At 51.0% G+C, this 140106-nt stretch overlaps 5 protein-coding genes, 1 long non-coding RNA gene and 1 other non-coding gene across 11 annotated transcripts; 5 read left to right on the top strand and 2 right to left on the bottom strand.

Moving 5' to 3' along the window:
* Positions 1-29442: 29442 nt before the first annotated feature.
* On the bottom strand, positions 29443-30485 carry LOC125415718 (uncharacterized). The gene is made up of 2 exons (XR_007236670.2): positions 30278-30485; positions 29443-29685 (listed from the first exon to the last, which is right to left on the bottom strand). It is a non-coding gene; the product is annotated as an uncharacterized LOC125415718 (long non-coding RNA).
* Positions 30486-36300: 5815 nt separating this feature from the next.
* LOC125416021 (U6 spliceosomal RNA) lies at positions 36301-36404 on the top strand. The gene has a single exon (XR_007236747.1). It is a non-coding gene; the product is annotated as a U6 spliceosomal RNA (small nuclear RNA).
* An 11663-nt stretch (positions 36405-48067) lies between these two features.
* On the top strand, positions 48068-55905 carry Syt8 (synaptotagmin 8). 3 transcript variants are annotated; one of them, XM_085693378.2, is made up of 9 exons: positions 48068-48143; positions 51247-51457; positions 51577-51752; positions 52140-52238; positions 52378-52536; positions 52610-52777; positions 52892-52997; positions 53100-53233; positions 53327-53656. In XM_085693378.2, the coding sequence occupies exons 2-9, from the start codon at positions 51364-51366 to the stop codon at positions 53558-53560; spliced, it is 1170 nt and encodes a 389-aa protein (XP_085549504.1). In that variant the 5' UTR covers positions 48068-48143; positions 51247-51363; the 3' UTR covers positions 53561-53656. The 3 variants fall into 3 exon arrangements, with proteins under 3 accessions (XP_085549504.1, XP_087764396.1, XP_048314374.2); XM_087908270.1 differs by lacking the exons at positions 48068-48143; positions 53327-53656 and adding exons at positions 48170-48333; positions 55693-55905; XM_048458417.3 differs by lacking the exon at positions 48068-48143 and adding an exon at positions 48174-48333.
* Positions 55906-56409: 504 nt separating this feature from the next.
* Positions 56410-57686, top strand: Tnni2 (troponin I2, fast skeletal type). Its single transcript, XM_085693379.2, has 5 exons — positions 56410-56445; positions 56613-56741; positions 56882-56971; positions 57180-57356; positions 57489-57686. The coding sequence occupies exons 2-5, from the start codon at positions 56619-56621 to the stop codon at positions 57582-57584; spliced, it is 486 nt and encodes a 161-aa protein (XP_085549505.1). The 5' UTR covers positions 56410-56445; positions 56613-56618; the 3' UTR covers positions 57585-57686.
* Positions 57687-79005: 21319 nt separating this feature from the next.
* Positions 79006-112768, top strand: Lsp1 (lymphocyte specific protein 1). 3 transcript variants are annotated; one of them, XM_048457998.3, is made up of 11 exons: positions 79006-79164; positions 102693-102836; positions 104434-104592; positions 106488-106584; positions 106904-106996; positions 107186-107229; positions 107370-107451; positions 108049-108183; positions 108497-108574; positions 108684-108778; positions 112416-112768. In XM_048457998.3, exons 1-10 carry the CDS (start codon positions 79097-79099, stop codon positions 108771-108773), a joined length of 990 nt encoding a protein of 329 aa, XP_048313955.3. In that variant the 5' UTR covers positions 79006-79096; the 3' UTR covers positions 108774-108778; positions 112416-112768. The 3 variants fall into 3 exon arrangements, with proteins under 3 accessions (XP_048313955.3, XP_048313954.3, XP_085549506.2); XM_048457997.3 differs by having other exon boundaries at positions 108684-108790; XM_085693380.2 differs by lacking the exon at positions 79006-79164 and adding an exon at positions 89953-90415.
* On the bottom strand, positions 109245-111272 carry Prr33 (proline rich 33). Its single transcript, XM_048457996.3, has one exon. The coding sequence runs from the start codon at positions 111266-111268 to the stop codon at positions 109949-109951; it is 1320 nt and encodes a 439-aa protein (XP_048313953.3). The 5' UTR covers positions 111269-111272; the 3' UTR covers positions 109245-109948.
* A 4007-nt stretch (positions 112769-116775) lies between the features above and the next one.
* Positions 116776-133881, top strand: Tnnt3 (troponin T3, fast skeletal type). Its single transcript, XM_048458431.3, is given in 17 exon segments — positions 116776-116868; positions 119574-119608; positions 119737-119750; positions 120730-120747; positions 121977-121994; positions 123449-123463; positions 125832-125870; positions 126456-126474; positions 128768-128813; positions 129400-129516; positions 129609-129665; positions 129667-129687; positions 129938-130051; positions 130156-130265; positions 130408-130498; positions 132149-132189; positions 133663-133881. Coding segments are annotated over 16 exon segments (792 nt in total). The 5' UTR covers positions 116776-116868; positions 119574-119591; the 3' UTR covers positions 133718-133881.
* Positions 133882-140106: the final 6225 nt, after the last annotated feature.

Genomic DNA, 140106 nt, shown 5'->3' with positions numbered 1-140106 from the left:
CGGTTCCTAGGTTCAGGGCTGCAGTTCTCATTGGTTCCAGCACCAAGTGGGGCACTTGACCTCTGTCAAGGCTCCCCACTCAGGGTCAGTGTTACGGTCACAGTATGTGAGCACAGCCTGGACCTTGCCTCCACAGGCAGCACTCCAAACATTACCTAACCTTGGATGTGAGGGCAAGAGCTTAAGGCAGAGATCTCTGGGTCTAAGACTATCCTCTGTTATCTAAGAGACTGGACCTGGCCTGGAGTTGTCACTTGCTTTCTAGGACTGCTATCTAGAGATAACTGTTGGACCATGGATGAGCAAGGTAAACAGTCCTCTGGGACACCATGCTGGGTCCCCTAGTCCTGCCCCAGATAGTGTTGCAGGGTGCTTAGGTCTAATATAGACGTCTATGAAAAGACCAGGCTGCTGAAGGGAACGGACAGTGTGTGTCTGCATGACTAGGGGCAGGACACAGCAGTCGGTTGTGCTCCTGTGTGAGGCTGACTCAAACACCAGGCCAGAGAAGCTGCGGTCAGTAGGGATGCAGGCCTTATCTGGTGCATAGCCTGAGGGGAATGAGGAGGCAGGTAGGGGAAGCCAGCCTAGATATCCAGCCTGGAGTTGCCCCCCCCCCCACTTCCGACACCCTCTACAGTTCATTCTCTGCAAGGAGTACTAGCTGCCTCTGTCCCTGGGTTTTCCCATACCAAGTGCATGGTAGGAGTCCCGCAGTATGTGTGTGTGAATCTGGATGCACCTGCTCCTACAGTTGCTAGCCATAGGACCTGGAGGCTCAAAGGTAGAGGTTGAGGTGTGTGTCTTCTGATCTTTTAACTGACAGCACTCAGCAGTGGGCCACAGCTTCTAGAACTCCTGAGTTCCCCTACCCTTCCCGATACTGGAGTACCCCCTCCTGCTCTGCCTGTCGCAGGATCCCAGGCTCTCTGGACTTGTGAGGCTGACTAGAACCCTCTTTGAGCCAGGCTTGCCTTTGGCACTCCCCAGTCAGTGAAGGAAGAGGGTCAATGTGTTCAGCCCCTGACGTTCTGAATTTCGTCATCCACCTTTGGTTTGGAGATACACTTAGCATGGCCCTTGCCTCCTGTACTATATGTTGACACTGGTGGATTTAGACGGACCCTTTGCTTATGACCGCGCACAGGGATTTCTAGGAGCTCCAGATGCACCAGGGCAGAGGAGTTGCATTCAGTGGGGACATGGGTCTTATCTGTTGCGTGGTGTGAGGGGAATGAAGAGGCAGGTGGGAAAGCCAGTCTAGATATCAGTCTGTGCAGCTACAACACGTGGCCCTCCCTCCAGAAAGAGGGGTGGCCCTGGGTCCTCCCTAAAGGCTGGGCCCTCAGGTTGGGGAGCCCTCTAGCATCTTCCCCACCCCAGGCCTCTCCTGTCCATTTGACAAAGGGTCCAGTGTAAATGGAGATGGCTTATTCATTTCCTGACCGCCCAGACCCAAATAATCACACAAAAACTATATTAATTGCAACACTGTTTGGCCAATGGCTCAGACATATTTTTAACTAGCTCTTACGTCTTAATCCATTTTTATTATTTTATATTTTACCACGAGGCTGTGGCTTACCAGTAATGGTCTGGCATCTTTCTCCTTCAGCAACTACGTGGCATCTGCCTGACTGTGCCTTCTTTCTCCCTGCATTCAGTTTAGTTTTCCTGCCTACCTATATTCTTCCCTGCCATAGACCAAAGGACCTTCTTCATTAACCAATGGTAATAAAACATATTCATAGCGTACAGAGGAGAATCACACATCAGTCCAGCAATGAGGGAAGACAGGCCAGAAAGGGGAGCGGACCTGCCCAGCACCCTCTATGTAAACTCCTCCTCCTCGTGGAGATACTCACTGCTTAGAGACCATCCCAGCCTTGGCTCTAAGGTGAGACAGCCCAGGCTCAGGTGATCAGAAGCTACTGCTCTCCTGGACTTGCACTTCGCAGCCTCCCAGGGGCCACACTATGCCTCACGGGTCAGGCCCTCCCAGTACTGGTGCATTTGTCTTGCGTTCCCATGACTACTGAATACCAACTGCATGCCAGGCTCTGCCCTGGTCCGGAAAAGGGAACAATGCAGAAAGTTCTGCCTTCCTAGAATCTATATGTCAGGTGAGGAGAGACAGAATAGGAACCAGGCAGTTCGTGCAGACCTCGAAAGCTGGCATAGAAATGGGGTGCAGGAAGTCATGGGGGCATTGCAATCACAGGGCCCTCATTTGAGCAGCTCTACGGAGGTGGACAAAAGCCAAGGACACTGGAAAGTAAAGAGACCAGAAGGTAGCTCGAGTCTTGGTCTATTAGGAGAGAAGAGAAAGAGATGAGGGGGGTGAGTAGACAGGGACACTGGGTGCACAGGAGAGGATGAAGGCAACTGAGGGGTGCAGCAGCTGTCCAGGAAAAAGGAAGCAGTACATCATCCTCATTCAGGGCTTCATCCCAATCAGAGTGGGGGAAGCTAAGTGCTGGGTGTGAAAAACCTATGCACAGAAGCGACCTAAAGATCAAGCCCTAGAGCTTCCCAACAATATGAGGCTAAAATGAGGGGACACAATAAAAGAGACCAAACAGTACTCATCTGGAGGCAGAAGTCAAGAGAGAGGAGTGCCTGGGAGCCCCGAAGAAAGTGTCTTACGGGAGGAGTGACCACGAGGTTAGGCAGCTTTGCTGATGTGTGGGCTGAAAGACAGAAGCCACCACAAGACACTGAGATTTGGCAATCTGACCCGGACACCAGTCATGTCAGTGAAGAGGGGGTGACTATTCTGTTCAGTAATCAAGACAGGACGGTGTTGACAGAGAAGTGGGTGGCAGGGAAGGAAGAGTGTCACCCGTGGATCTGTCCAGGTGATAGGAAGGGCAGTGGAGGAAAGATAATCTTGAATAAGCTGCAATTGCAGTAGAGTTAATTAATGATCCTTGTCTCGCATCAAACCGAGCGATCGATAAATCCCAGAGGCACTGGAGACTTAGGGGGGAGCAAACAAAAAGACGCCTTTCTCTGTGACTTGGGAATCAGCAGGTTTGTTTAAACAGCAGGTGTCAGAAGGAGATTGCTGTGCGGTCCAGACCAGTCTGAGCTATAGGGTGGAACACTTTCTTAAAAAAAACAAAACAAAACAAAAAACAAAACAAAAAAAATAAACAAAAATGGCCAACTGGTCTAAACAATCACATGACCAAAGACAGAATCTCAAAGACAATTATTCAGAATAGATGCCTGGCACCTGCAGTCACCAGGGAATTACAGATTGAAACAACAATGAGACACCACTGCACACCTACTAGGTAGCCCAAATCCAAAAGCATGACGACATTGGTTTAAGGCAGGGCAGGGGTGTAGTGGGCAGTCCCACTCATTGTGGTGAGGATGCAGAGTGGCGTAGCCACTTTGGAAAACAGTGTGCTGTTCTCTTTCAAAACCAAATGTCCTCTTGTACAATCCAGCAATTGTTCTCCTGGGTATTTACTTTGAGAAGCTAAAGACTGAAGTGGGGCATGAAGGCTTGTGACTGTGAGGACAGCTGGAGAGCAGTCTGGGCCGCTAGATCCTGTCTCAAGAAACAGAACAGAAAAGAAACGTATGTTCCCACAAAAACGCACACATGCAGGACAGTGGGGACTTTATTCACAATGGCACCAATCTGAGGGGACCCAGATGTCTTCAGAAAGTGGTTGGATAGAAGTGTGGTATGTGTCCACAGAGGAGGATAGGATTCAGGGTGACAAAGAATCAAGCTATGGAGTCATGACATGAGGACCCAAAGATGCACATTGCCAACAGAAAAGCTAAACAACTGAAGTAGTGTGAGCCCGGAGAAGCATGGAGAGGAAGGCAAACATGTATCTGAGGGCTTCTTCATGACAATGACACTCTTCTGTCTAATGCTTGTGGTGGAAATGTGACATGCAATAGGTAGAAGGAGCAGCCCAGGCCTCAGAGGTAGGCTTCTGGCTGCCTTCGGTCCTGTGTATTTTGAGCTCTTAGTTAAGGGTAACGAAGAGTAGAGTAGGTCTTCCATGCTGTCTGAGTCTCTGGCGGTGGCCCCTCCGAGCCAGTTCTCAGGCCCCATTTCCTCATTTCCCCAGCTCCAGCAGGAGGTTGGGAAATGTCTATGAAGGCTTCTGGTGTGTGTGTGTGGGGGGGTGTTCCTGGGACTACAGGCCTTGTAGAGGTTACCCTGGTTCCTGTCTCACATCAGCTGGCCTGAGTTCTGCTAGGGAACCTGTATTTCTCACTGCCAAGATGTGTGGTCAGGCAGAGCTCAGCTCTGGCTGGCTTCGGGTCAGCTTACAGCTTTCCCTCTGCATGCTGCCTCTTCAAGGTGACCCCCAACATGCCCCAGTCCCAGCCTCCCCTGTTCTCTCTCTTTCTGCCTCTGAAGCCCTATCGTCTCTGCAGCCTCCATTCAACTCTCTACAGAGGGTTGGGTAGAAACTGGGGACATCAGGATGGAAAGAAACTTCAGTGTGTGTGTATGTGTGTGTGTGTGTGTGTGTGTGTGTGTGTGTGTGTGTGTGTAAGCCTTCCTTGGAGTTAGCCTCCAGGTCTGCCAGTCTTGCAGGTAGTCTCTGAGACCCCTGTCCCATTAGCTGTCATTAAATAACACAAGGAGGAGCCATGTCCAGATCTCCTTGACCCCCACAGAGCACTGAGATGCCCATAGACTCTCTGAGTGCAGGGGTGGGCTGTAGGGGTAGAAGAAGGAAATGGAGCTAGAAGGTTGCGGGTGGCCCCAATGCTAAGTGGGAAATGGTTTCACCCCAACCTCCAACCTTGTGATGAGATGCTGAGTCACCCCGTTCCTCCTTGCCCCTCCCCCTCCTGGCTGAGTCACTGATCTGAGAGACCTCAAGGCCCAACTACTCCGGCCCTAGGAGGAAGGGGGTGTGGCTCCCTGGCACCCAGCAAGTTTCCCTACAAGTTTTTCAGGGGGCATCTAAGGCCGGTTGAAAGAATGAGCCACGGGTTAGCAGAAAGGAGGAACTTTAGCTGGTGGGGGGAGGAGCAGGGTGGGACAGCTGGCATAGTTAAGGCAGGGGGCTCCCCTTAATACAAAGGTAACTAAGGATCTGCCTTCAGCCTTAACAATGTCCAAGACTTCCAGGGTGCCTGAAGGTCTCTGCTGATTGTCCCAAAGGTAAGGCCAGCTTAATTTCCAGGAACAGCAGAGCCCTGCAGATAGGTCACAAGGAGATCACCCCCAAGCAAGAGCAATCAATTCAAATTACCTTACAGAGGCCAGAAGTGAGATACGGCCGACCAGCCGGACCACAGCTGAAGCAGAACCAGTCACCCAGTCCACTTCTCACCTTGCCAAGTTCCTCCTGTTTAAGTTCAGAGCTCTCACCAGTGCCTTGAAGCGCATTTTTTCAACATGGCTTTGGAGATTAAAATCCCTTCTTGCTGTTTTACCATGTTGTTGCTTTCTTTGGGGTGAGAGACCATAAGTGACATCTTGGCAACCCAGAGTTGGGCCTCTGGCTTAGGACTAATTACTGGCAGGCGTGGGGTATAGGGGTGAGAGCAGACACTAGAAGGAAATTGATGAAGAGAAGTCCAGGGTTCCAGTGACCCATAAGCCCTCTGGAGAGGTTGAGCCCTGGGGTGTGGTATTCCTCCATCTCGGCTGTTCTGGGGGAGCTGGGTATCTGTCAGTCATATGGATACCCAGGAGCCCACAGGCATGTGTGCCTTATAGACGACTACAAAAAGGCTGGAGAGGTGACTTGGTATTTTCCAAGTTGGTCACATTGGAGAATGAGGTCAGGAAAAGCTGATAAGAGAGAGAGAGAGAGAGAGAGAGAGAGAGAGAGAGGAACCTGTCCGAGAGAGGGGATGAAGGTCAAGAGGGACAGCACACAGAGACCCTGAGGGACAGAAGTCTCCAGGAAGGTGGGGGAAGGCTTGTGAGAAACCTAGAGATGACAGGGCAACTAGTGGGCCATGATCGTACATGTGGGCATGAAGCTGGGTTGGGGGAGGCAGGAGGCAAATTTACTCTGCTCCACTTAGTGCCTGCCAAGTTCCATCACCATCCCCTGTGGGTAGATGGAGCATTTGCACGTGCTCGATGCCTTCTTGTTGGCTCTGGGTGTGATGGCAAATCTTTTTTTTTTTTTTTTTTTTTTTTTTTTTTTTTTTTTTGTATACCTAGATGTTAGTAGGCATCTAGCCATCTAGATGTTCCTGTGAAGGTATTTTCTAATGGAATTAACCTTGTCCTCAGCAGGTTCTGAGGAAGGCACACAATGTAGGCAGGCCAGGTCTAACCAGGTAAACAAACACCTTAGAGAAAAATGCTTCCCCAGGAGCAAGTGTTCCTGCCCACTTCTTGGAGGTCCAGCTACTCCTCAGCTGTAGCCAGTTGTTTAAAATAAGTTTCTCTCCCTCCTCATATCCCCTATGTTTGGCTTCTAGAGGACTGTGAAGACCGGCAGGCTTGGGGAAGGAGCCCTGGGAGGTGCCTGGACAGCAGGAAGCCACACAACCTTGCCACATAGTCCCATGGTGGGGAGGAGAGTAGAAAGGGCCAGAACCAGGCAGTTGAGAGCTCCAGACGCTAGAGCCCTGCTCTTAAAGTGGAAGAGAACAGGCTTGGACTGAGACTATGGCATCAAGAATAGGAGGAGAGGCCTGGGCACAACAGCAGAGGAGTGCTTTCCTGGAACACAGGAAACCCTGGGTTGCATCCCAGGACTGTAAAAAGTAGAGAAGGAAGGAGGCAGGATGGGGGACAGGGAGAAGGAATGAGACAAAGGCAGCAGATGCTGGGACACAGAGATGTCATGCTGCTTCCTGCCTGTGTCCTATGGCTGCTGTCATGGGGAATATAAACTGTGGGACTTAAATAACACATCCTTGTTCTCTTGCAACTCCAGAGTCCAGAAGTCCAAACTCAATGGCTCTGCACTGCTTGGTGTCTTGTGAGCATACTGTGCTGTCTCAGAGGGCTGGAGGAGACTCTGTTCCCTTCTTCCTTGGCTTCTTGTGGTCCTAACATCCAAGGCTAAGACCCCACCCTGAACCTCCAAAGATTTCTCTCTACTCTCCACTTTTCCCTCCAGCAATCATCTTGCTTTCTCTGGAAGGACCCATATTTTGCACTGTGAGGTCCCCTCTTCCATCTCTGCTGCCAGGGATCCAAAAAGGGACATCTCAGAATGGGATGTTATTCTAGCTACCAAACTGTGATTGGCGGAAATGGAGAAGTCTATGTTTGGAGTAGAGAGCATGTGGTGTCTGGGAATTGGACCCGTCACTGGAATCCCCGGGACCAGAAAATGATGTTGGAGAAAAGCTGGTGAAGTTTGCACGAGGATACGATTGGTTGAAAATGAGGGCTGGGAGAAGAGTAAGACTATGAAGGGCTGGACCTTGAAGATGAGGGGATATAAAGAGGTCAGTGGGAAGGAGAGGTGAAACTAGGCGGTCGGCGTCATGTGATATGGGTCAACAGGAAGATCAGAAGGGACAGGTTCTGGGGGTAGGCCGGCAGCCTGGACTGTGTATTCAGGATAGTCATAATGATCATCATAGAGACGTACCAGGGCTGACATGGGTTTACTTCAGAGTCAGAAAACTCCACAGATGCTGTCTGTCATGTGACTTTTACTCTTGTGGCTTTTGGGAGCATACCACCCAGCTCCCAAATAAATCACACTCAGAGGCTTATTCTTAGTTATGAATACCTTACCTTAGCTCGACTTGTTTCTTGCCTGCTTTTCTTATCTTAAATTATCCCAACTACCTTTTACCTCTGGACTTTTATCTTTCTTAATTCTGTATATCTTACTTTCCTTCTTACTGTTTATGTTCCTTGATCTTAACTGTGTTTGGAACTCACCCACTGTGCTCTATTTGGGCACCCTTCCCTCCTGGCATACAGGCCAAGATCAGGCTGCTCCTGGGAGCCCTCTGGCCCTGCCTCTGGGACCCCACCGGGTATTACATTTCTCTCTCATGCTCTGCCTATTCCCTCTGACCTTGGGAGACAAAGTCTCTCAGCTTTGTGCGTACAACCACACTGGGACAGAGTGAGTAGGTCACCCACCCTATAGCTACGGCCACCATCAACATCATTGCAGATATAGCCACCATCAAATCTTTCATCAGGAGAGAGACCTGTCTGACCTCCATTGCCAGTTGCTCTGGGCTAGACTTGGGGAAATCCTGACTTCCCAACGCTGAAGGGCCACATGCCATCCTGTCTTACAGATTGTATCCCTGCTACAGAGTGAAAGGATGGAGATAGCCCAGCCTCCCTGTTTTATGACTGTGGTCCAGCTCCTATACCTGGGGCAAGGCCATATCAACCCTGGGATGACCTTGTCATGCATGATAGGCTTGGTAGAAAAGAGCTGGCTCCTGGGAGGCCAGGGCAGAGACTCATCCTTCAGTCCTGCCTGGGAACCTGTTTTGCAGGGGCTCCAGGAAAAGACTTTAATGTCTGCCCTCCACCCACAGCCACAAGGCCTGTTCCCCAGGGTAGGCCGGTGGCAGCGGTCAGTACCTTTCTGACTTTGGGATACCAGCTTCCTGTGGCACCTGCTCCTCCCAGGCAGCTGGATCAACGGGTATGGGGTTACAACAACCACTCCTTGGAGCAATGACTCAGGAGGAAAGGGAGTGGTGGGTGGGCCATATGTCCCCTCCATCCCTGAACAGAGCCCCAGCTCTTCCGGCCTGGATGGCCCTGGTAAAGCTGGCTGGAAGGATGGGGCAGTACATCTCAGAGATAAATCTGAGAGCCTACTTCTCACTGTGGAGAGCGATGCTGGCAGTGACACAATACTGTCCTCTGCATGTCCCTGCTTCACTTATAACAGTAAGGATAGATTAGCCAGCCCTGTGGCTGTGGGTGAACCCTTCACCTCTACAGACCTCAGTATCTCTACGGTCGGTTCTGTGGCTCTCCTGAGTGCTCCCCAGTGTGATTGCACTCACAAAGCTGAGAGACTTTATCTCCCAAGGCCAGAGGGAATGGGTAGAGCCTGAGAGAAATGTAATACCAGGTGGGGTCCCAGAGGCAGGGCCAAAGGGCTCCCAGGAACAGCCTGATCTTAGCCTGCCAGGAGGGAAGGGTGCCCAAGGTTAGAGCACAGTGGGTGAGTTCCACACACAGCTAAGATCAAGGAACACAACAGGGCAGAGGGGAAGGCTATAGATGCCTAACTGAACCCTTCCCTTCTGTCACAGGGACACCACAGTTCTAACAAATGGCACTTCAGCTATACTTAGCCTGGAGCCTTTGGAAACCAAGAGCCTGAAGAATGGAGGTGTAGCTCCATTGGTACTTGCCTATTATGTACCAAGCCCTGGGCACATCCCTAATACCACATAAGCCAGGTGTGGTGCACACCTATAATTCCAGGGCTTGGGAAGTGTAAGCAAGTAGGATCAGAAATTCAAAGTCATCCTTGTCTACCGAGGGAGTTAGAAGCCTAGGCTAGCAGTTGGGCGGTGGTGGTGCATGCCTTTAATCCCAGCACTCAGAGGCAGAGGCAGAGGCAGAGGCAGAGGCAGAGGCAGAGGCAGAGGCAGAGGCAGAGGCAGAGGCAGAGGCAGAGGCAGAGGCAGAGGCAGAGGCAGAGGCAGGCAGATCTCTGTGAGTTCAAGGCCAGCCTGGTCTACAAGAGCTAGTCCCAGGACAGGTGTCAAAGCTACAGAGAAACCTTGTCTAAAAACAAACAAACAAACAAAACCAAAAACAAACAAACAAATTAAAAACCCTAGGCTAGCAAACAACACATTTCTTGCAGGGGGATCTGGTACAAAACCTTCTGGAATCAAGGTCCCAAACACAAACTCTGTGGTTAGTTGTCACAAGAAGCATAAAGCTTGGGCAATAGTTAGGTTTCATGTCTGGACCTGAGCAGGGCCTCTGGCTTCTGGGGCCTCCCTCTAAGAGAGAGAGAGGGTGAGATGCAAGAAGACAGGAAGGGGTGGCAAGAGGTCCCCAAACTCCCAGAGTCCATCATATTCAGGTATACTGAAAGGTTACCCTGTGGGGCACCATGTTGGGAGCCTCAGCAAAGAAAAGTTGAGGTGTGAATTCTGCAAAAAAGGGTAGGACTCTGTGCCCAGTCTAGGCAGGTCAGAGGTTGCTGGTAGTGCTGGAAACTGTCTCTTAGTGGTCACAGCCCAGGCACTGGATCCCTCTATCTCTCACTCTTCTGCACTGGGTTTCCAGGAGTACACTGTGAGACAGCTTCACCTGCAGGAGTCAGTGAGCAGGAAGAGAATAGTGGGGTTCACATGGCCCCATCACATCAGGCCTCTCCTCCGGGTGTTCTTGGGACAGCCTGGAGTCCAATGCGAGCCAGCCTCTGGGTGGGGTTTGTACTAATGTATCCAAAGTCAGTGCCTACCACGTCCCAGGATGAAGTGTCCGCACTAGGATAGGGACCTTCCCTTGGTTCTCCCCTCATTTCAGGGTGATGCTGTGTGGGCACCCAAGCTGGCTCCTGGGCACAGAAAGAAAGCTAGGTCCTGAGCATAAGGTCAAGGGACAGCCAAGAAGGGATGGGAGGGACTTTGATGGCTTCACTCTTGTGTCCACAAGGCCTTCTTCAGACCAAGCACTACAGAGAGATGGCCATCTCTGTAGTTGCCCAGGGAAGGGCGTGCTATGGGAGACCTGACAGAGACAGACTTTAGCAGGGCTGGTGATGAGCATCTGACCCCAAGCTGTCACAATCAGTATGCCTAAGGACAGAGAAAGACCACTTCCTCTCTGAGTGTCCATCACCATGTGACGGTTGGTTCCAGGGTGCTGACCTCTGAGCACATGACCAGGGCTCTTCCTGCAGATTTCATGCCAACCAGCAACTTCCTTCCCTTTCTGGAAGCTGTTCTTGCTGCCCCTACATTGGTATTGTCATGTGATGCTGGCCTTGGCTCCTCGACCCCAACTCTGGTCCTCAGGAAGGCAGCTCCTTCCTCTCTAGGCCACAGATGACCACCCCACATGCACAGAAATGAATCTCCCCACGGGTCGGAGCCTTTTCAGAAGTAAATCCTGCACAGATGCTCTGCCGCGTGGCCTTTGACCCAGGCTGTGGCTACATGAGATGGTCTTCCTGCCTTAGGGGCCGGGTTTGTCAGGTCCTTTCCCTGAAGAGACCACTGTGTATATCTGCTTCCAACTAGGCTGTGTCCCCAGAGATATTCCAAGGAGTGCATAGAGGTGCAGTCACCTGGCCCTGCTGGCTATGGGTCTGTGGTCTTTGATGCTGATTGTCAATGTGACAGACCCTAGAATCATGCAGAAGTCACACCTCTGCACACCTCTGTATGTGAGGGATTTTCTAGATGGGATTAATTGGGATGGGAAGACGCCCTAAATATTGAGTGGCACCATTCCATGGTCCAGAGGAGAGAAAAAGCTGAGCAGGGGTGTTTCTCTTGCTTTGTTTCCCGTTGGCAGATTCATGCCTCCCCGACTACAGTAGCTTGTGAGCCAGAGCTGGGGCTGGTGGTGTATGCCATTAATCTCAGCACTTGGGAGGCAGAGGCAGGTAAACCTCTGTAAGCTCCAGACCAGCCTGGGCTACATAGTGAGACTCCTGTCTCAAAGAAAAACCAAAAGCAGCAGAGTAGTGGTGGTGTACGCCTTTAATCCTAGCACTTGGGAGGCAGAGGCAGGCGGATCTCTGTGAGCTCAAGGCCAGCCTGGGCTACAAGAGCTAGTTCCAGGACAGGCTCCAACACTACCGAGAAGCACTGTCTCAAAAAACAAAAACAAAAACAAATAAGCGAACCAAAAAGAAAAACCAAAAGCAAAACACTGACCCACAGGAAAGCTTCTGTCCCTTCAGTTGCTTCTGTCGGGTATTTTGCCACAGGAGGAGTCAAAGATAACACCTGGCCTGCCCATTCCATGTGTAGACCTGAGCATGAAACCTAGGATGGGAGGTGACATTTCAGACCTGAGAGGGGACACCAAGGTGAGATCAAGATGAAGGGCAAGAGTTACCTGTAGATGGTGGCCCCCAGCTGCTTTTCACACCCATAGACCACACCACAGCCACCAGACTGTCTTCTTTCATCCCCTCCACCCTTGCCCAAGGGGCAGGCTGGGCCTTGTCCCTGTGCCCCAGATGAGATCACTCAGGACACCCACAGGAGGAAATTGCTCAAGGACACAGCATCTCCGAGTCTGGACTTTTTCGCCACCTGCGCAGTTTAGAGGTAGCCCTTGCCACCATCAGGGTTATGACTGGGCTCTCCCATTTAGAAGCTGTGTCGATGAGTCAGGCATCAGGATCCCTGATGGGCACAAGGCTGTGGTACCCTAACGCAGGATGTCCCAGCAGCACCCCCAACACAGTGTCTCACTCCTGTAGACACCGGAGTGGAGGAGCTCTCAGGTCCTGCCCATCCCATTCCTCTCCTTGCTAGGCCTGGGCAGGAAGAGCCTGCAGATCCTGACCGCGAGAGATTCAGCCACATACCATTGCTGGACTAGGAGGAAGGCCACACCCTGAGGCCCACTGCCACCCACCCATATGGGCATCTACCCACGCCTCTACCTTCTATCTCTGTCCCTCCCACTTCTTAGCTCACTGTCTTGTCCTGGGCTGGAATTAGCCCCAAAGATGCCTACTTGATCCCAGAACCAGAGGTTAAGGAGTTTGCGATGGCTTGAATCAGATAAATTGTCTCACTTCGTGACTTGAGCTCTGTTTTAAGCCCCACAATCGGGTCCGCTCACTGCAGTGTGGTGATGGTGACAACTGGTTTATACAAGCTATTCTGTTTTCTGCAGGACTCCTGGAAACTTCCAGGGCTCCACCTACCCAAACCCAAAGCATCTCAGAACCTTAGCCTACCTTGATCATGGAGTGGTAGCTCTACCCCCACCTCTACCCCAGGACCTACCTGGCAGGCACAGACCTCTCTGTCCTTGCTGTGTGAGGACACTGTAGTGTCCCCCCAACCAACTCTCCCACATTCTGAGCCAGATATCAGCCATGTTTTGTTCCCATCCCCTGTTTACAGCAAATGTTTATCACCGACTCTCTTATAGACCGATTGTCCACAGGAAACTGGACATATTGGAGTGTGGACACCTGAGACTTTCTGGGATACAACCCCTGGCACAGTGCAGACATCTTCAATTCCCCATACTTCATGCTGCTCTCTCCCCACCCCCAAAGTTCCCCAGCAGACTCTGATCATCTTGTCCCTGCAGATGAGCTGAGGTTTTATATAGATGGAACCAGACGTCATGTGTCTGTCCTTGTCTGGCTTCCGGCACTCGGCGTGATTATTTTGAGATTGCATCCTCACCACCCGGTATTTCACTGTATTTGTTTCCCACAGCTGCAGTAACAATTTGCTGAGCCTTAGTGGATTGTGGAGGTCAGAATTCCTAGGGGTCACGGAACCCAAGTCTGGTGTCAAGCAGATTAGAGGAAGAAACCCCCAACTCCTTTCCTCCCAGCTCCCAGACCTCTGTGTCCCTTGGCTCTAAGCCCAGTCCACCTGCAGAGCAGGCATTGGTCATTGGGGCACTGATGTCACTGTGTCAGATACACCTCCCAGGCCTCAACTTTAGCTTTTATAAGCACCTCGTGATTACATTCCTCATTCTGTTATCCTTGATAATCTCCCGGTGAGGTCGGCTGCTTAGCGACCTGAATCCCTGGTACTGAGTTCCTAGTGTTGGGCTATGGGGAACTAACACACACAGGTTCCCGGAACCTACAGTATGAGCCTCCTTGGGGGCCACTCTTCTGCCCACCCGCCACTCTCATTCCCTCATTAGTTTTAATTCCTGAGTAGTTTTCCAATGTGCATAGGTTGGTCTACTCATTTAGCTATCGGAAGCCTTTTGTTGGATGCAGGTTGCGGCTACTACAAGCAAAGCTGCATGAATTTTCACCTACACTTTTGTCTTCTCTGGGGTTTATTATGGTTTTGCATCTGTACAAAGACTTGCCGGAGTTTGGGGAGACGCAGGGTAAAAGTTTGGGTAACTGAACACATTCAAGTGGTGTCCTCAACACCCTAGTCGCCACCATTTAGTCTGGCTAGTTAAATTCTAGCCATTCTGGTCAGGGTGTGAGGCAAGGTGAGGCACATCCTTCCGGCTCTGATTTGCATTTCCTTAATGAGCTATCAAGTCCAGGGATGTGTTCAATCAGATGGTTCCCTATTGGATTGTTTGTCCTGACTACTGAAAGGGACGCATTCTTTTTCTATTAGAGATCTAAACCCTGTCTCGAATCTGGTATTTTGTGAATATTTTCTCCCCGTCTGTGGCTTTTCTTTTCATTCTTCTGATTGTGTGTTTCAAAGAAGAAGGTTTTTTTGTATTTTTGTTTTTGTTTTTGTTTTTTTTCCTCTGTAGCCCAGGCTTGCTTGGAACACACTATGTAGCCAAGGCTGGCCTCGCTCTCATGAGAATCCTACTGCCTCAGCTTCTTGAGTGCTAATATTACAGGTGTGAGCTGCCATCCCATTTTTTTTTCTAAAAAGCATTTTATAAATTGATTGATTACTTTTCTCTAATTCCATTTTATGCTGCATTTTCAAAAGATTTTGCTGCTAAAGTCAAGGTGTCGTGCTTTTCTTTAATAGACCCTGAATCAACAAAAGAGGGAAGGTCAGGAGGGGACAGTCTACGTTGGGTTGGCCTGTGACCATGTTTGTGGAGAATTGCCTTGATGAGTTGATGTGGGGAAGCCCAGGCCACGGTGAGCAGCACCATTCCTCAGGCAGGTCACATGCGTGCCACGTGTACTTCGGGATTTGACTTGCTGGCCTGACTGCAGAGATTTGTATTTATGCCTCAGACTGTGTTGGGTTCTTTTCTTACCGAGCTTTGGCCTGCTGGGGAGTCAGGGCGGTGCTGCCTTATGAACAGGCTTGGAAGACATGGCTTCTCACCTTCATGGAACAATTCTCTGGTGGTTGGTGCCACACTTTAGAGGTTGAGAGACGCTTACCTATAGAGCCCTCTGGGGTTTTCCTTGCAGGAATATTCTGTGTGCACATGTTCATGTATGTGGAGGCCAGAGAACGACCTTAGGTATTATTTCTCAAGAGCCATGCATCTCCTTTGAGACAGGGTTTCTCGCTGGCCTGTAATTGGCCAACTAGGTTAGCCAGGCTGGACAGTGTGTCCCAGGGGTCCATCTTTCTCCACCTCCCCAGCACTGGGATTATAAACCCTCACCATTACACCTGGCTTTTTACATGGGTTCTGTTTTTTTTTTGTTGTTTTTTTGTTCTGTTTTGGTTTGTTATTCTTAGACAGGGTTTCTCTGTGAAACAGCCCTAATTGTCCTGTAACTAGTTCTATAGATCAGGTTGACCTTGAACTCACAGAAATCCAGTCTCCGTCTCCTGGATTAAAGTCTCTGTTCTAGGATTAAAGGTTGGGTTGTCTTTTGGTTTTGGGTTTTTTGTTGCTGTTTGTTTGTTTTTAATAAAGAATGGGGTCCTGTTCTTTACCATTGTCAAACAACAGGAAGGGACTAAAGGACCTCTGTGCTCTGACTAAGGTGACAGATAAACCCAAGTCACTACTGCCGACAGTAGCTTTATGTCCTTGAAGGAAGTTGAGATTGTAGCTAAGAATGTTCCTTCCTGCAAGGCAGTAGTGGTGCCCACCTTTAATCTCAGCACTCAGGAGTCAGAAGCAGGAGGATCTCTGTGAGTTCAAGGCCAGCCTGTTTTACAGACCAAGTTACAGAACAGGGCTACACAATGATACCCCACCTCGCCCCCGTCTCCAAAATCAAAAGCCAAAACCAAAACAAAACAAAGCAAAAACTTCCGGACTGGAAAGATGTATCCAATAGTAAGGTGCTTGCCTGGCAAACATGGAGACCTGAGTTTGGGAAAATGCTACCCAAGAGTTCATGAAACCTGGGTTCCATTCCCAGCACCCATAAATCAGTGGGATGGAGCACACTTGGAACCACAACACTTGAGAAACAGAGGCAGGAGGATCAGGAATTCAAAGACATCCTCAGCTACAAAGCGGGTTTGAAGTCAGCCTGGACTACATGAGACCCTTTTCTTAAAAATTTTTTTTTGAATTCCTGGGTTTCCTTAAAGAAGTTTGGATAACTGGCTCCACCGGGCCTTTCTCGTGCAGAGTTAGGCAAAGCTTCACACTCTGTAGTTTTGTTTGTATTGAGGTCAGAATGCTTCCTGACTTTTTGCTTGAGGTCTCTGGCTCCTGTCTGCTAATCTCAGCATTACATCAGTGTTCTGTTGCTGGATAACAAATGCAACAAGATACAGCAGTGCCCGCCCACCCACACTTGCTGCTGCACAGTGGTCGATGGAAGACCAGGCTGGACTCTGGAGTCGGGGCTCAGCTCCCTGTGCTCATGCCTGGACCATGGGGAACACTCTCAAGATCCTGTTTGTGGGTAGGACACAAGCCCTTGTGTTTGCAAGACTGATAACAGGTCTTTAAAAAAGGAGGGGGAAGAGGGTTTGGAAAGATGGCTTAGCAGGAAGACTGAGTTCAGATCTCTGTACCTGTTAGAAGCCAGCATCTTGTGCACCCCAGCTCCAAGGAGGGAGGAGACAGGAGGATTTCTGGGATTTGCTGGCTTCCACACTAGCTGAGAAAACCTGAGTTTCAGGTTCATGGAGAGACCCTGCCTTAAAGGAACAGGTGGAAGGTGGTAGACGAGGACCCTTAAAGATCTCATCTGAACTCTGTGTGCACACAAACATGCACACCCATACACAGATAATTTAAAAAAAAAAGCTTGGTATGGTGGTATACACCTATAATTCAGCACTAGGGAGCAGAAGAATCATTTGTTCAAGGTCAAGGCCAGCCTGGGTCACATGACATTCTGTCTGCATTTGAGGCTGCACTTGAAAAAAACAACTTAGGGGAGAAAAGCGTTTATTTCAGTTCATAATTCCAGGCACTAGTCCATCACAGTGGAGAAGTTACAGCCTCAGGAGCTTGAAACAGCTGGTCACATGATATCCACAGTCAGGAACAGAGCGAAATACATACGTGCAAGCCTGCTTGTATGTGCTCACCTCAGTTTCTCCACTCCTTGTTCAGGACCCCCTGCCTAAGGAACGGTGCTGCCCATATTGGACTGGGTCTTCCCACGTCAATTAAAACTCTAGACAACCTGTCACAGAGACACCCACAGACCAATCTGATCTGGACAATTCCTCAAATGAGACTGTCTTCCCGGGAGAGTCTAGGTTGTGTCCAGTTGGCAGTTTAAATTAACCAGCTCAGGTGCTTTCACTATGTGTGTGCAGGTTTCATGTGGCCATCCGTGAAGTTGTTGGATGGATTCTATGGTCAATCGGGCTAAGGTTTAGAGGAAACTACCAAACTGTCTTCTAAAGCGGCCTTACCGTTCTGCACGCTCAGCAGCTTTCTGCTGCCTGGCATCCTTGCCAGCCCCTGGTGATGTCACCGTGTGAGCATTAGCTATCCTAACAGCAATGCAGTGGTATCTCATTGTTGCTTTAGTTGTCATATGACACTGAGCATCTTTTCGTGTGCCTGTTTGCCACCTGCATATCTTTGTTGGTGAGATTTCCTTCTATATATACCTTTGCCTATATTATAAGACACCTATAGGATGTGTTTGTCTTTGAACCCAGAGTATTGTATATGCTGGGCAATCCCTCTCAACTGGGTTATGTGCTTCACCTCACTCATTTGTAATATCTTTATTACATTTCTTTACTAGAGAGAGGGGGGGAGTGCAAGCATGAATGAGGAAGCAAGAGGAAAACTTTCGGGAGTCTGTTTTCTCCCTCCATCATGTGGGTCTTGGGATCAGACTCATGTCGTCAGACTCAGCAGCAGTACCCCTACTCGAAGAGCTGTCTTTCCAAACTCTTTGCAATTTTTTAAGGGTTGTTTATATACTTTGGGATCTAAGTACATTATCAGATAAATGTTTTCCAAAAGTTTTCTGCCCAGAAACTTTAAACTAATAATTACTTACCATATGTGTACAAGTGTTTGCCTGCATGTGTGTATATGGACCATGTCTACAGCAGCCAGAAGCACATTGGATTCCCCTGGAACTAGATTTACAGACAACTGTGAGCCATGATGTGGGTTATAGGAATGGAACCTGGGTCTTCTCAAGAGCAGCTAGTGATTGGTCATTGGGGCACTGATGTCACTGTGTCAGATACACCTCCCAGGCCTCAACTTTAGCTTTTATAAGCACCTCGTGATTACATTCCTCATTCTCTTAACTGCTGAAACATCTCCCCAGTCCCTAGACGTTTTAAATTTTAGTGGATCCCAGTTTATCAGCCCTTCCTTCACAGGCAGTGTCTCTGCTGTCTTGTCGGGGCCGGCTAACCGGCTCTTCTGTTCTACTTATCTTGAGGGATTTTGTAAGTTTGCTGTATAGCTGTGATTCATTAATTTGCTTACCTAGCTATTATCTGTTTGTCTGTCTGTCTATTTACTTATTTATTGTGGTGCTGGGATCAAACCCAGGACATGGCTTATTCTAACTGGGCCTGTGCTCTTCCACTGAGCTGCTCCCCAATCCTGGGATTCTCTTTGAAGTAAATTTTGAAATCAGTGCCTAGAATTCTTCTTTCTTTATTGTGCTTTGCCTGTGGAAGTCCAGGTGTTCGGCATCATTTGGGACAAATCTAATCTTCCCTTTCTGGTCAGAGTCCAGTGGATTCTATTATGTGAGTCTCTTCCTGGGTTACAGAAAGTCTATTGGGCTGTTTGTCTACTCTTTTGCCTATACTACAAAACTTTTAGTCTTTTTAAAAAGATTTTTAGTTGGTCGGTGGTGGCACACGCCTTTAATCCCAGCACTCGGGAGGCAGAGGCAGGTAGACCTCTGGGAGTTCGAGGCCATCCTGGTCTACAGGAACTAGTTCCAGGATAGCCACCAGAGCTACAGAGAAACCCTGTCTCTAAAGACCAAGAAATATATATATTTTTATTTATGTGTGTGTGTACGCACACACCCTTGTGCATGTCTCAGGATGCATATCCGTGTGTGTGCAGTGCCCAGAGCAGCCAAAAAGATGTCACATCCCCTGGAGCTGGTGTTACAGAAGATTGTGAGCTGCCTAATGTGGGTACTGAGAACCAAACTCAGGTCTTCTGCAAGAACAGCAAATGCTCTTAACCACCGAACCACCTTTCCAGTTCCTCTAGTAAAATTTGAGGGCAGGTTGTGCCAGTCATTGGAGTGGATTTTTCTACCATACTGTGTTGGCTATTTGAGGATCTTTTGCCTTTTCGTATAAATTTTATACTCTGTCTTTTTTTTTTAATTGATATTTATTGAGCTCTACATTTTTCTCTGCTCCCCTCCCTGCCTCTTTTCTCCCCGCTTCAACCCTCCCCCAAGGTCTCCTTGCTCCCAATTTACTTAGGAGATCGTCTTGTCTTTTTCTACTTTCTACTTCCCATGTAGATTAGATCTATGTAAGTCTCTCTTAGTGTACTCAAACCTTGAAATACTTCGCAGAGTTTGTTTTTTTGTTTTTTGGGTTTTTTTGTTTTGTTTGTTTGTTTTTTGTTTTGTTTTGTCTTTGCTTTGGTTTTTGAATGGGGTCTTGCTGGGCTGCCTGGACTTGAACTCATGGTCTTCAGCCTCTCAGTTGCTGAAGTTACAGGTGTCTACCACCACGCCTGACTTACCTGCTGAGATTTTTTTTTCTTAATTGGGTAGCTTTAAACCTACAGATCTAATTGAGAAGAACAGAAATATTCAGGATATTAGTTTTCTACCCAGGAACGTGAAGTTGACCTACCTGTTTATCCTTAGAGTTAGGATGCTTCTCCCTGTAGTTTTTGGGAAAGTTTTGTTATGTCAGGGCTTTAGTGGCTCCTCTATAGTTAAAAGCACTGTTGCTCTTGCAGAGGCCTGGAGTTCAGTACAGCACTGATATCAGGTGGCTCACATCTGTAACTCCAGTTCTAGAAGGTCTGAAGACATCTTCTGGTCTCCACAGATACCAAGAATTCACATGGTGAACAGACATACAAGTAGGCAAAGCACCCAAATACATGAAAAAATAAAAATTGAGATTAAAAAAAAAAGAATGACTAGGGAAACATGCTTTGGTTGGTTCAGTTTCTGGATCTGTTTGGGATTTAAGGGTAGAGAATTGAGTCTTAATAGGTTAAATGGGAGGGAAACCGTTCTAGCCAATAAGCATGTTTCTGGGGTACAGAAGGGGCTCACCCATCCCTCTCTAGATGTTCAAGGAAGATTTTAATCTGTAAGGGACCAACTTCAGGTGTGTGCACGGACTACCCAGACCTGAGCTCACTTGCCCATGGTCCACCCAGGACACTTGACCTCAAAGAAGATGAATAAAGGAGACAGACATTCCAAGCCTTGGGCAGTCCTTGTGAATCAGAGTGAGAGTCCCAGAACTGGAGCAGGCCAAGGGCCCCTGTTTCCAGAAGCAACGTGACTGGGCTTGAGGCCCTAATTGGACCGAGAGACAAGAGCAAACCCAGTCTGAATCAGAGATCCTATCTCTCTGCAGTCTTGCTACAGATGGGTACTTCCTCGAGGAAGAGCACAGAACAAACTCATCTGCCTTGATGTATGATGCTAGCAGTCTGCAGCTCTGGAAGGGAGCCAGGGAGGTGATAACTTTGGCTGGAGAAGACATTCGTGGGTGTGCGTGTTCATTCTGGTGCATGTGTGTGCATGCTTGCGGGGGCCAGAGAACAACCTTGGGTATTGTCTCTCAGAAGCTAACCGCCTTGTTTGAGACAAGGTCTCTCACTGAAGCTGGAGCTTGCCATGAATGCTGGAGTGACTGGCCATTGAGCTCTAAAAATCTGCCTGTCTCTGACTCCCCAACACTTGGCATATAGGAGTGTGGCATCATACATGGCTTCTTATGTGAGTTCTGTGGTTCAACTAGTGTCTACGCTTGCAAAACAAACACCTTATTATTTTCTAGTTTTTTTAAAAAGATGTATTTATTTATTATGTATACAGTGTTCTGGCATGTAACACTCCAGAAGAACGAACCAAATCTCATTACAGATGGTTGTGAGCCACCATGTGGGTGCTGGGAATTAAACTCTGGATCTCTGGAAGAGCAGCCAGCACTCTTAACCTGAGCCATCTCTCCAGCCCCCTATTTCTAGTTTTTTAAAGAAAAAAACTATTATTCTCTCTCTCTCTCTCTCTCTCTCTCTCTCTCTCTCTCTCTCTCTGTGTGTGTGTGTGTGTGTGTGTGTGTGTGTGTGTATGTATGTGTAAGAGAGAAAATATGTGTGGAGGTCAGAGGACAATTTGTGCGTGGGAACGTTCTCTTTCCACCATGTGGGTTTCAGGAATTGAACTCGGGTCATTAAGTTTGATGACAAATGCCTTTACCCACTGAGCCATCTTGCTGACCCTATACTCTAGTTTTGAATAAGAACTATTTGAGTAAGCTAAGGGATCATGTCTGGGGTTTGAGAAAAAAGGACAAGCGTTTTCCCTGGGTCTGAGCTCAGCTGATAGCCACGCTGAAGCAAATGCAAGGTCCTGTGGAAAGACCCTCTGACTCTTGGAAACCATTGCCAGTTTCGCAACAGGTTCTGTCACATGAGAATGGGGAGCCGACAACTGGATTCCTGAGCTGAGCTCGAAGAGGAAATCTAGTCTGCCATTAAACCTTTGGCAGTTGGGGCATCCAAAGTCATGGAGTAGACCCATTCCCTGGGAACGGAGGATGCCTCCAGAAGAGACTGGTTGGAGGTTGAATCAACGTGGCCTTAATGCAGGAGAAAGATGAAGTAACCACAAGGCAGCACCTAATAATGGAAGACTGGAAGACTGCTGCAGGCAGGGGGACAGCAGAAGGGCCCGTTCCCCGCATACCTCTCTGTAGGGCATGTGTGAACCACACAGCGATCTTGGAGAAGAAGCAAGGTGCCGCGAGCTCAACACGTACAGCGGTCTGATGTGTATGAATCACCAGCTGCCAGCTCAATGAGAACACTGCCTTACGTTACTGTCATTGTCACCATCTCGGTATGTAGAGGACCTTTCCAAGTCAGAGACTTAGTTAGTCATTGACCAAGATGAAACACATAAGTAGCCCAGAAGAAGGGCAATTCTCTTAATGGATGGAGGTTTCCAGTAATTGCAAAGAAAACATTAACCACTGCTCATAATGCTGATGTGAATACAAAGCAAAGCAAACAACCAGCTCCTGATGGAGAAGGAACTGTTCATGCTCCCTGAGCCGACCAGGTCATGTGTGCACGATGTGTATGTTTGCTGTACGTGCTTATTGTGTGTGCATGTCGTATGTGCTTGTGTACTTGAGCATGCAGGTATGTGCTTGTGTGCGTGCATGTATGTGTAGGCCAGATGTCAACCTTAGATGTCCGTCGTTCCTGAGACACCGTCTGCCTTTTGTTTGGTTGAAATCGTCTCTCCCTGGCCTGGAGCTCACCAAGTAGGCTAGGCTGGCAAGATCTTCCTGTTTCCACTTCCTCTCGCTGGGGTCACAAGTGCATGCCACTGTGATCAGGTTTCCTTTTCTGCACACGGAGATCAGGTCCTCACATTTGCAAGGTGTGCCTTTCACTGACTGAGCCATCCCTAGGCCTTGTACTCCACCCTGCCACCCCCTCCCCACTGGCTGAGGACTGAGCCCAGGACCTTGCTAAACAAGCCCTCTACTACTGAGCTAAATCCCCAACCTGCTTGATTTGATTTTTTTATTCTCTTAACACGACAGAAAATAATATAAAACAAATGCCTGGAAGGGGTGGAGTACGCCTTTAATTCCAACTCTCAGAGGCAGAGGCAAGTATGTCTCTAAGAGTTCCAGGTCAGCCATGGCTATACAGTGAGACCCTGTCTCAAAACCAAACCAAAACAAAAGGAAAGGGATGCAAATGTGAGTCCCGAGATAGCTCTGGTCATCTGTATTAATTACTTCTCTTATAATAAAATACTTGAAAGAAATAATTTCGGGGAGGAAGGGGTTTATGTGGCTTCAGCCTCAGAGGGACTTGCCATCGTGGTAGGAGGCATGGTGGTGGATGGTTCCATGACCGCCGTAGCTTATTAGTTGCTGTCCTTGTCAAATGACGGAAGCAACTTAGAGAAAGAAAGACGAATTTTGGTTCCCAGTCTCACGGTAGGGGTGGGCACGGTGGCTGCAGCTGCAGCTTTGGTGTTAGAGCCTGCGGCTGGTCACACTTTGGCTCAGCCTGGAACTGAAGCTGAGACCAGGCTACCCCACAAGTTTCCCATGCAGCTCATGGCCAGCTCCAGCCTCCTGAAATGGTCAGCTGGGCCCCACGTGTTTCAACACATTAAATGAAAATTTACCAGCAGAATCACGGTTTGAACATACAATGTCCAGCACAGGGTCATGTGTTTAAATCCCTTGTTTCCTCATGGAGCTGGAGTGGCAGATGGTTGTGCTTTGCCATGTGGGTGCTGGGAACTGAACTCAGGTCCTCTGGAAGAGCAGCCAGAGCTCTCAACAATTGAGCCATATCTCCAGCCCATGAAGGAAACTTTTTAAATGTGATAACCATTAAATGCCCAAAACTCTACTGTGCAGCCAGAGGAATGGCTCAGCAAGTAAAGGCGTTTGCTGCAAACCTGACTACCCGAGTGTGGTACCAGGGACACATGTGGTAGAGGACCGAACTGACTCCTGACGGTCGTCTGACCTCTGACCTCCACACAGAAGCAGAGACACAAGTGTGTCCTCCCTAGATAGAGATAGATAGATAGATAGATAGATAGATAGATAGATAGATAGATAGATAGACAGATAGGTAAATAACGTAATAAAATAATTTTGTTGTTGTTTTCGAGACAGGGTTCCTCTGCGTAGCCCTGGCTTTCCTGGAGCTTGCTCTGTAGACCACGCTAGCCTCAAATTCAGGGAGTAACCTGCCTCTGCCTCCCGAGTGCTGGGATTAAAGATGTGTGCCACCACTGCCTAGCAATAAAATATTCTTTTAATGTTAAAATAACCACTGTGATTAAATACTCATTGTTGAGTTCCAGATTAGCTTAAGCTATGGTGTAAGGTTAAGTCCTAAAAATAAAAATGAAAGAGAAGAAAGTCAGAAAGAAAGAAGGAAGGAAAAAAGAAAGAAATAACCAAGGAAGGGAGGGAGGGAGGGAGGGAAGAAGGAAGGAAAAAAAGAAGGAAGAAGAAAACAGGACACGAGCTCCCACCGTCACTATTTCTTCCTTAGAATTGGCAGAGTTCTGATCAGTCGGGGGTAGGTGAGACCCTGTCTCAAAGCAAATGCAGTATCAATAACATGGTAATAAAAATATCCTATAAATAATTCTAAAGTACATGTCTGTGACACTGATGGAGAAATAATTTTTTTTTTAAAAAAAAAGTGGACAAAATGGAAGGACCTTGCTTTGTCCCCCAGACCTGTAGCTAGAGTCACCCCAGTAACTGTGGTTGCTGTCACAAGGCGTGGGGGTGGGAAGATGAGAGAGGACGGGGGAGGGAGGATGGGCACAGGGCACGACTGAGACTACGCATGCTTCCTAACATTGACAAGAAAGAATGGTTAGGGACAGAGTGAGCACTGAAGAGGGGTCGCTGTGCGTTCTTGGGGGGTGGTGAGAGGAAGGATGTGTCTATACTCAGAGGGTTGGGTGTGTAGCTGTTGAGAAGAAGTGAGGCCTGTGGCCCAGGGCCAGCATTCAGAAGGTCTGTTTCACGGCCCTCTGAGGCTCACATCCATTGAGGAGAGCTTCAGCAGGGCAGATTGTACAGAGGTCAGGCAACTGAATGTTTTTGGTCAAGATGCACAAAGACAGTGCGAGAGATCCAAGGATTCCTGCAGGGACCCACACAAACCGAGAAGTCCTTATTTGTGGATCTGTGGCAGCTGATTGATTTTCAATGCTGCTAAATCTAGAATCACCATGGAAGGAAATCTCTAGGCCTGTCCGTGAGGGAGTTTCTGGGTTGGATTAATTAACGTGGGAGACCTTCCCTGAATGTGGACGGCAGCATCGTGGACTTGGGTCTAGAACTGACTAAAACAGAGGAAGTGAGCGGACACGGGCATTCATCTCTCTGCTTCCTGACTGTGTGACTGGTTGCCTCATGCTCCTGCGTCCACACCTTCCCCGCCACGATGGACTGCACTGTGAGCCAAAGCAAAGTTTCTCTTCCTTGAGTTGCTTAATTTGTTGGGTGTTCTGTCTCAGCAGCAGGAGAAGTCGCTGTTCCAGAACCCAAACCAGAGAGTCAGGGCACAGGAAAAAGAAATCTCATCTTGAATATGGACACTTAAAAATATGTCAGCTAGTCCGACTGTGGAAAGTAACAAAAGTTCCTGGTCGACTTGGGTTTGCCCCGTAAGCAGAAGAATTCCTCAGCATCCCTGTCTCTTGGGTGCTAAGGTGAGGTCAGGGATGTGGGTGGGCTTAGGGTGGGGCCTTGTTCCAGATAAGATTTGGGTGAGCACCTTCCAGCCAAGCTCCTGGGGCTCCCTGTGAACAAACTGAGGAGCCTCTGTTGACGGAGGAGATAACAAGAAGTGGACGGACAGGTGGGGATTGAGACATCAGCAGGTGTGGTGGGTGTTCTGGGTGAAGACAAAACCATGCCACAGGTGAGTTGTTTGCCAGTCACGCTTACTTCCTGGTGGGACAAATCCCTAGCCTGTTCTCTTGAAGTCCCCTGTTTTCCTGTTCTGCCCCTCGCTCGCTTCCCTGGGTAGCAGGAACATAGAAGGTCTGCTAACCGTGAGGTTCTTCTTGACTGCACTGCTCTCTGATGTAAGTTTTACAAATCCTGCCCTGATTTGGTTTATAATTAGACCCAATTCTGGAAGAGTTTGGAGAGAGTGAGCTTCTTCTATAGTGAATGGTTCCACCGCTATTAATTGCTTGTCTCTTTGCCACAATAAAATACCTGACAAGAGAAAGTAGGGGTTTATGAGGCTAGAAATTCAAGGGTCTAGCCCATCATGGCAGGGACGGCATGGCAGCAGAAGCATGAGGTGACAGTGTGCCCAGTCAGGAAGTGGAGCAGGTTGAAGACCTGCTCATTTTGCTTTCTTGTTTTTCATTCGGTCTGGGACTGCTCCCCACACCCGCCCCCCATAAGATGGTGCTGCCCACATCCAGGGTAGGTCAGTTAACCCAATCTAGAAACTCCCATATAGACATACCCAGAGGCTTACCTCTCCGGTCCACACCAGTATGAACCGTCACAAGGACTAAAGATAGGGTGATCTCATAAATGATGTAGAAAATAAAAAAAAGCCCATCCTAGTCCAGACTGCTGTCCCTTGGCCTTTTGTAAGAAGTCACCAGGTGTCATCTGTTGCTACAAGAGCTTTTGCCATCTGAGTCAGATGGGGTGTTAACTTCCCTGAGCGCCATTTGTTTCTAAGAGTTTCAGTGTGCTTGCCAGGGAGCAGTCTGGAGCCTTCGTGTTTAAACAACAGGTTCCTTGGCTTAGAAGTCTTTGTCTCTGAGGACGACGTGGGTTGTTGTCAAAATGCCCTGGCTCTATCTTTTCAGAATTTGTCATTCTTAGTCTCCCTGTAGAACTTGTTTGTGGGTCTTGTGAGCATCTCTAATACACCTTTGTTTAAATTTCATTACTGTTTATTGTGGTGCTGGAGTGTGCCTCAGTGGCAGACAGTGGTAGAGGCCTTGCCTGACCATGCACAGGGCCTTGGGTTGCATCCCTACCACAGAAAATAAACAAGAATACCATGTGTGTTTGTGTGTGTGTTGTTGTTGTTGTATCAACTTGCATGTGCGATAGGGTCTCACTATGTACCTGGAACTTGCCATGTAAACCATGCTGGCCTTACAAAGATCCCCCACCTTTGTCTCCCAAGTATTAGAATTAAATGCATTTGCCACCATGTCTGACCCCTATCTGTACATACACATACACACACACACACACATTTTATCCTATTTATCTTTAGATTTATCGTGTGTGTGTGTGTGTGTGTGTGTGTGTGTATGTGTGTGTGTGTGTACAGGTGCCCACAAGGTCCAGAAGAGAGCACTGGAAACCCGGATCTGGAGTTACAAGCACTTGTGAGCCACTGATGTGGGTACTGGTGATCTAACTCAGGTCCTTGGTAGAGAAGAATGCACCTTGAACCTTTGAGCCATCTCTCCAACTCCCACCCTTATTTTTGAGGCAGAGTCTCTCAGTGAACCTGAAGCTCACTGATTTGGCTAACACGGCTGACCAATGAGCTTCAGTGACCCCTTGTCTTCACTCTGACCCCGTGCTGGGGTTACAAGTAGAAGCCCTCACGTGGGTGCTGGGAGCCTGAGCTCAGGGTCTCAGGCTTATGCCCCCAGGGACTTTACTGGCTAAGCCATGCCCCTAACCCACCCTGTCTTATTTTTAAGAACAGATGAACTCCAAGGATGAGTGGCTACCTACTAATTTCATCCTTGCCTCCTTCCGTCATAATGACTGGTTTTCTTCTAAGTACAGTTTTATCAGCTGTGTTCCTTAAACTTCAATGGGACTCTGGGAGTAGGATGTATTTCTGTTTCTGTAATTGCTCCATTTTGAATTCCATTTCATTTCTGAGGTAACTATTCCTTGACCTCTAACTGTCTAGGATGTCTTTGCTTTGAGTTTAAAAGCATCTCTCTGGGTACCTTTCTTTGGTTTTCGGAGAGCATTCTGCTCAGATTAAAGTCTGTATGAGACAAGCAGACAGGGGTGCAGGAGACTTGTGTGAACAGAAGTTACCAGAGGAAAAAAAAAGCCACACCTTTGTTAAAGATTCAACAGGCTGATTGACTGATAACTGCTTCTGTGAGTGTGGGGATCTGGAATGTTGCAGGTCCAGAGCCAAATTAACTTGGGCAATCTTTAAAAGCCCCATAAAAAGTCATTTATTGACCGTCTTGTGTGTGACCTAACATCCTCATGACTATCAAGCAAATCATTTTGGATTGCATTGACTTGAAGGACCCCCTAGCTTCTACCAACCCAAAGGCTAAAAATGTCATCGGATGGCATCCAAGGCCTATAGCAGAGACTCCCCTATTCTTCTGTACCCCACCTACCTGATGTTTCCACCAATATACTTAAAAGGTGTACTTATTTGTGATGTTCTTTGTTCTGTTACTATCGAAACATCATAGAACTCTCTCTTAACCACACTGGTATTTGTAGGCGACCTGCATCTGACCTAGCCATGGTCACTCAGATGTGTCTCCAGAATAAACTGACTCTTGTTCCCTCTGAGTCATTTTATTGTTACTTATTATTATTATTTTAGACCAGTAATATTTGGTTTTACCTTATGTCTCTGAGATATCTAGTCTCTGGTTCTTGGTCACCCAAACAGCATCAAGTATGGATTCCATCTCATGGAATGGCCTTAAGTCAAATCAGACATTGGTTGGCTATTCCCACAAGTTCTATGCTACCATCGCCCTAGTATATCTTGTAGGCAAAATATATGTAGATCAAAGGGTTTGTAGCTGAGTTGGTGCTTATGTTTCTTTTTTGGTAGCCTGGAGAGTCTCTTCCTGTACCAAAGACACTAGAACAAGGTGAATGCTCCATGTAGGCTCCAGCTCAACTTCTCCATGTTCAATGAATTGTGTGGGTAAGCCTCAGCAATGAGACTCCACAATCAGTTTTTAGATAGCACCCATTGTCTTAGCAACAGCCTGGGTTGTTTGGGGATTTCCATGGAACCCCCTTCGCCAACAACTTAATTGAATGCAACCCAGTCTCAGTTCTGGAAGTCTTCTTTGGTGATGAGAGGGCCAGTTGAGGCTCCATCACTCCCATTATTAGAAGCCCTCATTAGGATTTCTTCATGCATTCTAAGAATTTTCCCACAGCACTAGGTTTCCATACCATCCCTCAAATGTCCCTCGATTCTAGCTGTCTCTTCCCCACATTCCATCCCTTAATTGAGCCAGGGTCTCTTTGTTACTGGAATTTGTGTAACACAGACTGGCCTCAAACTCCAGAACTTCCTTCCTTGGCTTTCCTAGAACTGGGATTATAGGTGTGCACCAGCACATCCGGCTAAGCACGTACCCCTAGCCTCTGACATCAAAGAGTGCCTTGAGGCTGAACCTCACCCACATAGAGAGGAGGTGCCCATCACCATGATGCACTCAGGAACCTGGAGGACCTTTGCTTAGGAGGAGAGACAGCAGTCCAAATCTGAGCAGCGGCCCAGAGACCGGTCTAGACAGATGTCCTTGTGCTTGTTGAAGTAGCTGAATTTATAATCAAAAGGCTACTGAAGAGGCTGAAGAGATGGCTCAGCTGTAATTAGGCTATATTGCTCTTGCAGAGGATTAAGTTGGGTACCAGCTATGTCAGGTGGCTGACAATTCCCTCTCATTCTAGCCCCAGGGAGTTTCAGTGCCCCCTTCTGGCCTCTGTTGGCCCCTGTATTCTCATGTAAACAGCCCACACACAGACTTACACATAAACACACAAAACTAAAAATAATAAAAGAAACCATTTTTTTTTAAGTTTTAACTCTGAAATCCCCAGGCCCTAATGTGTTTTCTGGAAGCTTCTACAACCCTTCACAGAAGAACTGATTGTTCATACTCTTTCCAGGTCAGGAGCGAGTTGCTCAGCTGTGAGGCCCACACCAGCCAGACAACAAAACAGGTGGAGGTGTGTGCAGACTGCAAACACTCAAAAGCTCTGTGCCTTCTGGACTGTGTGATCTGAATCCTGTGGAAATTAGAAATCAGTAAGCAAGACATGGTGGAACATCGCTGCAACCCCGGCACTAAGGATAGAGAGGCAGCAGAATTCAAGACTAAGGAGCAGACACCATAGCCCAGGAGATAAAAGTTGTGCTGTGCCTGGCATCCTGAGTTCTAGTCCCAGAACCCATTTAAAAGTGGAAAGAGAACACTGTTTCTATGGATTTGTTCTCTGGCCACCACATATACATTCAAATGCACACACACACATACAAACAATAATAAAATAAATTTTTAAAAGATAATTCAAGATTACCCTAGGATGCATGAGACCCTGTCCCTCAAACAACCATTGTGCCCCCAAAAGAAAAATAATTGGGCATGGTGGTGCATGCCTGCAATCCTGAGCACTCAGGAGCCAAAGGAACAGGAATTCAAAATCACCCTCAGCTACATAGCAAGTTCTGGTCCACATGGGCTACATAAGCCCCTGTCTCAACAAACCAAAGGAAGGAGGAAAAATAGGAAGGGGGAAGGGAGGGAGAGAGAGAGAGGGAGGAAGGAAGGAAGGAAGGAAGGAAGGAAGGAAGGAAGGAAGGAAGGAAAACACAGCTTACCACCATCATAACAGCCCATGCATCGTTGGTCTGACATCCCTGCCCCGGTGTTCTGGCACACTGGCCATTTAAGTCAAAGGCACTTGAGCAGCAGCAGGTGCAGAACAATCGCTCTGACCTTCTGCTTGTTTCTGAAAAGTAGGAGATGAAATTCTGCTGTGAATGACACAACATCCTTATCTGCAATGGCCCAGAAGTTTCAGCATGGGCCTTGTTAACTCTTATCTTTTAAGCCTCCCAATGTAATTTCATTTTCTGCTTCCTGACTGCATTCAATTCGGCTCCTGAACTAAGGATTTCCAACTGCATTTTTTGGTGGTGGTGGTGGTGGGGCGCACGGGGGTGGGTGTCTTAGTTCCTTTGAGAGGTTCCCAGGCTCTATAAAACCAAGCTTCTCTATAGTTCTTCTGGGGCCACCAGAGAAAGCAGAGAAATGAATCACCCCCATGCTTTCTGCTTGTGAAGCAATGGTGCTCAGAGAGAAAGTGCTAGGGCTGGTGAGATGACTCAGCAGGCAAAGGAGCCTGTGACCAAATCCCACAACCTGAGTCTGATCCCCAAGACCCATGTGGTAAAAGAAAGAACCAGTTTCTGCAAGTTGTCCTTCGACCTCCCATGCCCATTGCCCCACTCCCACATGCAGATTAAATACACAGAACGAAAATTAAAGGGAGACGGAATGGGGAGATGGTTCAGGGTTAAAAAGCACTTTCTGCTCTTCCTGAGGACCTGAGTTCAGTGCCCAGCACCCACATCTGGCAGCTCACAACCAGGGACCACTCTGGCTCTAGGGAGTTTGATGCCCTTTTCTGGCCTCCATCCACACTTGCAAACATGAGACACACATGTAACAGAACTCAGACCTTAGCACAACTGATTCTGCGATGGAGGTGCCGTTTAGGACATGACATTTAGCGTAGAAACAGCACCGCTTGCCAAAACTAAAACAAAGGCTTGATCTATCCAAGTTTATAGTTCTAGGAAAGTCTCTAAATGGACTAACCTTGCTTTTTGGCTCTGTAGTTCCACTTCTGGCTAACTGTCCTTGTTAACTGAAATATGCCAACACAGAATATTGCTTTTGTGTTTGATAGATTACCCTAAGAAAGGCTCGGGGCCACACTGCAATATTGAACCATTCAATGTAGTCACCGGCTCATAAAGACTTTTTATTGTCTTAAAATCATATCTGAATAGACTTCTCTGGTGGACACATAGATAAACACAAAACACAGAAACAAAAATAAATCTTTTTAAAAATGCAAAAAAGGGAGGGAGTGGAAGGTGGACTTTCCAGGAGGGTAGATACAGTCCTCCGCCAGTTCTACGAACAGTGAGGGCTGTTCCCTTATGAGACTGGAGTTTCTAAGTCTGGGCTTGTTGGGAGATGTAACCTGCTGGTCACACAGCTCTCCTCCGCAGTGTTCCTCTTCATTGAGACAGGAGACTCAGCTTCCTGGTTCTGAGCAATAGCACTGTGATCCCCAGGGACACCCACTGCTTGTGGGAAAGGGAAGGTCTGAGCTAGGAGGAGGGAGAGTCAATGATGCGAGAGCAGAGATGCTTAATGAACTGAGAGCCTGGCCCCTGTGCTCAGCAGTTGGGAGACTCGGAACTGCCAATACCGACTATCCATGGATTCCTCTTGAAGTTTATTTCATATGAGCCCATCAAGATGCCAGTAGGAGTACAAAACACGTGTGGAATCGAAAAGAGCCAAGATGTTTCAAAAAGACATTATTAATGGGGTCCTGCCACCTGCTTTTCAAGTGGAACGTAGTCACTAGGAAGTTGTGGTACTGGGTACTCTGTGTCATGAGCCAAAGGTAATAGAATGGCCATAACAGACTCCACAGATAATTTCGCAGTCTCAATAGAGTGTAAAGGTCCAGTCTCTTCTGAGACTCAAAGCAATCTCTCAGTTGTAACACAGGGATCTCAGGACACTGAAAATGAAAACGTCTGACTTGGTTGACTTTGAAAATGTTTGCTCTTCCAAAGACGCTGACAAGAGAGGGAGAAAAGGGTGAGAGTGTGCTGCTCAATAGAACCCTTGCCTGGCACCTAAACTTGGTTTCCCATCCCTAGCCCTGAAGAAAGAGGACAAGGAAGATGGAGAAGAGGAAGAGGTAGTGAGGGGAAGAGAGAGAGGAGGAGGTGGTAGTAGTGGCATGGGGAGCCGAGGAAGCCTTGAATGGATGTATAAAGAATGATGAGGTCCTGAGTGACTGTGTATTATTGACCAGAACCCCAAGGCCCCAACTCATGCCTTCCATCAGTTGAGCTAGGCTCAGAGGCTTAGCAAAGTCTTTCCTATACCAACGAGGCTCAGAATTGGCAAAGCGTTCCTCTGGCCCAAGTACCAAAGTTTTTAAAGGATTGACCAGTATGTAAGGGTTGACCAGTGTATGCTGTGGAATAAAGTGTGTCACTGTGACTGGTTTAATAAAAGGCTAACTGGCCAATAATTAGGCAGAAAGTATAGCAGGGACTTCTGGACAGAGCATGTTCTGGGACAAAGAAAGAGTCACCAGCCAGACACAGAGGAAGCAGGGCGGGCAAAATGTGGATGAGGTAAAGAGTGTGTGGAAGAATGTAGATTTAAAACTAGGCGTTAATTTGAGCTATAAGAGCTAGTTAGAAGCAGGCCTACGCTAAGGTCAAGCTTTCATAATTAAAAATAAGTCTCCTTGTCGTTTTTGTGAGCTGGAGGCCCAAAGAAAAATGTATCGACAAATGTATGCAACAGCTAGCTACTGCACTTCCTCCTCGCAGACGACTGTAACCTGAGACTGCTCCCCTACAGAGACCTCCTAGGAGACTAGCTAATCTCACCTTCTGATGTGCAAAATAAACTTGCTAAAGTTGGTGCTGTTCAGAGTGAGCAAGGCCCACCTGATTCCAGTCTCTCTCTCTCTCTCTCTCTCTCTCTCTCTCTCTCTCTCTCTCTTCCCCCCATCCCTCCCCTTTCCCCCCACTCTCTGTGAGTGTGTGTGCACATGTATGTGCTTGTGGGCACGCATGTATGCATGTGCGTGTGTGTGTGTATGACAGTCTTTTCTTCATTTCCTTGATGTCCTGGTAAGATTTCCAGGATCAAGTCAGGCTGGGCCCTGTGAAGAGAGGAATGGAAAGAGAAGGAAGGCTAATAAGAAGAGGAGAAAGGAGAGAAGAGAACAAGGAGGAGGAGATAATTAAAGCACACACCAGTAAAGTGTGTTAAAGAAGAGCTGTTGGGGGGTGGCTTAGACCGTGTTTCTCAGCATGCTTTCTGTGGCCCAGGTGGCTCACTTAATGACACTGATTCACCCAGAGCTGTGTTATTCTTCTTTCAACATATTAAAAACAAAACAAAAATTTATTTTGGTTTAAAGTGCTTGACACGCCTCTAAATTTCCCCTTTTTAAACAAAGTCTTGAGCAAGCAACTGTTTTCTTCTAAAATGTAATATATTTGTTTTATTATTCCTCCTGTTTGTTTTTGCAATATCTTTCTAAAGACAATTCACATTAGGCTATTGTGTACCATAATAAAGCATCCCTTTTTTACCAGCGAGACAGCTCAGCAGGAAAAGGTGTTCGCCTCTAAGCCTGAGATCTGAGTTCATTCCCCAGGACCACACCATGCAAGGAGAGAACTGACTCCGATGAGCTGACCTCTGACCTCCACATGTGTGCCATAGCAGGAGTTCATACCACTGCAAAATAAATAAATATAAAACTTAAAATGAAAAATTCCTTTTAAAGAAAAAAAAAAGAAAAGAAAAGAAATAGCAACAGACAATCCAACTGCTTGGAGGAAATATGCCATTCACTTATCCAATGATGGATTTGGGACAAGAAGAGGTTGTCTCAAAATTTAAGAAAAAAGCAAAGAACTCTAAAAGACATCAGGCATAATATTTAAGCAAGTTTACCAGCACAGACAGTACAGGCAGAGACACTGTAGCAGTACACACACACTACAGACAGAGACACTGTAGCAGTATACACACACTACAGACAGAGACACTGTAGCAGTATACACACACTACAGACAGAGACACTGTAGCAGTATACACACACTACAGGCAGAGATACTGTAACAGCACACACACACTACAGACAGAGACACTGTAGCAGTATACACAGTACAGGCAGAGATGCTGTAGCAACACACACACTACAGGCAGAGACACCATAGCAGTATACATACTACAGGCAGAGACATCATGGCAACACACACACTACAGGCAGAAACATCATAGCAGCACACACACTACAGGCAGAGACACCGTGGCAGCGCACACACTACAGGCAGAGACACCGCAGCAGCACACACACTACAGACAGAGACACCATAGCAGCACACACTACAGGCAGAGACACTGTGGCAGCACACACTACAGGCAGAGACACCGTGGCAGCACACACTACAGGCAGAGACACCGTGGCAGCACACACTACAGGCAGAGACACCGTGGCAGCACACACACTACAGACAGAGACACCGTGGCAGCACACACACTACAGGCAGAGACACCGTGGCAGCACACACACTACTGGTAGAGATGCTGTGACCAAATATCAAAGAATGAGTAATGTCAACAAATCTGGGTTATTTTGGCTCAGAGACTGAGCTGATTCAGTCCATCATGGTGGGAAAGCCATGGTGACAGTGGGCTGTGCAGTTTGTTCATATCTTAGCCAACCAGGAGGAAAACAAAGCTGTCAGAAATCCTAGACTGGCTCTAACCCTTAAGGTTCCTTTTGTGCAGTTACTTCTTCCTAACCAAAGCATTCCCTTCTTGAGAGTCTGTTTAAGATCAAAGGAAAGTTACAAGGCTCTAGAAGACCACGGAATACAAGACATGGAAGGCCTCTCCTTGAGATTATATGAGCAGTAACGATGGTTAGAGGGGAGACTCTTCAGTGAAACTGCCTACAGGCTGTGCAGGGATCTCCGGGGCTGCTTTACCAAATTATCTGATGCTCCTGTAAGTGCACCCCACCCACACTTCTGTCAATTTTATCCCAATCCCGCTGACTCACTAAACTGGACAGACGTTTGGTCTGTTGTTTGTGATGTGCTTGGGATGAACAGACATTTGTTCATAACTCCCCTGAAATAGTCATACTACAGCTCCCTTGAGCAGCTTCTAATTAAGTCCCACCTTCCAGAAATTCCCAGACAGCACCACCACTGGGGACCAAGTGTTCAAACAACTGAGCTTGCGAATGGCTATGCACAACCAGCTGCCACAGATACCCAACACACTGAGAATCGTGGAGATTAAAATAGAAACTACAAATTCTCACCTCCTGCCACTCAGAATGACTGACAGTTAGGAAACAGGAAAAAGAGTTGGGGAGGATGTGGAACTGAAGCCTCACCCTGGCCTTGTGGGAACCCACAAGGGCCTGACTCTAAAGGAACAACCTAATAGTTTCCTGTAAATTACAGTAGACATTTACATAGGACCACACTTGGCTCTTCATGATATTAGGAGTGACAAGGAGGCTAAAGTTGAAACATGCACACACACACATGAATTCACAAACATAAATACATGCACACACATGTACTCGCTCACATATACAGCACACATACATATACTCACACACATGCACACATCATACATACACAAAAGAGTTCATGCTCACATATATACTCACATACACATAAACACCACACAAGCACACACATGCACTCCCAGACATATACACCACACACATACAAGCTCTTGCACATATGTGTACTCATACCATATATATACACCATACACACATGAGCTCATGCACTCACATACATGTATACCACATACATAAGTTTATGTATACACACATGCATGCATGTACACATGCACACAAATGCAATTAATGTTAGCCCTGGGCATGTGATGCCCTGATAGTTAACTGGGTTGACCCTAGGCTTCCTGCTCCTGGAGGGTGTCTCGCTCTTGGTCCTATGTGCTCACTCATGTGCGCAGCTTCACAAATTCAGGTGGAATAGCAAACATTTTTAGCATTTTAAGAATTTAATATGTTCTCTTTGGTAGCACATACACTAAAATTGAAACTCTACAGAGAAGGTTAGCATGGCTCCTATCAAGGATGACACACAAATTCACGAAGCATTCCATATTTCTAAAACATTTTTAGCTGTCAAAAAATAATTTAAGAAATAAATATGCACAGCCGGGCATAGTGGCACACGCCTTTAATCCCAGGAAGCAGAGGCAGGAGGATCTCTGTGAGTGTGAGGACAGACTGGTCTATAAATTGAGTTCCAGAATAGCCAGGGTTATTACATAGAGAGATCCTGTCTCAAAAAGCAAATAAACAAGCAAATAAAGCCCCTCCAACAAACAAACAAACAAAAAAGAAATAAGCATGGTTTTGTTCATTCTTTTCTTATGCTGAGATATTCAGAACAATGTTATTGCAACGCGCACATCCGTGCAAACACTTTAAATGAATGCTCATTTCCACATCTCCATACTGTCTTCATGTGTGTGTACGAGTCAGTGCACTGGCCCCATGTGCATCTCAACAGCAGCACAGCCTCCCTATGCCTGGGGAGCTGGGCCCCTCCTGACCAGATCATGGCCTTCCCATGCCTGGCAAGGTGGACTTTGGAGTCACTGCTGACCAGCTCCTTGCTTATTCTTGCAGTAAACTGAGCTTCCCGTTTCTCAGATGAGTACCCTGAGTTATGCTTATTACAGTTTCGACGAGCAGCCAGGCCTGGTGGCTCAAGCTCTCATTCCGGCTACATGGAAGTCTGATGTAGGTGAATCTCAAGTTAAGGCCAGTTTGGGCAACTTAATGAGACCCTGTCTCAACATAAAAAGCAAAAGAGGCCTGGGGAGTACCTCGGTGTTAGAGGACCTTCCCAGCACATGTAAGTCCTTGGGTTCCATCCTGAGAAATGCCACTAACCCTGCCAAATGCTGGGAGGCACTGCACTGTGACGTGCCTGCTTGGGTCACTTGCCATTTTACAGTTTAATTACCTGCCTTTCCTTGCTGCTTTTCAGGAGTCGTTTTGGAGAGTGGCAGATACCCCTGCACCACCACCACGCTCCCCGCACGACCTTCTTCACTGCGTACAGGATTCTTCTTCACTTTATTGAGCTGTGAGAAAGTGGAAGGAAATGTGCACACACCAACCGCTGCTGAACGTGCCATTTTAGTCACAACTGCCTTCTCGCCCTATACTGGAGCCGGACCCCAGTATTCCCGTCTCCTCAATAGCAGAATGTCAGAAAAGTGCACTCTTTCATCAAATGCTTGCAGCCTCCAGCCCACCCTCGCCCTCTGCAGGTGACTGTGGCCAGGAGCTCAGCTCTGGTCAGCAGGCTGCAAGCCTGTGCTCTGTAGTTCCTGAGCTTTGCTCAGAGACACAGCAGTTTGTCTTTTAGAGTCTTCCTTTTAAAAAATTATATTTATTTATTTGATTGTACCTGGGTACACACGTATACTTTCATTATAGATGTACTTACACATACATACCACTGCATACACACATGCACTTGCATACATGCATGTTCTACACACAGTTGCTCTCATACACACATAAGTATTTGCAAACATACATGTACCTGCACACACCAATCCACATACACAAATGCACACACACACACACACACACACACACACACACACACACACACACACACGCGTCCACATACAGATACGTACCGGACACACATACAACAAATACATGTTTCCCCTTAGACCTAGACACATACGTGTACACACATATGCCTATATACATATGCCCTCCAAGTGAGTGCAAACACACACGTATACCTGAATATGCAAGTGAATCTGCAGAAATGCACTCCACACACACCAGCACACACATGAACCCACATATGCACACACTCAAACATACACCCAGGGTGGTATTCCCTGAAGAAATGACATCATCTAAGGTCTTCTGGCCTTCACATATGCATGTAGACATGTGCATGCACATCCTGCAGATACACCAAAATAAAAAAATAAGACAAAGAAAGAAAGAAAGAAAGAAAGAAAGAAAGAAAGAAAGAAAGAAAGAAATTTTTCTAAGAAGAAATGATGACTTAACAGGCAGGAGAAGAGCAGGGAGGCAGGGAGTTTTCTAAACTTTTGTCCTTTAGATTTCAAAGCTGTAGAAATAGTTTACATGAGTGTGACACCGTGAAACCAAACTGAGAGCAGACGTGGCTGCTGTCAGGACCTCTACCTTCCAGCAGTCTTAACCACCAGGGAGAATTTATTTCAGACAATTTTCAGCAGAGTAACCTGAGGATACTCTTGACTGCATGGAGGAGAGGGGTCCCAAGACTACTGGTGAGGGGACCACAGGAGAGCTTTCGGCCTTGGGGGATGACCCCTTGGAGGGGGCTTGGAGGGCTTGCACCATTCCTGCTGCCTGGTACCCAAATGGCATGTGAGGTCAGATTATGTTCAGACCTCCTGTGGAGACATTGGCACCCACGCTGAGGCAGAGAGTTCATGGTGAACAGGTCCAGGGTCTGTGAGCCCCCCACCACCCCAGATTGCTCTGCTGTGTGGCAGCTCTCCAAGGTCAATTCCATAGGCGATGACTCCTCAGATCAGCAGGTACTGTTCAGAAGATTCTATGCTCCTAACAAGCTGGCCTCAGCCAAATCACCCTGGCTGGTCTTTGGGGCCTAATGTCTCCAATAACTTCTCTGACCAGGAAAATGGGGGCCAGTGAACCAGGATGACATGGAGTCAAACATGAGAAGGAGAAAAAGAAGAATGAAGGGAAGAAAATGGGGAGGGAAAGGGAGGGAGGGGATGGATGGGTGGGTGGGTAAGATGAATGGAGGAATGGGTAAATGAGATGGAGGGAATAGGTGGGTGGGAGGATGTATAAGGGTTAGCTGTATACATGGGTGTGTGAATGTGTGTCGGTAGATGGATACTTGGGTATATGAATGAGTAAGTGAGTATATGGATAGACGGTGGGTAGAGAGGTGGGTGAGTAGACATGTGGATGGATAGGTGGATGATGGGTGGGTATGCATGGAAGAGGAGGGAGTGAGGAAATGACTTTTTAGTAGGTGAAGCCTGGGGAAAACAGGGCAGACCAGGCAGACACTATAGCAGCCTGCAGAGTAACATGTCCTCACAGGCAGTGAGAGCAAGGGTAAGTTCAGCTGCCATTCCCACCATGGGCTGCTCATCTAGTGGTCACAGCAGACCTCAGAGACAGGGGCTGATGCTGCTCCTGTCTACAGAGAAGAAAAGGCAATAGTCTCTAGCCATGTTCAGAGTTACATAGCTGGCCCTTAGGTGGGGACCCATACCAAGTGGTTCCTGGCACTGAGCTGAGGCTCACAAGGATGCAGGGTCACATGGGTACACAAACATACTTTGGGTCTGGGATGACCCAGAAATCCAAATTCAATCACAGGTACAGGAAAGTTGACCAGGCATCTACAGACCCTCCGAGGCTAGCAAGCAAAGCCAAGGAGAGGAGGCCCCTAGTAATAAATCCCCAGAATCAGACCCAGGCCTAAATACTTCTGTGACCCAGATAGCTGTTCAGTAACTGGAGATAAAGGGACCCTGAGGCCCCACCTAGCTGGGAGTCACGGGCCCAAGGCTGACCCCACTGATTGCCAGAACTTCACAGCCCCGAGCACTCTCCGCAGGTTGGACTAGAACATCAGGTAGACCTATTTGACCCTTAAGGCTGTTTCCAAAGCTTGAGAATCTTGGCAGGACTTCCAGGGAGGGCACATGAGGAGAGGGAGGCTGACAGAGGCCCAGCTCAGGCAGACATAAATGGGAGAGGTGGCATCCTGCAGCCTCTCTGTTCCTCCATCCATGCAGACCCTGGTCCTGCAGAGGCATCAGAGGTGGAGACATAGGGCACCTGGGTCCCAGAAAAGGTAGATACAGAAAACTCTTACCCTCCACACATAGTTTGGGCACACTACAATGGGCAGGGGCAAGAAAGGCAGGAGAGGGCATTTAGAATGTGCTAGAGGAGAGTGGGCCTCTTCCCCACCCTGCCAGACAAGGCTGTGTTTGGTTCCGGACTAGGTTCTGGCCTCCAACAGACCCCGTGTGCGAAGCAAAGGCTATGGCTGCGGTTAGGAGTGAGGCAGGGCTGGGGAAAGCATGAACTCTAGTCAAGCACTGCTCAAAGTGGCTGACAGTCCAGCCTGCGCAGGGGCACAACCCTCATCTGCTAGGGTCTGCCCACCGGCCCAGAGCCAGGACCTCTAGGATGCATACACCATTTAAGACTCCTACCAGGTGAGGCTGGTTATCATGGGAGCTAGAATGCTGTGAAACCAAGGTGTGATTCTTGTTGGGGCAGGCTGATGGCCTTGATACACCACCACTGAGGCTAGAGCATCACTTGCTTTGTCACCTGGAGGTCAAGAGGCCTCTTACCTTTCAGATAGAGACTGTGTTTCCACGTCTGTGTGCCCTTGTGCATTTGCATATCTGTGTAAATTTGCATGCGTGCGAGGCCTTGAACACGGCTACAGTTAACGTGAATACTCCACACAGGGTAGGGGAGCAGACTGCACTTCCCGGAGGTGCCAGGTAGCAGGTGCCTCATCATGTGGTCCAGGGCCACTTGCTTGCCTGACTCCCAGGAGACCCAATGCCTGTGCTCTCTGCCTTCCTTGCTTCAGGTCCGTGAAGTCCCCTCACCTCAGCCGGTACCTGCCTGGCCCTCTCTCTCCAGGAGCCCGGGACCACACCACCTGTTTCCAGGTGTTTCTGTCAAATTCCTCTACCTGCCCTGTGAGCCTCCAGCCCTCCAAGAGCAGACAATGTGGCACTACTTTCCCTGATAGTAGGGCTGTCACTGCAGGGCTTCTCCTCTCCCTACACCCGAGGGTTGATGCCTCTTTGTTCTACTAGGTGGTCCTCTCTTGTCTCACACACCTGCTTTTCTGGTCTGGAATATGCCATGACGTCTTGCTCTGGGATATTTCTCATTCCTTCTCAGCAGTGGTCTCTGATACCTAAACACTGAGGCCTTGGTCCTGGCCTGACCCTGGGTGAAGGACTGAGGAAGATTCAACTGGGATGTTAAAGTCTCTTTGCAAGAGAACTGATGTCCTGGGGTCCCAGTGACTACTCTGCTTACTTAGAGTTTGTTCGGGTGGGTCTGGGGGAAGGCATAGCTTATACTTCCCCCTCCCACAGATTTTTACTCAGAAAGCCAGAGAGCTGAACAGTCAGGGGCTTAGGACAACCCCTCTGTGAGGAGGAGAGTCAGATTTCCGCGCTTGCTGGGACCCTGCAAGAGGAATGCGTACGGAAGGGGGCGCCCAAACGCCTGCCAGCCTTCTGGTCTGGGCTGCGCAGCCAAAGAGGAGCTAGGCTGGGGCCCAGGAGAGAGCAGGGGTCCACAAGAGCGGGAGGTCAGGCCTAGCAGCCTACAGACAGCAGGGGGAGCTGGGAGCCTGGCTGGTTCAGCCTTGCCTGGCGCCTGAGTCAGCCTGGCGCCTGCCATGCCTGACCTCTGGGTGCAGATTGGATCATTGTTCCTCCTAGGACCAGTAACTGCCCTTGGGTTGATCCCAGAAGGCTGAAAAGAGCCCTGAAGGTCAAATACTGAACCATCCTTACACCAGCTCAAGGACCAGCACATACCTGCAGACTCTATGCCAATAGTGAGGCTCTCCAATAACCTCCAGGCCCCAACATCAGTGAGCCAGGCACCCCTGGATTTGGAGAGACCTTCTGTGTTCACAAAGAAAGACTGTGGGCTATGGTTACTTGGGTCTCTTTCTTTTTCTGAACCTGGAGTCCACTGCCTTAGATTCTAGGGAATCACTGTAACTCTGTCCAGGGATCTCTATACTATAGTTCCCTGCAAAGCAGGTCTGTACACACAAGGTCCCCTTAGAGAAGAGGCCCTGCACAGAAGGACCCCCTCAGGCAGGATACCCACACAACAGGGTCCCCACACAGCAGACTTCCTATACACCAGAGTCCCCCTAAACAGGGTGTCTATATAGCATGGTTTAACAGAATAGGGACCTACACAAGATTCCCCCAAGAGCAGGGTTTCTGCATGCCAGGATCCCCCAGCACAGGGTACCCACACATCCAGGGTCTTCCTGAAGCAGGCTCCCTGTAAAACAGAGCCTTCCAGAATAGAATCCTTGAACAGCAGAGTACCCATACAGCAGTCTCTGTACAACAGGGTCCATCACAGCAGGGTCCCCCAGAACAGGGTCTCTGCACAGCAGGGACCCCACAGAGTATGGATCCCACATAGCTGCAGTAATTCTACAATACTTTGTCTATCAAAACCCATCAGACAAATTTAGGAAAACCTTAGCCACCATTAAAAGAACCTGACTTGCTTGAAGGTGCTTCTTGTCTATTCTAACATAACAAAAACAAAAAAAACAGGTTGAATCAGGGACAAAAACAGGTAGAATCTCTAGGACAAGCGGGTACTTTGGGACAGTGGACCAGCAGTGGACAGGAGGGAGGTAAGATCTTGAATAACTGGCAGGACAGGAAAGAGGGTACCCTACACCAGGACCAGAATGTGGGCTATCCAGAGCTCCAGAGAGCAAGTTGGACCAGCCAAGCAGAGCAAGAAGGCAAGGTGCTCCAGACTGGGGCCCGAAAGAAGGAGCCCAAAGGTCTGGCCCTAGTAGCCTCTCTGACTCAGAGACACCAACTAGTTAGTTATCTGGATAGTCAGACATGTGCTTTCACATTCAGAGAGCATGGATGGTCATTTATACCCAGCAAACACAGTCTCTTACCCTCAGAGAATACCGATGGCCCACATCACCCAGAGAACATGGATAACTTACACATACTTGGAGAACTATGACCAGTTTGTCTGTCAAGGACCCTGGAAAGTAGACCAGGTCTTCACTCACACAGGCTGTACCACCAGGTAACAACTTTGTGACTCCGAGAAATCACTTCTTCTCTATTGGCCTGGAGACAAGATAAGCCAGTTGCCATCTTTTAGAGAGACCGAGTGGGTCCAGAAGTCCAATACTCATTTTCTGGTGACCCTCCCAGCACTGGGGGGGTCCCCATTAGGGTTGGTGAGGGACTAGGGTGTACAGCAACAGAGATGAGACCCCATGCTCACCTCTGCCCACCTCCCCACCCCCCAGCCTGGGACCTTGCCCAGGCTGATGCTGATGATTCTGCCAGTGGGCTGTCTGTGGGTGGGCAGCTGAGGGAGTTTGGTCAGGAAATAGCGGCTGTGGTGGAGGGTTCTTCCTCCCACACTGTGCATACAGCTGCTCCTGCTGGCAGCCAGTTCAAGACAGGCCTCTGTCCCAGGCTGGCTTTGGCTTCCCAATGTTCCCTTGGGTGGAGGACAGTGTGTGTCTAGGGAAGCCTTTGATCACATGCCCCCAAACTGAGGGTCTCCACTCTCCCTCCATGCCTGCCCTCCTCTCCTTGGTTAGCCCGCACCCCGCTTGCTGCTAGCGCCAGCAAAGCTAGGGTTTGCATTGGCTTCAGGCCAAACCCCGGAATGTGCCTGCTGGCTGCCCGGCAGCTGTTCCTGGAAAAGGGGCGACAATGCACAGACTGTCTGTGAGATGGGGGTGGACGGGGTGCAGGCTGCCCAGAGCTGTGCATGAATAGAGCACAGAGGCCCTGAGACAGGGATGAATGGGTTCACTGGGCCCAGACACCCCTGAATGGGTTAGGACATCCAAAGATGCATTGGAGCTTGGAACTGGCCACCCGGGAGCCCCTACCTAGGATATGGGCCTATGTGATGTCTAATAAGAGGTAGTTGAGAGCACATACCACCCAGAAACCCTGGTAGAATAGGGAACAGTGCACCCCAGTACTCAGATCCACAGATATACTCAATTCAGGCACTCAGACAGGGGTTACAAGGGATAGCACCCCAATTTCAGACACATTCAGAGGTTGTTTCACTTATTCACTGGTATGTGTCAGGTAAAGCACTGTGGAATTCTGTTATGGGGGTGCAGGACACCCAGACTCTTGTATCAGTAGGGTTCATATCTCCCACATGCTGCTAGATTGTGGGAGGTCTTCAGATATCCACAGCAGGAACTCTGACGCTCAGAAGGTAAAGCAGCCAGCCTGGCGCCATGCATGAATAGAGACTGGGACCAGAAGGGATATGGACTCACATGGGCCGTGACGCCCGCTTGTGATGAATGGGCAGTGAACATCCAAAGACGCAGTGGATCTTGGAACGGCTGCTGGGGGCCCTTGCCTTGGGATGTGGGCCTACGTGAGAGACAGGCAGTGGGGTGTTAGGTTGCCAAAGACCCTGGTGAAGGAGGACAAGCTGTCCAAACCTCAGGCGATGATGAAGAGGAAGACTGGGGCCTTGGAGTGGGGTGCATGTCAGCGTCAGCCAGCACTCTTGGGTTGGCGCACAGCTCCTGGGTGATGGGGAGGGTTGGCGGAGACCCTGGAAACTGGGGCGGGGGAGCTGTGGCGTGATTCTTGAAGACTTTTCTACCTAGCAGTTTAGAAGAATAAGAGGCAGGCTGCCAGACACCCAGAAAAGCAAGGGTTCCCAGGAAGAGGTTGCAGGGTGCAGCTAGCTGGGAACCCTGAGCATAAGCTCTCTGTTTAGCCCAAGGGAAGCCACAGTCGCCATATCTCAAGCTATGTAGGTAGAGACAGGGCTATGCCCAGCCTTAAGTGACCACTGTACTTGTGGGAAGGCGTGAAAGGTGCTCAGATCTGAGAACCCGTACACAGCACACAGACACCTGGAGGTGGGTGCCTGCTGCACTTATGCAGAGACAACTGGGGTAGGACATGGAGACCCTCAGACAGAAGCATACAGGACAGTGAGCATCAGAAAGTGGGGGGCTTTGGGAACCTAGCCACCGTGTGCTAAGAGCAAAAGGTACCCAGACACCCAGACAAGCGAGGTATCGGGTCTCCAGGGTTTGATCACCTTAGTTCTTTGGGGAGCAGAATACCCACATAAGAACTCCAACAAAGGGTGACAGAGAATCGACCAGAGAAGGGTGGGAATGAAGCTAATGGCTAGAGTACTTGCCTAGGATACATGAGACCCTGAGCTCACCCACAGCCCTATACACTGGGCTTGGTAGCCCACAATCCCAGCACTCAGGAGGTACAGGCAGGGGAAATCAGAACTTCAAGGTCATTCTCAGCGACCTAGTGAGTTCTAGGCTAGCCTGGGCTGCATAAGACCCTGTCTCAAAAACATAAAGAAGCTACTATACCTCTCAAAGCAAGGAATTGGCTAACGACTGTAAGGCTCAACTGTTCACAAAAGGCCTCTCTGAGGACATGGGGTGACCAGGGTGGAAACGCTATAGAGCCCGTGAGTGGGAAACTCAGGCCCACAGTACAGTGGACTGTGGGAACTCCGTGTTCAGCTAATGGGGTGTAGGTAACACGCACTCAAACCCATGGGTACAGAGATCAGAACTCAGCAGTCAGCTCTTGTGCGGGCTCAGCTCATGGGGCGCAGGTACAGAGTGCAGACACCTGGGCGGCTGGGGGTGGGCAGGCAGCCCAGAGCTCAATGAATGGCACACAGAGAACCGAGACAAGGGTGAATAGGACGCTCACAGTGGTGTGATGCCCAGGAGCGGCGTGTCCAAAACCACAGGAACGTGGCGCCGGCCCTGGGCCTCCGGCCTGACATGCAGTCCTATGAACCTTGTGTCAATAGGCAATTCAGTAAGCCCAGCAAATAGGGTACAGGCTGTCCAAGACCCTGGTGATCACAGAATGGAGCCCCTGTTCCCAAATGAACAGGGAACAGGTCACCCAGCTGCAGAGACAGTTGGCTATTTGGGGCATGTACCCCCAGGTATTCACAAGTGTCGATTAAAGACACCATTCTATGGTTTCCTTGGACAGAGACGGCAAACCAATGTGTATGAGGCCTTCACAAAGCTATATGGTAGATGGGGTCGAACTCCAGTTCTCTGAAGCCCTTGGAAGATGCGTCTAGTTGTTCAGTGAGTTCCATCATGACAGGGCATATGTATAGGGGATGGAAGACTCAGCTGGGCACTGCGGAGGTCAGGGTTCACATCCCTGGAGTCTCCGATAGAGTCCCAAAACTCAGTGTGTCATGTCCAAGACACTGTAGCATTACACCATGCTCAAGTAGGCTATGAGGTCCTGGTGTAGCAGTGAAGCACACAGCCTATGCCAAGCACAGGCAGGAGGTCCTCCCGAGAGGCCCTGATAACGGTGCCATTTCTCCAGATTCTGGGATGATGGGGTGTAGCCTCCCTGGATGGTTAGGAGATGGGTACTGTGTTCCTTGGGTGCTTAGGTGGTGGATCAATGTGCATTCTCCACTGCTCAGGAGATAGGACACACAGCCTTACCAGATGTTCACACAATGAGGTACAGGTTCCCCGGATGCTTAGAAGTCAGGATTCAGCTTCCCAAAGTGTCTAGATAATGGGGCTCAGGTTGGTTCTGAGGCTGGAATGTCAGGGATATTGTACCTAGCTTGTATCCCACAATACACAGGTAACCTGAGTGCACACACAAGCTATATACAGAGGTCTGGGACAAGTTGAGCACCCGTCTTTGGCTCTTCCAGACCCCAGGTAAAAGGGGTGCCTAGAAGGATAGGGCTCACAGCAGGGTCAGTACAGGCAGGGAGCACGTGTCCCATCCCAGCACGTCTCCTGCTTCTTTGCCAGAGGCTCTGGGCTCTCCCGCCAGCGTCTGCCGTGTGTTCTAACCTCAAACATTCCCCAGGCATCCTCAAAGGAAGCATCCGAGTCCAGGAGCCCCGCCAGGGTCTCCACGGGGCTTCTGGCTGCCAAGCCGCCGTCTGGGGGCCGCGGGCCTGGCCGTGGGCTGCCAGCTCTGTTTGGTTTTCTCCTTCCTGCCTCAGAACCTCAGACGCCGTCTCGCCACGGAGGCGCCCTCGTTCTGGAGAGGCACAAAGACCCTACACAGCCTGGTTGTGGGAGCTACTTGTGGGGCCTGAAGCTCTGCTCTACAGGGGCCTGGTAGGTCCCAAAGTACAGGTGTTTGCTACCAGGGTGCCTTGATATCCCTGCAGGCACACCTCTGGCCCCTCTGATCGTAATTTTAAGTCCCTGTTACATCACCTAAGTCATAACAAGGGATGGACCCACCACCCCATACTGCTGCCCACGTGCCCAGGGCCACTTGTGAGCAGCATGCGTGTACCCCATGTGTACCCCGTGGTCCCAGAGCATCCTCTAGCTGGAGTTTCCTCAAAAAGACCTATTTGACCATCCCAGAGACTTGGAGACATGGGCCTAGTGACATAGGTCATGTTAACCATTAACTATTCCAATGTCTGACTGCCAATCATGGATAAAGGGCTCTGCAGTGACCAGACCAGACCAACTGGTCAGAGCACAATGAGGAACTCAGACTACATGGTGGGACCCAAACTGATGGAACAGATACTGAGGTTAGATTATTGCAAGGACCTCAGACACCAGGATGAGGGCTTGCTCAGTGGGAAGCTGAAAACTCAAGGAAGTGGAACAGAATGTTCTCTGAGGGTGGCAACAAGGCCAGCCAGGCCCTTATGGGCCCAGGTCAGCACTACACAACACCAGGCAGGTCCCCTACAGGGTTTCACCTTCTCTGTGCTTGGTTCCCTAGGCCTGCACTGCCAGGAGGCACACTCTTCACCAAGCAGTTGTGTGACTCAGGCCTTCTGGGTGTGTGAGCCTGCCCACAGGTCAGCCCAGAGAGCCTATCACCCCTGTTTGCAAAGCTTGCTGTGGGTGGGGTAACCCTCAGCCTTGAGTAGCCCCTAGAGATAGCCCAGAGTTCAGACACCTGCCCTAGGGCTTCAGACAAGGGGAGGCCCTTCTCTCTCTCAAGGGAGTTTCCTGGCTTCTGAGGGCCAGCAGTTCCGGCCATGAGGTGGGGCTCCCCAAAGGCCTGCCTCCACACCCCTTCCTCCCTCTCCCCCCCTCAAGATTCTTTGGATCACTAGCAACAGGCGCCGGCTCTGCTGTGGGCTCCAGGTGCTGCGTAAGAGTGGACCTCGCCGTGGCTAGGGCTGGGGTCCCAGCAAGAAAGCCTGGCAGCCACAGGAAGCAGTAGACATCAGGTGAGGGAGGATCACTGCTGTCCTGGGGGCAGGTGTCTTGCTTTCCTGGGAAAAGGTAACACAGAAACCTGCTCCCCGTGAAGTTTTACAAGGTTCAGTTAGACTGAGGGTGGAGGGAGTTGGTAGCAGGGTCTAAGCCAGAAGTACTCGATCCTAGACTGCCGGGGAATTTGGAGGAGAGGCCCACAGCAACTGTACATGGCTCCTGCCTTAAAGGGGGCACTGGGTGGCATCCAGCACAAGCCTGGGTAATTCTGAGGGACCTGGAAGGGATACCTGGAGAAAGTGGGGCTCATGCAAGCCTTGGAGAATGAACAGGGTGTGAGAGGCTGGGGCAGTGGAGGCAGGCCTCAGACCCAGGTCTGAGTCAGCCGTCCTGCCTAGAAGGGATTACAGAGCTGGATGCACAGAGCTGCTGCGGGGAAGCCTGGAGATGTAGCAGGGACCCCCCAACTCTCTTTCCTGGGTCAAACAGTGCCTGCCTGCTGAGTCTTCCTGAGCAGACTACCAAAGTCAGCAGGAAGACCTGCCTGCTGCTCAGGAGTGGACGTTGCTCTCGGTCATACAAACAGGGATAGCCAAGGCCCTGGGTTGGGACTGGAGAATCATAGAACCTCTTTTCTGTCTGTCCTGCTCAGGCTCACCTTCCCTGGAAGTCCATGCTCTGCAGGCTGAAAGCTACCCGTGGGTGGGGACCAGTGGAGAGAATGGCTCCACCTGGTGGCTGTATTTTTACCTGCACCTTTACCACCATGAGGACCTGGGGGTCCTAAGGGGCCTTAATCTCTCCAGGCCTTGAAAATCTTTCTAGTACCAGGAGCTGGTGTTTCTGAGGACCCAGAATCCTCCAAAGCTAGCTTCCAGACAGTCTGAAGCCCCCTGTGGACATGTGTCAGCACTAGGTTATCCAGAATGCCTTCGTGATCTGCATGCAGTGAGAAGTCACGGCCTCTGTGCCTCTGTCTCTTGTTCTTACCGTAAGGGAGCGCTTCAGACAAGAAGGGCAAAGAAATGAATTCACATGTGCAAACACACACACACACACACACACACACACACACACACACACACACACGAGAGAGAGAGAGAGACAGAGACAAACAGACAGAGAGAGATCTCAATGTTACTTGAATTCCAACATTCACGCTGGCTTCACCGCTACCAAATGACAAATGTGGCTTTGCCCACTCAGGGAGCCAGACTTGTTTCAGCCTGGCTTCAGCCCTCTTATGCTAGGGACCCTTGAGGAACAACAGGCCAGCTCCAACCCACCAGTTCATTCTTCCAGGCGCTACTGGGGGCACTCTGGCTGTCCCCTGTGGACTCCAGCTTAGCAGAAGACTTTAGAATGCCAGGCAAGAGTGAAGTTAGTGGAAAGGGAGGCTATTGAGGCTTGCAGATCACCTCCTCCCTCTTCAGGGGACCCATTAAGTCTCTATATCTACCAAATTCCAGACTGGGGTCTGAAACCAAGTTAGGGATTAGCTGTATGATTCATAAGGCCTGGGGATGAATTTAAAATATGGTACCTGTGCTAAAATTTGAGGGATTTCAAGAGATGAGGGGGGCATTCAGCCTAACACTATGACCCTCTCAGGTCCCCACCAGCCCACTCTCCATTGTCATTATGGCTTCTTGTAATCACCCTCTGCACCTCTGCTCTAGGGTCATGCCAACTTCAGGGCTCCAACCCCAGGCCATCCCTGGAAAGCTCATGGACCCACATGTGCAGCATCCCTACAGGGAGCCCTGGGAGGTAGAACCTGGTCCCCTCCTGATCTTCAGCTACCCACTATCCCTGAGGGGTGGATGTTTCTGGGCTCTCTGAGCTATGACTGCCTCTCTCCAGCCTGCCAGGCAGTGAGGTGCTGATGTTGCAGGAGGGGGTGTCTTTGGAACCATTTTGGGGATTTCAGGCTGAGGGTACAGGAAAGAGAGGATTTGACCCCACAATTACTCACTCCTGGAGGGGTAGGCTGCTCTAGTAACTTGTATGTAGTCTGGGCTTAGGTAGGGCCAGAGGGGTAGCAGACTTGTCGCACAGTGGGGTAGACTCAAATTAGAAAGTTCTGGCCAGAAGCTGCCATCTAGGGAAGCTGCAGGGGCAGGAAGTGGGGCTAGGGATACCTGAGTTCAGGGAGTCACAGTAATTCCCAGCCCCCAGCTGGGGATCCCGCCTTTCCTGCTCATGGTGGAAGAAGCCAGCCTGCCGGGTGTGTACCCTCTTCAGGCTCTGGGCCGGTGGGCTACAGAGGCCAAGGCAGCTAGCTTCATGGCCTCCTCCTTCCCACTCCCATGGCAAGGGTGGCCAAGCAGGCAGGTAGGCAAGTTTAGGCCGGCATTGATTCAGCGTGGAGGAATGTTCAGGCTCTCCCTGCCCCTGCCTGCCCCCGCCTCGCCCTCATCCCCAGGCACTGCTGGCCTGGTGCCCATGCCAGCAAAGCTCCTTCAGCCTAGGCTTGCTGGAGCGCATGCCCAGTTGCTGGTGGCTCTATGCCCCAGCTCCCTCCCACATGACCTCATGGCCCAAGCTGCTCTTGGCTCTGAGGCTGCAGTTAACTGGACTACCTGGTAGAACGTGGTACATCTTTGGAATGCAGGGGCCTATGATGGATCCTCCTCAGGAAATGAGACACCCCTAAAAGTGAGAAAAGGCCTCTGAGTGCAAGAAAAAAAAGGGGGGGCAAAGTTCCTGCAATGTGTGTTGGTTCCAGTGAGCAAGGGTCAGCAAAAGCAGGTACCAGGCTGCCCAGGCCTGGCTTCCTTGGCTGGGGCTAGGGACTGGGAAAAGTAGCAAGAGGCCAGGCTTGTGGCAGCTAAGTCAATGCTTTGGCCAAGGCCCAGAGTCTCTCTCTGCCTAGCTTCCAGGCTAGCACCCTTGCCCCTGGCCACCTAGGCTGCCTTCTGATCTAGGGTGTACTCAGTACTTGCTGTTGCCAGCTGAAGAGGCAGCACACCACGGTCAAAGGGCCATCCCTCAAGTGACCTGGATTCCTCAGTTACCTCCTCCGAGCCAACAGAGGCAGGAAGATGGGGCGTGTCCCAGACCCCCACAGCACCTCAGCCCCAGTTGTCACCACTGCTGAGCCCAGTCTCATTCCAGACCTCATTACCAGGATCCCCTGTGAGTGGTTGGAACCCCAAGAGTGGTGTGGGCATTGTCCTGTCTAGTAGACTAGTCCAGTCCTAACTAGGTCCAGATTGTCTAGAGAGGCATTTCAGCAGCCTGTACCCTTGTCCCAGGGCCCCGCTGGGCACTCTGTATCGTCGTTCTTGCTGCTGGAGTCCTCCTGGTCTCTTGTCTGCTCTGTGGCGTCTACTGCTGTTGCCGCCGCTGCCAACGCCGCCGCAGGAAGCAGCCCAAAGACAAAGAAGCTGTGGGCCTGGGCAGTGCTCCCAACAGCACCACTACTCACCTGGTGAGGAGCGGAGACCTGTGTCTACCTGTGCCCAATCCTGTACTCGCTCACTACAGGGAGGGGAATGGAAGGTCCAGGCTAGGGAGTTTAGGGCAGCCCTGGCAGGCCTTCCTGGCAGAGGAAGGAGATGAGCAAAGGTGATGGGGGAGGAGGCTTTCAAGAAGCAAGCAGATGCTGGTCCAAGGGCTACTGGAAGCTCCAGTAGCAGTACGATGCATGTCATGTTGGAAGTAGATATGGCTGGTCTTAGGGAACTGTGTTGAGGATATGAGCCATTCTGTGGGCTGGCCTGCTCGTGGTAGTTTGACCTATATTATGAGAGCCCAGGCCTCTGGTTGGGGATTGGTCTCAACCATACTTATCTGATCACCCCTCCACCCATCCCAGGTTCAACCAGATGTGGACTGCCTGGAGCCCTGCTCTGGGGGGCCGCAACAGTGGGGGAGACTGCTGCTCTCACTGGAGTATGATTTTGGAAGCCAGGAGGTAAGTCCCACTCAGGAGGTCCAGAGGTTCCGTAGTTGATGGAGGGTGTGAGTGATGGGTGAAGTGCCAGGTGGAGGGGAACGTGGCAAGAGGACCCCCAACACACACTCAGGCTGAGTAACAACCCACTGGATTCCAGATTAGGGTGGGCCTGAGGCAGGCCGAAAACCTGAAGGCTGAGGGCACAGCGGACCCCTACGCTTGTGTCAGTGTTTCCACCCAGGCTGGGAGAAGACATGAGACAAAGGTGCACCATGGGACTCTCTGTCCCATGTTCGAAGAGACATGCCACTTCTCGGTAAGTCTGACATAGGTAGGCAGAGTGGGCTGGGACCAGAGCTGTAGGACCCATCTCACAGCCCTGCCTGCAGGTCCCACCAGCAGAGCTGCCCAGGGCCACCCTGAAGGTGCAGCTGTTGGATTTCAAGCGGTTCTCGGAACACGAGCCACTGGGGGAGCTCCAGCTATCCTTGGGCACTGTAGACCCTCAGCATGTCTTAGAGAACTGGTACCAGCTGGGTCCTCCTGGTATCACCGAGGTAAGCCTGGCTGGCAGGGGCCCAGATCCTGCCTGTGCCATAGGGGTGGCCAAGGTCTGGGTGCTGTATCTGCTGAGCCCCCTCTCAGCTGCGGCCCTGTCCTGTTGCCCACAGCCTGAGCAGATGGGGGAGCTGTGCTTCTCACTGCGCTATGTGCCCAGCTCAGGCCGCCTGACTGTGGTTGTGCTCGAGGCTCGGGGCTTGAATCCAGGGATTTCAGGTAAGAGCTATACGGGGGTGTACAGAGGGCTGGGCCCTTGTGCTCAACCTTCCCATGTGCGTGTATGGGACACGCCCCTCTTGAACTTTCTTGTCCATGTACAGCCCTTTGTAAAGGTCCAGCTCATGTTAAACCAGAGAAAATGGAAGAAGAAGAAAACATCCGCTAAGAAGAACACAACTATGCCCTACTTCAATGAGGCCTTCACCTTCCTGGTTCCCTTTAGCCAGCTCCAGGTGAGGAGCGGGGAGGAAGGGCAGAGTGGCCTGGGACTTTGTGCTGGGTCAAACTGACAAAACTGACAACCCTTTCCCATTCCATGTCTGCAGAGTGTGGACCTGGTGCTGGCTGTCTGGGCCCATGGCCTGCAGCTCCGGGCTGAGCCTGTGGGCAAGGTGTTGCTGGGTTCCCGGGCTTCAGGTCAACCCCTACAGCACTGGGCAGATATGTTGGCCCATGCCAGGCGACCCATCGCCCAGTGGCACCACCTACAGTCCCCCAGGGAGGTGGATCGTGCTCTGGCTCTGAAGCCTCGCCTGCCCCTGCCTAGGCCTCGCTCCTAAAAGAACCCTGATGAAGCTTCAGTTTCCCCTAATGGAGCTGTGGGCATTTGTCCAGGCTCTTCTGAGCTTTCTGTAATAAATGCCTTCTCTTTCCCACTCATGTGCTCTGATGAAGCCCCGTGAGGAGAACCTGAGACTCATGGTGGGCTCCACCTTGGCACCACTGTCCTCTCAAGGATGGGGTAGGGTGCTCTGGACAGTTCTGCCAGTCCTGAGCCTCTGCTCAAGGCCTGATTACTAGGTCTTCCCTGGGAGATGGCACCATTCTCTCTGGCACCCAGGGTTGGCAGAGGAGCAGGGGACGAGAGCTGGCCCTGTGGGGACAAAGTGGGCGAATGGGGGGAGTTGTGCATAGAGACAGTGTGGGGAAGAGACCCCCAAACCATGAGGGATGGTGGTACGGAGTGTCCTCTGTACCATCAGCAGGGGGCAGTAGATGCCTTTGGAAGCTGCTCTGGGGCCTTTGGGGGCTGCAGTCCTGGCCTGTGATGTACCTCTTAATCCCAGCACATCTGGCGGGCTTTAGCAGCTCCTACCTTCCTCTGATCCTCAGGGGCCCCAGAGCAGCAGGGCTGGGGCCAAGCCATGATCTGGGTGTCTCTGGGTGGGGTTCAGAAGCGGGAAAGGGGCGAGGGCCTGGCCCCAGTGAGCCGGGCAATGCAGGACCTGCCTAGGCAACCAAGAGCCCTGAGCCCCCACGGGTCAGAGAGAGGTTCCTAGGGCGGTGGCTTTACTCTCTGGGGTTGAAAGACGTGTTCCAAGTTGCCTGTGCAGAGAGACACCCATGGACAGGGGGTGTGGCAGGCTGGGAGAGGCCCAGCTGCTGGTCCAGGGGCCCATTTTCTCCTTTCCCTGGGCAGAAAGGCAAGTTCACTACAAGAGAAGGGCATTCCTCTCCTGAGCCCTGACTACCACACAGGGCCAGGGGAACTGTTTTTGTCTTGGGTTTGTTTGTTTATTTCTTGGGGGGGGGTCCAATTTTGCAGGAGGACTGATGTGGTGAGCAATCACCCCAGGGGCCCAGGCAGGGAGGGAGCATCCAGCAGGCAATGAGTGGCCAGATGGGTGCTGAGCTACTAACTAGGCCATGCTATTGACAGTGACTCCAGTTCAGCCTACTTGGGAAGCCAGGTTTCCCGTGGAGGAAGACTTCAGTGGATGCTTGAGCCGGCTTGGTACCTTGGAGACCCACATGCAGTGTAGTTCCTGCTGTCCTGAGGGCTCTTGCAGGAACAAGGGTGACATCTTGAACTTGTCACTGAGACATAAATAGAGCAAACCAACCCCCCCACCCCAAGACTTCTTGGACAGGCCAGCGCCTGGGCTGGCTGGCCAGGAGGCTGGGCAGGTGGGGAGGCTCTCCTCCTCTCTGTGCCCCCATTGGTCTGAGGAGACTCCATGCCCTTTCTGAGCAGGGGCCCGGCCTAGGGAAAGCCATTTATACCCCTCCCCCTGGCCCACCAGCCCAGCTCACTGCTGCCTGCCTGACCTCGCTCCCAGTCCTGCTGCACAGACTCTAGGTGAGGCCTGGCCCATCTTCCTGAGGCTGGAGAATAGGACATTACTCAGGCTAGCTCACAGGAGGACTTCCCTGGGAAGGGACTTGGGGGTCTGGGGTTTGCTGCCAACAGCTCTCGCTCTGGGGGCTCCTACAGATCTGGGACTGTAAGGCAGCAGGTGCTGGTAGGAGGGGGCAGAGGTCTACATCGGGGCCTCTGATGGCAGGTTCTGACTCTGGGGACACACAAGCGAGAGAGTGTTCAGGTCAAGCAAGCGGGGACCTGAACCCCCAGGCCACGCAGAAGAGTTCTTTCTCCTATGTATTTACTTCTCCAGCCAAAGAAGCAAGAGTTAAAAATAACAGGCTCACTCTGGCAGCCACCTGTGCTGGTCAGCCCCACCCCTCCCTCAGGGACAGCTGCAGCTCCTCAGGCCCCGCCTGGGACATTTTGGGAACACTTTCTCCTCTTACTTCTCACCCTCGGGGTGGGGGTGGGGGTGTCCTCTAAATCCTTGCCCTCTGAGAAGGTCTGAGTTGGGGGAGAGAGCAGAAGTGGGCTGGTGAGCACAGGTCTCCATGCTCGGCCTCGTGCAAACCGGACGCTAACATCTTCACCTCTCTCTCCCCACAGGCTCAGAGCTCGAGACCTCAGGATGGGGGAGTAAGTGGCACCCAGTGTGACACCCCCCCTTCACTGCAGTCCCATATCTCCCCGCTCTCTGTAGCTACCACCCACCCCTTCAACCTCATCTACCCCAAGGTTCCATGGCTACTCCCATGGAGCCACAACCTAACTTCTCTTTTCTCTCTCCCTCCCGCCTCCCTCTTCCTCCTGGGACAGTGAGGAGGTGAGTATCATTCAAGGCTATAATGGTGTCCTGAGACTAAGTCAGAAGACACACCTGCCAAGGTTCCCAAGTGCCCCGCCCCCTGAACAACCCCAGCGACAAAGGAAGTGCCTACCTGGTGCCTAGCGAGAGGGAAGTGAGACTTGGGCCTAATCACAGGGGAATCACTTCTCCTTTCTGACTTCTGATCACCGCTCACCTCCTAGGCCTCCCCTTGCCCACAGCCTCCGAGCCCTGGCCACACCCCCTCCCCATTCCCTAACTCCATTACCTGCTTCAGCCCTATGTGCCACCTAAGCAAAGTAGCAGGACCACAGGCATGTGTTCCTGAAGCAGGCGCTGGAATGGGAGAAAAGAAAAAACAAAACAAAACAAAAAAACAGGGCCCTGGGCAGTGGCCCTGTGGCGTCCTTTGGAACCCTGGGTCAGATGGCCCCAAGGAGGACAGAGCCCTAGCCAAGGCCTAACTCTGCCTTCTCTGCCCTATCCTGCAGAAGCGCAACAGGGCCATCACGGCCCGGAGACAGCACCTGAAGGTAGGCATGGGCTGCCACAGAGGACTAGGTACAGAGGTGGGGGTGGCAGTCACTGCACAGGGCCATCTGGGCCTGGAGACAGCACCTATAGGCTGCAGAGGGCGGGGGGTACAGAGGTGGGGGTGGCAGTCACTGCAGAGCCTCACTCCCACCTTTCTGCTCTTCAGAGTGTGATGCTCCAGATTGCGGCCACAGAGCTGGAGAAAGAGGAAAGCCGCCGTGAATCCGAGAAGCAGAACTACCTGTCCGAGCACTGCCCACCTCTGCATATCCCAGGCTCCATGTCTGAAGTGCAGGTAGTGCCTTCCTGCCACACACCACCCAGGGTCCTGCTACCCCTATTCCTCAACCAGTCAGGCCTGGTGGGTCAGGATGGGGAGGAGACAGGGGTCCTCAAGGGTCAGGGTGGCCACCCACCCGCTGCCTGCCCACCCAGGAACTTTGCAAACAACTGCATGCGAAGATTGATGTGGCTGAGGAGGAGAAATACGACATGGAGGTGAAGGTGCAGAAGAGCAGCAAGGAGGTGAGAGGGGGACGCCAGTGGCTTCAGGGGTCATGAGTGGGGGCTGGAGGGGCAGGGGACTTGAAGCAGCCAGGTGAGGCCAAATGATATGGGGGGGGGGTAGGGCCAGCTGATATGGGGTGAAACCAGGTAGTGTGAAAACAAGGTCAACAACATCAGGGATGCGGGGGGCTGCCAGGTCCCTAAACCTCCTGCTCCTTCTTCTTAGCTGGAAGACATGAACCAGAAGCTATTTGACCTGAGGGGCAAGTTCAAGAGGCCCCCACTTAGGAGGGTGCGTATGTCGGCTGATGCCATGCTGAAGGCATTGCTGGGCTCTAAGCACAAGGTGTGCATGGACCTGAGGGCCAACCTGAAGCAGGTCAAGAAGGAGGACACCGAGAAGGTAGGCCAGGGCCCAAAGGAGAGCCAAGAGGGAGAGTTCACTCACTGTCCCATTCGCAGAGAGTGAACTGAGGCCCAGGGTAGTCTGGGGAAGACCGCGGCGGGTCTGAGGCCTCTCTGGTTCTACCCTCAGGAGCGGGACCTGCGTGATGTGGGTGACTGGAGGAAGAATATTGAGGAGAAATCTGGCATGGAGGGCCGGAAGAAGATGTTTGAGTCTGAGTCCTAACTGCCCACTGCCCCACCCCACCCCACCCCACCACTGGTGGAGCACCCAACAGCCAGGCTGGGAGTACCCAGGCCTCATGCCAATAAAGGATTCACATCCCTACCACTGGTCTGGTCTAGTTCTGTCTGCCCACTCTGGAGTCTATCAGCAGTAATCAACAGTGTGACAGTGTGGAGGCCACACAGCTTAGGTACAGTCCAAGGACCCTAAGCTGTACCCCACAGCTGGTGGGTCAGGACTTGTCTAACATGACAGGGCCTGGAGAAGAATGACCATGGGACAGCAACCATATCTGAGTGGGAGTTTCTAGGCTAGGTCCTCTGTCCCTTGGTACAGTCATCCAGTCAGAAGGCCTTTAGCAGGCACACTCTGAGGCAGGCTCAGTCTCCATTCTTAGGGCTCCATCTTCAGCCAAAAGTCAGAAGCCACCCTGAAAGGCTGACCCTCTGTGTCCATCCCCAGACTCAGCCCACGTCAGCCCTGACGCCTCCTATACACTCTACCTAGTGTCTGCCCTTCTCTGGACACTGAGGGATGAGGGTAAAGCTGAGTCTCACAATTTGCCTGGATGCTTCATTGCCTGGATCTTACTGATCTAACAAGGCTAATAATACACTCACTCTGAGAAACATGAGGCCTGGGATGGTACAGCACTTGACTTCATAGCTGGGCCACAGGTTCCAGGCCTTCCCACAGAGGTGCACAAGGCTATTCTAAGTCAGTAGTCTCACCTTCCTCCAAAGGCATGTACTGAGCTGGTAAGACCTGGGCCCCTGTTCCTGGGTAGAATTGTGGCAGGCCCATCCTGGCCCTATCTTGGCTCAGAAGGGAACTTGTCTTGTTTTTGTAAGTCCCAGGCCCTGGCCTAGCCAGGACAATATCCCCAACAGGTAAGACTGTGGCCCCACCCTTGCTTCATGGGAGATGCTGTCAGGGTCCTAGGTCTTCAGTGGGGAATCCCAGAAAGGGTTGCTCCACTGCATCCTGGAGTTGTGAGCGACTCTGGGGGACTTTCACTGACAATCAGAATTCCCTTTATTGGGGATGGCTCCCTGGCCCTCCCTCAAGTATCAGGAGTCTTGATTTCACCATGCTCCTTTCATGGGTTCCCAAAGCCCCTTCTAGGCAGAGCCTCAGCCCTGAGCGTTCCCCTCAACGTCTAGACTGACTCCTACAGCAGCAGGTCAGATCTCTGGGGACAGTTCTGCCTCATCATGGGGCTGGGCAGGGCAAGTCAGAGCAGGTGGGCTTGGATACAGAGCAGCATGACAAGGCACATGCCCAGGGGCCAGGGATTATGAGACGCTTCAGTGAGAAGCTGTATATGGTGATGTCAGAGGAAAATGGGTACTTCAGGAAGCTGTACGGGAGCACGGTTCCAAGCTCAGGTTTGTACCTGGCAGAGCTGAACAGGTGATTAGACAGTGACTTCAACAGAAAGACAGGCCTGAGCACGACACTCGGGAGGGAACTAGTGAGCCTGAGTCCCTCCTGGGTTTGTGCTCACCAGGAACAATGTGACTGCATTCCGCACACCAGGCATCTGAGGTCTGGGAGAGGGGAGGCAAGGCCACTGCAGCCCTGCTCTGGGCAAGGAAGGCTCAAGGCCATGGCGACTCAAGGCCATGGCGACTCACAGGTGTATTAGCTACTCCTCTCACTGTGGTGACAAAATACCTGATGAAGCAACTCCAGGAGGAAGGAAGGGTCAGTCTGAACTCATGGTTGCAGGGTACAGTGCACCACGGTGGGAAGGGATGGTGGCAGAAGTGCGCCTTGTCACGTGGCATCAGCAATCAGAAAGCAGAGTGGCAAAGGCTGGCTCGCAGCTCCTTCTCCCCTTTTCCTTCTCTCTGGCTCAGCCCATAGGTCAGTGCTACCCAAGGCTATGGACGGTCTTCCCACCTCAGTGACTCCACCAGAAACTCCCCTCAGACATGACAAAGTACTAGCTAGTCTTCGGATGCTGTAAAACATCACCATGGCCGGAAACAACTTACGGATGACAGTTGGGTAAGAGTCCATCATGATGGGGGAAGCAGGACTCCAACAGCAGGTAGACCGGCCAGAGCAGGAAAAGAGCTCACATCTCAACCACAGACACGACGCAGCGGGAACAAACTGGAAGTGGGGCTAGACTTTTGGTCTCAAGGCTCGTCCTCAGTGACACATTTCTCCCAACAAGAACGCATCACCTAAACCTCCCCGCACGGGGCTACCAACTGTGAGCCAAGTGTTCAAACAAGGGAAATAGTTCTCATTTAAAGCACCACATGCCCAGAGGTTTGCCTCAAGGGAACTCTAGGTCCTGTCAAGTTGACAATCAATATTATTAATATTATTTTTAAAAGAAATTATCTCTTTTTTTTTCTTGAAGCCAGGAAATATCAAATATAAAACTCCAGATCATGTTTGTTTAGGGTTGGTAGGGGCAGTGGGCACAGAGTAGGGGCATACAGGAGTAGAGCTCTTCACAGGTATGAGCTTGGGACATATAACTCTTGGGTGGGATGGCAGAAAATGGGCACTTGCTACATTTTTCCAGTGAATGAATGAAATACGAGAGACCTTTACAAATCAAACCAAACCAAACCAACTGACCCAAGGATGATGGAGTGACCCTGGTAACAAGTCATACATTGCCAAAGCAGCAAGACTGAGAGGACCAGTGAATGGCTGTCCTTGACAGGACTGTATTCTGAAAAGTTCTCAATAGGTGGACAGTCCCTGTAAGGAAGCAAGGTCGGGTGTGGGGTAGGGGAGCCAGCACCATCTCCTGGGAAGAAGAAGCTAATAGAGACATGGAACAAGTGGGCAACCAGGACTTAGTGACCAAGGGGGCAAAGGACCTGGGGTCATGTTTCTGAGTTCAAGAGCAGGTAAGAAGCTGGCTGTGGACCGTGGGGTCCGGATGCCTTTGAGAATTCCCTGGATAATGACAAGATATGGGATGTGGGCTGAGATGCAAATCACGGTCTCTTTAGACATGAGAAGGGCTGGTGAGAGGAGGGAAGGAAGCAGGAGAGATGGGGGTGAGAAATACCCACAGGGTACACAGCAAGGTCAAAAGTTGAAGATCCCCTGACATCCCAAGTGACTTGGGCAGAGCAGTGGCCAAAGGAAATTAAAGGCTTTACTTTTAAAAGTGTCTGCTGAAGACCAAGGAAGTAGGGCTTAGGTGGGCAGGTATATGGGGCAGTGCGTGCATGGTTGATACAAAAGTGGGCAGACGGAAGGGTGGCCAGGTTCGAGGATAGCCAGGTGCCAGGCTGTGGGTCTGATGTGCAGGCACTTTCTTGGGAGGGACAACCCAGGAATGAGGACTGAAGACTGGGTCCTAATAAGATTCTCTTCTGCAAGCAGGAAGTGGTTGAGGGTGCTGAATATCTTTTCAGAAAATCAACAAGTGGTCAACACAAAATTGGAAAATGAAAGAAAGAGTGGAAAACAATCACAGGACAAAAACTGGCAGATCAAACACTGGCTACTTTGGTAACTGCCCTGTGACTAGCAGAGTTTTCTTGTTAGGAAAGTGACTATAAAGCTGTGGACTCTCTAGGGATGAGAGAGAGGAAAATGGAGGCTGACAGAGAAGGTAGTAAGCATGTTAGCCCTAGCAGCACAGGCTCAACCACTGTCCTCAAATAGATAACCCTGAAAAACAGAGAGGAGCTGCCCCCTTGGGAAGAGGGACAAAGAGGTCCAGAGACTCTTGAGTCTGTCCTCGGGGTCCGGACGTGAGGTTCAGGGTTAAGCAGAGAACAGGAGGTGTGCATAGCTAAGCAGTCCTGGTCAGGGTGTGGTCTTGCCCATCACCAACCCATCACTGTCAGCTCCAGGCTCTCCTGAAAGGCTGTCTGACAAGTTCTCAGAACTCCGTGAGATCTCTCTGGGAGACAGGCTCCCCCTCTGGCTGGCACCAGGCTTCAGCCTTTCTCTTCCCCAGCGTGAGACTCCTGGGAAAATTCCGATGCCATTGTTTTAATAATCTGGTAGCCTAGAAGAGAAGCACACCTGTCTCTTCAGAAAGTCTTTCCTCCCACCTGGACAGTCACAAGGGGAGAGCGAAGTGGTTGCCCAAGCCACTCTGAATCTGGATATTTCTGACAGTGTGGGATTAAGTCTCTGAAAAGTTAAACTTTTCTCAAATGCATCAACGTGTGCGCCAGCAGTGCTGATACGGAGACCCGAGGTTGACGTGAATGTCTTCCTTTATCACTCACCACCTGATTTAGGGGGGACAGCTCACAAGATTCAGCTAGACTGGCTGACCTTCTAGTCCCTGAACTGCCCATGGACGCCCTGCAGTGCCCCACACTATGGGAGACTAGGACCTGACCAGCTTTACCCAGGTATCTGGCCAGCTCTGTGTACGTTTGTCCCTCATCCAAGTCTGTCTAGAACAAGCCTACAAGCTCTAATTCTCTCCATGTGGCCCTGGGGCCTGAAATCTGAGGTGTTAGAGTTGACCTCAGTGGCCCAGACCTACTTCACCTCAACATTAGGTCTCAGTTTACCAGGTTACAAAATAGGCATAGGGAAGGGATCACCTGCTTGACCAAATAGACACTGGGTACTTCCCTCCTGCTTTTCTCTTCAGCACTGGCCCTCTGGCCACCAGTCTGTGGGAAGTCAGTCCCAGAACAGCTCGCTTGCCTCTGCCCAGGCCTAGAGAATTCCCTGTGGCCTTCTTAGAATTCTAAGACGTCACCTCCTCCAAGGAACCTCCTTGGAGCATCCATCAGGCCCTTTTGGTCCTTAGCCCTAGAGTCTACCATTCCTCTTAGTTTTCGAAATGACCAAAATTCTTTGTATTTGTTGAATTCTGCAAACACATGAGCTTTGGGACCCAAGCTGAGCCAGAGGACGGTTCATTCCCAAGAACAACCCCTACCCCAGGATGGGATTTTCATAACTCAGCCTCCTAACCAGTGGGATCTTCACAAGGATCAACAGACACAGGTGTGAGGTCCTCGGGGTGCAAAGGGGTCTGCATATCTGCTGCCTGTGATGTGCCAGGTCGCCCACACTGTGCTCCTTCAGCACACTATGACTCCTATGAGCAGAATTGGACACACACACACACCAATTGGTCCCTGGTCCCCTGGTTGTGTCCTGCTGTGATAGGTAATTTTAATTGTCAACTCAACACCATCTGGAATCCCCTAGGAAGAGTCTCCATGAGGCACTGTCTAAATCACGTTAACCTGTGAGCATGTCTGGAAGGAACTGTCTTGTTTATATCAGTTAAGATGGGAAGGCCAGACTGAAGGTGCCCGGGCAGCACTGTTCCCTGGGTTAGGTTCTGGACTGATTAAGAGTGAAGAAAAGGAGCTAAGTATTAGACACATGCATTTTTTTTTCTTCATTTGCTTACGGATGTGATGTGACCAGCAATCTCAAGTTCCTGCCTCTGTGGTTTTCCCACCATGATGGACCATAACCTGGGACCACACGCTAAGAAAGCCTTTGTCTGCGAAAGTTACTTTGGCCAGAGTGTTTTATCACAGCGACAGGTGTGAAACTGGAACAACTGCCCTCCAATAAGTGTCCGGCCTCTGCGCAACCCCCATCTGGAACATGGCTCCTTCTGGCCTCGTCCCTGTCATATTTACCTCCCAATCACCCATCCTTATCACAGTCTTCGTCCTGGCTCATGGCCTTCCTGAAATAGATACATAACCCTGCCACACACTGTCTTGAGAGAAAGCCTACCTAACCCAAGAGAGACAGCATCTCCCACTGGACCTCCACATCCTGGGACTCACACTCAAGGTCAGCCTGAGGGCCCTCCTGCCCCACCCCCTTGCACTTTGGTCCCCTTCTTACTCCTTTGGATATGTCCTTCACACTTTCAGGTGTATCTGCTCAACCAGCTCTGAAGATTGTGGGGGTTGAGGGAAACCAGGGAGGGACCAACAGGAGCCCAGCTCGGGCCCCATTGTAGCATCCTTTACTTCTCCTAGCTCCCCAAGACTCTCTTCTCACGTGAGATAATTTGACTGCCTATCTCTAATTAGAGGCTTGTAAAGGCCTCTCCTCACAAGGTGGCTCACATCTTGGGGGAATAACTGTCCTGTAGGCACAATGCAGGTGCCACATACATCTCAGGTTATCCTCCTGCCCCTAGACCCACCAGGAACTTCCCCTTGCCTGCTCACTCTGCTGCTCCAGTAAGAAAAACACACGCTAGACTCCCCCGTCCCCAGGTATCTGAGTGCCTCAGTCCATCTCCATCTTGGCAACTGTTGTCGACTGCAGGGGGACACAGTGTTGTCTCTGCTTAGCTGCAGACTCTCTTCCTCCCATAGCTGCCCCCAAAGTAGCTGATGCTGACCCCTACATCTGCACCTCCTTTCAGCTCACAGCTTACTGACCTTTGGCCTGGGCACTCGGAGACTTCTCTCCAATGTCTGCCTTCACCTAATGTCCTTCATTTGGGCCAGGCTGTCCCTACCCCTTCGCAGATTTTCCCAGTATACTGGGTGGTTTTGTGTGTCAACTTGACACAAGCTGGAGTCATCAGAGAGGAAAGAGCCTCAGCTGAGGAAATGCCTCCTTAAGATCCAAGTGTAAGGCATTTTCTCATTTAGTGATCAGTGAGGGAGGGCCCAGCCCATGGTTAGGTGGTGCCATCCCTAGGCTGCTGGTCCTGGGTTCTATAAGGAAGTAGACTGCGCAAGCCAGGGGAAGCAAGCCAGTAAACAGCTCCCCTCCATGGCCTCTGCATCAGCTCCTACCTCTGGGATCCTGCCCTGTTTGAGTCCTGTTCTGACTTCCTTCACTAATGAATAGCACTGCGGAAGTATAAGCCCAATAAAGCCTCTCCTCCATAACTCACTTTTTGGTCATTGCTGTTGTCCAAAAGAAACCCTGAGACACCCAGGATGGCCCCTCCTCTCCCATCCCTGGTCGTCTATTTACTAATGGGAACACAGCCCGCATGCTTTCCTAGTACACCCCTGGCTGGCTTGGGGTGAGGAATCCACACCAGCTTCTGTGTAGAGAAGATGCATCATTGTTCACCCTTGCTCCCCATGGCAAGACCCCAAGAAATGATTCTACAGATAGGAACTGTGGTAGGGCTCCCACCGTGTTCTGCCCACAAGTGACTCAGCCCACAACACATATGTCCCAAGTCCTCTTCCTGTCCCAAGTACATTGCCAATATTGTCTTCCTTCCTCAGCCCCCATATCTAATGGCCAAGGTTCTGGAATCTATGTCTGCCTATGGACTCCACTTGCATGCCTGGTGCAAACAGGGACCCTCTCGATGGCACAGATCCTACCCTGGTCCCCTGCCAGAGGACCAGCCTTAGGTGAAGGTCCTCAGGAAGGAACCTGGAGTTCCAGAATAGCTGTGGTAGATCTGGCTTGAGAATGGGATGCAGTGGGAAGTCCAGTCTCTTAAGATGGAGGCTTGCTCATTATAGCAATGGGTCTTCCTTATCTGACTGAGACCACCACTTTGTCAAGGCCACCACAGGAAAGTCCACAGGCCAGGAACTTCAACAGCAGCTTTTCATTGCCTCACATTCTGAGACCGGAGGTCAGAGATGGAGGCGTCACCGTACTGGCTCCTCCAGAGACCTCTCCCCTTGACTTGCCGATGGACGTCCTCACATGTCTCAGTGCCCTGACCATTCTTCCTGTAAGAACCGCAGTCAGACTGAATCAGGACCACACTGGTGACCTCATTCTACCATTACCATTTTTTAAAAAATGTCTGGGCTTCAAATATAGCCACATTGTGAGAAGCATCTGAGGAGTCAGGGGTTCAGTGTAGAGTTTTTAGGGGATCCAACTATCCAGTGCAGTCCTCAGGGCCACTACCTCCCTGTACCCCTGAACCTCAGGTGCCATCTCAGAACCTCAGCTTCCTGCCTGGCCTCCAGCCTCTTCCCTTTGTCTTTCTGCTTCTCTGTTTAACTCATCTTCAAAGACATCTGTGCAGCAACCAAATTGCCCCAGACCACTTCCAGGGCTCTGCTCTGCCTGTGCATGGCCTATGGTGTGGTTTCCCCACCTCCAGGTAGGGTCTTCCCACTCCTGTCACGGCCTGTCATGCTCCTGGAGAGACAAGACGTACTGTTGACACGATGACTTGGCACGGGGGACCTTGCCTTCTCGCTACTGTCTGGGGCTCTGCACAGACCCAAATGACAATCTCCATGTCCCCTGGTTCTGTTTGTGCTTCCTATCGAAGCTACCAAGGAAGCCATCACCGAAGTTGACTTGCTTTGAGTTTTCCTGTCTTGGCCTGTCCATATCCTTCATCTCACACTTCAGACTGCTCCTAGCTCACTTTATGCCCTGTCTCCCATCTGTCACCAAGCCTGTGCTCCTGACCTAGTCTTCTCCCAGAAATCCCTTTGGACCCAACTGTCCGTGGCCCCCCGGGTGATGTGAGCTGAAGCTTCTAGAGAAGGGCTAGATCCCCATCTTTCTTATGCTTTCAGTGCTTGTAACTGAACCTAGAATCTCACACACACTACCATTAAGTTTTTTGCCATTATTTGAGACAGAGTTTTACTAAATTGCCTAGGCTGGCCTTGAACTTACACTGTAGCCCAGGCTAGTCTTGAACTTTTGATCCTCCTGCCTCAAGATTCCTAAGCAGCTAGAATTCCAGGCTTAAAGCCCCAGGTCCATCAGGTCCATCCTGACTTCCCCATCTTAGTCTTTTTTTTAAAAAAAGACAGGATTTCTCTGTGTAACAGCCCCGGTTGTCCTAGAACTAGCTCTGGTAGACCAGGCTGGCCTTGAACTCACAGAGATCTGCCTGTCTCTGCCCCCAAGTGCTGGGATTAAAGGTGTATGCCACCATTGCCCGACCCATCTTGGTTTTATCAGAAAATATTGCCAGGCAGTGGTGGCGCACACCTTTTATCCCAGCACTCAGGGGACAGAGGCAGGTGAATCTCTGTGAGTATGAGGTCAGCCTGTTCTACAGAGCAGTTCCAGAACAGTCAGGGCCACACAGAAAAACCCTGTCTCAAAAACAAAAACAACCGTACTTACTGCTGGGTGGTGGTGGCACATGCCTTTAATCCCAGTACCTGGAAGGCAGAAGCAGATGAATTTCTGTGAGTTTGAGGCCAGCCTGGGTTATAGAGAGATTACCAGGACAGGTTCCAAAGCTACACAGAGAAACCCTGTCTCAAAAAACAAAACAAAACAAACAAACAAAACCCAAAACACACACACACACCTCCATGGACACTGGATTTTTCCATTCTTTCCCTCTCCATCTAGCTCCCTCAGAGAGAGAACCTGGCGCAAGGAGCAGAAACAGTTTCTTGGTGTGCTTAAGTCTGACTGCCTTAGATGATGCCGTCGGGCAGCTGATTTCCTAGCTGGCTTTCTAAATGTGCCACACAAGGCTACTAAGGTTTTAAATCAGGATTAACTGTTTTAACCAGTTGGTTTCCAAAGGTTTTAAATTTCAGCCAACACGGAGAGTCACAGATCCATCTGATCTCAGCCCACACCATGCTTGAGTGGGATAAAATGGCGCCAAGCAAAATCTTGTGCCTAGGGGCTGAGGGGACGTTCAAACAAGAACCAGATGACAACACTTGGCATCCACAGTTACAATTTGATGAGAAATACAGACTCAACTTTCTTGGTTAAGACCACAGAATTCCTTCCTCTGTTTTTTTGCTATTTGGGGCCTACCAGCCTAGGCCATAAGAGCCATCTCCTACAGCACGCTAACCTAACTAAGGTGTCTTTTTAAGACAATGGTGAAGTTTTCTACACTTAAGCTGTGCTCCATGTAGATCCCACGGGGACTCGTGCCCTGACGGAGAATGTCTCACGTTATCATGGGGCTGAGCTCACGAGCAGAAAGTAGCTATGTGTTTTGCCACCCTCTTGGCTAATGACATCATAAAGATGGCGAATGCCACGTGGGAAGCAAAGGGCATAAATCAAAATGGTGGCACCCATAAATTTCCTGGTGCCACGGAGCCCTCAAGGGATTGCCCCTGTTGCATTATACTGAGGAGGTGACCCCTGACCTCCATGGCATTTGTTTGTTTTAGGTTTTTATTTAGCTTTTGTTTTAATTTTGATTCATTGCTTTACATGATTTATTTATTGGTTTCTGGAGGAGACTTAAGTATTTTCTCAGTGCTAGGTGGTGGTGGTGCATGCCTTAATCCCAGTACTCGGGAGGCAGATTTCTTTGAGTTCGAGGTCAGTCTGATTTACAAAGTGAGTTGCAGGACAGCCAGGGCTACACAGAGAAACTCTGTCTCGAAAGGGTTTTCTCAGTCATGTACCTCCAACACTAGCCAGGTATCAAAGGAAGCTGACACTTTGAAGTGGTTTAGACTTGCAAGGCTCATGTCAATTCTTATCATCCCACAGCAAAGAAAGCACAGATCCCAGGGTGTGTGGACTAGCTTTATGTCAACTTGACACAGTCTATAGTCATCTGGGAGGAGGGAACCTCACCTGAGAAAATGCTTCCATAAGATCTGACTGAAAGGCATTTTCTTAATTAGTGATTGGTGGGGGAGGACCCAGCCCATTGTGGGAAGGGCCATCCTTGTTCTGGTGGTTCTGGGTTCTATAAGAAAGAAGGCTGAACAAGCCAGGAGGAGTAAGCCAGCACTACTTCATGGCCTCTGCATCAGCTCCTACCTCCAGGTTTCTGCCATTTGAGTTCCTTCAGTGATGAACTATGATGTGGAAACATATGCCAAAGAAACCTTTTTCTCACAGACTTGCTTTGGTCATGGTCTTTCATCATAGCCATAGCAGCCCTAACTAAGATACGGGGTTTGGGTAGGGGGAGATGACCAAAAGAATACATTACCAGGTGCTAGACAAGCTGCGCCGGTCGGCAGCTACAAGAGCTGGAAGCAAAGAAGAATCCATCTGCTTGGTCAGGAGGCTGGGGATGTGGGCTGTGATGGGTCTTACTGGCTGCTATTGGTACTTAGATTCTCTAAGACGATTTGTCTCTACTATTCAGGACTCCTTTGCTCCATGCTTGCTTCTACTCATTTCTGCCCCATCATGCCCTAGCAACCTACACACTTGTTTTCAATTTCTAGTTGCTTTGACATAAGCAGGCCAAGTAAAAAGAATATTCTGATGCTGTCTCTAAGCTATTGTAGATGTTTTCTATGTACTGTATTCTTTAAATTATGGATATTTATTCCAAGATTGTGTGTGGTAAGCTGTACCAGGCCTTTCTAACTCAGATGATAGAAAGTCATCTTTTAAAGGAGGAATCACCCTGAGTGCTGTCTGCTTGCTACCTATCTAGATTGAGAAATTTATAAGGATTGATAGATTATAAATGTGAAGGGTCAAAGATAGTGTTTAAAGGAATCGTGGAAGTTTAATGAACAAGGAAGCCAAAATCTTCCCTAACTTATACAATCATGAGAAACTAGTTTTGTGGACATGTAAGATTTTATATATGTTTATGTGTACACACACACACACACACACACACATATATATACATACATACATACATACACATACATTTTTTTCCAGGAGTTTTGCTGGATGGTTAAAATCAGCCAGACAAAATGAAGAGAGAGTCCAGTAAGGTCACAGGTTATTAGAATCACATCTGTAGGCATGGATAATCTGAAGAGACTGTCTTCTTCATGGTGGCTAATGAGGAGAGGGGAGGATATAGGTATCCAGGCCCTTATCAACACAGTGACTAGTGTGATAGGTGTCTCTTTTCTTCATGGTCACTCATGAGGAGAGGAATAAGAGCTAGGAACACGCCAGTTGGAGACAAAGAGGATCTGGAAGGCATTTCAATGTATCTTCTTTTGTCTCACAGATGGGTAGCTGTCAGTAAAGTCTCCCCTCACTGAATCCTTACCCACCGGAATCTCTTCCATCCATGAGCCTTAGGGAAGAGATTGTTAATATTTTACTATACATAGGCCTGTACTGAATATAAACTAGAGGAGAAAAGTAGCCTTTAGAGAAAGATATCAGAGTAACTGTATTGTCCTACAACTTCATCTCCTTGTAGGGACGGGGCACTTACTAACTTTTTCAGATTGTCTGCCTCCATCCATTTCAGATGCATCTAGACTGTCAGTATTGATCATCCCAAGTCTTTTCAGGGATGGTCCCAGATACTTCTGCCTTTTGATCCTTCTCAATCATAGGTTCTGACAGCTACTCAATCATGAGAAAGAAAGCAGCACTTCTAACTCAAATGTTATGCCTTGTATAGTACTCCAACTCATATATATTCTGTATCTTGTTAATCCCTTTTCCCATCACATAACCTAACAGATGATGACACTCATCTGGACAAATCTATTCAGGTTATAAGGAAATAAGGAACATGGGTGCTTTTGGTCCAGCTAGTTGCCACTGGTTTCAAAAGCAAGTCTCTTTTCCAATGTAAACCAATGTGTTCGGTTTATAAAGGACCAATATCTTTAGTGTACAATGTTATTTACCTCATAAGATAAAGATGTCTGTGGTAAAAAACACCTAATGGGATGCTCATCCATGGAGAGACCAAAGGAACTCTGTCTTAGTTAGGAATTTTATTTCTAGGAAAAGACACCATGACCATGACAACTTTAGAAAGGAAACATTTAACAGAGGTGGCGGCTCACAGTTTCAGAGTTTCAGTCCATTGTTATCATGGCAAGGAGCATGGCAGCAGGCAGGCAGGCAAATATGATATTGGAGAAAGAGCTGAGAGTTCTACATCTTGCAGGCAGCAGGAAATCGACTGCTGCACTGGGCAGTATCCTGAGCATAGGAGACCTCAAAGACCATCCCCATAGTGACGCATTTCCTCCAACAAGACCACACCTCCTAGTAGTGCCTCTCCCTGTGAGATTATGAGGGTCAATTGTTTTCAAACCACCACAGACCCTCTCTATAAAAAGCCCCCAATAGCGGCTCCAACATCCTAGTTTTAACAGAGATTTCTTGGTTGAGTTTTGTTGAATGCTGTAAGCATAATGTGATGATGTTCTGCTGTGTATCTGCTGCTCTTCTGAACCTGCTACACACGCTCATTCAAAACCAAAAGTATGGTTATCGCAGAGACTCTATGCAGTGTATAAAGGCTACCTTGTGTTTTCTATAAGGTTTATCTGAGTACTCTCAAAGCCTAACAAATAATAAATAGTATGTACCTAGGTAGTGTTAATTAATAAATTATTATCCTATGTATTTTGACAGTACAGAAACAGATATTAATTTTGGCCACCTGCATGTAGTGGCCAAAATTTCCAAAGCTTAGTAGGAAAATATAACCAAAGACCAAGAGAATTGGTAACAGTGCAATGAATCACACTCCCCAGACGTTAGACACAAGTCCACATGAGGTGTTATTTAGATAATTATATCTCACTGACATTTTCTTCTTGATAAAAAGATGTTACCTATACATAAGACTTCAGACTTTGGTTCACTGGAGTACCTGCCTACAGCCAAGGAAGACAGGCCTGCTATTCTTTTAACCTAAAATTTAAATGATGGCTCAATATTTCTTCCTTCCCCATCTAGAAGCCATATGGACAGGACTTCACACTAGCTTAGCTAATCCAACTGCTATCAAAGGGCAGGAAGCAGATTGTGGACTCATCATTCTGGAAACCAAAGAACAACAAGGAACTCAATAGAAGGAAGCTCTTGTGAGCCCACCAAGAAATTCTAATGGGCTTTGATTTGGACATTTTAAAATCCGTTATAGACACCGGTCAAGGACTCCCCTTTCTTCCTATATCTAACGACTGCTGTCTTTTAGATAGACCCCCCCACAAGGGGTTCCCCCAAAACTGCCATACCTGACACCCCAAATTCAGCTATATCAGGTCCAAAAGAAACCAGGAGCAAATGGTTAACTGTGGTGCCTATTAGCAGGTTCTCTCAGCATAGCAAATACCTATTACAGAGTCTATGCTGACACCTTCGGTCCTCTCAGCTCTTCTCACATACAAGCTCCATACCTTAAACTTCTCCCACTCATGGGCTTTCCTTCCCCCAGCTTCTCCTCCCTGCCATTTCAGCCATGCGCTCTTTTTGCTCCCTCTCTTCAGCCCCCTCCCTCTTGGCCTTCTCTCATCTTTGTTTTCTCTCTTCCCTTTCTCTCTTGCTCCCCTCCCTTTCTTCCCTCTCATGAGCCAGTTAAGTCTGCTGGTCATGTTTAGTCTACTACCTCTGTCCCTGCTCTGGACTCTTCCAGATGTCTCTGGCTGTACTCTCCTTTATATATACAATAAAACCCTTCTCCTCAACCATACCTTGGAGCAGTCATCTGGTGCCAAAACTCTGGATCCCAGTTTCTTTTGGACCTGACAAGAAGGAAGATGCCAGACCGGTCATCAACTCAATTACATAATGGCAATTAGAATGATAGCTTCGGAGGGAAGAGAATAGGAACAAGAGATAGAAATTGACTGGCCATTTCGGACAAAAAGGACCCCAAAGAAAAGTAACCAGTTTCTTTCTTGATTAAAAGGTAGAAACGATGTTAGGATTCTTAGCAGCTTCCTCTTTGCCAGAGGCCAAAGATACCAGAAGTGTTTTGAGATCTCTGATCTTGTTCCAAAGTGCTTCTTAGGTTCTTTAGAGGGGTAGAATAATCAGCTAGCAATGAAGGCCTGTTAAGGGAAAACTCTTCCTGCTCAAGAGAATAGGGTCTCTGGCTTAGACAAAGACTTAACATTCCTATGGAGCCAGGTCAATCTCCTGGTCAAAGAATCACCCCTTGGAGGCTGGGTTTACCTTAAACCATGCTCATGAAACAGAGGCAATAGTTAGTGCTTTGTGAGGGTCTAACTGTGGCTTACTGAGTCAACTATTACTAGACATACACCCGCCGCACTTCTGTGTCTTATAAGACAGGACAGAAAAAGAATAGCAACATCGTAATGAGTTTGAATGGTTAAAAATGAGGAATTTGTAAGCAATATCAAATGAGTCTTTTCTATCGAATACTATCAAAATTGTGTTTAGGACAGGAATTCAAAACTTCTTATCTCCCCCACACTGTAAGACTTAAGCAAATTGTTTAATTCCCTGACTCAGTAAAACTTTTGTTTACACAAAGGCTCCCTGCTGCATTCCAAGAATTCGAAGGCCTGGAGCAATGACCCTTCTCCCCTTCCTCCTCCATCCCCAGTGTGCCAATTCTTTCCAGACTAGCCAACTAAATTAAGACTAAAGGCTCCAGCTAATGGGGGAAAGACACAGTCACCACCTGAGTCAGAACAAAAGCTAAGTGTACTTCCTGTTCTCAAGCACAGCCTCTTGATCAGTAGTGAAGTTTGCCCTGCCCTGGCGTTGCAGTGGGAAAGATGGCCGCTTTTTTTGTGACCCTGAACGTTGTTTCTAACGGTACCCAGCCCTCCTTTCCTTTAAACCCCGCAGAAAGAAGGCCCAGGCTATTACCTTCAGTCCCTTTAGTACTCTTCAACTCAGGTAACACACAGACCTCAGCCCTCCACGCCTACGTTTCTTTGTGTTCGCCCACTGGTGAATGCCCCACATGGGCTCACCACCCAGGACCTGGGTGCCATACTGTCCCTGTGGTCCCTTACTCAAGCAAGACCACCCAGTCTCCAAAATACCCTTCTCCTTATCCCCTCACTCTGCCCACACCCCTGCCCTCCTAGGACCACCTCCACTGCCTGTCTGCATTTCCATCTTTGCTGGGAACACACTGGAGATGGACTTTGCCCAGCTCTTCTTCCGGCAGTAGCCCTTGGGAGCTATTTCCAGCTCTAAGGGCTGTAGGTGATCTGCTCAGCCTTCTTCACAAACAGCAGACGTTCTCAGCTGTGCCTGCTGGACCCGTCTTTCCAGGCAGAGTGGATGCAGCCCACCAAGAGCTCTAGCCTTCCTTGCTTTGTCAGACTATTGACCTTGGACACTGTAGAAGGTGAAGCCCTGGTCCTGTGCTGCCCTTGGAATTGAGAAGTCAATGACTCCAAGTGAACAAATGCTGTGTGATGGGTGATGCTCAAGGGGGAAGGGCTGTGTCTGTGGGCTTTTGTCAGCAGGGAGCTCAGACAGCATTCACACACACACACACACACACCATAGATCACTAAAGTGCCAACACTTCCTACTGGGCACTCTGTCTCAGCACTCTCACTGGTCCACATGAAATAGAAGTGACAGAGAATGGAGCCCTGGGATGGATGGGGAGCACGGTGGAGGGCTGTATAGTAGAGTGATCCTGGAACATGGAAGGATTAGAATCCAGGGCTCAGGAGTGCTGAATTCAACGAGATCCTATCTGTTCTAGCATTTGGAAGGGACTCACATGAAGTCACTTGGAGTCCTGGTTCTGAGAAGCAAAAGGAGGAATAAATAGTCTATTGAGAATGGGGAAGGGGAGGGGCAAGGGGGGAGCGGGTGTGTATAGCTCTAAGGCACCCTATAGGGCCCCTTAGACCCCAGAGCATCATTATGTAACCTGTGGATATGACCCCTTCAGGTCCTAGAAGATAGAGAGGCTTCCTGCCCTGCAGTCCTGGGAAGGGCTGGACCTGTTTGACTGACACACAGAGCTCAGCTTGGTGTGTTCTGTAGATGGGGACTAAACTATCACACATACATACATACATACATACATACACGTGTGTGTGTGTGTGTGTGTGTGTGTGTGTGTGTGTGTGTGACCAAATAGCTGACAGAAACAATTTAATGAATAACCAGTTTATTTTGGTGCTTGGTTTTAGGAGCATGTTCAGCTCATCACAGCAGGGAAGGCAGGGTAGAGGCCCTCCTTTCTGGACAGTGAGAATACGAGGTAGAAATCTCTCACTTGAAGGCTGTCATGAGCACACTATATAAGAAACAAAGTTTGAGTCTTAAACAGTGGTAGAACGTCTTAAATAGCAAGGCCCTTTTGTAAGGTTTAGAGGGGTTTCAATGACAGTAACTGGCTGGATAGTCCTACCTACCCTGTGGCCTGGCTGAAACAAAACAGGTTCTTCTTTTCCAGTCGTCATTACTAATATTAACTCTCAGATCTCCCTCCAGAATAAAGAAATGCATCTATATCTATGGTCACACCTGCAGTTTACGAAATGAATGCAAGTCCCAGGCTCCAGCAGAGTTCACGAGGCTTCAGAGGCTGAGGAGAGGGTCTGTCCCATAAGATAACAAACCCAAACCAGTGCTGAAAAGAGCAACTGCTGCAACCCGGGCGTGAGAGCGAAGCTGTAGAGTCCAGGTGTGAGGTGAAAGATCCCAAAGGATCTGGAACAGGGAACTGGGGGTTCAGGTCCAGACGGCAAGCAGTCAAGGAAAAGTCAAGAGCAGGGGACCAAGCAGAGCTAAACTTCCTGAGACAGTCAGGGGATTCCTTTGCTTGTCAGCCCTTGACATATACACCAGATCTCAGAAGATACGTTGGTGGGGGCCATACCATCACAGGGTAATTGTCCATCAGTTTGTGGGGTCCAGGTGAGGAAATACACCTTTCCCTTGGTGTGGCATGTCTGTTAAGTCCTTGGGCTTCGTTTTCTTGATACGATTTTAATACTCTCACGTGTCACTATGGTTTCGATTCACCCCAACATACTTAGAGTGAGGCTCCCTTTCTGTTCCCAGGAATAAATCACCTGCCAGTCTGTACCGGGTCAGTGGTGCCTGATGAATGGTGGAGTTTCTGAACCCACCGAGAGGTTGCAGTCTTTCTTCTCCATCAAAATGGAGTCAAAAGCAAGGTTGCTTGTGAAATAGTGTCGTCCAGAGCAATGCTCAGCCACCCCTGTTCTATACAATATGGAGTTACTTAGAGTAGGGCACAACCTGACCTCAGCAGAGGCTGACTAGGAAGTAGAAAAAAAAAACAAAAAACAGCCCAGAGACAAAAGCAGTGGGGCCTGGGAAGCTCTGCCCTTACTGACCTACTTCTGCCAGAGACTGGCCCCTCCTCAAAAGTCTTCACAGTCTGTGTGGGTAGCCTGCAAGAACAGCCTTCAAAATTAGCACCACAAAAGCCTGGGGTTGTAGCTCAGAGGTAGATCACCTGCCTAGCTTGTTTAAGGCCCTGGGTTTTATCACAGCAACAACAACAACCACACACACACACACACACACACACACACACACAGCAGAATGTCACTAATTAGGGACCTAGCATTCAAAACATGAGCCTGTGAGAGACACTTTCGATTTAAACTCTAAGAACGATGGACACATTTCTCTCATTCTGGAGGCAGAAGGCTAGACAGGTAGAGCAGGCACTGCTGGGCTAAGTGGGGGGAGAGGGGGAAAGGAATCTTTGCAGACTGTCTCAGCTTCTGTGGGACTGGTGACCCCTGTCTTGTAGAAACATCACCGATTTCTGCCTCCCCCCCACCCCGCGCTCTCTCTCTCTCTCTCTCTCTCTCTCTCTCTCTCTCTCTCTCTCTCTCTCTCTCTTGTGGTGTGTGTGTGTGTGTGTGTGTGTGTGTGTGTGTGTGGTGTGGTGTGGTGTGGTGTGTGTGTGTGTGTGTGTGTGTGTGCCCGTGCCCAAATTTCCTCTTTTTGTAAGGACACCAATCATATTGGAGCAGGCCCTTCCCCTCAATGACCTCATCCTAACTGGTTACATCTGCAACAAACCAATTTCCAAATAAGGTCACATTCTGAAGTCCTGCGTTTAGGACTTCAACATATGCATCTTGGAGTATGCAATTCAATCCTTAATGGGAGGGCTCAGACTCTGCATCTGCCTGGGAAGATGGAGACAGGCCAAACAGGCAGGGGCACCCTCTTTGATGGCTGGGGTCTGGGTGAAAGTCAGAGAAGGCAAAAATCTCCCAATTCAGGTGGAACTAGAACAGTGAATAGAGCAGCTCACACAGCACCCACATGTCCCAGGCATCTTGTGTACTCTCCACTGCTACACAGTACCCCTGAGGCAGGGTGACTTACAAAAAATAGAGATTTGCTTAGCTCTCAGCTCTGAAGGCTGGACATACAGGAGCATGGGGTTAACTCCTGCTCAGGCGGTCCTGGTGCTCATCAAATGACAAGACAGAAACCCTGTTAGAGAGGACTCATGTGAAAAAGTATGGAGCTGGGAGGTGGTGGCACAGGCCTTTACTCCCAACTTGGGAGGACAGAGACAGGTGGATCTTTGTGAGTTTGAGGCCAGCCTCGTCTATAAGAGTGAGTTCCAGGACAGGCCCCAAAGCTACACAGAGAAACCCGTGTGTGTGTGTGTGTGTGTGTGTGTGTGTGTGTGTGTGTGTGTGTGTTTGTGTGTGTGTGTGTTGGTAGGGCCTGAATTTCCCTTTGGAAGATGCTAGCTGATGAACAGGAGCTCTGAAAATTTGGAAGCCAGCCCAACCTATAGACAACCAATGGCTTCCACCTGCCCATTCCCCAGTCCTAACGCCCAGCGGGCCAGAGGAAGGTCATACATAGTAGTGGCTGGAATCCACAGAAAAGGTGTGTGGATGTGGAGGTCAGAGAAGAACCTGTGGAAATCAGTTCTCTCCTTTTACTAAGTGGGTCCCAGGGATTGAACTCAGATTATCAGGTCGGTCTCATGAGTACCTTTGCCCATGAAGTCATCTTGCTAGCCCAGAATTCACATTGACAGCAAAGTCATTTCCCTGATATGACTTAGGTGGAATACCCACACCCTTTTCAGGAGTCCTGCCCTCCACACTGCTACTCTTGGGGCAGACTTTATAACACTTCCGCTTTGGGAGATCCAGACTGGGACTTCCCCTTGGGCAGAAGTTGCCTTTGCAGGCCTGAAGAGTTTGTGCTAGCAGGATCTGAATTTCCCTCTGGAAGATAGATGTTGACTGCTGGATGAGAGGCCTTGAAGACTGGGAAGTCAGTCCAGCCTACAGACAGCCGCCACCTGCCCATCCCCCAGTCCTAAGGCCCAGCGAGCCAGAGAAAGGTCATACAGAATAGAGGCTGGGCTGGGTGGTGGTGGCACATGCCTTTAATCCCCGCACTCGGGAGGCAGAGGCAGGTGGATCTCTGTGAGTTCGAGGCCAGCCTGGGCTACAAGAGCTAGTTCCGGGACATGCTCCAAAGCTACAGAGAAACCCTGTCTTGAAAAACAAAAACAGACAAGCAAAAAGAATAGTGGTTGGAATCCACAGAAAAGGTGCCTGGATGGAGGAGCCCCGTGGCAGACATAGGAACCTGTGGGAACCCCTGAAGAGGTGTCATGACAGAACTGTCACAGCTCTGTCGCCTGCCACATGTGCTCCCAGCCACTTACCAACAGAGTACTTGGGAGGCTCCCAAGGAAGCAAAGTACAAAAAGGGACAGAAGGCTAAAGAGGAGGCAGACAGGGGTCTGGCCTAGCCTACTGGACACTGCTCACCTGGGTCTTCTTTGTGTCTCTTTCTCAGGATTGGGACAGAGTGAACCAGGCTTTGCCCACCATTAGATCACATGGGTAAGAAAGGACTCATGGCCTCCAGGCAGGTTTGCAAGCACTGGCCTGCTTCTGGATGTCACTCTAGGGTTCCACTGAGTTTCCCAACACCCCTAGGCTCTCTCCTGCACTCTTGTCCCTCTTCCCCTGAAAAACTTCACAGCTGGATTCCTGAGATTACCCACTGGCCTTTCTTTCTATCTCTTGGGCTAGCAGATCTGAAGCAGGGAGTCTCTGCCATGCTATGACTGCCCCAACTTGGCCCAGTGACACCTCAATCCAAGTACTGGAGCTCTAGAATCTGGTCTTCATACTCTCCAACATTCCTTGATGACCCAGAGTCCCTTGGGTTTCCTCCCAGAAGCCTCTGTTCATCCCCTGGTCCTGCTACTGTCCTGGTGATCTCAGGATAACCCATGACCCACTCCATTTTGGCTGGGAGCATCAACCAACTCTGAGAGTGGTTCCAAATACCCAGAGCACAAAAACAGGATTAAAGAGAACTGAACTGGCAGAGCAAGGAGATGCAGGTGTCCAGCAGCTAGGAGTGGGGACAGATTGAGGCAAGCTCTAGACCTACAGAGCGCCGTGTGTAGGATCCTGGACATGGCTGGAAAGCAAAGACGAGTTAAGAGTGTCCAAGGCCTTGAAGTCACAAGAACTGATTCCACCACGTTCTGTGAGCACACATGGAAGCACAGAGAATTTCCATGTAAAGCAGTTGAAAGCAGAGTCCACAGATGCTGAAGGGACCATGAATTCTGGACCCTCGGAGAGCTAGCTACTTTCAGAACTGCTGGCAGGAACCCTAGAGATACACAGGGTGTCCCAGCTACGTGAGCCGGAACTTTGAGGAGCATCTTTACCCACCTCTGCCCCCAGCCCTTTTCTGTCACCCCAGGCGGCTGCAGCTTGCTCAACACTTCCTGACAAGTGGTTTGGGTTTAGTTTTCTTCTTCTTCTTCTCTTGCAGCAACTTTGTCAAAAAACAACACCCCAACCCAAGTCCCAATAGGTTCCAAACCTCAACCTGCTACCGGAAGGAGGAAGTGAAACCTGCCGGGGTGGGGGTTCTAGGCCACGGCCCATCTACAGAAAAGCACTGGGAGCCACAAAGAGTGGAACCACACCAAAGACATCAGACCCATGGCGGAGGCTGCCAGCGATCCAAGCTGCGAGGAGCAGGAAGAGCTGCATGCAGAAGACAGCAAAGGGTAAGCCCCACAGCAGGCGGCTTGCTTTGTGCCAAGTCCTGCAGGGACAGAGTCTTGGAGAGTGGCTACCCACTGGGGATTTGGAGGTTCTGCAGAAACCCCCTCTTCACCATAGAGGTCTGTGTCTCTTCTATCTGCCTCTACAGCCTAACTGGCCTAACTGGGCAAGACTAGATCCCTGGCTAGGGTCCATAGCCAGAACAAAGTGGGTAGATGCTTGGGGTGGAAGGAACTGGGCATGCCTGGATGTGGCCTGATCAGTGGGCCACTGTTGAGACAGCAACAGTTATGTTGGGAGAAACTGGAGTTGTTGTGAATCTTGGCCAGGCTGCTGACTCCTCACCAGTAGGTTTGTCTGAGGGGTGTGGCCTGCCTTGAGATACTCAGGGGTGGTCGGGTCTCAGAGGTTCCCAAAGCTGCTGTGAGATGATTCTCAATGGCCCCTTGTGGACCAGACACTGTTGTTGGGTACAGTGGGTATGGGAAGGGAATATCAGAGGAAGTAAAGGAGCCACTCCTCTGCCACAGACAGAGGTGAGCAGAGGCCCATTGACTGTCAGTTGCCTAAGGGTATCTGTGAGTTAAAGAACTGCTAAGTTCTGCCCTGTGTTGGGTCATAAGCTGGGGGTCATGGGACGGGACTGTCAGTAGGCAGACATGGAGACTAAGTCAAGCCGTGTGTGCCTGCTCTGCTCAGTTGTAGGAACAGGTCTCAGAAGAAAGTGTCAGGTCTCTGGGCCAGGCTGAGACAGAAGGGGACATTCTACAGTCAGGGACTAGAGGCCTCATGGGAGCAGGATGTGGGGGCTGTGGTCCAGGTGTGTAAGAGGAAGGGGAAGGAGGTAAGACCTCGAGAGTCCTAGAGCCTGCTGCTGGTGATGTCAGGCTGTCCAGGAAGGTGTGGCCCTTGGGGTTCACCCACAGGCTCAAAGAGCGAAGGCCACCTCAGCAGGTGTTGCAGAGTCATGCAGGCCCAGACAGCCTTGTAAAATGGAGTCAGGCTCCAGATCTTGGACAGAGACAGGAATCCCTCAGTCCTATCAGATAATGGCAAAGAGGCCTCACTGTGAGGGGAGCATGTTGGGGGCAGAGGGCCAACCTCAGGCTCCCCACTTTCCTGATAGGCCCTAGTTGGAAAACTGTCCAGTGAACCCTCCAGCCAGGAAAGGAGTCTGAGGCTAAACAGAGGCTGGCCTGGCCTGGGTCAGCATCCTTGTGCCAGCCTGGGGTTTCCAGGGCCACATTATCCCCAGAAAGGCTCTGTGAGAGCTGTCTCCTGGGACAGGGGACATGTATCATGAGGGCCCAAGAAGGGCTCTAAGGACACTCTGCCCAGGCTGGGTAAGGACACAAGTTATGGGGTGTGTAGAACAGGGAGATCGGGCGACAGCTGTGACCCTGTTCAGAAATGTCCTCACGTCAGTCCCCTGCCACCTTGTGCCCATAGAAGGGCAGACACAAGCAGTCCTGCCGGCCCCGCCCTCCTCCTGGGCCCTTCCTCGGCCCCCTCTCTTCAGCTGTCTCAAATGCCGAGGTCTAGGCAACACAGTCAAGGGTGCCCACAGCTCTGGCAGGCACAGCAGATCCCTGGGCATCTTACTGTAGGACTGGGGATGGACTGCACCTGTGCCTGTCTGTCAACAACTGCTGTTCCACAGTTCTAAGACCTCAGCGGGCCTGGGAATCCCCTAGAGATGTCCTCCCCAAAATGGTGGAAGAAAGAGAACAAAGCACACCGCTGACCTTTCAGAATGAAACCGAGACCCAGGGAGAGGTGGAACTGCCCTTTCACAGGGTGACTCAGGGGCCGGGGATTCTCCTGTTTAAAGTGGTAAGAGGTCCCTGGTGCCCAGCGGGGGATTTTTGGCCTAATAATTCCCTGCTCAGGAAACCCCAGAAGGCCAGAACTGAGCAGGGTCAGTTTGGGATGGAACAGATCAGGGGGTCCCCACCCCATGTGCCCATAGAGGACCAGGCATACCAGGCAGAGGCCAAGTCGCATCAGGGCCCCTCTCTCCGCCGAGCTCGTGGTGCGCAAATGGGGAGGCGGAGAAGGGCAGGCGCCCTCATACCTGTCCAAGTATACCAGGGTGAGCATAGTGGGATGCATGTGCATGCCAGGCCCAAGGTGGGCAGGCTAAGGCCAAGCCCCTCTCACAGAGCCCTCAGATGACTGGAGTGCTACTGTGTACCACTCCAGTGTTCCCACGTCGTTGATACAGGACGGCCACTCTTCCTCTGGTGGAGTGCTCTCTCTTTGTCTGTCTACCCAACACAGGGTCATTAGCTTGTTCCTGTCCTCTGGGAGCAGGGTGTGGCATCTCCACAGGGCTGCGAATGGCTCTTCTGGGACTGCTGGGTGACACCAAGGGAAGGAAACCAACCCTCAACCCCCCTACAACTCCACTGCGCAGTATCTCGAGAGCTATGGGCAGTCATGTAGCTCACAGATACTGGCTCAGCATGCCTTTAAGGGCCTCAGAGTCCATCATTATCCATGTCATGGAACCCCAATTCTACGTGGAGCCATGGCTCCTCTCACTGGGGGCAAACTCAGGTGGACAGATATTCTCTGCACAGGCCTGGTTCTCTCTACCTGGCTGCCTGTTTCCCTCAAGTACATGGTTCATCTGACCCCTGGGATGTCTGTACCCTGATTTCCTTAGCATATGATGCTGCTTTGATAAGGGCCCTGCTCCAGGTCGCTATCTACCCTGGAAAGCTTTCTGACCTAATCCCACACCTACTGACCAATAGGACAACCTGAGGGTCACCTAGGCAGGGTTTCTTCCTTCCTGGATCACCTGTTCCTCTGATCCTCAGAGGGCCTTGCACAATATTGAGAGCCTTGATCCGAGAGGCTGTAGCCCAGTGGAGCGATTCCTCCATCCTTGCCCTCCCAGGGTGTGCGCTGAAGATGGGAAGATTAGAAGCTCAGGCCTGGAGCTCTCTACACAGATGGCAGAGCTGAGCCAGGTTAGACCAAGTCAGGGCTTCCTCAAGACAGAGGGAGGTCAAGCTTTACCCAGACAACGTCTTCCTCCTGGTGGATCCTAGGTTTTCTCTCACCTTCCCTCCAGCTCCTTCAGATCCCCATCTTGGCTTGAGGAGGGGAAACCAGACACCTGGTACTTTTGAGACATCACAGACCTACCTTTGCTGAGTCCAGAAGCTCTCATATTGCCCTGTCTGCTTGAGGTAGGCAGTGTTGGGAAAAGCCTGGAACAGATGGCCCAACACAGGATGGTCCTGGCAGGGTGACATTACTACTGTATCAGTAGTTGCCTATGCCTCAGTTTCCCTGAGAGGGTTATGACAGGGTTTGGTGAGCCTTAAAGAAGTAGGGGCGTGCTCGGGGATGAGACCCAGGGGAGGTAGACCAGGCCTTTTCCTCTGAGAACTTGAGCTATTGGGATTGGGGTTGAGATGAGGTAAGGGGGAGAAGATAAAGGGTCACCATCCAGTGCCTCAGTTTCCTCATCTGCAACTGCTCAGACCTAGCATTCATGACCTGAGTGTTCTTGCCGAGTTCTTTAAAGACTCCAGCATGCAAAGATCTTGTACACCATCCCCCCAAGAGTGGCCGTTTTAGAGAAGGTTTACTGTGACTAGACATGCCCTCTGTGTGTTTTGGGGGAGGGGCTGAGAACTGGGTTAGGCTGTACCAAACTGCTTCTTAGGGTACCCTGGTGAGAATCCCCAGAGTGCACCCACTGTTCTGTGAAGGCAGTTGACAAAGAACTAGTGATCTTTGTGGGACATAGACTAGGTCAGGGTGAGGGCTACTCTGCTGGTGGCAAGTGCTTTGTGGGGACATCCCAGGCTGGGGTACGAGTGTTCTGTCAGGCACGGTCTAGGCCAGTATAGGCCTGGGTCTCTGCATCTACTCCGGTAGCACTGGACGGCGGAGCTATGGGGGATTCTTCTGGGTCTAAGAAGCCCCAGTCTGTATAAGGACGCATGATAACTCTTAGGTAGGTTCTCATTGGCCTTGAGGCATCAGGGCCTCTCTTTGGATGGCAGCCCTTTGATGTCTGCAGAGACAGGTTTGGATAAAGGAGCTGCCTGGTCACAGCCCAGCCCATTTCCCAGGATTAGGTTTTCACTATCCAGACACTTAAAAAAAAAAAAAAAAGTTTCTCAAGACAGGGTTTCTCTCTGTAACTATCATTGCTGTCCTAGAACTCACTCATGTAGACCAGGCTGGCCTCAAACTCATGGAAATCCACCAGCCTCTGCCTTCTGACAGCCGGGATTAAAGGCATGCACCACCACTGCCTGACTAGGCAGTCACTCATACCTAGTGTCAAGGTACTAGCCAAGAGAGAAGGGGCTGGAGGTTTAGAGTATAGGAGTTTGAGAGAAAAAAAATTGGTGGGTCAAGAAAGCTCTTGGTCCTTTCTGGTGGCCAGGTCAGTTTTACCAGACTCCATTTGCTGACCACCTCCAAGTTGGGAAGTTGTAAGTTGGCAGGGAATGAAGACTATCTGCCTCCATCGATTGGCAGGCAGTCAACTGGTGTAACTATCTGCAAAATCAAGATGCCTCTGTTCCCTCTGAGCCCCCCCTCCTCACATCAGAGTTCCTCAGAGATGGAACAAGTTAGGTTGTCGGCAGTAAATATGGGGTCAGCACAAACGCCAGCCCAATGTGACCAGGTACTATAGGAAGGTTGTCTAGAATGTCCAGGAGATCCTATCTGCCATGGGTGAGATGGATCTTATATCCAAATCTCCTTCCACAGCCTTGATTTTACAGCTGCCACCTGGATGAGTACATGAAGATGGGGTCCCATCCCTAGCAGATGGGATCTCAGGTTCACACCCTTCTATCCCACAGGGAGCAGATCCACCTTCCCATTCCAAGGTGGTTGTACACTTACTCTTTCCTAAAGGCAGCCTACTGTGTGTGGTTAGCTTCTGAGAAAGTCAACACTGCCTCCTCCTGCCTCTCTTCTCTCCTGTCATCTCCTCTTCTCTCCTCTCCTTTCTTTCCCCTATTTCTTTTTCTCCTCTTCCCCCTCCTCTCTCTTCTTCTCTTCCTCTTCTCTCTTCCTTTCCTCTCCTTCTCCTTCTCTCTATTCTCTCCTCCTTTTTCCCCTCCTCCTTTCCCCCTTCTCATCCTTTTCTCCCCTACCTCCCATCTCTCCCTCCTCTCCCAGGAACCTCTCCCCAAAAGAGCAATAGAACTCAAGACAGATGGATCTAGCTAGTTTATTCCAAAGAAATCTGGAAAGACTCTGTTGCCCTTTCTCCTAGTCCCAGCTCCAACCACACTTCATCACCACACCCAGCTCCCTGGCTCCGCCTTTATCTCTGGCCCACCAGACCTTGCTTGGAAAGGGGAACATGGGGAGCTGATGAGTGCAGGAAGCATTAGGAGGCCTCCCACTATGTAAATCAGAGCCACACTGCTATTAAATGCCACCATCCAGGGCCCCTCCACCAGTACGGCTTACTGGGTCTTTCTCCATGTAGTCCACTGGTCTGTGAGCATATTTTCTAGGGGCTGGAAAGATGTATGGACAAGAGAATATATCTGAGCTAAGGTGGTAGTGCACACCTTTAATCCCAGCACTTGGGAGGCAGAGGCAAGTGGGTCTCTGTGAGTTCAAGGCTATCTTGGTCTACAGAGTGAGTTCTAGGACAGCCAGAGCTATACAGAAAAACCCTGTCTGGAAAAATCCAAGAGAAAGAGAGAAAGAGAGAGACATAGACAGAGACAGAGAATATCTGTGCCTCCCAAGTTCTGTTTATGGTCTATTATGGGAGGGACCTGACCTCCTGAAACTTTATTCTTGAGTCATGAGTTTTTAGGCTATGTCTTAGTCATAGAAGAAAGGAAATAAGAAAATAAAAGAAGAAATGAATGGCAGAGAAACATATAAATACAAGGAAAGCTGAATGAAGAAGGAAGCATGGGAATTGTTAGGTGGGTAGATGGATGAGTGTGTGGATGGGTAGGTAGATAGATGGGTATGTGGATAGATATGCGGACAGATCAATAAATGCACAGGTGAATGGATACATAAATGTATGTATGGATGGATGGACAGATGGATTAGATGGACTGAATGATGAATGAGTGGGTAGATGGATAGATGGGTAGGTGAGTGGGTGGATGAATAGGAAGTGGATGAATAGATGGATATATAGGCAGGTGGATAAATGTATGGACAGATGGGTGGGTGGAAGAATGGGGTGAATGAATGACTGAATGGGGGTGGACAGATGAGTGGGGATGGGTGGATGGATGGGTGAATAGGTGAATGGGTGAGTGGGTAGATGAATGAATGAATGGGTGTATGGGTGAATGAGTGAGTGGAGTTAGATGAATGAGTAGATAGGTGGATAAATAAATGGGTGGGTGATTGAATACTGAAAGTTACATGGGTAGGTGGATGGGTAGATGGGTGAATGAGTGACTGATTAGATGGGTGAATGAGTAGGTGGAAGAATTATGGGTGGATGGCTGTAAGGATAGATGGATTGAAAAACAGGTAGACAAATGGGCAGATATGTGGGTGGGTGGATTAATGGATGGACTGATGGATGGATGGATGGATGGATGGATGGATGGATGGATGGATGGGATATACAGATGGATGAATGGGTGGATATATGGGTGGGTGTATGGATGGGGTGAATAGATGGATGTGGGATGAACGGATGCATTGATGAGTGAGTGGGTGGGTTGATGAATGGGTCGATATATGGGTGGATGGATGGGTGAGCAGGTGGTTGAATGGATGGATGGGTGGATGAATTGATAGATGGATGAATAAGTGGATGGGTGGATATAGGAATGGGTGAGTGGATAACTGAATGTTGGTGAATATAAGGATGAGAAGATGGGTGGCTGGATGGATAGATAAGTGAGTGGGTGAGTGGATAGATGAATGAATAAATGTGATATGAATAAATAGAAAGTAATGGATGGATGGATGGGTAAACGTGTGAGTTGGTAGTTAGATGGATGGGTGAATATGTAGATTGGTGGATAGATGGATGAGGAGTAAATGGATGAGGGGTGGATAGATGAATGACTGGATGGGTGGATATATGGGTGGATGGATGACCAGGGAGCATATAAATGGGTGGATGGGTGAGAGAATGAGTGGATGGGTAGGTGGATAAATGGGTTGATATATGAGTGAATGGATTGATGGATAAATGGATGGATGAGTAGATAGGTGGATGTACAATGGGTTGGATAGATGAATGTGGGATGAATGAATGACTGAATGTTGGTGGATATATAGATGGGTGGATGGATTAGGGAATAGGTAGATGGGGGTTGTACAGATGGATTGATGAGTGGGTGGATATATGGGTAGGTGAATGGGTGAGTTGATGGATGAGGGGTAGATAGATGACTTGATGAGTGGGTAGATTAATAGGGGGTGGATGGATGGAAAGGTGAATGAATGAATGAATGAGTAGGTGGATGGGTTGTATATGAGTGAGCAGATGAATGGACAGTTGAATGGATGGACAGTCGGGTAGATATACGGGTGAACAATATAAGGGTGAGTGGGTGGATAGGTGGATTGATATATAGGTGGATGGATAGATGATATATGGGTGAGAAGGCAGACGGATAGAAATGTAGGTGGTTGGATGAATGTGGGGTGGATGAGTGTGATGAGTGGTTTGTAGACGGGTGTGAGTAGATAGATGAATTAGTAGGTAAGTGGGTAGATGGATGGTTGGATGCATGGATGGATGGGGATTGGATAGATAGGTGAATGAGTGAGTGGATGGGTGAGTGGGGGTTGAACTATAGATGGATGGATGCATGCATGGGATAGATAAATGGATACATTGGAGGATGGTATTTAGGATGAAAGAATAAGTGGATGAAAGAGGAGGTAGATAGGACATAAATAAGTGACTGGACAGATATAATATCAAGAGAAGCAAACATATGTCTGTAAATAAATAATAGATAGATACAATAATAGATTATAGTGGCAAGATAAACAGATAACAAATAAATAAAATGGATAAATTGGTAAGGGATGGACTTTTGGAGACACAGATGTGTGAAAAGACATCTCTCCATCATAAATGTTGTACTATGTTTCTGGAATACTTTCTCCCACTGTGAGGAAGTCAGTCAGTTTCTCTTCTTTTTCTTCTCTCTCTCTCTCTCTTTCTCTCTCTCTCTCCTTCTCTCTCTCTCCCTCTTTCCCTCCTTCTTAAACTAGGAAATGCTTATTCCTTCCCACTAAGCTTTTCTTCCCCATTGGTCCCCCGTGCTCCTCTTTCCATGCCCGTACCCTGACTCCTACTTTCAGCAGCATTAACCATCATCGGCAATGTGTTCATCCATATATCCTTGTTTGTTCCCACTGGAATGTCAGCATCATGAGTGTTGGAGACTGGTGCTGAATTCCCAGCACATTGGAAATTATTGTAATTCAATTTGTGTTTCTTGAATAAACATATGGATTGGTGGACAAAAGTGTGGCTAATTGAGTGTACATGTGAGTGGAAGGATGACGGGGGGAAGAGTGGCTGATGAGGACTGGGTTGGGGGCTGATTTCCCATACATAGTGTACTGACTTGCTTTGAGGACCGTGCACACAGTATCACACAAACAGATGTGTGCTGCTAGGTGTGCAGTTTCCTAGGTGAGGAGATGCCTAGAAAGGTGGATTTATGAACTAGTATGGAAAAGATATAAAGAAAAGAGTTGATGGGTTGGTAAGTGATACCTAAAAATGCAAGCACCATAAACACAAGGTGGATGGATGGATGGGTGCGTGGATGAATGGGTGGATAGGTGGGTGGGTGGGTAGATGGGTCTTTGAGAGTGAGTTATGAGTGAGCGGGTGTATGAGTGAGTGTATAGATACGTGTATGGATGTATGGATTAATGGGTGGGTAGGTGGACAAGTAACAGACAACAATGCTAGTAGCAAATGTTCTGCTCACTTGTCCATACATATCATGGCTTCAAAGCCTTAAATTGTTCTACATCTCTTTGTAGGAACTCCCCTCCTCCCAATTAAGGCAGTCCTCCCCTGCCTGGAAACATTCTTCCTCTTTTTGAACCCAAATTTCCCTGACCACATGTCTTTTCTGACTGTCTAGTTGGAATAGGAACAGGGCCGTGGAGGTGGTGAGATGAACCGTGGTGCAGGCGCAGTGCAAGCTGGTTCCGCTGGGTGATCCCCTCAGCATGGGCTCACCAGAGGGAGGTTCATCCCAGCCCCATCCTCATTACTTCAGAATGTGCTGTTTATTATGTCTCTGCGCTGTTGGAGAGGGCAGTGGACTCTGCTGTCTCTGCTATACACCCTGGCTCCATCTCCTCCTGGGAGAGGCTGGGGGAGGGAGATGCTGTAACCGCTGTCTTCAGAACAGCTGGATCTCATCCTGTAGCAAGTGTGGCAGAAAAGGTGGGTAGCCAGCTTTTTGGTTGCTGCAGATTAGAACTGTGGATCCATGGGACACGGTATCTGTGTTGTCACCTTAAGGAACATACCTCCTTCGCACCAGTAATCCGTTCATGAGACTCCAACTCCCTCCTCTGTCCTCAGTAGTCTTGAGATTTCTTGTACTCTGACTTCCTGGCCTACCTGGAGGTCACAGTAACTCATGTGTGTCCAGTCTTCCAGTACAGAGACGGAGTACAACTGGGGATCAGATGTGTGCAGGGAGACGCAGTGGGGCAGTTGTTGGCAGTCAATAGACCCAACTATGGTCTTGGTTCTGCCAGACTCTGGCTCTGTGACCTGGCACAGTGCTGTTGGCCAGCCTTGATTTTCCCATCTGGCTCATGGGTCTAGCAATACTGCTCGTCCGCAGCTATGAGTGTGAATGTTCTGAGAAGCCACCAGATGCAAGCTCACTCGCCCAGAACTGGCCCATGGCAACTTCCTCCCAGCCCAGCCACTAGCCTCCAGTGTTCTCCAGTGAGTCACAGTGACTAAGCCCAACCAGAAAAACAATGGGCTGGGCTGCTTGTCCCTGGGTCTGAGCCAGAGGATAGGGTAGGGGGCTGGCTGGTGAGGGCACCGACCACCCGGGTACCCTCCACCACTTTCAGAACTTTCGCTCTCTACACCAACGAAGATGCTCTCTGTGGTGTCTATACATCCCTGCTCTGAATACAGCCTGAGGTTCTGGGGAGGGCAGTAGCCTCCCAACTAGGCGACCTGGGAAGATTCCTGGGGTGCCCAGCCTCCCCTGGAGGTTATACAAGAGCAGAGAGCTGGGAATAAACAGAGGGAAAAAGAAGACCCAGAGGGGGGAGAAGAAGGAGGGGGAGGAGGGAGAAAAAGAAGGGAGGGAAAAGAAGGGGGGAGGGAAGGTAGGAGGGAGACTGAGATAGGAGTGAAAACGCCAGAAGAGAAGAAAAGGGCAAGGAGGGGCAGTCAGCCAGGTCAGGGGCAATTGAGGCCCAGACCTGGGAGGAGAGAGCCAGGGTCAGTGAGAGCAGGACTCAGAGCAAAGACCAGCAGCCAGGCAGAGATGGGCAAGAGACTTTGTGAATGGGGAGGTGACCTATGGGCCAGTCACCCAGAGTGGAGTGGTGGGCAGAGAGGTGGGAAGTGGCAGAAGCTGCCAAGATGGTCTGAGGGGGGCATACTACCATGCTGCCCACAAGCGGGCGTGGAGGTCCAGCCAGGCCCCCACACTGCGGGGCTGGGAGGGTTTCTCTCTGACATTTTTACTAGTCTCGGAAGGAGGAGGAGGTGGTGGAGGTGGAGGAGACCAAGGGGGCGGAGAAGGGGGCTGGGGGACAAAAGGAAAGCAGCTGCTAGGCATCCCGAGAAAGGAGAGGGGAGAGAGACCCACAGAGACAGGGTCCAGGGACAGTGGAAGGGCCTGGGGCTGCCATCTGGGAGCCAGCCCCACACCCCCGTCCCCAGGGGCTGGAGGGGCTGAGACAGACAGACATCCTTCAGACAGATAGAGCAGACAAGGAAGGGGTGTCAGAGACAGAGAGACCAGACAGACTGACAGGAGACGGGGAGAGGGACAAGAACACAAAGAGGACAGGGAGAAGAGAGAGGGCAGGGCAAAGGAGAGGAGAGGAAGGGAAAGAGAAAGAAAGGAGAGGAGAGGAGAGCAGAGTTTTTGGGCCACAGCACCAGGAGCCTTTGAAGCTGCAGGCGGTGTCCCCAGGGCCAGGGGTCAGGCCAGGTCACCAGCATCGTCGCGGGCAGGCCCGCAGCATGAATGGCCCCGCACTCCTGAGGAGAAATGCTAGCAAACGGGGCCTGGAGAAGCTGCTGAGGTAGGTCCCTCCCAGCCCAGGCATGGTGCCCGCAGCACCCTTGCTGACAGTGGTACCCCCCTGCACCCAGACTGGCAGATAAGTGGCACACGGACTGTGCCAGGCTGCTTATGCACGTGTTACGGGAGGATAGAAGCCCAGCACGACGCCATCATCTTGGTCAGCCAGGCGGCTTCACCTCTTCCTCCCACAGCTCCCTGTGGGTCCCGGGGACCCACAGGGAATGATCTTCAGCGTAGCTGCACAGCCCTGTCCCCACCATATCTTCTTGCTGCCCTTGGGAACTAACAAGTGACACCTCCCACCTCACTTTACAAATGAAATTGAACTTACAGCCATAGGCCCCAGAAACCACTGGCCTGACAGTCCTGGGAGTGGGAGGTGCTGGAACCATTGGGAATCCGGACTCTCTGGCCATTGAACCTCAGGCCTTTGAAAGTCTTCTTCACTCAGCCTGTTGTCTCCTATGTAAAGTGTGTGTGAGAGAGAATAGACAGCTGTAGGCCCAGGCCCTGCAAACCTCAGGCACTTCTAATGATTAACTGTTCATTGTGGTCCTCTGAGCCACCTGCTGTGCCCTTCCTTTTCTTTCCTCTTCCAGCTTTTAGAGCTCTGCTACAGTGCCACCTCCTCCAGGAAGCCTGTCATGGTCTCCCTAGCCAGGAAGGCTTGGCTCCTTGCTCATCTGGTGGCCTGTTCCCTGGCCCACTTCCCTGGCTGCTTAAACCCCATGTTCCTGGAGGGTGGGCCTGGCATTGTTTCTTATGTCTCTGTGTTTCGGTCCTGGCTCTCAGTGGTGAGACAGGGCACAGGTGGGATGGTGCGCAGATGCCAGGAGACAGCTACCTCCAAGTCCTGGCCCTATCCTGGTCCCAGCTGACAACCAAGGTCAGCAAACTAGCACCAGGGTCTAAGCTGGCTTCCCAGCCTCTTTCCACCCTAGCTCCCAGCCGGTACCATAGCCATGCCCCGTGCCAGTCTTTCAGGCTCAGCCCGGGATCCTGAGGCATGGCCACCTCACTCTGGCTCGATATTCCTCCCGTCCTGTCCAGGCTGGGATGTAACCTCCTTTGTCACTCTCCCTCATAGCGCCCTGTGCCCTGGGCACTTAGAAGCACCGATGATCAATCTTACCAACTCAGCAGTATCATATAGCAAGAAAGAAACTGATTCCAGCACCTTGGTGGCTGTGGGGTGACAGGAAGAGCCGCAAGACCCTGTACCAGGCTGACGTCCTGCTAATGCAGAGGCAGGACGATGGGGCCATGAAAGCTATAGACAAGGCATGACCTTGGGCAGGGGTTAGGTTTGGCACCATTCAAAGTCTTGAGCCGAAGAGAGGTGGGAGGAGACCCAAAGACCAAGGCCTACAACGGCTAACCAGTGGGCAGGACAGGAGGGCAGGCTCCCGGAGGTCTAAGGGGGCTCTGATGAAGTGGATGAGTGGACCCAGGGGATTGTCCCTTGTGAGGATGGAGAACCGCTTGTCCACGTGTGGAGTGGGGCCACAATGGGTGTCATGAGGTGATGCCCCGGGGTGGATATTTGCTGAACTGTGCATCTCTGAGAGCCTGACCTTTCAATGGAACACGCCTATCATGTGCATTGAGTACACACATATGTGCAGGCATGTGCATGCTACCATCTAGTACCCTTCACCCCCAACCCCATCGTGCCCTCTATCCACATGCCGGCAGCCTCTAACACTGTCCACTTAGCCCAACCCTGGGGAATAGGTCTTTGCCTTGCCTCTGTTGGACAGATGAGGAAAAGAGGCTCAGAGAGGACAAGTGACTTTTTCAAGGTCACCCAGCAGGTGACCTACCTCCTATCCTTCACTGTCTTTGCCCAGACCCTTCCCCAGGAACCCAAGGCTTTCTCCTCACACCCAGTAACAGAGCCCTCTGTGACAAGCTCTGGAAGGGTTGCTGGGTGCCAGCAGAGGTCAAGATGCAAACTGAATCCAGTTTAAATTCATTAAAAAAAAATGGACTAGTGGGGAAATAGATGTCATATCCCTACAGCTCTCTTCTTGTCTGGGTACGAGTTGAGGGCTTAACATAATGCTGGCTTACGTCTGCTCCCTTGTGCTAGGGATTTGGATACCCACTTCTGTCTCAGGGGAGCCAGGTCCTCCCAGGTCCACCATAGGTCAGGCCACGGTTAAGGATGGCCGTCTGGGCTCTCAGCTGGCTACCTGGTTCTGCAGTCCCACGGACCTAGATTTAAGAGCAGCTGGGCTGGTCAGAAGTACTTTGGGTTGATGCTGGCCTAAGAGACTGAGCCAGGAGTCACCTTGGCAGGCATCACCAACCAAGCCTCCTTTGGGTGGTGTGAGCTTCTCTCTCATCGGGTTCCAGCACCCATCAGCCAGCAGATAGCAGGGCATCAGTCCATGGCTTCCCTGGGGTATAAGGCTACTCAGACAGGTTCCCACTCCACATGTGGCCCACCGGGCCTCTGGGGATCCCAGGGTGGCAGAGGGTAGCAGATGGGGCTGGCAGTCTGCTGGGTGGCCCAGTGGGGGGGAGGGGAAGCCAGGCCTCCAACCACAGTGTCCAGGGAGGCGTGGCTCCACGGGCCCATTGGAGGCCGAGATCCCGAGGGTGGGGTGGCCCCACCCTGGCAGGCCGGGTGGCCGGTGGGCGGCACCCCCACGGGCCGGGTGGTCTGTCTGCCAGAGCTTGTCCTGCCTGGAGCCTGGCCGAGCCAGCAGCAGGGGGTACAGGGACCAAGTGGCCCAGCCCCCTGGGCAGGGTGTCAGGGCCAGAGCCCAGAGGACTGAGGTTCCGGTTCCAGTCCCAGCCGGTGCGTCAGAGCTGGGTAGATCAGGCGGCAAGCAGCAACCAGGGCGCCAAGGCACCCAGAGACTCACCCACCCCGTGCTTCTGCTAGAGCCAGGAGGGGACACCCTGGGGCTCTGGAGACCCTTGGGATAGCTGAAGGGTACAGCCTCCAGGGACACTGCAACAGGCCCAGAGCATCTCTCCAGAGAACAATGCCAGGATGGACCACCAAGGTCTCCAGAGCACAGGTGGGCACATGGGCTACAGGAGGGCAAAGGGCTTCAGCTGAGCACGGGGGATGATGTGGGCAAGTGGCTGCAGGTAGGTATAGGAGCTTCGGGTAGTGGTTGGGGTTAGAACCCATTAGGCAGTTCTATGGGCAGAGAAAGGTTCTCAGGCCCTGGTACCAAGTGAGACCAGACTTGGCCCTCAGCCCATAGAGCTGGCTGTGCAGGTTGCTGTCCCAGGGAGCAGGAATGTGGCTATGAGGGTCCGCTACTATCCACCCAGGGCAGGGAACGAGCTAAGACCAGCTGGTAATGGCACTCAGGACGTGGAGGGCCCGACCTGGAGATGCTGGTGCCAGGGGAGTAGCACACTGGATGCTCCTGGGGGCTTTGAAAGTTCCCTGAGAGAATATGTCCTACCAGGTAGGAAAGGAGAAAAGGAAGAAGAAAGAGCAAAGAGGTAGGAAGTGAACAAGATACACGGGTGAGGGGAAGGGTCCTAGCCAGTGTTGGGGGAAAGGTACCTTCTCCGCTGTCCCCACTTAGCTGACCTGGGCAGGGGGTGGTTGGTATTGAAAGGGAAGGATAAAGGTGATGGTGGGAAGCAGCTTGCGAGCCAGCAAGAAAAGGGTAAAAAAACAGATGGGAAGAGCTGTGGGAAGGGAGGGGCTGGTGTCCCCCTCAACCAGGATCCTCCGACAATGGGTCCTGCCCCGCAATTCCTGTGACTGCCTTGTCTCCTTACATGTAGTTCACAGAGGCTGAGGAGGACATCCTTGCCATGCACTGACCGTACAGGTCTCCCAGGTCTGGGACGCGGCTCTTCTCTCAGCATATGCGGTGGGGATAGTGTGAGACCCAAATATGGTTGTTCAGTTTAGCGCTAGGTGTTGGCCAAGAAAACCCACTGGCCTCAGCCGATGTGGTGCCCATAGGGATGTGTGAGTCTCTCTCAGCCCATGGAGACTTGCCCTTGCCTGCTTCATGCAGCTTACAGCACTGAAGCTGGGTTCAGCGTCAATGGCTTATAAGGGATATCTTGGGCTGAAGGCTGAAACAGGTCAACCTGGGATAGACCCCTTTCTCCATGAGAACCCCAGGAATGGTCCATCCCTGGGGGTTAGATAGCACCAAGAGCTCAGATGTGGCCACAGGGCCAGGCAGGGTGTTCTTGGATCAAGGAGCAGATAAAATATTGAAATTAATCAATAGGTACCCATCTCCTTGTCTGACTACTCGGGGAGCAGGAAAATTGGGGCAGATGGGGCACTCAGAGCCAAGCATAGGGCAATGGGTTTGGGGAGTGTCTTGGCTACACACAGTCACCCGCCATGCATCTGTCCAGGTGGGCAGACAAGTTAGACAATGTGTAAACCTATGACCAGATGAAGGATGAGGCATTTGAGCAGCATCCATTAGGAGAGCGGTAGCCAGGCCTTCAGGGCGAGGTGGATCTGGGTACAACCAGCCAGGGAGGAAAGAGGAGGGGATGGCAGTCGCAAGCCAGTGCCAGCCATCATCGCGTGTCAGAGTGTGCCAGAGCCTCGCCTCGTGAGCGCTGTGAGCATTCTGCCAGGGCTGTCTGCTGCTGTAAGCCACGGTCTCTCTGAGCCCAGTCCCCACTTGGATTTTGATGAGTGGGCCAGTCAGAAGACATCTCTGATCAGCAGAGTGGGAGCACCAGAGAGGTCTCATGGCTGCTGTGTAGTTGGCCCTAGCCCCTGTGGCAATTCTGGTCAGTGACATGGAGGGCACAGCGTGCAGAGCCAGTGAAGGGAGAAAGCAAGCTCAGACCAGCACAAGCCGCCGTCATGAGTAATAGATGGGAGGTCTAGGCCCTAGTGTCCACCCCTAGGCCATGGGGGCCAGGTGGGCCAGAGATGTTTGAGTTAGGAGTCCTGAATGCAGACGCTGCCAGCAATGGGCTGACTGGGAAGCACATCGTAGGAGGTAGGGTTTCCAGACCAGGAGAGGGGAGAGGACTATCCGTGGGATGACCAGCTTGGTTCTAGACCACACTTGGATGGCAGAACCCTAACCTAGCCTCTGAGGGAGGTGTGGGATAGAGGGGCCTGCAGCATTCCCCCTTTTGGGCCTCAAGATCTTGAAGAAAGGCTCTACAGAACCCAAAGCTGTAGACACCTTGAAGAAGACCACACCTTCAGGTTGAGGCGTTGAGTGTGCCACTTTCTGAATGCAGACTTGGGGTCTGCTTGGGCAGCTTGGGTGGTGTGATGGACAGGTGTGGACCACATCTGACTTGCCAGGCTCTTCTGAGGGGTTTTGTGGTCTCCAGATGGGTTGCCATTTCACTTCCCTGACGTCCGGCTCCAAGATGCATCCCTTCTTTGCCCCAAAGGAGAGATGGCACCTGCCTCCCCTGAGTGGACTCAGTTTCCAGGAAGGAGAATGCAAGTGGCAAGATACTAAGTGGGTAGCGCCAGCTTGTGGGGTAAGGATGGATGGAGGACAGATACAAGAACCCCCTTTCCATGTAAAGTCCTCAGAGGCCAGGGAGACGCAACAAGATGATTTAGGATGTACCTAGACCCAGGGACATGGGGACAGGACTACTTGCATCTGTACTAAGGACAGGAAGATGGGAGCACCCTGAAGGTAAGCAAACTTTGTCACTAGACACCTTCCCTTCCCCAGATCCCCCAAACCATGGTCCCTTCTAAAAATGTCTCCCGGATGTCTATGTGTTTATTTGATGCCCTGACCACTCTGCAGCAGCCCCTCCCACCACCATGCTACCAGGGCAGAATGAGCCATGATGATTCCTTGCCTTCAGTACAGTATGTCAATTGCATGTCCACACTTACTGCCCCCCATGTGCCTGAGAGAGCCTGTGGTTGCTTCTGTGGCCTTTGTTCTACACCAAAGGGTCAGGGCTGGCCTCTCAGCCCTATTAAGTTGTACTGGGGCAGTAGAGAGCTTACCATAGTTGGCACTGGTGGGCAAGGGGAATGCTTAAGAAAGGGGGTGGGGAGGAGTTTGTGGGAGAAAAAGGGCATGCCATGATCTTAGGAAGGTAAACACAGCTAGTGTAGGGGCAGTAGAGCAGAGAGTAGGTATTGGGGTGTTATTGAGCTGCAGCAGACTACCAGGCCTTCAGAGACAGGGGTGGTGGCAGAGGAATCCTTGGTCTCTCTGATTCCCCTTGCTGGAGGCAAGCCCCAGGTGCAACCTCAGCTTTCTCAGTCTCAGTTGCAAGCAAGCAAGCAAGAAGGGAGGGAGGGAGGAAGGGAGGGAGGGAGAGAGGGAGGGAGGGAGGAAGGGAAGAAAAAAGAAAGAAAGAAAGAAAGAAAGAAAGAAAGAAAGAAAGAAAGAAAGAAAGAAAGAAAGAAAGAAAGAAAGGGGGCAGAACTGAAGAGACGCTGGCTGGGTGGGGTTTAGACCCAGCAATCAAGCGAGATGGGGGGGGGGCAAAGGCAGTGGAGGAAGCTGGGAAGACTCCTTCCCGGGGAGCAAAATCCCATGCAATGGTCTGACAGGCCTGACAGGCAGGGATGGCCGTCTCTAAGACGCCTTGGCACTAAACTCCAGACAGAGGCCATCTGGGAAGACTGCAGGTTTGAGGGTCCTGGGTGGATGTCTTCTAATGCAATGCACTGCCCTTGAGAAAAGGCAGAATCATAGGGGGAGTATGGCCTGTGGAGACAGCACAGGTTATGACAGAGGCACAAGGCCTTAGCTGTCACGGGGGAAAGTGGGTAGTTCTAGGTCAGTTTGTGAAGATAGTCACCCATGAGTCCTACCCACCTCAAAATCTTTTTCATTCAAAGGGTACCAAGAGTGGTAGCCACCTGGCCCACCTTGGGTGGACAGCACCTCCATCTGGTAGGAAAGAGAGAGCTGGAGTCCACAGGCTCCTGTGAGGCCCTCTGCAGGATGTCTAAATCCTAGGACTCCAGGCTAGCCCCCATGTGCGTGTGGGGGGGTGGAGAGTTCCTTCATTACTCCCTTTCTTCCAGAACTGGGGTTCCACCTTGCTCCCCTGAGACATGCATTCGTAGGCTTTCCCCTATTTGCCTCCCAATGCCCTCCCACCTGCTAGTTTATGCCATTCTTTTCCCAAGGGCAGGAGACAGGTACGCCCATCCTGATTTTGCAACTTCCTCTATGTGACACCCCCATTCCAGGGTCCTCATGACAGTTGTCCCAATGACAGCAACTAACTCCCCACTTATTTTTCTTCCCCTCATCTGCCGTTTACTCTCGAGGCAGTGGAAGCTTCCTGGCTCTGAGCATCTCCACTCTCGGCCCAGAACCTTCTGTGATTCCCATAGCCCCAGCCAACCAATCTGCACTTTTTAATCTTCCCAAGGCCCGCCCCTAGGCTTGGCCACCATGAACTTTCAGAACTGTTGCTTGTACTGATACCACTAACCACGTCCCAAGAACGTGGGCTGCTTGTGTGTTCTGAGGGCAGGGCAAACCAAGTACTCTCACAGAATAGAGGACTTGAATCTTTAAAGTGGGAAGTACTGATCCCAGAGGCAAGCTTGGCTGTCCAGATTACCTGTGACCAAGGGCAGCATCCTGGGAATATGAGCCACTGCGGCTGAGCCTCTGGTATTAACCTGGGTGTTTTTCCCACAGTGGACTGAATATAGACCTGGGCAGTGCCCTGGGTTGGAAAGACTTGGGGACCAGGTCTGGAAACTCAGCCTGCCCTGTGCCATCTACCCCACCCCCCACCTCTGGCATACCCAGGCTGCTTCTGTGGGGCTCCTTAAAAATCTCTACCCTGGGGAGGCATTTCCTACAGCCATGACCTAGTACTGACTGTCTCCAGGGGCCTTTTCGTCTCATGCTGCAAATCCCCATTCGTTGTCCCTCCCAACTGAGGCCCAGGTCTTGCTGTACATGTCATGGATCCTGGGCTGTTCTGAAAGCCACTTCCTGTCCCCCATTCCCAGCTTGGCCCAGGCTTGGCTTCTCTCTCCCACTTCCTTCTGGCCTGCATCTCATCCCCCCTCCCACCCCCATCCTTCCCCACTAGCTCCCAAAACAGAACCAGGACTTCCTGGGTGTGGGATCAACTCACACCTCAAGGGCCACCCTGTGGGTCACGGAGTCCCTCTGGGGCCCACAGGCTTCTTTTCCATTTGACTTTGTGTCAGTCTCCTTCTCTCTGGCCTAAAGGTTCACTCATCCTTTACAGCTGTGGGCAAGATCATGCCCCCCCTCCCTTCAACCAAGTAATTATAGTGCTTTTCTGGGTGGTGGAGACATGATCTTGCCCAGTGAAATAATCCCTGGGTACATTGACCCTGACAGAAAAAAAAAAAAGAATAACCCCACCATGTCCATGCTCTGCTAAAAGATGATGAAGGGGGGGACTGGACCGGAGCCAGGTGTCCAGGGGTAGGGACCAGGCTCCTCTATTGCCACCTTAGCCTCAGGGAGAGAATTTGTACTCTCTTGCTTGTCCCACCTAGCACTCACCTACTAACCAGAGGCTCTGCCCTCTGATTTGAGCTCCCTTCACACACCCACCTCTGTGCTTCTTTCCAGAGAGGGTGGCAATTGAGTATTTGTACCCCCACACCATTCTGTAGATTGTCTGCAGGGAATGGGACCCCTACATCCAACACTCCATGTGTCCTGCTGATAGCAGCTACAGGGACTGGTACTCAGAAGTGTGGGATGTGGGTGGTAGCCTACAGCCATCACTCGCGGCTGACCCTGAGTCCCACCTTCAGAGTTCTGCACCTATCGTTGGGAGCCTGCTTGGGAGGGTTTTCTTTGCTCTGTCCCTTAGTCCAATGCTATGCTGCCACTTTCAGGTCAAGTGAACCCCTGATGGGTAGTGTTGTGACCCTGAGGAAACTACTCTCCTGGTGGCAAGAGACCCTGGTGGTCTTAGAGAATCAAATCAACTCCTCTTGGTGGCTGCCCCCCAGTCCTCTAGCTACTTCCAGTCCTCTGGCACCCAGGAGACAGTGGTGGGAGGGGCCCCTGTAATCTGAAAGTCACCTGGGATAGACTTGCTTGATCCCACTCCCCAGTCCCCTCTAGTGTCTCCCTGAAGGGTGTAGGAACAGTACGGATACTGGGCTCAAGCTGGCTGCAAGGGGCAGTCATATGGGCAGCCTGCAGGGGGCAGAATTGCAACAGGGACTGAAGCCTGTCAACCTTTTCAAAGTATCCTTGGGAAGACAAAGAGGGTGGGTAGCTGGGAGCGCTAGATCCAGGATGGGCACTGCTAGGCTCTCAGCAGGGTTTAGGCAGCAGGAGAGGGGGCAGGGGTGCAGAGGATGAAGAGGAACAAGATACTGTGTAGGGGTGCAAAAGACAGGAGCAACTGCCTTGAGTTAAAGAGCCCCATTCAGAGTGGGAGCTGATGGGGGTCTGTACAGCCTAGTGCACCTGGGTGGGGCTCCAGCCCCAGGCTGAGCTCCAACCCCAGCCCCAGCCTGCGGTAAACCCTGTAACAGTGTGGGCAGGATGTGGGGGGACAGGGCCCCATTCCTCAGCCCCTAGGCTGAGCCCTGGGCCCCCCGAGCCAGAACAGACTCAGGAAATGGCCTGATTGCGTTTGTACGGGAACGCCAAATCCCTTGCAGCTGCGCGGGGCCAGGGCCACGGGCGGGGCGGCCATCGCCAGAGTCTTGACAGCTCCGAAGAACGTGCCAAGGGGTCTGGGCCGCTGGCCGGGGGGCGCCTTTCCCAGGCCAGAGGCCCCCACCCCACCCCACCCCAGGAGAGCCACCCCCTTCCAGTTCCCAGAACGGAGCCCAGCTGTGGAATAGCGACGGGGTGAGGTCATGGGGAGGGGGCGCATTACTCATTGCTTGAGGCAGGCGGGAGGGAAGAGGCAGGGGAAAGGGGCCCCAGGCCTGCTCAGCCTCAGAGCAGGGTCAGGAGCTGGGACAAGCTTTTCTCCAGCAAGGGGCTGGAGGGGTGATGCTGGTAGACCCCTATCCTGCACCCCACTGTCACTAAGACTTTGTTCAGGGAGGGCTAAGTTAGGGTAACTTTGGAGGGGGTGAGTCCCACAAAGGATGTTCCCAGAAAATACACATTGGCCTCCTGCCAGCCCCAGGCTCAGGCCGGCACCACGTTGTCGGGGTGATGGTTAGGAAAACAGTAAATACTGAGGCAGGGGCGGCCCCCTGAGAGCTTGGGAGGGAATGGGACCTGCTGTTTGTGATCCCCTGTTCCCTACCCTTGCCTGCACATGTTGGAGGGTGACCCTGTGTACTCATGTGTGAGCACGTGCGTGGGAGGGCCTGTGTGTGAGTGCCTATGTGGCCACATGAAATGTCTATGTGTCCTGTACCCTGCTCAGGAAAGAACTGTTTGGTCCCTATACTTGCTGCAAGCCAAGCCCCCACAGCCCCTTTCCTTGGGCTTTGTGTGTTGGTGAAAAGCTATGGTAGCTTGGATTTTCTGCTCCAAGAATGAAGGACCCCAAGGGGTCCTGCCCATAACTGTGCTTGCAGGGAGGTTGCCCCTGGTAGAACAAGAGAGGCTCTGGTCCTGTTCAGAGTGAGAGCCCCCAATTCAAGATATCCATACTCAGAGCTGAGCTAAGTGAGTCCTGTACCCCTGTCTCAGTCTTACACAGCCACCCAAGTGTTTGAGTGCTTTCACACACACAAGAACTTTGCACATGGGCTCAAACACATGTATACCTACTCTGCACATACATAGATTCAGAAAGCAAGGACGAAACCACCCCAGGGGGTATCTCTTTATGGTCTGCCTCAGAAAGCAGGCAGAGTAGGAAGCCCTCTTTTTCCCATACACTGTGCCCTGACATTTTGGGGGGCTGCTGGTAAACGTGTGTGCAAGGAGCAATCTACAGCCTCCAGAGCACAGAGCTGTACTTCACCGGGTGGAGAGGGGCCAAAAGCGGCCCCCACATTGGCTGAGGCCACGGAGAGACCAGGAGGCCCTCGGCATCTGCCTGTGATGGGAGCCAGGTGTAGGGAATTAAGGGGCTTTTTCAGGCTGGAAGTTGAAGGCCCTTCTGAGGCTGAGGCAGGCAGCTCGGTTTGGGGGTGCAAGGTAGGGGCGGGTAGGCAGCTTGCGTGGCTGGAGTCCCATGTGGCTGGCGGGCGGGAGGTGGTGGGGGGATGAGGGAGGAGTGAACCTCATCCTGGAGCCTGTGGAGAGGCCTGGCTTTTGTCTGAGAGGCTTAGGGGAGACCTGGAGAGATTAGATCATGTGCTGGCAGGGCTTCCTGGCCAGGGGACTGAGGCCCAGAGGGGAGCGGGCTGTGGGGTCATTCGGCGGACACTGCCCGGGAAGCACAGAGACCCCAGAAGGGAGACTCAGCTCTGAGCAGCTCGGGCACCTTGGTCCTGGGGCAGTGGAAACTGTAAAGCAGAGGACCCGACCCCTCTCAACTCCAGACAAGCTGGAGGGGCTTTTGGGGGTAACAGTAGCGAAGGCCTGCGGTATCTACTAGACACCAGCAACACAGGTTTGCTGTGTAGGGTCTCCAGAACCTGCCCCCACCCCAGCCCCGGGCCCAGACCAGCCTGATTCCTCTGACTGTGCCCGGCTTAGGGAAAGGAATTCTAAGAAGCCTGAGTTAGCATATTCTGAGGGATGCAGCTGTTGCTTGCCTCAGTTTCCCCACCTTTGAAATAACCCAGGAAGACCTCTGTGGAGAGGACCCTGGGTTGAGGCTGGGGTGCTCTAAGGTACCAAGTGCAAAGTAGAGAGAGGAAGGAGCTGGACGGATGACAAAGAGAGCCTGACCTGGTGGCTTCTAGACACAATCTCACACTTGGTCCCTGTGTGGTGGCTACTGTCTCCCAACACGCCATTTTTGGGAGGCAGGAAGGAGGGTTCCAGGTGGAGATTGTAGGGGTAGCTATCTGACTGGTGGCCGTGACTAAGACTCTCTCTGAACTCATTGTCACCTTTCCCAAAGTCCTTCTTGGTCCCCACATTGAACAAGGTAACTATGTTCTAACATAGGAGGCAGCCAGCATGACAGGACGGTTGGTCACCAACCCCAACATTGGGTTGCCTGAAACCTATGTGGACACCGATGTCTCCTCTCTTCGCAGAGGCTCACCTATGTGTACAGAGCTCTGGGATTACCCCCCTTGGACAAAGGCACTTTCACAACTGCTTTGCACAGCCTTCATCTTAGAATAAACTGAGGCCTGCAGACTGGTCCAGGGATTTACCTTTGCCTGCCGACAGCAGGGCTTGTCCATTACCCTCACCATCCCACTCATCGCAAGACTGTCTCAGTCGTGTGGCATGACTGTCTCTCTGGGTCTGCCCCTCCAGGCTCACAGCTCAGTGGGAAGAAGAAGACCAAGAAGAGGCTGCCCGTGAACAGCGCCAACGAGAACGAGAGAAGCAGCTGCAGGACCAGGACAAAGATGAAGATGAAGGTGATCGTTCCCTGGAGCAGACAGGACAGCAAACACTGTAGGTTGCTGGGTCCTGGACCCCAATTTACTGCCACACAGGACCTGGGAAGAAGCACATACTGGGGGAGTCAGGCCTTGGACTTAGAGCCACAGTGTAGGAATTAGAGGAAGGGACCAGCTCTTAGGACAAAGGTCATTGCAGTCTCCAGTAAACACCATCTGTGCGATGCTGACTAGCCAGAGGGTCCATAAAGTTATGTGAGGCCCTCCCCTTCCAACCAGCCTCCAGGGGCCCTGACTCAGGCTCTGGACACCCTGAATGTCTCCAGCCCTGGCTTGGACTGGTGCTGACCCCAGCCATGAGGCCCTGGCCCCCAAGCCCCCCGCCCAAACTCCTGGCTGCCAGTGACTCACGGAGGCCACGTCCAAGTTGGCGGCTACAGGCCGGCTCGTTTCCTCCTCGGGCCCAGGAGGCCTCCGCGGCTGGGCTGGGCTGTTTTTCCAATAACTCTCCCCTTCCTCCTGGCCCTGTTTTGTTCCATTTTCTCGAAGTCAGCAGCTTTGGGCGGGGGTGGGGTGCTGCAGGGGTCATGGCCTCTCAGTCAGGTCTTCAGTTACTGGGTCCTTGCTAGCCCCCAGCCCTTTCTTGCCCCATAGCTCACCCTGATCCTTGAGAAAGGCTGTGAGACCCAGCCTGAGAACCACAGCAGCCTCAAGGAACCCTAGATGGATGGGGGAAGGCACACCCTCTCTCCTGCAGTCCTAGACTGAAGAAGGAAACAGAGCTCTGCTTTTGGGGAGCCCTAGCTTGGAAGAAGAGGCAAAGCTATGTATGTTCTTAGGGAGACCTAGATTGATGGGAAGGGATATCTCTGCTTTCAGGAAACCCTAAACTAATATGAGCAGTAAAGCCTGGCCTTCAAAGAGCCCTAGACTGATGGGGGAGGCATAGCCCTACTCTCAGAGAACCTTCTACTGAAGGAGGAGGCATAACTCTGCTCTGGAGGAGTCATAGACTAATGAGGTAGGAATAGCCTGTCTCTCAAGGAGTGCTAGACTGATAGTGCAGCCATAGCTTTGCCCTCAGGGAGCCCTAGACTGATGGTGGAGGCATAGTCCTACTCTCTGGGAGGTCATAGACTGAAGGAGGAGGCACATCTCTGCTCTCAGAGAATCCTAGACTAATGAGGAAGACATAGTCTGGCCCTTAAGGAACATTAGACTGATGGTGGAACCATAGTTCTGTCCTTGGGAAGCCCTAGACTGATGGTGGAACCATAGTTCTGTCTCAGAAAGCCCTAGACTGATGGGGGAGGCATAGTTCTGTCCTCAGGAAGCCCTAGACTGATGGTGGAGCCATAGTTCTGTCCTCATGGAACCCGAGACTGATGGTGGAGCCATAGCTTTGCCCCCAGGGAGCCCTAGACTGACAGGGAAAGCACAACTCTGCTCTTGGAAAGCTGTAGGCTGCTGGAGAAGGCACAGCTCTACCCTGGATGATTCTCTGACCTCAAAGAGACAGAATGTAGTCATGGAGAGCCATCTCTGAAGCAGATGGTGGCTCACTCTGGAAGTCCGGGTCTAAGGGAAGAGACAAGGAAAGGAACATAGACTGTGGCATCTTTTTCTAACCCTCTTTTCCTCTGCTCTTTCAGCCTCAGGCTAAAGTCCTCTGAACTGGATGAAGATGAGGGTTTTGGTGACTGGTCCCAAAAAGTGGAGCAGCGGCAGCAAACCTGGGGGAACGAGGGGACTGCAGAGGGTAGTGAGCCCTCTCAAAATGAGAGTCCAGAGAAGAAGCAGGCAGAGGACAGGCAAGTGTGGACCAGGCTGGGCAGGGCACTGGCTCTTTCTGAACCCAGCCTGGGCCTAGATAATTCTTTTCTGTCTACCCTTCCCCAAAAGGCCCCCCAAATGCTCAGACGTTGTGAAGCGGGTAGGGAGGTAGGAAAAAAGGGAGATAGACAGCAGGGTGGCCAGTGAGGGGGCCACAGGGAGAAAGCAATGAAGATATTGCATTCCTGGGTTCCCCAGGGCTGGGGGCCCCATCCTGACCAGCCGCGGCCAACAGGGGTGGGGGGCTGCCACATCAGCACACAGCTGCGGCCCACTTACGTAATGTAGGCGCTGCAGCCCACGCCCGCCCGCCCTCCCCAGGCTGGCTGAACTCCATTCCCACGAAGGGGAGCAGGTACTTCCAGATGTGCGCCTGTGAGGCGGCCCAGGGGACACGCTTTCCAGATGTGTGGACGTGTGTGCCTGTCTAAATCAGGACGAATGGGGGTCCAAAGCCCCCTTGGGTCCGGAGATGAAGGATTGCTGATGACGTCTCACCTTGCCTTTCCCCCAGATCAGGGCCAGGTGTGAAGATAAGACTGCCTATCCCATCAGGCCTGGGTAGTGAGGGTCTCTGGCCCTGCTAAGCAGCTCTGGAGCCCCCTTTGCCTTGAGTGAGCCAGAGCCAAAGGCTGAGCTGTTTTTCCTCAGTGATTCAGCCCCATTCTGGCCCCTCAGAGGCCCCTGGGCCAGCAAGAACTCAGCTCAGCTCTTTCTCGTTCTCATTTAATGAACTTCAGTTTCAATCGCCCTCTGCATTCCAAAACCCCTGTTTTTCTGGGGCCCTGGTTCTGAGGCTGTTCACTGCCAACTATCCTAGGTCTGCCCATTGCCAGCCTCAATTTCCCCCGTGTGCCTGTGTGTTTTGTGCGTATTCTGAGTTTCTAGGCAGGCAGCTACAGCCCTGCCCTCAGCGCACTCCCTTCTCTGGCTCAACAGCAGGGGGCACTTTCGATCTTCCGGCAGAGCTCTGGCCTTGCAGCCTCCACCCTACCCTCAAACCCGCCTGGCTGCCTGGTCCGCGCCAGCTCTTGAATGGCCCCTCTGTGTGGCTGCTGCTGGCTCCAACCCCAGCCCACCTTGGGCGGTGGGTTTGGGTTTTGGCTGGCACATACACCAAGGGACCTGACATCATGGAAAATACAAGAATTTACTATCTTCTCCTCCAGGTTCAGAGCCACTCGAATGAAGAGTCACGCCCAGCTGCCCGTTGGCTAGCTGCCCCTCCCCAAGGCCCCTCACCTCAGTAATGCAGTCCCTTCCCTAGCTTCTTCCACCCGCTAATCCAGCACCCCCAAACACTTTGGGCCTGGGCCCCCAGTGACCATTCCTCAATGTTGTGTTCTGCTGCTCTATTTGCCCATATATGGGCAAGGCAAAAGCCCCCAGAAACTGGACTTGTCCAGATAGAGGGCTGCAGGACGTGTCCAGCTTCAGCAATTGGGCAGCCCTATTCAGTGAGTGAGCAGTAGCTAATGTCTTCCTTCAAGGGAGCCTTCTAGGGCTTCTCGGCACAGAGTCCCTAGTACAGTGCACATACATATCCTTCTATAAAAGTGCCATGGCTAGACCTGCAAGATGTTCCATGGTTAAAGGTGCTTGCCACTGAGCCTAGCATCCTGTGGTATAGGCCCAGGACCCACATGGAGGAAGGAGAACTGACTCCCCCAAGTTGTCCTCCGAAACACCCCTATCTCTTTAAATAAACACTAATGTTTTTTAATCACTGGGGTCTTAAGAGCCTTGTGGACCAACTCAATTGGACTGCTCCCATTTTACAGATGACATACCTAAGGCTTGGAACTGAAAGTTGCCTGGAACCAAGCAGCAGATGTTCTCCTACAACTAAGTTTGCCTCTCTTTTCTTCCACAGTTCTCACCAAACCAATGTTCACCTAGAGAAGTTGTGCCTGAGCCAGGGGGACCATAATCCAGAGGATGCTGTTGGAAATTCTGGGGAGACAGACGAGGTAAGAGATGAGGGCTAGGTCTGTGATACTGCAGGGGTGCTGTGGCCTCCTAGACTGGCTTATAGGAGACGTCACTCCCCGACGCTGTCCTTGAGACCTTCCAGAACACATTCTTGGAGGGTGGCGAAGCTGGTGACCCTCTGGGCAAGTTCCTCTCCGATGACCAAGAGATTCTTCCCGCAGCCGGGGATTCCAGAGCTGTAGCGTGTCAGGGCCAGACTAGGCCTGAGGCCCCAGAGGCCACTCAGAGAGGCCCTGGGTGGGGTAGTAGGGCATAGGGGGAGAGGTCATCTAAGCTGCCTGTGTTTCTTATCCCTAGCACCTGACAAGTCATCCGGCCAGGACCCCCAGCCCTTTGGCTTTGGAAGAGACTGTGGAACTGAGTTCACCTCCCCTAAGCCCCACCACCAAAGTAGGTGATGCCTGAGCATCCCCTTTCTCCCTGCTTGTGTCCACTGTTCATGTTCTCTTCATCCATCCCCTGCTGCACTGATAAACCCCTGTGATATGGAAGTGGGGATGGGTCAGTGGGGAGACACTGAAGGATGGAACTTGGGCCTTGTGTGTCTATCCATGACCACACTCTGTGCACCCTCCACAGCTGGCAGATAGGACGGAGTCCCTGAATCGCTCCATACAGAAGAGGTGTGTCTCTCTTCTTTCTGGCATTCTGGGATAGCAACTGTGGACTGAGATCGGGGGACGTGGTACCCTGGAAGGGGCTCTGGGTGGGCTGGGAGGACATTAGAAAGGAACATAAGACTTATCCTCTCTTCTACCCCCAGCAACAGTGTGAAGAAGTCCCAGCCAACCTTGCCCATTTCCACTATTGATGAGCGCTTGCAGCAGTATACCCAGGCCACTGAGGTAAAGTATACTCGGTTCTCCGAGGCCAAGCCTCCTCTTTAATAGCCATCATCAGCCATCCACCTAAGCTCCTCTCTCCATTCCATCATACCCCTCTCTACTGTACAGTGTCCTTCCCTCAACTCACATCACTCTTCTGTCTACCCTAGGTCTCTCACATTACAGTAGGCATGCCTCTGTCCTGTCACACACCCATCCCACCAATGCCCCTCCCACCATACAACACACCCTCATGCGGCCAATCCTCTCTCGGTCTAACAAAGCCCATGTTCTTCAACAACATCCCTCCATCAGCCCTGTTCTTCATTTGATGCCCCTTCATCTAGCCAGCACCTTCCATCACACCAAAAAGTCTTCTCCATCTAACCCATAAACTCCATCCAGACAATGCGCTTCCAGCCCCCAAATGTGTAGCATAAAGTAGAACCCATATGACATTGTGTCTCCTATGTTCTTCAGAAGTGGGGGTAGCTCATGGGGCACCAAATAAAGGACAACACATCTGTCCACAATCCCTACCTCCAGCAAACACAAAGATGAGCAAAGGCTGCTGGTGCCTACCATGGTGACTGTCTCAGGGCTCTGTCTCCTCTGCAGTCTGCTGGTCGAACTCCCAAGCTGTCCCGACAGCCCTCCATAGAGCTGCCCAGCATGGCTGTGGCCAGTACCAAGACTCGTTGGGAGACAGGAGAGGTGCAGACTCAGTCGGCTTCCAAGACACCCTCCTGCCAGGTAGGATTCCTCTCCAGGCAGACCAAACTGGGGAGGCAGAGCATGGGAAATTGGCCATCGTGGGGGTGGGTGGGTGGTTCTCTTTGGAAAAGCAAACCTGGGGTAGCCAAGGTGAAGTGTGGATGTGAGGCTTCAGGACTCAAGGAAAAATCCATGTTGTCCTAATAAACAGGCAGTAGGACTCTCTTTTCCTCCCTGCCAAGAGTGAGGTGAGCAGGTTCTTGACCTTCCAGTCAGCTAATGTCAGGCAGAAGAAAAGGCCCTTTGGCCCGCATCTGTCCTGTGATAGACCCTGCCCTGTGTCCACCCCCAGGATATTGTAGCTGGAGACATGAGCAAGAAAAGCCTGTGGGAGCAGAAAGGAGGCTCAAAGACCTCATCCACCATCAAGGTTAGTAAGTCAAGATGGCGGCGTCTGCATCCCATCCTCAAAGACTTCCTGGAGACAGCAGCATCCCCCTGCTATAGCTATCTCCTTGACGCTTAGTCTCACCTAACAGAGCACCCCATCTGGAAAGAGGTACAAGTTTGTGGCCACTGGACATGGGAAGTATGAGAAAGTGCTTGTGGATGACACCCCAGCGCCATAGATCATGTATGTATCTTGGTGAGTCAAAGGACCAAAACATGACAAAATGGGTCCCCCGGGAGCATATTGGCATAGATGGGCCATATCTTAAGTCTTGAGGGCTAAAGACCTGGCCTTAGAGTTGCTATATCTTGTCTGGCTACCAGCTGTCTTCCTGGCTCTCTGAAGCCTAGAACTCTCTCCCCTCAAGCAGGATCAGGTTGGCCCAGTACTGTTCATAGGAGACTCAAACTCCATTTTGGAACTCCTACCATATCCAGTGAGACTCATGATAGTGTGAGTCGGCCCTGGAGAAACTGAGTGTGGCACAGCATCTAAAAGTGTGGGCTATCATACATCCAGTAAAGGAGGTGGGACCTTGACTTGCCCCTTTGCCCTGCTGAAGGCCCCTAGGGACTCTGCTGCATTCCCTATCCCATGAAAAACACAGAGGTGATGCCTGTGTGGGTATACATACATTTATTGGTAGCTCTGTCCACAGCCATAGTACCCATCATATTCCAGGCGGGACTTCTAGCCCAACCCCTGCTGAATCCTGTTATGGTGGCTGTGATGGAAAGCCTCTTGTGGCTCCTTTGGGTCCCTCCTCTCACAGCTGATGTTCTATCAGAATTGGGCAGATCTTAGGGATGGAGTCCCTTCTAGTGCCTGGCTTCTGCCTCTTTATAGCCCTCTGGCTTGACCTGTCCTTACCCAACTATTGAAACTTGGTTATGATTTGCACTAAACCCTGCCCTCAGTGTAGTCCTGCCCAGTAAGCCCTGAAGAGACACACATGAGGCCATAGAACATCCTTTCTCCACTGCCCAGTCCTGCGTACTTCTGAATACCCTTCACCCAAACCAGCTTGCACCGGACCTAGAGTCCTCTATGAACCCTGGTCCTGAGGTCAGGCTCCCACCATCCAACTTGTATTCTCCTCCACAACCCCAAACTGCCTCCGGCTACATGCTCCCCACTTCATCCACCTCTCTCACTTGCCACTTGCGCTCCCACCAACTCATCTGTGTCTATCCAATAGGTTCCTTTGAGCAGCCAGCAGCCAGCTTCCATGGCCATGCACTATCCTGACCCATTGTGTTCACTTGTGAGGACTGAGACCCTCTCTCTGTATCCTCAGCCTCAGTCAGTCTCTGTCCACCACAGTCCGGAGTCTGGGAGGCCACTCTGGCTACATCACTGGAGCCTCCAACCTGCTGCTGTCCGGTTGAAGTTCTTGGGCTGGGAGTGTAGCTCCAGGATGGGGTGCAGTGTAGGAGCAGGCCGGACAGCCTCCTGTAGCTTCCGGGCATTGAAGCGAGGTCGGTACAGAAAAGGCAGGCGACTGAGGCAGGCCGGGGGGTGTCCCCCATCTCCGGGCCCCACAGGGTGGCTTTTACGGGACTCAGTCAGTGACATGCGGTACAGCACTGCATCCCACATCCTAGAGGCCCTGGAGGCAGGGGGCTGTGGGCCCATAGGGGCTGACACCTCCGGTGGCATAGACTCCACACTCAGCTCCGGCTCTGGAAATGCAGGCTGCTCTGCGTCCTCCATCAGTTGCTTCTTCAGGCGTGTCCAACCACTAAGGCAGGGCTTGGGTGCAACTTTGGGAACAGGGCATGGGGGGAGGCCCGAGGGACCTGAGGCTGCTGGGAGGTTGGAGACCTGCTTGGGCTCCATGGCAAGCCTGGCTGTGGGCAGCTCCTCTACTTGTTCTGCTTCAGGAGCTGCAGGAGCTGGGCTATAAGGTGAGGGTCCAGATGAGCGGTAGGTAGGGGCTATGGGCACCACCACTCGAGCCCCTGACTCTCTGGATGCTGAGGCCTGAAAGCTGGGTGGCGGCCTTGTTACAGGGGGCTCCTCAGGCCCAGGACTGACTGCCTGCATCCCGGTGGGCAGGGGGCGAATATGTGCTACTGGGATGAGAGGCTGGGTATGAGAATTACGCAGGCTTTTATCCCCGTCCAGGGCCATCCTGGGGGACTCAGAAGTCCCAGTATGCGAGGATGGTGACAGCCGGATATGCACTTGGGTGATGTGGGTACCAGCCGCTGTAGGGGCAGATACATGGGCAAAGCCATTGCGAGACCAGGCGGTTTCTGGGGTTGGGGCTTCAAGCCTAGGCGGTGCCTTGAAATGAGTTGTCAGGGACTTTTGCTGAGGAAGACTGAAAGAGAAAGTGGACTTCTGTAGGGGCGAGGCCACGTGGTGAACAATAGGGAAATGTGGTGAGCGGGGCAGGGGAACCACCAAGTGAGGGGCTTCGGCAGGACGCTGGACGGTGGTCTCCAGGTCATGACTGGCCTCACTCACGGGGGACAGGGAGGTACGGAAGGCCCCAGGTGGGGCGGGGATTGTTCCCACCGTCTTCTTCCGAGCGGCTTTTCTCAGTAGCTTCTGAAGTCTCTGGTTGTCTTTTCCAGGTTTGGGCAGCAAGGGTGGTGGAGGCCCATGGGGGGCCTCAGGTCTTGGGCCACATGCTCCCATGGGTGTCGACACAACCGAAACGAGCATCTCTGGTCTGGGGTAGAGGGAAGAAAGAGTGGTCAGGCTGGGCCCCCTCCCCTGCCCACAGGAGGGGCTGCTGGGTGGTTTCCTAGTCCTATGCCGAAGTGGGAGAAGGTGCAGAGTCAGCTACCAGAAGCCTTCTTCCCAGGCTCTCCTATACTGTAAGCACCTTCTAGCCTTACACATTAGTCGCTGTGGGTACTTTCATCATACCCTGGTGTGGAGGTGAACTTACACTGGCTCCAGGTCACTTGGTGGGTGACAAAGGCTAGAACCTGCCTTCAGGGATCTGTCCTGTATGATAGCCTGCATAAAGCTGGCCTTACCTCCAAGAACCAGCTTGGGCCCAGACCTGTAGTAGTACAGGATGGGAACAGAGACCCACTGATAAACTACAAGCAAACTGCCTGTGCCTGGCCAGCTGCCGGACAGTGGTGGAGGGCAGGCTGCCTGCAGACACGTGAGGGGCGCCATGCCGTCGCCAGCTTGACAACAGGCGCGTCCGTGTGCTTTGAGTGGTGAGGGGTGGCAGCCAAAAGGCTCAGGCAAGCTGAGGCTGTATCCTTGGAGGTAGATTAGCAGGAAGATGGGAGCAGTTTTTGCTGAGCTATGCTGAATGGGATATCCCCACAGCCCTCCTGCCAGGGGTGGTCCAGGCCGAGCTGCCTGTCTTGGTTTCTGGGCGCCACATGTTTGCAAGGACACTGACAAATGGCATCTGGGCTGAACTGGAGGCCATCTGGTTTGGGGTGGAAGGAGGCCTATGGCTGCCGCTGGAGGAGCTGATTCTGCTGGAGCAGAAGCTAACACTGGCAGGGGCTGGGGTGGTCTTCCCACATTTGCTCCAAACTTCAGGGTTACTTTTAGGAAATTGGGACTTGAAGAACTGGGGCAACTTTGGGTTTGGTTCAAGAGGGCTGCCCCAGTGGGTAGTCAGTATTCCCTCCTGAGCCAGCCTGGGCCCAGAATAGATTTGAGCCTGAGAGCTGGTCTCCCAGGAGACTGACCACTGTAAGCAGGAGCCTCCCCAGATAAGGAGGGGTGTGGTGAGGTCTAATGGACACTAGGAAGGTAGAGGTCATAGAGAAGGACAGGTTGTGCCTCTTCTTCAACCCCAGCCTAATGCATCCCATACCCTTGCCTATGTTCCTAGGAGAGACTCCAGTCAGAAGCCACTCCCAGCCCTGACCAAGAAGTTGATTCCTGTTGCCAGTCTGGCCTGCTCTTGTGCCTCCAACAACCCAGCTGCCACTCCCGCCTCCTTTCACTCCTGGACCCTCCATCTTCTATGCCCTCTCACTCTTTGATCAAACCCACCCCCCGCAACTCTGCCTCTCACCATCAGCTAAAGGGACCACTCCCTAGAGGAGCCAAGAGCTTCCAAGGAAGGATGGAGGAGAGAAGGCCAGCATCCCAGCCAGATCCAAGGGGTACCTGTCCCCATGCTAAATGTTCAGGACTCTGAGTCCCTCTTTTTTGTGTAATAAAGCATCTTGAATGACCCCATGCACTGGCTTTCCTGTGCTCACTAACAGGGAACAAGGTGGTCAGAACAAAAAGTGTCACAGATTCTGTTGGTCACCCCACACTGCATTGCACACAGCAGATCTGTGGGCAACCACTCTGTCTTGTCCTATGGACTTGTAGTGTATTATGCTCCAGGATCTTAGGTTTGGGGTGACCCAAGTTGGGCTATTGACAATGAATGTGGCTTATTCCTCTTCTAAAACAGTGGTGGATAAAATCCAGATCTTGCCTGGATAAAAATAAACTCCTAGCACCTGAACGAGGGCATTTCAGTCTGTACCTTGTAGTGTCCACTAAGAATAAGTACTGTTACCAGGCATTACCCATCTTGGTACCCAGAAGGTGCTCTCTGAAGGTGTGATGGATGAAAGGATAATGAATGGATGGATGAATGGATGGATGAACAGATAGGTAGATGATAAATTAATTGATGAGAAGAAGATGGATGGGTAGAAAGATGAATGATTGATGGGTTATTAGGTAGGTGAATGGGTAGATAGACGCGTGAATGATGGATGGGTGATAGATTGATGGACGGGTGGATGATAGGTAATGGATGAGTGGTGAGCTCATGGGTAAGTAGATGGATTGATGGACAGAGTGTAAGTAGATAAATGGATGAATGAGTGGAAGGATAGATAATTTATGGGTCGATAGAGGGACAAATAGATACATGAGTAGCTGACTGGCTGGCTGGGTGGATGGATGGATGGATAGCTAGATGGAGAAGTGAATGATAAGGGGTGGATAGATGGATGGATGAGTAGATGGATAGGTGGGGAAGTAGAAAAATGGTGAAAAGGAGAGAAGAAAGGAACTAGAAAACTAGTTCTAGAGAAGAAATGGAACTAGAAAACGTGAGAGCTGATTGTGAGGGTGAGTGAATATATAGTGGCTGAGCAAGTGTGTGAATGACAGTTGAGCTATGGGATGTTGTCCTTGGGGTCTCCCACCCCTCACAAGCCTACCCCTTGGCCTGACTCTAAACCCTATTGCCTCTAGACTCTGGAGATCCTTGACTAATGATGCTCTAAGCTTGACCGTGACATCCACCTAGACATTCAGAATCTTGACTTTCTGAAAGCTTCAAACTCCACTGGTGGGGACACATAGCTCTGGAATATTAATGTTGAACAGATAGAGCTGCTGAGGCACACAGGTTGATGGCCCCGGCCCTGCTCACAGCCTCACCATGATGTAGATGCAGAGCTCCACTCTGCTCAATCAGAAGCTTTTCCCAGGACACAGGACACTCCCTGCCCTTTCTACTCAGATGAGGAAGTGACCAAGGGCAGAAGCTGTTTCAAGGTCCTTAAGGGGACAGGGAGTGAGATACTAGTGTAGGACCAGAATGGATATGTCAAATGACAGAGGAAAAAGTGTTTATTGCATCATGCTCCCCTGACTTGCCCAGCCTCTTGGGCCTCGGGAGGAGAGTGCAAGGTGTGCTAAGTACAACTCTGCTAAATCTTGCGTGGGTCTCAGGTATGGAGTCTACCCCCTGCTATAACACTGCCCACCCTGCCAAAGACACTAGGACACTGCCCTTCCATCTTTCTGCCTGACTCCAATAGCTGGGGTTTCTTCCTCCAGGTCCTGCTCAAAGTGAAGTCCCACGGACCCAGAAGTGCCCTAATACCTGTAGAGCCAATCTGTGTTTTTAGAACCAGGAGGAGCTGTCATGCATGGAGGCAGCTGCTGCCCGGATCACAGCGGCTGAGTCCCAAGTGCCACGTCAGCCAGTCCTATCCTGGGCTTGGCAGAGCTAGCCACAGTGGGTCAACTAGGGGTACTGGGTAAGGCTCAGGGTCCAGGGGCTCTTACACTCCCAGTCTGAATGGCCTCTGAGCACCCCACTATCCTGAGAGTCACCCATATTGGCTACTGGAGCCAAAACACTGGAAAGACAGGCCCTTCTCAACCTCCTCTGTCCGTTAGGCTAAGTTCTTCATTCACTAACTTTGAGGGATCCTTCACAACCAGTCTGTGAAGCCTCAAACTCCACTTCTTCTCAGTCTCCTGGGTAGAAGTCCAGCACCCATCCAACAGACTTTGTCCCCCACCTCCACCAGGGTCTCCAGTCCTCTCCCAGATCCCCAGGGAGCCTTTTGCTCTGTCTCCCCTGCTCCCTGAGCCCCAGCCAAGCCAAGTAGGACCTGCTGTGTATTACCTGGCATGTGTTACCTGCTCAAGTCTTTAGTGGCCGGCAGCAACAGGTCCAGCAGTGCCCACTCTGTACTGTCCTGCTGTACCTTGGGCCTGGTCCCCTGAGAAGGAGATGACTGTTACCCAAAATAAGACCTGCCCTGTCTCTCTGACCTCACTGCAAGTGCCTGCCAAAGGCTTCTGAAGTGGGCAGCCACCCTCCCCTGCTGGCCATAAGGAGCCATTACAGAGACAATAGTATACCCTCCTACAGACCTCTGAGGAACCCCATTCCTCTCAGACAAAAGAGCTTCTGGTTGTAGGGCTTCAAACACTACAGACTGGACCAAATCCCTCGTGTCTGCTCTCTGTGTTCCTCAACTGCGGGATATGCTTTGTTTCGGTTAAAACCTGATGAAAGGGAGGCTGACCTTAGCACAGAAGAGATTTAGAGTCCCCTTGGCACCAGTGTGGGGCTTCATAAACTCTACATGACCTCCAAGGGCAAATTGAACTGGGCATCCGTGTTATTTGGAGTTCACTGAACCCTATCTATCCAAGGACATGGGTGACTGTGGAAGGTTGGGGTAGCCCAGCAACTCCAGCTTTGAGGGACCTCTAAGGAGCAGGCGCTTGGAGCAGAGGAGAGAAGGAGAGAGGCCCTGTTCTGTGAGCCAGCAGGCTAGAAGACTGGCTCCACCCTGCTTTAGACTACAAGGTGGGTCTTGTGTGTCTCTGGTACTCTATGGTCCCATCTCCAACATGTAGGAAGTGGTTGGTGGGTCAGTCCCAACCTTCCAGATACGCAAAGATCCAGCTTGTCTCTAACCCTAGGACGCCAAGAACAGGAGCCCTGTCTGTGTCCCCTGGGGTTCACCTACCATTACTTTATACTTCACATTGTCCTGAACTGGACAGATCCATGGGCCTTACCTGTCATGCCCAACCCGTGGGGTCTGGGAGAGTTGAGGAAGTGAGTAGGAAGTGCCAAGTTGGTCTCTTGCTACTTGGTGCTTTAGTTTCCCTAAAGGCAGAGCTATCCAGGCACACAAGGCCCAGGAGAGGTGTCCATGGTTGGATGGTGCCCCCTGGAGTCTTGAGGAAAGAAAGGCCAGGCACATGGCCAGGACTGCTTAGAACCCAATAGAGCCTAGGTCTCAACATCTTAGAACAGAACCCCTGGACCAAAAACAGGCCCAAACATGACCCAGCCTTCCCCAGTGGGGAAGATCAACAACCACCACAGGGTTTAGGTCATCATTTCTCTTGTTATATGTTCCAGTGGTGTCCACTTGAAAAAATAGGCCTGGTTTCTAAGAGGTTTGGTGCAATACTGGCCAAGGATCCAAGGTCCTTCGTTCTGTGGGTGTTTTGAGTTGTCTCTATGGTGGAGACATAGGGCAGAGTTACAGGGGTGCCACATGGAATTAGATCCTATCTTGAGCAAAGTTCCCACTCCTACGAGCCACCTTGGGCAGAGGAGCAGGGGGCCAAGGAACTTGAAACCCAAACTCTGATGACCACTCCCCAATACCAGCCGGGCTCAGCACAGTCTTTGGCTCCATCTAATCTATTCCTCCTCCCTCCCTCAGTCCATCAAGCATGTGCCCATTGCCGCGGGGGGAGGGGGTAGGTAAAAATAGCAACTGGCACCTTTCTAGGACAGTTGGGGACCTTGCCTCCTCCTCCAGGCATGTCTCCTCCATCCTTGCCTCCTTGGGCCTCCTCCTCTGGGGCATTCCTATACTTGGTCAGGGGCCTGCTTGGGCACACCCTCCCCCTCCCCATACCCCAGCCACCCATCTGCTGGCCAATGGGCTGCCAGGGAAGATCAGATGTCACTATAACATGAGGGGGTGAGGCTGTCGGACAGTGCCTGCTGCTGCTGGTCCTGTCCACAAGGAGCCCCCAGCCTTTCTCAGACTCAACTGCAGGTGGGTATGGATGTGAACAGCCTGCCTAGGAATGGGTGGCTGTGTGAGGGTTTGGGTTCTTAACATCTATCTAAGGGGCACTCAGGCGGGTCCTGGGCCTCATACTGTGTTATGTATTGATGACTAGAAACATGGCGGCTGAGCCTTGGGATGACTGGCGCCGAACCAGAGTAAAAGGACATGGGAGGAGGGAGGAGGGGAGATCCTGGGGGCCTCAGGGGTAAGGAGCCCTCCTAAGGTAGGATCTAGGAAAAAGTGCAGAGAGTGAGATAAGGATCCACTTAGGGGACATTACCCAGAGCTCTGAGATTGCCTGCTGTGATGTAGCAGGGTGGGAGCCTTTCTGGGGCTGTGTAAGAGTGACCTGAGGGAAGGAATGGAATTTCAACTCATTCCTGGAGCCAGAGCTCTGAGCCCTAAGCTACTCTTGCCATTTTGTAGATACGGGCTTATCTCAGGTCATCCTTAGGAAGGAACGCAACTGGAGAGATATCTGGGCACCCCCACCCCCACCCCAGAGCAGATCTTAAGGCTCAGATCAAGGATAGACAGGAGCAGAGCTGAAACAGGACAGAGGGAATGGGAGGGACTGGGCCTAAGCAGATAGGTCATATCTGATCTTGCTTATGCCTGGGAGAACAGGTGGTCCCAAGAGACCCTAGCCCTCCAGGCCTCAGCTTTGCTGAAGTCTCCAGGTTGGGAACCCTACCTTCCTGAGTGTGAGCTTTCTAGAAGTCCTTGGGAGTCCTTGGGGAAGACAGGACCAGGCAAGGTTGATCAGAGGGTACTGGGCCCAAGGCAGGAAGTGATTAGGGTCCTATAGCAAGTGAGTGGCAGGGCCTCCTGCCCCCCTTCGAGCTTTGTCACCCTTGAAGAAGCAGAGGTTGGCATGTACCCCCCAAGGAACCTGACCTCACAGGCTATTTTCACAAATCCCTTCCAAGGCCAGAACTCTCCACGGGACAACTGCTTTCCCTCTCTGTTGCTGATTGGCCATCCCTGTCCCATTCCTGCTACCCTACCTCTGCCTCTCCCCAACTTACAGGGATGTTGAAATAGGGTGGAGAGATCCAGATCTGCTCAAGTGGGCCTTAGGGAACTCTAGAGGACCAGTAGCCTCAGTTTCCCAACCCGGAGTGAGGACCATTGCTACCTCACTTTGGAAGGGTGTAAGGCAGCTCTTGCTGGATGCCTGCAAGAGCCAGGAGTGGAGCCAAAATGGCTGGGTTGCTCTCAGTACCCTGCCCCCCTGCTATCTTGGGTTTCAGGACAGAGGAGTCTTGCTAATTTTGGTGCCTATTTTTGGACACTTCAGCTGCCACTGGCTCCTTGTAAATGCACAACCCCCCCCACTACCCCCTCCCTCTGCTGCTGACAGGTGTGTGGGTCCAGTGGAAACTAGAGGCAGGAGAAGCGAGGTGGGGTCTCAGTGACACTGCTCTACCCCACGGACCTTCCCACCCCGCAGAGTACCCCTGGGGGATACAGAGGGTAGTAAAGGGGGAGTTAGGACTGTTAGGGTTCAGAGCAGGATGAGAAGACTGGGCAGCTCTGGCTGGGTGGCTTATTTATGGTTGATGGACTCTCACACAGAGGCTCGGGGACAAGGCAGGGCTCAACCTTGTGCTTGGCCAAGACCCTCCCAGGTGTCTGTGGGTTAATTTTGCAGGAAGTTTCAATAGTTCTGGGAAAGCTAATGTTATCAACAGGGCTTCGAAACAGCTCCCACCTCAGCATTAAGCTGCTGGTGCATTTTTAGCCCCCTCCCTGGGGGCGCCAGAGCTATTGTCTTTGAGTCAGCTGTGTTGTGTTGTTATGAACATTGTTTGTCAGACCCTGAGACAACATTCTGATACAGTTCTTTAGAGGTTCCCAGGCCCTAGGCACTGCAGACATGTACAGTGACCAGCTCACAGGAACTATCAAGTTCTCTGCCCTGATAGCCACCATACCTGAACATGTGCATCAAGTCCCAGACGTAGTGCTAGGAGATCTAAGGTGCTCAATCCAATCAGCACATGCGTGTCAAATTTAGGCTTCCCAAAGAGAAGTTTCTCAGCTCCACCCTGGTGAGTTCAGTCTCCATGTATTTCAGGAGAAAGGAGACAAAGAGACTGAATACTTATGGGATCTGTGATTTGAAAGGGTACCTTAGAGGATTTCAGAGAGCACAAAAGAGGACCTGGGGTACCCCAAAAGGAACTTTGACTCTCAAGAAAAACGTGAGGCACAACATGAAGTTTGGGTTCACGTAGGAAAGAAGAGCCAGCAGAGAATGTCTGTACCCTTGGAGCTGGGCTCCATCATCTTGGGATGATTCCCTAACCAGAGGCTATCAACTCAGATCATCAGGGTGTCCCCAGATTCAGAGGGTCCTGTAGCTCTTACCCCTGACCTGAGAAAGTCTCTGCAATTTAGATGACTTTGCATGAAAATCCTGTAGAGGGGACATCTGTCCAGAGTGGGATATATACAACCTTCCAACAGTCTGTCAGAGAGTCTAAGTTTCAGGCTGCAGCCAGGAAAGAAATAAGGTCGATCAGAGTCATGGGGAGAAGGGCCAATCAGGGGAACCAAGAGGTGACCCTCAACTGTAATCTATACACATCCCCTCTAGGCCCCAATCTCTGAGAGCCTGCCTCCTCGCGAGGCTTCTAAACCAAGGCAAGTCCTAACTGTCCCGTCCGTTGTCATTCCCTCTCCAGACACAACCCACCGCCACTATGTCTGACGAGGAAACGTGAGTAGCCTGCCTCCCTTGCTGGTGGGATGGGGCCCCTGGTACCTACAGATATCTGTCCCAGATCAGAAGCTCAAGTTCATCTCGCTTTTCTTCTCTCTCTATCCCCTGCCCCACCACCGTGACAGTGAACAAGTCGAGGGTAAGTGTCTTCTCTATTTTCTCTCTCTTTTCTTCCATCTCTAGATAGAAGAGTCACCTTTGGTGGGGGGCTGGGCTTTGACTATTGGCATCGCTCATCTCTTGGGGACCCCTTGCCCAAGAGTTCCAGACCAGCTAGATCAATCATTGGGCTTCAAAGACATCCCTCTCCCAAACTGTCTTGAATCTCTGGCATACACTTTTTTTTCCTGCGGTGTTCATACCTTGACCTTCCCCAACCTACATACCTGCATGTCTGTGATGCCTTGAGGACTCAAGAGTCAGCCTCTCGGTCCTTGTCACCTTTGGTTACTCACATGGCCATAGCAGGACATGACATCTAAAGACATCCTATGTCACCCTCATGGGTGAGACATTTCCTCCTCTGAGGCCACAAAGCCTCTGTGTGTGTGTGTGTGTGTGTGTGTGTGTGTGCGTGCGCGTGCGTGCGTGCGTGTGCGTGCGCATGTATACAGATGTGCTCCACATGTTTGTATGTGCAGGCTAGAGGTCAGCTTTGGATGTCATTTCTCAGAAGCTGTCCACCTTGTTTTTTGTTGTTTTTTGTTGTTGTTGTTGTTGTTGTTGTTGTTGTTGGATTTTTTTTTGAGATAGGGGTGGGGAGGTTGGGAGGGGGAGAGGTTGGGGGGCACTGAACCTGGAGCTTGGTGATTAGCCTAAAGTGGCTGGCCAACAAGCCCCGGAGATCCTCCTGTCTCTAGAGTGTGTAACCACACTTGGATTTTTATTTGAATACTGAGACTCAAGTCCTTATGCTTATATGGCAAGCACTTTGCTGACTAACCATCTCCCCAAGCTACCACACAGTCTCTTTGGACTGAGGATCTCAGACCTGATCCCTAGCCAGTAGTGGTACCCAACTATCCAGGGACAGAACAGACTGGCCCTTCAATTGCTTCACCATCTCCAGTCCCATCTCTGCTAACTGAGCTCCTTTCTTTTGTTCTATTCTAATACAGAACAATACGAAGAAGAAGGTAACTCAGGAAGCCACAGGCCTCTCAATGACCATCCTTGGGAAGGCCTTCGGGGATTCTCCCTGAGCTGACAATTAACTGTCTACTTCCCTCATCATTAATGCACCATTAACCATCAAATTAATAATGTCATTATTTAATTAATGGTCAATGACTTGATCATTAATTAAACTATTAACCCTTTATCTCTTCTCTGATTGATAGACACTCATTAACCACTCACACATGTTCTGTGGTCACTGTGTCCATGGTGTGTGAAGTGGGATATGTTCTGGCCTCTAAAACTCTCAATTTATTAATAACAAGGGTCCTGACCCATGCATTGTAGCCTCTCAGAGCCACTGTGGCTTTTCTTCTCATCTCACTGTCTCTCTATCTCTTTTGTCTCTGTCTCTCTTCATCTCTCTCCATTTCTCTGTTTCTGTCCTTATCCCTTTGTCTCTCTGTGTCTCAGCATCTCTTTTTCGTTGTACCCTTGGGCTGCTGAAGACCCCTCCCTGGCTCTGTCGTGCCTAGGCAGGTGTGGGCGGGCAAAGCCCTGAGTACCAGTGCACCTGGGAGCAGCCCGGCACAGCAGTTCCCAGGCCTGACAAGCTGTCTGCTCCTGGCACTTGCTCAGCTGAGGGAGGCTTCACGCAGCTCATCAGACAGGCCATCCTGCAAGGGCTGCTGGGTGCTGTGTTTTCAAAATATTTTGAAAATGCCTGCTACCTTAACAACCTGAGCAAATATCTTGCTGCCAGAAGCAGAAAGGGCTGGTTTCTGAATGAGATGTGGCCCTAGGGGGCTGCACTTCCCTAGGGTTGGCCAGAAGGGTCCTGTGTCCCCGAAGCACCTTGACGCCAGCCTTTGGTCCTGACAGCTAGATGGGATTTCCTGGTTGAGAAATGCTCTGAGCACATGGAGTTTCTCCAAACCATGTGGGCTTTGTCCTGGTCTGCCCTTTAGTATCCTGTAGAGCAGAATCACAAACTCCCAGACATGGGATATAGGGTGCAGAGGGCCAGGCCTGAGGAAGGTATAAACTTAGTGCACTGGCAGGAACAGCAGTGGCTGATGCTCCAGGGCCCCTGCTCACTCTGGCTAGCTGCTGTAGGCCAAGCATGGGACTCTGGCCTGTTCCTCATGTTTGGTCCAAGAGAGCCCAGAAAAGGCCCTGTTCCTAACTTCTGTCCTTGTTTGTTCTCTCTCCTACATGCCACCTCTCTGTCACCTTCACTTACCCTCAGAGGAAGCCCAGGAAGAAGGTGAGTTAGCTTAGGACTTAACCTCCATTTGCCCTTGTCCTCTGCCCTAATGATGAAATTGGTGTAACCTTCCATCTTATAGGGCTGTGACCTCAGCCCCTGTTTCTAAGGGCCTGCTGTGTGCTCCTTTCTAATCCTATCCTCTCTCCTCCCTGCCACCCTGCACTCCCTGGCATTCCTCGGCTGCAGAAGTCCAGGAGGAAGGTATGAGGATACAGGACTTCTGGTCCCCATGTGGAGCCTAGGGTTTGGCTGGAGCCATGTGGTGTGGGGAAGAGGGCAGGGAAGCAAGGAGGCGCCAGCCAACCAAGGAGCCCCCCATGTGGCCCGGCCCCACATAACCTACTAACCATGGCAAACGCTTGACCAAAGAGAATGAGTACTCCAAAAATCCCCACAAACAACAGAAGTGCATCTCTATCAGATGCTTTCAACGCTAGAAAAGGCAGCCTAGTACAGGAGTGGTGGGGGAGACTATGGAGCCAGGTATAAACTGAGTCCCTTTCCCCAGAGAAGTCAGTGAAAGCCCACAGTGGTGACTGAGACCTTTGCTAGGCCAGATTCACTAAGCCGGAAGAGCTCAAATCTTAAGAAGAGATGCAGGAGTAGCCAGAGGCCCTGCTATAGGGCCTGATGTGAAGACAGGCAAAGGCTTCCTCCCTAGTCAATTTCCCTAGCCTGTGTCCCCCATCAACCCGATCACAGTCCCAACCCCCAACCCTCCTTAGGGGCTATCAGACAGAGGCCCAAGGAATGGGCTTTTGTACCTAGCTCTGGGATGGCAAGAAAAGAGGTGTCTGGAGCAGGCCTTGGTTCTGCTCCCCTTGGGTATCAGAGCCTCCAAGTGGGCTGCTGCTCTAGACTGATCCTGGCTGAGGGCAGACAGGGGGTGGGTAGATGAGGGAAGAAATCAAATGAGACACTGCCCCAAAAGCAAGAGCCAGATGCCCAACCCTCATCTCCATTTCCCCACTTGTGAGGAAGGACAGATTGGGGGTGAGTTCGGTTTGCCTCAGCCCCTCCTATTCCCAAGTTCCGAGTGGGCCCCAGAATCTGGGGTGTGGGACCAAGGGTGGTAGGACCACCACTAACTCTAACAGTATCTTGCTCGCTTCCTGCATGTATCCCACCCCTCGGTGACCGGCTGTGTCCTTTTAACCTGGATCCCTTCTCTGACCTCTGACCTCTGACCTCTGACCCGCGGTTTTGCCTCTTGTTCCGTGGCCCTCCTTAGCCCCTGAACCAGGTATGTGACATGACTTCAATGCCATATGACATATGTGGCCATGTGGGTATGTGTGCAGGAGCCAGCCAAGAAGGAACAAGAGGGTGCCGTGTGACTCACTCCATCTCCCCTGTACACCTGTCCCTCCCTCTCCCCCTCTCCCACATGCCCTCCATTCATTCATTCTTTCTCCTCCCTCCCTCTCTTCTCCCCTGGTGCTGCTCCACAGAGGAAGTCCAAGAAGGTAGGTCCAGATCTGCCTCACAGCCACAAAGAGCCTTCCCCTCCTTTCCTTCCCTTCTCCAACTGCCTGCCTCCCACCCCCTTTCCACTGTATCCACCACCACCAACTAAGCCCTGCTGGCCTCTGGGCTGAGGACAGAGCAGACTAGGGAAGCTAACCTAATCTGCTGGCCTAGGTGGCTGACAGTGGCAGTCCCAATCACAGTGTTTTAGGGCAAGAAGCAAAAAGGCTTTTCTTAGCCCTCCTTCAGAAAGATTAGATGGAGCATGTGGGCTATCCTGGGTCTACAGAGCCAGCCTTAGGAAAATGGCGCTGGAGATGCCCTGGGACTCTCGGAGGCCTCATCAAGATAGGTAGAGCAACGCAAAAAGGTTGGATAGGCAGCCTCCAACCTACCCCAGATATCAAGCCAGAGGGAGGAAAGAAAGGAGGGGTGAGGTTGAAGGGAGGGTGGAGGGACAAGTGGGGTGAAGCGGAAAGTCAGGCTGAGGCCCAAGGTGGGGATGTCAGAGACCTGGAACAGCCGGGGGCCATGCATGCAAACAGGCAATCAGTCAGATCCCAGCATCCCACCCAGTGCCTGGGCCTGAGCCAGACACACCCATCAAGCAGAACTGACAGGGGTTGTCCGGGGAGGGGGGGCAACTGTCAGCCTAGCAGCAAGGCTGGTTACACTGGGGAAGGGAGGAGGAGCTGAACTCAAGGAGCCCATTTCAGCCCCTCCATTTACATGCTTGCAGACTCCTGGTGGCTGGGCCTGAGGGGAAGAACCTGGATAATGCTAGGAGAGGGAACCAGGACGTTCTCAGGCCATACATCTTAGGTCACCAGGCCTCCCTGCGACCAGAACTGAGACTGACTGGGAGACAAATAGGCAGGAGGGTAGGGAGAAAGAGCCCAGGGAAACCTTACCTTGCCCCTATGCAGCTGCCTCTCATGCAATTCTAGGGAGCACCCCATCCTTCCCGGTCCCCAGAATCTCATAAGAGGAGGGTGGTCCACCAACCCCTTAACTTCCCCAGGCCACTCCCCTAGACCTCATGCAAGAGAGCTCTGCAGCACCCCATTGCTCCAGGGGTTGGGCACTCCTAAGATGGGGTCGGGTACTCCTAAGATGATAAGCAAGCAAGAGCGGCATCAGGCTTATGGGCAGATTTAAGCTATTATTCAGGCAGCGCTTCCACATGCTTTGGTTGTTAAGTCACCACGTGTCTTTTGGAGAGGGGAGAAATAGGTGTTCCAGAAGAGCACTGGTCAGAACCTGCAGGCAAGACCCCCACCCAAACCTTGGATGGGGCCTGCTGGCTACTGGCCAAGTGCAGAGTTGCTGGGAGTCCCAGATGCTTCCCCTGCCAGGTCTCACTGTGTTCCGGGCAGACAGAGTGCACACACGTCAGTGGTTTTGCATCTGCCGAATGCTAGAACAGGGCCACAGGACCGTGCACGGAAGGGCGAGGCTGAGCAGCTGCAGGCCCTGACTAGGGTCAATACCAGTCCCAACCTCTGCAGGAGTGGGGCACACTCAGGAAGCAGCCCTTCCTCAGGACGACCAGCTTAGACGAGGTTCTGAAGAAGAGAGGCCCCACCTAGACTCATGGGAAACAGCCTCTCAGGGGTCAGAGGGCATGTTCCCAGGATCAGGAGGCCCTATCCTAAGGGCTGAACCTGTCAAAACTCACAGATATGAATGAGCCAAAAATATTTTTTGATTCTCAGGCAGGCTCTATGAACAAAGACTTTTACAAAGGGTTTAAAATAAAGCGACTGTCAAAACCATAGTATGTGCCCAAGTATAAGCATATATGTAGTGGAAAGTAATGGCAGGTTCCATGACAGCTGGAAGGTAGAGCAGCCTCAGGATCTCCCAGGGTCAAACTTAGATCCCATCACCATGTGCATATTGGGCAAGACAGGTCCCCATGCTTTCTACTCACAGCCCAGCCTCCTTGCCCAGCATGCACAAAGCCCTGAGTTCAATTCCCAGGACTGCTTAAACAAGGTGTGGCAGAACATACCAGTCATCACAGCGCTTGGGAGGTAGAGACAGGGGGAGGAAGAGTCCAAAGTCATCCTTAGCTATATTGAGAGTTAGAGGCCAACCTGAACAGCAAGGATCCACAGAGAGGGCTAAGCCTTGGGGAAGGTGTAGGAGCTTCCCTGAGAGTTAGAGGCCAACCTGGACAGCAAGGATCCACAGAGGGGGCTAAGCCTTGGGGAAGGTGTAGGAGCTTCCCTGCCACCCTCAGGCACGGGGCCCTGTGCGTGCCTGCCTCTGCTGTTCATGTGGCCACTGCTGCTGTGTGGCCTCTGCACTTCTGCAGTTGCGCGGCTTTTTTCTTGCATGTGCGCTTGTGCCCACGCCATGAAGATGCTGTCGCTGAGGAGGAGCAGGAGGAGGACGAGGAAGGTAAGGCCTGCCAGCCGCTGTCGCAGCCCCTTGCTCCACCTGCACAGGACTCTGGTTCTGCCTGTGTGAGGCGAGAGGAGCCATTGGCTCCGGTGTCTATATTGCTCACTCTCCAGTCCTTTCACTCCATCTGTCCATGTGTCTGTCTGTCTTCCCTTTTTCCCTGGCATGGAACCTCAAGATGCTGAGGCTTTATGTTGCATCCGCCATGGAGTTAGAGGGCCAGGGCCAAGCATCTGCCCACTCAGCGGCAGTTAGTTGGTCAGTGGAGATAAACCAGCATCCCAAATGCTTCCCAGATTTTCCAGAAATCTGTCCTCTAAGCTTCTTGTCGTCCTACCTTTCCCTCCCTCCCAGTCCTCTGGGGACACATATGTCTTGCTGTGGTTTCTCCCTTCATCCCCGCACTCTAAGTCCTTCTTAGAGCCCATGGGGAATTCCACAGGCTTTCTGCTTCTGAATAGTTGAGGGGTCTGGGTGGGTTGAGTAGAAGTCCCCAGCCTGGTGGTCCCTGTGGCAGAAAAGACCATCCTATCTTACCTGATCTCTCTTTCTTTCTCTCCCCATGCTGGCTGCCATGACTAGAGGAGAAACCAAGACCCAAGTAAGTGGGGGATTCATGCAGTGCTATGCCAGAACAGGACAGCGGGAGAGGCCCGGGACTGTTTTAAAAGAGAAGTCCAAAGGGCAGAAGATAATAGAGACTAAGGTTGCAAGTAGGAAGGAATAAAAAGGCCTTAGACTGTGGTTCTTCCCCATCAGCCAGAGCAGTCAAGGAGGCCACTGGCCATGGACTAAGGCTCAGAAGTGGGACTGAAGGTGTCATGTATCTTCCATGCCTGGCTATGCTGGGAGATTGTCCAGGTGTCCAGATATTTAAAAAAAATGGACTTGAGGGGTGAGAATTTTCTGCTTGAGGTGAAAACCCTCTCTAGACTGACCTGATCCCAAAAGGGCTGAGCCCCCTGTGAGCCACTCTGCAGAGGTTTGGCCCTGACCTTGCTTTCTCATTTGTGAGTGCACCAGGGGGTAGCTGAACCCAGGATCTTGGACTTGGAAGTCCACAGCCCTCCATATACAGGCCCTTTTTGTCCCTGTAAGCCTCTCTGTCTGTTCCACACTGCAGCAGGTTGAACTTTTGGCTCCTGTCCCTTGTTCCCTCCCCATCCTTGAGAGAAGGGTAGAAGCTAAGTAAAGAGTGTGGCTGGCCCATACTCCTCCCTTGAATGCTGTTTTAAATCAACTTCACATAAAGTAATGCAGAACTGTGAGATACTTTCTCATCTTAGAAAAATTATTTATGTTCTCAATATGAAAATAAAACACCTCATTAAGAAAATTTGGAAAATACATAAAAGTCAAATGAAGAAGGGAAAATATCCATCCATAATTCTCCCACCCACCCACCAGCCAGACTGTGGAAGGGACCAGAGAGGGGGAAAAAGGTCTTATTTCTTCCTGCTCTTTTTCTACACAAGGTTCTTGGAAAATAAAGATCTTGACTATGTTTTTTTAAGCACGGGACTGTCTATACAGTCTTGAATTTTGCTTTTAAAAAAATTTAACACTATTCATAAGTATTTTTCCATGTTTTTACATAGTCTTCTTAAATATTTTGAATGGCCACATAATATTCCATCAATTGGACAAACCATAATTTTCCTAACCATTCCCCGATCACAGGCTTCCCCCAATATTTTACAATCATAAATAACGCTGGTCAGAAAGCATTTTCCATCTTGAGGGCTGTTTGCCTAGGCCACATTCCCAGAACTGGAATTACTGGGTCAAAGAAGACCAATGCTCTGAAGACTTTGACATTCACTGCCAAGTTGCTTTCCACCAGGGCCCAGCCAAGGCGGTCTCCTAAGTGGGCTGTGAGCAGTCTTGTGTCCCACACCCTCCGCGCCCAAAGGCGGGAACGGGTGTCTGCCCCCACCCGTTGATGAGTGGCCAACCACATCTCATGGTTGCCTTACATTCCTCCGATGGCACCACCACGAACTGTCCATGTTTGTCAACTGGTCGTCTTTCTTTGCGAGTCAGTGGCTTGTGCCCCCTGCTCGTTTATCTCAGGGGCGACACGTCTCCCTGTTTGCTTAATCGTCCGTTCACTCAGGGATATAAATCTTCTCTGTATTTGCTGAAAAGTTGTTTTTTTTCCAGTCTGGTTTTTCCCCCCTCTGCGTTTCGATTTTTGCTCTTTTTCTCCCCCCCCCCCACATACATAAGTTTTTCATTTGCACAACATCATCTGTACAGCTTTCCCTTGGAGGGAACTTTGGGGCTTCAGAGCTTAGAAAAATCCCTTCCCTCTCCAGGTTTTGATCGCTATTCAGCTCCCCTTTCTTCTGTGGCCTGCTTCTAAAAGCCGTGGTTGTCTGGGCTCCCTGCTCCATCTGGAATGTGTTGGCAGGAGGAGGGGGGTCGCACAGCCAGCGGGCTGGGGGGTTCCTTTTCCCCTTACAGGCGCTCCTTCATTTGGGCGCCCAGAAAGAAAGATTAAGAGTGTCCAGAGCCACAGGACAGGTCTCACCCCAGAAGTTGATGCCAGTCACTGCCCCGGGAGGGCTCATGGTGGCCACCCTGCCTTCTGCCAGGGCTTAATTACATTTGTTTATGTGTCTGAGAAAGGCAGCATGAAGCAGTGAATGAAACAGAGGTGACAAAAACAGGGTGCCGCCTTCTAGGAAGGGACAAACTACTCCTGGAACATGGGTTAGAAACCCAAAGAACAAAGAGCCAGGCAAACCTGCTCTAGCAGAGACATGCTCTGTTGGGTGCCAGGGTGCAAGAAAGAAGAGGAGGCCAGCCTAGATTCGAGGCTGGCTGGCCTCTGCTGTGGGAAGGTTCCAGTTGTCCCTGCTTATGAAACAACTTCTGTGTCTCTTCCCCAGACTCACTGCTCCTAAGATCCCAGAAGGGGAGAAAGTAGACTTCGATGTAAGTGTATGGGGCCCAGAACACCCTCATCCCAAGCTCCAGTCTTTGAACTTTAGGCTAGGCTTCCGGTCATGTCTTCCCAAGCAGCCAGAAGCAAGGTAGCCCATCTCTAGCCCATCCACACGCCTATAATTCTCTCATAGACCCAAAGAAACAGAGATCCCTTACCTTCTCCTCCGTGCATTCTTGTACCCGCCCATCCATCCACTCATCTATCTAGCCTTTCCCTCAACTGTCTCTCTTTTCGTCCACACCTTCATCTATGCGTTTATCTGTTCAAACACCCATCCATGTATACAGCAAGTCAACCTCACGATCTCCTCTGTGTTTGACCCAAGAGGACATCTCTGAGGATGAAAGAGTCAAGTCTGAGACAGGTCACCTCAAGGATGGTACTGGCTTCATGATTAGTCAGGACCTGGATTTCTCCACAGGAAGGGTGTTGTCTCAACCCTGGACTGTCCAGACTGGGTCACTCTGGGTCTCAGGAAGACTACAGCTGTAGAGACTTGGTAGAAAGTTTCCTTAGCTGCAGATAGGTCCCAGGCTGGCCAGGAAGGGTAGGAACTTTTCTCTCGCCCCCCAGGATATCCAGAAAAAGCGTCAGAACAAGGACCTCATGGAGCTCCAGGCCCTCATCGACAGCCACTTTGAAGCTAGAAAGAAAGAGGAAGAGGAGCTGATTGCCCTCAAGGAGAGAATTGTGAGTCCTGCGTTCCTGGGAGGGTGCAGGGTGATTCTGCAGGAACTGGGCCTGGCAGGGCAGGGCTGACCACTTTGCCCCCGTGGCTTCAGGAGAAGCGTCGTGCAGAGAGGGCTGAGCAGCAGAGGATCCGCGCCGAGAAGGAGCGGGGAACGCCAGAACAGACTGGCGGTAAGGACCATGTCATCCTGCTGCCTCCAGCCTGTGTAGCCAGGGAAGCAGAGGGTCTTAGGCCTCCCTCTCACTGTGGCCCTCTGTTGGGCCAACAACCAGAGCCACTGGGTTAATGCCTCTTGCTTTACAGAGCCCCCCTCCCCCGCCAAAGAGCAACCTCCTTCTAGAAGTTGCTAAGTCCAAAACTAGTCTTTTAAGCCTGCTCAAAGGGCATCCCCTGAAGATCTTGGGGATGGGGTCTCCACAGGAGGAAAAGGCCAGAAGAGAGGAGGAAGATGCCAAGAGGAGAGCCGAGGACGACATGAAGAAGAAAAAGGCTCTGTCCTCCATGGGTGCCAACTACAGCAGCTACCTGGCCAAGGTAGGGAACATGCTCAGAGCCCTGGAGGTGGCCTTCAAGTGGGGCTGGTGTTTGGGTCAGGTACCTCCTGAGACTGGGCTTCTCATCTCCTCTCCCCTCCCCAGGCTGATCAGAAGAGAGGTAAGAAGCAGACAGCCAGGGAGATGAAGAAGAAGATCCTTGCAGAGAGACGCAAGCCTCTGAACATCGACCATCTCAGTGATGACAAGCTGAGGTCGGGCGGCCCTCCCAAATGGCACTGGACCCGTCCTCAGAAGAATCAAGTCACAGCTATTTGTGGTGGCGGGAGGAGGCAGTAGGGTCTTAGGCCCTGCCTCTCCAACTTCCTATCAAACCTCCTCTTTTCCATCTTCCAGGGACAAGGCCAAGGAACTCTGGGATACCCTGTACCAACTGGAGACTGACAAATTTGAGTTTGGGGAGAAGCTAAAACGCCAGAAATACGATGTGAGTCTAGCCATCTCTCGTTCTTGGGCCTACAAGGTCTCACTCTCCTTAGGTGGGGTGCCAGCTGTCTCCCCACAACCCAGTTATACTCCGGTCTGCCTTCATCTTGAGACCTGGCTCCAGCGGGGGTCCTCTAGAGCCTTCAGGGGAGGCACTTGAGCTATCAGCCTGACCTACGTCTGAATTGGCCAACGGTGTAGTTAGAACTCGTATGCGTTCTCAAACTGCTGAGGTTCCCATGACAACTTCAGGGCAGGCAAGCAGGCAGGCAGGGTGACTCACACCTTCACCTGAAACTGGAAAAGGGAGTTTAATACTGTGTCTCCTCTGGGGGTCTGGAAATCTGGAATGGGGTTACAACACTCATAGGTATGAGAGAGAGGTAAGGGGAGAGATAGGGCAGGCCTTGGGGGGACGAGTTAGAAGCCAAGCTTGTTCCTGCTCACCAAGGATGAGGCCCCTGTCCTGGTGTCCACTGTGCTTACTGCAAATGCAAACACCTTGGTCTCAGCAGCAAAGCTGTACTGTCTTCCCCACTTTGTCCCCCCAGTGCTAGGTAAAGGGAGAGGCGAGAACTCACGCAGGGGCATCTCCCACAACCATCAAGATAGACAATCCACAAGCCCTGGCTCCTTCTTGCAACCTCTGGGTAGATGAAATGGGTCCTAGATGCTCAACTTTGAAGAGCCTTGGTCTCCATACCTTAATTATTGGCTATTTCTAGAAAGATACTCATCCCTCAGCCTCAAGATCACCCCAGGAGCTAGCTCAGAGAAGACTCCACGAAGCAGAGACCAGACCACTCTTCTCAGCAACAATAGCTAAGTCAGGAACCCATAGCCTCCAGATATACTCTGCCCATGTCTGGTCTCCTGGGTTTGCAGAGCCTGGTTGTCCATTAAAAGACTGGCCCCACTTTTATCAGGGCCTTGAAGCCTCAACTGCCCACCCAACCTGGTAACCATCTTGATTTTTCTAGATCATGACTGTCCGGGCCAGAGTGGAGATGCTGGCCAAGTTGTGAGTAGGCAGAACCAGGCTTGTGGGTGTGCAATGCTCAGCTAGCCTCTCGCATGGCAAAGATCTGGGTTGTTGAGGATACTGGTGGCAAAGGGCCTTTTCCTTCTGCCACAGCTCCTCTCTCCTGACCTCAGCTGGTGGCTACGAGGCCGGCCCCATGCCCTTGTTGGCAGATGAGAAAGGAAGGATTTTGCCTTCCCAGAGCTCCACTTGGGGCCAGGGCCTCTAGGCCACCAAGTCGGGAGCAGGCACCATGGGTCAAGGAGCAGGAAGGTCGGGATCAGGAGTCAGAGGTGGAACTTTGAGAGGTCTGGAGGCCTCACCTCCACCCTGTCCCTTGCCCTACCTACATCCTGCCACAGCCACAAGGTAAGTGGTCAGTCGGGAGCTGCTGTGTGTGGTAGCTAGCGAGAGCAAGTCAAGACGCAGCCTGAGGACAAAGCAGCAGTGTCTTCTCACAAAGAAACCATGAGACAGTAAGGAAAATGGCACAGGAGACTGTCCCTGCCATGAGGATACAGTGGAGAGGCCACGGCTGGCCGGTCCTGTGGTAAAGACATGTGTCCCCTGGCCAGTACCCTGCTGGGCTTCCCAGGTCTCTGTCACAGTAAGTCACCTGTGTTGTTACAGATCACTACTCTCAGGAGCCGCATTGACCAAGCCCAGAAGCAGTAAGTAACCCAGCCCATTCTCACTCTGTGCTGGGCCCAGAGTCCCCAGGGCCAGCTACCTGCAGCCCTACCTAGGACCTAGACATTTTAGCAGCTGGTCCCTGAACAAGGGCTCTTGGTGGCTGGCCCTTAGCAGAGCAATAACAAGACTAACAGGGCCCTGGGACCCAATGGCTCCTTCCTCTTCTGCATGCAGGAGGTGCCAGATGGGGTTTGTTAGTGATACCTTCCAACTCTATGATGTGCCACTGGCCAGCAGGAAGCCTGTAGCAGGATGTGGTAATGAAAACCTACAATCCCAATTCCTCTCCAGAGTTGGGAGCAGGATCAGGCGTTCAAGGCCAGACTGGGCTACATAAAGCCTTATCTCAGCTAACAACACCCAAAAGGAAGGAGTGGGGAGTAAGGGTATAGTTCAGTTGATAGAGTACTTGCCCAGCATGTGCAAGGCCCTTAGTTAGACCCCAGTACCTAAGTTTGGGCACATCCATAAATCCCAGCACTTTGGGAGGGAGGCCAAAGCAGGAGGATCAAGAGGTTCAAGATCAGTGAAGAGTAAGTTCTAAGGCCAGCTTGGGATATTTAAGATGGAGAGAGAGTGAGAGAAAGAGAGAGGGAGAGAAAGGGAGAGAGAACTGATTCCACTGGAGGGTAACCCTTCCACTCAAGGCATCAGGTCCCACAGGACCCCTCACCAGGTTCTGAGTTTGATATAATGCTGGGAGTCTGATTCTTAGCCTGGACATAGGGATGTCACACTTCAAGGACAGAATCAAGGGAGCTGCTTAGATTTCCTGTTTCTTGGGAAATTTCTCCCTCCTTCCACACTTTCATGACGCTCAGAGAAAGACGGGTGCTCCTCCAGGGAAGAGGCTGTTGGCTTGCATCTCTATTGGGTGGGTTAATTTGATGAGATGCCACAGGCATGTGAATGTGTGTGTATGCACATGCTAGGATGCTCAGGAAGGTCTGTGAGGACACAACATTACAAGCCCACGGTCCCACTGGGTTGGCTTCAGAGCTCACGCTCTTTTAGCCTCTGGTAAGCCTAGACCTTCACATGGTGCTCATCCTGCTTCCAACTTGCTGGGGTGCAAAGGGCCTCAGCTAATAGGGTACCAAGTCCTTTGGGACAGGTACCCTTAGCTGCCATCAGAAAGGCACAGGCCTTTCAAAAACGATAATGTCTGAAACTAGGGTGGCATGGGTCTGTCTGCAGTATTCCCCCTGGCCAAAGCAGGAGAAGAGAAGGTGAGCCCAGGTAACCAGCTAACCCTGTCCTAACCACACTAGTGTCCAGGCCCTGTCAGGCCCTCTGCAGGTGAGTCAGTTCCTACTGCTCAGGTTGGAACGAGGTGTGTGCACTGAAAGTGGGGGTGACAGTTTGGGGATACAGGAGCCAAAGGTCTCCACTGGCTGGCTGGATACTCTGAACCCTTAAGCGCAACTTGCAAACTTGCTTCCCATTTGCAGCAGCAAGAAGGCTGGTGCCACAGCCAAGGGCAAAGTCGGCGGGCGCTGGAAGTAAAGGAGCCGAGTGGTGCGCTGCAGCAGAGACCTTCTACCCTGACTCCTGCCAGCTCTGCACCCTCCACTCTTCATGCCCAGGCTTCCTCTGGAGCTCAGGGCCCATCCTGCCTCAATGCCCTCACCTTCTGGGGTCTGGGAATAAAGTTATCAGACTCCCCTCTACTGTGTATATGCGGTCATATATAAGGGGCCTAAGCGGGGTGGGAGGTGGTGTTGCAGGACAGGAGCGCTATGGGACCATACCGCAGAGCGGCCCTAGAAGACTCCGGGTATCATACTGCTGCTAACAACCATGGTTCAGCTGCACATGGTGCTTTGCTCGAATGTGCCTCCAGAACTTGCTGTTCTTATCAGAGGCTTTTTACTTCTAGGGCACCCCTTTTGTCCACGGCACCAGAGCCCTCCATGTTAGAAGGCTGCCTGGGCAGCCCAAAGCACTGTTTAAAGAAGAAACAGCCCAGCCTTGGGAGGGCTAGGGAGGAAGGCTGGCTGCCTGGAGACGGTGCAGACACCCCGAAAGGGGGGAGGCGAGGGGGAGCTCCAGCTAGCACATCAAGGGGGGAGAGGAATGCAGGAAAGCACGTTTCCCACGAGGGAGCAAGCTCGGCAAACAGCGTTCTCCTATATTACAGGGAACACAGAACACAACTGTGCAATAAATTTGAAAGTCCTGACCAAATAGAATTATGGAAAATATAAATCACAGAAATTGGATCAAGACGCGGAGCCCTGCACAGCGAGGTATTCATAGAGGAAGGGGCTTATGCACAAACACCTCCGGGAAGACTGGGGAGGCAGGGCAGCCGCAGCCAGTGCCCTGAATGAAAGACAGGGAGTGTAGTCAGCCTTTACCAGGCCCCTGAGGGCAACATAAACCCCCTCAGAGAGCACATGTACCCCAAGAGAGAGCAGTGAGGGCCCCAACTGTGCACACACCCTATCACACACAGTGGTATAGACTCGCACACCCCAATACACACAGTGGTACAGACTCCAATTCTGTGTGCACCCCAACACTCACAGTGGTACAGACTTCATCTCTGTGTGCACCCCAACAACACAGTAGGACAGACTCCGTCTCTGTGTGCACCCCAACACACACAGTGGTACAGACTCCATCTCTGTGTGCACCCCAACACACACAGTGGGACAGACTCCATCTCTGTGTGCACCCCAACACACACAGTGGGACAGACTTCATTTCTGTGTGCACCCCAACAACACAGTGGGACAGACTCCATCTCTGTGTGCACCCCAACACACACAGTGGTACAGATTCCGTCTCTGTGTGCACCCCAACAACACAGTGGTACAGACTTCACCTCTGTGTGCACCCCAACACACACAGTGGTACAGACTCCATCTCTGTGTGCACCCCAACAACACAGTGGTACAGACTCCATCTCTGTGTGCACCCCGACAGAGAGTGGTAGAGACCCCATGTGTGTGCACTCCAGTACACATTGCTGTGGTCCTTTGGGAAACACACGCACGCACGCACGCACACGCACTCACATTTGCACTAACTGTGCAAATTTACTAATTTACCAAAGGACTGTAAGTACACTGTATGATGATGTAGCTGGATGCTCTGTGCCCAGCATGTACACTGTATTAAAGAAAAGAAATTGTTCAGTGGCCCTGACTGCAGTCTGGTGGAGAAGATTCTATGAGCCACCAGGCCGGCTTCAGGGACGGCAGCACACCTCACAGTGGAAAAATTGGGCTCAGTCAGTCTGGAATGGGCAGGGGATCCAAAGGGCAGGAGTGGACAGTGATTGAGACATCAGGGCAGAGGACTTTGGCTAAGCAAACCTCACATGATGCTGCTAGGGGATTAGACATTGCTCGAGTGGTATCTTCAATATGCTAAGTGAGAAACATAGACAAACATGTTTGTGTCTTTCCACAATGTCAGAATGTATTGATTAACAGCAGTATATCCACAAGGTAAGGCCATTTCAATGCCAGCGTTTGCCAGATAATTCGTTTTCTTTGATAGCCTGGCTGAGGCAAACACAGGTTCTTTCATTCCAATCTTAATTACCAATATTGACTCTCAGATCACACACCACACAGTAAATACATCTATCTACAGCTCTATCTATATATGTATGTTACATAATGGCTACAAAGGTTTGAAGAGGCAGGAAGTTTCAAAGAGTCCCCGAGAAGCCAAAGCTGGGAAATTGATAGGGCCATAAGAGTCTCTATTATTGATAAGATAAAGAGCAGAATGGAGCTAGAGCAGAGACTGGAGAGACTGCAGTCGTTTTTGTGGAATCAGGCCCGCTGTATGGTCAGAACCGAGCTGCAGGAGTGAGGTGAAGTGGAGGGCAGGGCTGGGTCCAGATGAACCAGCCGATCGACAGATAAATGGCAGGGCCAGACAAGGGAGCAGGAGGATGGCAGTTGAGTAGACCACATCAGTATTGGGCACTGAGTTAAGCAGGAACCCCTGGGACGGCTAGATGTTCTCTGTCAGTTCTTCTCGCCACACCCACACACCCCCTACACACACACACACACACACACACACACACACACCCTACACACATACACCCTATACACACATAAACCCTACACACACACGCGCACACACCTCCCACATACACACACTCTACACACACATGCACCCTACACACACACACACCCCACACACATGCACACACACCCTACACACACCCTACACACACGCACATGTACACACCATACACACACACCCTACACACACACACACATACACACCCTACATACACACCCTACACACACATACACACACACATACACACCCTACACACACACACATGCCCACTACACACACACCACACACACACACTCTACACACACACACTCTACACACACCCTACACACACACACACACACACACACTGTTGGGGGCAGGAGCGGGCATCACCAATCACCATTCTTCCCTATACTAGGGCTCTACCTCCTTCTGAAGGCTGGGTAAGGGATTTCTACCCTTTTCTTGGTCTGGTATGTCTGGTGGGTTCTTGGGTCTGCTTCAATATACCCATGTGCTCCTACAGTCTATTTATTAATATGTACTTCCTGTGTGGTGTTGGACAGATGATATCATTCCTGTGTCCACCTAGGCACACAGTCACTGTCTATCTTCAAAATGGAGTCAAAAGCTACTTATAAAATGGAGTCTCTCAGGGCAACTCACAGCCTGAAAAAAAAAAGAAAAAGCTGAGTGTAGTGGCTCACACTTTAATCCCAGCACTCTGGAGGCAGAAGCAGGCAGATCTCTTTGAGTTCAAGACCAACATGGTCTACAAAGCAAGTTCCAGGACAGCTAGGGTTCTGTTACACGGGGGGGGGGGGGGGGGGGGAGTGAAAACAAACAACAAAAAACCAGTTTTGAACAATATGAGTCACTTATGGCAGGACAAAACTTGATCTCAACAGATGGGGAGCACCCTAAAAACACTTGGGGATGCTCAGGTGTCAGTATAAGGACTTACTGATCTAGCTTAGCAAGGTTCCTTCTTTTGTATGAGAACTTTAGGGACAGGATGGGAACAGGAGCACAGGAATCTGGATGAAGGTTGGCCAAGTAAAGGATCTTTGTCCACACCCAATGTATGCATACATCAATGTAGTACAAAACGCCACACAAGCACATATCCATAGACGTCACAGATATGGCCTCTCATGTGTGTGGGTACCCTTCAACAGACACCCTGGCCCACAAATCCTCATTCTTTCCTATACACCCCACACCCCCTTACAGCCCTCTCCTACATGTGCAAATTTAAATATACCCAGTGTGACCAGGCACTTTTTTACATTTTTTTAAAAAGACACAGTTGGAAAAACTAATACTAAAAGCATTGGGTCCCATAGGTCCAGAAACCAATCTCATCTCCTTGCCTTGTTCTGAAAGGCAGCTGAGTAGCCAAGAACTGCCTGAACAGAATGGCTAAGCAGGGCAGACTGGTTCATTACCCTGGCCAGAAAGGCCCCATATACCAGGAGCTGGCTGCGGTTCAGAACTGAACAGGGAACTGGGAGCCCCAGTAAGCCCTGGTTCTGAGCACGCCACTCACAGTAATGGTGGATTAAGGATCAAAAGAGCAGGTTGTGAGAAGGTGTGTGAGATTGAAAACAAGAGGCTATTGAGCTGTTCCTACCAGCCAGGACTGCACATGAAACACACAAAGGCAGACCTCAGCCTAGGACCCCAAAGCACACTCCAACAGAGGCAGAACAGAGACGCCTCAGCCCAACAAGGAGGGGATTCTTTTTCAGTATGTCTTGGAAAGGAACTGAAGAGCTCTGAACCCAAGATGAAGTCTTAGAGGGCAGCAGGAAGCACTCAGGGTTGAAGGATAATGGATTACAGTGCTGAGGAATGGGAGGGACATCAGGGCAAAGCATGGGGCCCTTTGCTTACAGTAGGAAAGAGAACACAGCCTCCATGTCAGTTTGGTGCACGAGTTACACGTAGGGCTTGAGAAATCGACAGGACAGCCAAAAACTAAATGAGAAACAGAGAAGCGAGGAGACCATGATAAACAGAAGTTAATAAGTAGGGACTTGTATGGGAAGGGTCACAAAGGCCAGAACCTGGTCTGGGAGACAGGTGGGTGGCGCCAACTGCCATCTGATGGAAAGTTCAGTGGCCAGAGGGGACAGATACAGATAATGGGAAGCCGGAAGAGGTCTGTAACTGCAGAGATGGCCCAGACTTGATTGCCTGTAAGAATGTCACAAACACATTGCAGCAATCTGTCTGAAAGCTTGGAAAAACAGCCCAGTCCCCGGGGGAAATATGACATGCAAACAGGGCTAAGGTGAACAGTAAACCTTGAATAAACCAACTCTTTAGAAAGGTGCTGACGCCACGGTTAAACCATGCCCTCCAACACTGCTCTTTTCAAAAACACTTTTCAAAAACAGTATCGTGACCATAGCAACGATGGCTTCACACATCAGAAACCAGAGTGGTGGGATTTGAGTGTACACCACATAAAAAAAAAAGTGTAAAAGTCCCAACGACATGTTGAGAACCGGCACGTAGCTCAGTGATAGAGCATTTGCTGAGCATGCAGGAGACCCCTGGAGCTGCAAAGGTCAAAAGCTCTTTTATAGTTGCCCAAAACACACCGTGGTTCTGGAAAGCAGGGCATGGAGGCACTTGGGAGGCAGAGGCAGGCGAATCTCTGGGAATCTGAGGCCAGCCTGGTCTACATGTACAGTTTCAGGCTAGTTGGGTCTACACCATGAAAGCCCGGCTCACAATAACAAAACCAAAAACAATGATGATTTCAGCATGAAAGTGAAGAAAGCTGTCTTCCAAAAACCTACAGAAAAGACTCGCCCTTGGAAGTGGATGGCTGAAACATTCTCTTTATGACAAAGAACCAAACAAAGCCTAGCGTGATGACACACATCCATGATCCCAGCACCTGGGAGAGTAGGGTAAGAAGATTGCTGAGAGTTTGGAGCTAATCTATCTAGGCTACAGACAAAGAGCATGTCTTAAAAACACACACAAAAAAAGGGAAGTAAGAACTGGGAATGGTGTCTCACAATTGCAGTCCCAGAACTTAGGAGGCTGAAACAGGGCAATTCTGTGAGTTTGGGACAAGCCTAGATCACGTACGCAGCAAGTTCCAGTCTGGCCTTGGCTATAAAGTAAGAAGGTATCTCAAAAACTAAAACAAATTAAATAAAATAAAGCAAGGCTGGGCTGTGGGTAAGTTGGCAGAATGCTTGCCTAGCATATGCAAAGTCCTGGATTTCATCCCCAGCACTTGAGGGTCAAGGCGGGAGGATCAGAAGTTCAAGATTCTCTTCATCTGGTGAAGAGCTTGAGATCAGCCTGGACTACATGAGACTCTGTCTCAAAAACAAACAAACAATAAAAAAACGAAGGCAAAGGAGCAAGAACGTCAGACTGTACTTCAAACAGACCAGATGTCCTAGTCAGAGCCTGAGACAAGATAAAGGAATGTTTTGAAGGGGGATTTGCAAGCAAAGAAAAACTCTGTTATCATTATGAACAGCTGAACCAAGGGTTCTGAGCCGTCAGAAGTGCGCGAGATGGAGTCATGGAGGCTCCCTTAGGATTAGAGCAGAGCTGAGACCTGACGGCTTGAAGATGCTGTCCAGAGCTGGCTGGGGTGGTGTGCTCTGAGAATCCCAGCAACTGTGGAGGCTGAGGCAGGAGGATCATATGGCCAGGCTGGACTGCATAATGAGACTTTATCTCCTCCTTCCCTCCCCAGAGAAAAGTATACCATTCAAAATGAAATTTTTTATTTTTAAAAATTAATTTATTACAATTATTTGTGCGTGGAATGTGTGCTTGTGAGTCTACCATTCTACACATGTCAAGGCCAGAGAACAACTTTTGGG

Source organism: Myodes glareolus, chromosome 7 (genome assembly GCF_982192425.1).
Source record: "Myodes glareolus chromosome 7, mMyoGla1.1, whole genome shotgun sequence".
Taxonomy (NCBI): Eukaryota; Metazoa; Chordata; class Mammalia; order Rodentia; family Cricetidae; genus Myodes; species Myodes glareolus.
Note: the sequence above shows the minus strand (reverse complement) of the source record. Positions and strands in the feature narration are given on the sequence as shown.

Coding starts and splice junctions, on each gene's coding strand:
- Syt8 (XM_085693378.2), top strand. CDS start 51,364: ATGGGGCGTGTCCCAGACCCCCACAGCACCTCAGCCCCAGTTGTCACC. Junction 52,537..52,609: donor AAGAGACATGCCACTTCTCG/GTAAGTCTGACA, acceptor CCCTGCCTGCAG/GTCCCACCAGCAGAGCTGCC. Junction 53,234..53,326: donor TTCCCTTTAGCCAGCTCCAG/GTGAGGAGCGGG, acceptor CCATGTCTGCAG/AGTGTGGACCTGGTGCTGGC.
- Prr33 (XM_048457996.3), bottom strand. CDS start 111,268: ATGCTCGTTTCGGTTGTGTCGACACCCATGGGAGCATGTGGCCCAAGA.
- Lsp1 (XM_048457998.3), top strand. CDS start 79,097: ATGGCGGAGGCTGCCAGCGATCCAAGCTGCGAGGAGCAGGAAGAGCTG. Junction 106,585..106,903: donor ATTCTGGGGAGACAGACGAG/GTAAGAGATGAG, acceptor TCTTATCCCTAG/CACCTGACAAGTCATCCGGC. Junction 107,452..108,048: donor AGTATACCCAGGCCACTGAG/GTAAAGTATACT, acceptor TCTCCTCTGCAG/TCTGCTGGTCGAACTCCCAA.
- Tnni2 (XM_085693379.2), top strand. CDS start 56,619: ATGCTCCAGATTGCGGCCACAGAGCTGGAGAAAGAGGAAAGCCGCCGT. Junction 56,742..56,881: donor GCTCCATGTCTGAAGTGCAG/GTAGTGCCTTCC, acceptor CTGCCCACCCAG/GAACTTTGCAAACAACTGCA. Junction 57,357..57,488: donor AGAAGGAGGACACCGAGAAG/GTAGGCCAGGGC, acceptor TTCTACCCTCAG/GAGCGGGACCTGCGTGATGT.